General features: G+C 35.1%; 18 protein-coding genes and 2 long non-coding RNA genes across 27 annotated transcripts; 9 read left to right on the forward strand and 11 right to left on the reverse strand.

Moving 5' to 3' along the window:
* Window positions 1-3378: 3378 nt before the first annotated feature.
* Window positions 3379-9128, forward strand: LOC110782741 (formin-like protein 1). The gene is made up of 4 exons (XM_021986973.2): window positions 3379-5679; window positions 5799-5998; window positions 6902-7146; window positions 8087-9128. Exons 1-4 carry the CDS (start codon window positions 3656-3658, stop codon window positions 8900-8902), a joined length of 3285 nt encoding a protein of 1094 aa, XP_021842665.2. The 5' UTR covers window positions 3379-3655; the 3' UTR covers window positions 8903-9128.
* Window positions 9129-11306: 2178 nt separating this feature from the next.
* On the reverse strand, window positions 11307-18717 carry LOC110782731 (acyl-coenzyme A thioesterase 2, chloroplastic). The gene is made up of 5 exons (XM_021986962.2): window positions 17934-18717; window positions 14912-15089; window positions 14028-14494; window positions 13314-13442; window positions 11307-11772 (listed from the first exon to the last, which is right to left on the reverse strand). The coding sequence occupies exons 1-5, from the start codon at window positions 18318-18320 to the stop codon at window positions 11578-11580; spliced, it is 1356 nt and encodes a 451-aa protein (XP_021842654.1). The 5' UTR covers window positions 18321-18717; the 3' UTR covers window positions 11307-11577.
* A 1707-nt stretch (window positions 18718-20424) lies between these two features.
* On the forward strand, window positions 20425-27811 carry LOC110782722 (uncharacterized). The gene is made up of 8 exons (XM_021986951.2): window positions 20425-21172; window positions 23469-23986; window positions 24552-24602; window positions 24679-24786; window positions 26548-26643; window positions 26819-26917; window positions 27290-27349; window positions 27448-27811. Exons 1-8 carry the CDS (start codon window positions 20440-20442, stop codon window positions 27511-27513), a joined length of 1731 nt encoding a protein of 576 aa, XP_021842643.2. The 5' UTR covers window positions 20425-20439; the 3' UTR covers window positions 27514-27811.
* A 513-nt stretch (window positions 27812-28324) lies between these two features.
* LOC110782712 (UDP-glycosyltransferase 74G1) lies at window positions 28325-30681 on the forward strand. Its single transcript, XM_021986940.2, has 2 exons — window positions 28325-29229; window positions 29818-30681. Exons 1-2 carry the CDS (start codon window positions 28570-28572, stop codon window positions 30538-30540), a joined length of 1383 nt encoding a protein of 460 aa, XP_021842632.2. The 5' UTR covers window positions 28325-28569; the 3' UTR covers window positions 30541-30681.
* A 1155-nt stretch (window positions 30682-31836) lies between these two features.
* On the forward strand, window positions 31837-34478 carry LOC110782704 (UDP-glycosyltransferase 74G1). The gene is made up of 2 exons (XM_021986926.2): window positions 31837-32561; window positions 33628-34478. Exons 1-2 carry the CDS (start codon window positions 31887-31889, stop codon window positions 34351-34353), a joined length of 1401 nt encoding a protein of 466 aa, XP_021842618.1. The 5' UTR covers window positions 31837-31886; the 3' UTR covers window positions 34354-34478.
* Window positions 34479-35373: 895 nt separating this feature from the next.
* LOC110782688 (UDP-glycosyltransferase 74G1) lies at window positions 35374-37394 on the forward strand. The gene is made up of 2 exons (XM_056828930.1): window positions 35374-36127; window positions 36522-37394. The coding sequence occupies exons 1-2, from the start codon at window positions 35453-35455 to the stop codon at window positions 37254-37256; spliced, it is 1410 nt and encodes a 469-aa protein (XP_056684908.1). The 5' UTR covers window positions 35374-35452; the 3' UTR covers window positions 37257-37394.
* Window positions 37395-38045: 651 nt separating this feature from the next.
* Window positions 38046-43583, reverse strand: LOC110782696 (xyloglucan endotransglucosylase protein 7-like). The gene has a single exon (XM_021986914.2). It carries the CDS (start codon window positions 39371-39373, stop codon window positions 38174-38176), a length of 1200 nt encoding a protein of 399 aa, XP_021842606.2. The 5' UTR covers window positions 39374-43583; the 3' UTR covers window positions 38046-38173.
* Window positions 43584-44591: 1008 nt separating this feature from the next.
* On the reverse strand, window positions 44592-48262 carry LOC110782671 (probably inactive leucine-rich repeat receptor-like protein kinase At5g48380). 3 transcript variants are annotated; one of them, XM_021986876.2, is made up of 3 exons: window positions 48098-48262; window positions 46263-47212; window positions 44592-45777 (listed from the first exon to the last, which is right to left on the reverse strand). In XM_021986876.2, exons 2-3 carry the CDS (start codon window positions 47127-47129, stop codon window positions 44764-44766), a joined length of 1881 nt encoding a protein of 626 aa, XP_021842568.1. In that variant the 5' UTR covers window positions 47130-47212; window positions 48098-48262; the 3' UTR covers window positions 44592-44763. The 3 variants fall into 3 exon arrangements, with proteins under 3 accessions (XP_021842568.1, XP_021842578.1, XP_021842585.1); XM_021986886.2 differs by lacking the exon at window positions 48098-48262 and adding an exon at window positions 47707-47840; XM_021986893.2 differs by lacking the exon at window positions 48098-48262 and adding an exon at window positions 47619-47706.
* Window positions 48263-50001: 1739 nt separating this feature from the next.
* On the reverse strand, window positions 50002-50448 carry LOC130460795 (probably inactive leucine-rich repeat receptor-like protein kinase At5g48380). The gene has a single exon (XM_056828353.1). It carries the CDS (start codon window positions 50446-50448, stop codon window positions 50002-50004), a length of 447 nt encoding a protein of 148 aa, XP_056684331.1.
* A 2288-nt stretch (window positions 50449-52736) lies between these two features.
* LOC110782649 (FRIGIDA-like protein 3) lies at window positions 52737-57617 on the forward strand. Of its 4 annotated transcripts, none has more exons than XM_021986840.2 (6): window positions 52737-52966; window positions 53302-53350; window positions 53436-53488; window positions 54793-55878; window positions 56331-56512; window positions 56890-57617. In XM_021986840.2, exons 4-6 carry the CDS (start codon window positions 54804-54806, stop codon window positions 57373-57375), a joined length of 1743 nt encoding a protein of 580 aa, XP_021842532.1. In that variant the 5' UTR covers window positions 52737-52966; window positions 53302-53350; window positions 53436-53488; window positions 54793-54803; the 3' UTR covers window positions 57376-57617. The 4 variants fall into 4 exon arrangements, with proteins under 4 accessions (XP_021842532.1, XP_021842555.1, XP_021842547.1 ...); XM_021986855.2 differs by having other exon boundaries at window positions 52749-52966; window positions 53447-53488; XM_021986847.2 differs by lacking the exon at window positions 53302-53350 and having other exon boundaries at window positions 52749-52966.
* Window positions 57618-64900: 7283 nt separating this feature from the next.
* Window positions 64901-65860, reverse strand: LOC110780669 (F-box/kelch-repeat protein At3g23880-like). The gene has a single exon (XM_021985031.2). The coding sequence runs from the start codon at window positions 65858-65860 to the stop codon at window positions 64901-64903; it is 960 nt and encodes a 319-aa protein (XP_021840723.2).
* Window positions 65861-66895: 1035 nt separating this feature from the next.
* Window positions 66896-70061, reverse strand: LOC110793125 (uncharacterized). Its single transcript, XR_008922260.1, has 3 exons — window positions 69399-70061; window positions 67843-67892; window positions 66896-67300 (listed from the first exon to the last, which is right to left on the reverse strand). It is a non-coding gene; the product is annotated as an uncharacterized lncRNA (long non-coding RNA).
* A 2370-nt stretch (window positions 70062-72431) lies between these two features.
* On the forward strand, window positions 72432-74970 carry LOC110780148 (hsp70-Hsp90 organizing protein 2-like). Its single transcript, XM_056828809.1, has 8 exons — window positions 72432-72628; window positions 72716-72883; window positions 73413-73532; window positions 73626-73778; window positions 73862-73963; window positions 74202-74372; window positions 74486-74565; window positions 74650-74970. The coding sequence occupies exons 4-8, from the start codon at window positions 73656-73658 to the stop codon at window positions 74687-74689; spliced, it is 516 nt and encodes a 171-aa protein (XP_056684787.1). The 5' UTR covers window positions 72432-72628; window positions 72716-72883; window positions 73413-73532; window positions 73626-73655; the 3' UTR covers window positions 74690-74970.
* A 531-nt stretch (window positions 74971-75501) lies between these two features.
* On the reverse strand, window positions 75502-76707 carry LOC110780149 (F-box/kelch-repeat protein At3g23880-like). Its single transcript, XM_021984572.2, has one exon. The coding sequence runs from the start codon at window positions 76705-76707 to the stop codon at window positions 75502-75504; it is 1206 nt and encodes a 401-aa protein (XP_021840264.2).
* A 16405-nt stretch (window positions 76708-93112) lies between these two features.
* LOC110782643 (uncharacterized) lies at window positions 93113-97265 on the reverse strand. Its single transcript, XM_021986826.2, has 13 exons — window positions 96990-97265; window positions 96850-96904; window positions 96121-96176; window positions 95453-95553; window positions 95222-95291; window positions 94988-95057; window positions 94841-94897; window positions 94642-94709; window positions 94480-94560; window positions 94173-94250; window positions 93887-94042; window positions 93624-93776; window positions 93113-93326 (listed from the first exon to the last, which is right to left on the reverse strand). The coding sequence occupies exons 1-13, from the start codon at window positions 97134-97136 to the stop codon at window positions 93243-93245; spliced, it is 1176 nt and encodes a 391-aa protein (XP_021842518.1). The 5' UTR covers window positions 97137-97265; the 3' UTR covers window positions 93113-93242.
* Window positions 97266-98299: 1034 nt separating this feature from the next.
* LOC110782632 (uncharacterized) lies at window positions 98300-103592 on the forward strand. Of its 2 annotated transcripts, none has more exons than XM_021986814.2 (9): window positions 98300-98466; window positions 98841-98919; window positions 100154-100233; window positions 101008-101110; window positions 101206-101362; window positions 101671-101799; window positions 101933-102019; window positions 102668-102712; window positions 103031-103592. In XM_021986814.2, the coding sequence occupies exons 1-9, from the start codon at window positions 98358-98360 to the stop codon at window positions 103166-103168; spliced, it is 927 nt and encodes a 308-aa protein (XP_021842506.2). In that variant the 5' UTR covers window positions 98300-98357; the 3' UTR covers window positions 103169-103592. The 2 variants fall into 2 exon arrangements, with proteins under 2 accessions (XP_021842506.2, XP_021842497.2); XM_021986805.2 differs by having other exon boundaries at window positions 98301-98466; window positions 98838-98919.
* Window positions 103593-104391: 799 nt separating this feature from the next.
* Window positions 104392-110391, reverse strand: LOC110782623 (ubiquitin-like-conjugating enzyme ATG10). 2 transcript variants are annotated; one of them, XM_021986793.2, is made up of 7 exons: window positions 110205-110391; window positions 109860-110053; window positions 106994-107044; window positions 106841-106924; window positions 106614-106713; window positions 106053-106150; window positions 104392-104881 (listed from the first exon to the last, which is right to left on the reverse strand). In XM_021986793.2, exons 2-7 carry the CDS (start codon window positions 110046-110048, stop codon window positions 104675-104677), a joined length of 729 nt encoding a protein of 242 aa, XP_021842485.1. In that variant the 5' UTR covers window positions 110049-110053; window positions 110205-110391; the 3' UTR covers window positions 104392-104674. The 2 variants fall into 2 exon arrangements, with proteins under 2 accessions (XP_021842485.1, XP_056685016.1); XM_056829038.1 differs by having other exon boundaries at window positions 109860-110389.
* A 1496-nt stretch (window positions 110392-111887) lies between these two features.
* On the reverse strand, window positions 111888-115399 carry LOC110782614 (rhodanese-like domain-containing protein 4A, chloroplastic). Its single transcript, XM_021986783.2, has 4 exons — window positions 114675-115399; window positions 113159-113261; window positions 112901-113059; window positions 111888-112247 (listed from the first exon to the last, which is right to left on the reverse strand). Exons 1-3 carry the CDS (start codon window positions 115304-115306, stop codon window positions 112919-112921), a joined length of 876 nt encoding a protein of 291 aa, XP_021842475.1. The 5' UTR covers window positions 115307-115399; the 3' UTR covers window positions 111888-112247; window positions 112901-112918.
* Window positions 115400-117903: 2504 nt separating this feature from the next.
* LOC130461239 (uncharacterized) lies at window positions 117904-119605 on the forward strand. The gene is made up of 2 exons (XR_008921653.1): window positions 117904-118602; window positions 118926-119605. It is a non-coding gene; the product is annotated as an uncharacterized lncRNA (long non-coding RNA).
* A 609-nt stretch (window positions 119606-120214) lies between these two features.
* Window positions 120215-125189, reverse strand: LOC110782605 (TPR repeat-containing protein ZIP4). Its single transcript, XM_021986771.2, has 6 exons — window positions 123725-125189; window positions 122458-122647; window positions 122328-122360; window positions 121607-122227; window positions 121118-121510; window positions 120215-120656 (listed from the first exon to the last, which is right to left on the reverse strand). Exons 1-6 carry the CDS (start codon window positions 125035-125037, stop codon window positions 120390-120392), a joined length of 2817 nt encoding a protein of 938 aa, XP_021842463.1. The 5' UTR covers window positions 125038-125189; the 3' UTR covers window positions 120215-120389.
* Window positions 125190-140292: the final 15103 nt, after the last annotated feature.

Below are 140292 nucleotides of genomic sequence, written 5' to 3' on the forward strand. Positions count from 1 at the left end.
GTAAAGAAGATCTGGAGTAGGCACCCTTGGGAAACGAGTGCTTGGATCAGTTTCAGATGGTCAATTCGGTTTGGTTCATTCCGGGTCACCCATACTTCAAGACGGGTCCATTCGGATGTCTGGTTTAATTGAGTTTATGATTTTGTAGGTGGTCAGTTCAGGTCAAGAATTCGGGTCATATATGTCGGTTTATATTATCAATTTATTCGGGTTACATCGGGTTCTTTATATTAGATCGGGTCATGGTGCAATGAACTAGCTAATATAGGGGGGAGGGGGTTGTCAGATGACTCGAGTCAATTTATTCGGGTCAATTCAATTACGTTATTTGGCTCGGGCTATTTCGGAAACCGGGTCATATAGAGTCAAGTTAATTTCAGCTCGGTTTCAATCTCAGATTGGATAATTTTCGATTTTCGTTTGAAGTTCATACCATTTTTTCGAATAAAAATCGGATATCAAATCAGATCGGATCAATCGGCCCGGGTATAATTTACCATGTTTAGCCCTACACCACACTCGGGTACCAAAACTCATGACCCAATATAAATAGAGTATTAGAAAGAAAATATGCTCGCAAGTACCAAGACATATAAGCAATAAGTAATGCCGTACGAATCCAAAGACTATAGATGTCGTGTTCGTCTTGGAATAAATATATTTTGGTTTGAAATGTCAGTCAACAATTTACTACGTATACGTTGGGTAATTGCAATTGTAATTTCAATTGCATGGGGATTTTACATTTTTACTTGTGTCGGTGGAATTAATCAATAGCTTCTCTTCTCTTTTCTTAATAACCCACATTTCCATTCTCTTCTTTTATGTTTTCCTTTCCCAACAACTCTATTATATTCAATATTCAATGCTTTATTTTGTAGTTGGATTAAATCTTACTCCCGGAATACTCGACCCGGTTTGACCGACACAGAGTTTAAGGGACTTGAATTGACTTATTTAATTTAATAGGTAGTAGTTGATAGTGGGGTATTATTTTAATGTAGTTAGTGGGAGGTGGGTTAAGAGGTGGGGTTGGGGGAGAGTAGGGGTTGAACTTTTAATTATTTTTTGTATGGAGTAGGGGGTAGGTGGGTTAATAGGGGTGGAGTGAGAAATAATATAATATTGTTAGAATATTTCCATTTTTAAAAACATGTCAAGTATTAAGAGACGACCCGATAAGAAAAACATGTCAAGTATTCCGGGACGGAGGGAGTATGTATAACCAATAAGGGGTGGTAGATGTGTACAATTTTGTGAATTCGGATTGTAATTGTCAAAATTAGAGCGAGTATGGATATGACTATGATGGAAAGTATGACTAGTAGATACTGGTACAAAGAATACAGTGAGTAGCCGGATAGGTGGTGAATTTAAAATCACACTCGTCTAATATATGTCTGCCCCATCCCGCACTCCGTTACTCACTTCATATTTGCCCACCTAATCACGACCTTGTACCCACAATACAACCAAAGTAGGCATAGGCGAGTTGAGTACTAAGTACTACTCCCTCCGTCTCGGAATACTTAACCTGTTTTCCTTATCGGTTCGTCCCTTAATACTTGACCTGTTTCTAAAAATGGAAATATTCTAACAATATTATATTATTTCTCACTCCACCCCTATTAACCCACCTACCCCCTACTCCATACAAAAAATAATTAAAAATTCAACCCCTACTCTCCCCATCCCCACCCCTTTACACATTTCCCACTAACTACGTTAAAATAATACCCCACTATCAACTACTACCTATTAAATTAAATAAGTCAATTCAAGTCCCTTAAACTCTGTGCCGGTCAAACCGGGTCGAGTATTCCGGGACGAAGGGAGTACTAACTACTAAGCGTGATCCATTTCGGAGATGGATGTAGATTTAAAATCAAGTCAAGTTGGCTTAGCGAGCCTCCAAATGTGAATTAGTCAATCTCGGCTTATAATTAATTTGATCGGACTTGAGTATAAATTAAGTGTCAGATAAAGCTAACTGAAGTAGTATTATAAGATAAAATATTAATGTACAAGTCATTTTAAATGTATTAGGGTATATAACGTTTTTGGTGAAGAAATGCCCTATTAAATTGGAAACCTACACAAGTCTACTACTCGTTCTAAGACAATGGGCAAATCTCTAGGGGGTAGGTTGGGGGAGGGTAAGAAAATCTTCACTAGTTACTACAAATAATCCTTATTGAGGTTTAATTCACAACATTGACGATTTGACGTATCATACAACATATTTTTTTATACATGAATTGGACCCTTGAGCTCAAGTTTCAAACAATAGAGACTTATCCAATATGTTATAACTTATACGTCATATTTGATGTCTTTCTTTTCCAAACAAAATTTAATAATGACAAGATGATAAAGATAATACTCCGTAGTAGCCTGTCATCCAATCATATTTTTCAGAAGTATGTAATACTCCTCCTAAACTAGATACAAAAGGTCTTGCATGCACAAGTTGTACAATAAATTTATTGTACACCAACATAACTTTTATCCTATTTTCTTTAACTTTTATCCAGTTTTCTTTAACTTTTATATCATTAAAAAAAGTTGATAGATAAACATTTGAAAGAGTTAAAGGATTAATTTTACACATAATTAGTGATTTAAAGAAATATTTTTTATCAAAATGAAAAATTTATCCCTAAAAAATAGACAACTTATATATATATATATATATATATATATATATATATATATATATATATATATATATATATATTATATATATATATATATATATATATATATATATATATATATATATATATATATAACTTTTAAGCATTTTACATTAACTTTAACTTCGGTGTATAATATTTATCATACATCCCATGTAAATAAGAATTTGTGAACTCAATAATAGTAACATAAATATAATTTTTATGTAATGATTTATGACATCGCCCGTGATAAAAAAAAACTACTCCCTCCGTTCCTAAATACGTGTCCAGTTCCTTTTTATGTGTCCACTTTTCGTTTTTGGACATACACCTTTCCTACTTTTCTATTCACTTTTCCCACTTTTCCATACACTTTTCTCACTTTTCTATACATCATTATTACTTTTTCTTACACATTCTACACTTTTCCCACTTTTCAATCACCACCTCCACTTTTATTTATACTTTATCAATAACCAAAGTGAACACGTATTTAGAAACGGAGGGAGTACTCCGTAGTTAACTTGTAAAAGTAGTTAAAAGTTGAAACTAATCAGCCGAAAGTCGAACAATTAAACGTCACAAAATAATAATGAGATTAACCACATGGCACAGTGAAATAATCTTTTCTTAACCTAAGAAGAGGGTTAAAACAGTAAATAAGCAACAAAAAAACCAACAAAACAACCACTACAACTGCACCAGAGTCCTCAAATTTCAGTCCAATTTCCCTTCTTCCTCCTCTAAACCCAGAAAACCAGCATAATAATAGCTGGAACGAACTTAAACTAACCCACATTTGCTACCATCACCATTTCAGTTTTTTCACCCTTTTTCTCTCTCCTCTCTAAGCAACAAACCCAGATATAGCACTACCTCTAAGCTAGCTCCATCACCTGATCTGCATTCATTCTAGAGAGAGAAAAGAAGAGAGAGAGACTGAATGTGTTGAGGAGTGAGTGTGAGATTTCTCCACAATGCCCACCATTTTCTCTCTCATCTTCTTCTTCTTCCTCTTGCTTTTCTTATCCAACTGTTACTGTTCTCCAATACTGCATCCTAGCCGTCGGATCCTTCACCAGCCATTCTTCCCACTTGACTCTTCCCCGGCCCCTTCTCAACCGCCACCTACTCCTTCTACTCCTAAATCCGATCAACAGCCCTTTTTCCCAACTTACCCTTCTCCGCCACCGCCGCCGCCTACTACAACCACCACTCCTGCCTCCCCTTTTGCCTCCTTCCCAGCTAACATCTCCTCCCTTATACTTCCACACTCTCCCTCCTCTAAACCATCTAAGAAGCTCATTGGTGTTACTGTTGCGCTTTCGCTTTCTGCTGTTCTCGTTGCGGCGGTTGCTCTCTTTTTCTATTTTCGTGGTCGGAGTCGCCGCCGTGGGGAGTGTTGTGATGATGTTGATAAGACGACTACTAGATCGGAGACTACGAACAGTTCGGTGCAAAGAGGGGGTTCGTTTAACAGTAATGCTGCTCTTCCTCCTCGTCCGCCGAAGTTGAGGAATCCGTCGAATAACAGCTCGGAGTTTCTCTATTTGGGCACTTTAGTTGATTCCACCGCCATTAATGGTGGTGGAGCTGGTGGTGGAAGAGCAGCTAATTCGAGTAGTGCTCGGAGGGGTGTCGGTCCTCGGAAACTCGACTCCCCGGAGCTCCACCCTCTGCCGCCTCTCAGCGGGCGGCAGCTGCTGCAACAACAACAGCAACATCAGCAGCAACAACTACAATATCAACAACAATATCAACAACAACAACAGCATCAATTGTCTTCTCAGCATGAATATCTTCATCAACAACAACATAATCAGCAACAGAATCAAAGAGTGGATGAAGATCAAGAGGAGTTTTACTCACCTAGAGGTTCAGTGAGTGGAAGAGAGAGTGGATCAGACTCTAGGAGAGTATTTGCAGCTGTTGTCCAAGCTGAGAAGCTCAACAATGGCGGAGCAGCTAACTGTGAAGACACTTCTTCTTCGTCCTCGTCTTCTTCGTCAAACAGTGGCTCTCCAGCGCGATCAGCTTCCATCAGTATCTCTCCCGGTGTGAGCGCAAGTCCGAAAGACAGGTCTTCAAACCCTAAATCCTCGCCGGAGTTTATCGAATTGCAAGTCCAACCTTCGGCGACTGTGTCATCACCGCCGTTGCCAGAGATGCATTTCTCACCGCCTTATTCCCTTACATCGTCGCCGGAAAGAGAGATGGAGCCGATCAAGGAAGAAGAGGAGGCGGAGGAATCACCATTGTTGTCAAATAATTCGAGTTCGAGCCGGATGAATTCACCTCCGGAATCTCCAAGATTATCGCCATTGAATGGGAAAATTGGGAAGATGTCGCCGGAGGAGAGGGAATGGGGCGTTTTAGGTCGTAATTCACGGTCTCCTGCACCGGCGTCGCCGGCGTTGTCAGACGCTTCTAGCACTCGTAGTCGGAAATCATCGCCACTTTCTGCACTGAAACTACCTGCGTTTTTGGGAGGAAAGAGAAAGGAATCTCCAGAATCTACAACAATGTCGAATTCTCCAATCTCACCTCACTCTCCACCATCGCCGATCTCTCCGATCTCATCTACAGATTCATCATCACAATCGTCCAAAGCTTACTGTGCTTCGCCATTGTCGAATGCTTCAGCCGGAAACTCACCGATATCACCAATCATCGGTAAGCTGAATAATTCATCGCCGGTGAGGATCATCAGCGCCGCTCCCCCGCCTGCACCAACACCTCCACCGCCGCCGCCTCCTCCACCATTGAGGAGGTCCCAGAGTCCACCGCCACCACCTCCACTGCCTGTGAGTGAACCATCTGTGTCTGTGTCAACACCACCACCAGTGGCAGTAGAGAAACGAACTTCTGAATCTTCAGTGGAAGGTTCTGGAAGTGAGGAAACCACACCAAGGCCAAAATTGAAGCCTTTACATTGGGATAAAGTCAGGGCAAGTTCAGATAGGGAAATGGTGTGGGATCAGATGAAATCTAGCTCATTCAAGTAATCTTCTGTTGCATTTATTTATATAATCTTCAATTGATTGCATTACAATTTTGCAAAAATTTCTGTTTAGATTAACTAAGTTGATGATGAAGTAAAATTGGGGTTTTTGATTGCAGATTGAATGAGGAAATGATCGAGACGTTGTTCGTAGTAAAGACTCCTAATCCAAATCAGAAGGAAATGCAAGGAAAGCATGTTCAACCTTCATCAATGCAAGAGAATAGAGTTCTTGATCCAAAAAAGGCCCAGAATATTGCGATATTGTTAAGGGCACTCCATGTGACAATGGAGGAAGTTTGTGAAGCCCTTTTGGAAGGTATATAATATAATATGCACTTATATTGATTTATTAGCATCAGATTGTTAGCATTGTATATTGGTTTTGTTCGATTGTGCTTATAAAAGTTTCGTTTCATACGAGTTACATTCACTTCGAATTTGTTGCCAATTGTGATGATTCTATGTCCACCGGTGGAAGGCTTTTCCGAAGCTAGCATTGAATTCTCTGAATATGTTCAGGAAGTTTGAGGTTCACTGTTTAAGAAAGTTCCCATGTTAATCATGGGTTAAAAGTTGTTCCATAAACATTAAAGTCGGCTATTTTTTGCTGGGACCAATTCCATATGGGTGGGGGGGGTATGGATTTCATTTTCGGGGAAAGCAATTAGATTTGATATGCATTAAAGGTGGATTTGTGTACTGTGATTGCATTAAAGGTGGATTTGTGTACTGTGATTGCATTAAAGGTGGATTTGTGTACTTTTGTCATGGTGTGATTATTTTCCCAGAAAATAATGTTCTTATATTCGTAGTAGTTGGATGTTGTGGGCATGGAAGATCCGCTTCGTGGTGGATGGAGGATACAAGTTTGTTGTGTCACTTGCAACATAATATAACTTAGGGGGTTAATCCCTGGTTGTAGTTAAGCTTTTGGCTGCAAAGTTTGAAGCATTTCATTGTTAAAGTAGATTTTATTCGGCCTGGGCCAAGTTATGGGATGGCTGAAATAGTTGGTCTAGAAATGCTTCCTTACGTTCTTGTAATCAGGTTCCGTGCTGAATGGAGAGAATAACTTGAATCCATATTTTCCATTTTATCGTGTTTGGTATCCGGTAGAATGCTTTAGTTTTATTTACTGACATTGTGTTCATTACTGCAACGAACGATGCATCGAGTTATATGTGAGGCATGGAAACTAAAAGGGACTGGTTTTGTGCAGGTAATGCAGAGACTCTCGGAACAGAACTTCTGGAGAGTTTACTGAAGATGGCACCATCTAAGGAAGAAGAACGCAAACTAAAGGACTACAAAGATGATTCACCTGTCAAGCTTGGGCATGCTGAGAAGTTTTTGAAGGCCGTGATTGATATACCTTTTGCGTTCAAAAGGGTGGAAGCAATGTTGTACATGACCAATTTTGAGTCCGAGGTCGAGTACCTAAAAAAGTCTTTTGACACTCTTGAGGTAAACTTTCATCTTTGATTTCCTTCCTGTAATGTTCTTCACTTCTTATTCATGAAACTCAAGGATGGACAATGTAGGGATAAGAATTTCAATTTCCCTTTGTGTACCTAGAGTGGGGGTGGGTGGAGTAGGTAAGCAGAAAACAAAAGCAACACATTCTATTAGATACTGACATAAAGGCGAAAGAGTTTAGTTCTTCCTTATTTTTCCATGTACCACAATTTAGTAGCACATGCACACCAATATTAAGCTCTGTTTTCTTCACCTTATTCTTATTGCTCAAGGAAAATTAGATTAGATTAGACCAGGCCAGAGCAGAAAAAACAAAAAAAACACTCACCGGAAGTATCAGACCAAACCTTGCCAGAAATTAGATAAATCAGACCAGGTGAAGAGAACAAGGTCTTATTCAATCAAGGGCGAGGGGAAGGGTGCTTTATTTACATGTAGTCTTGCCCAAATGGCAAATGATAACAGAGAGGTTATTCCGTTACCCTTGAACCCGAGAGTAATATTGTTTGTTATTTCATATAAATATATACGAAGTATAATATAAGGATTAAGTTTGCAATATTAGAAAGGCCTAGTCTCGTGTGTCTGATGGCCTGTCCACTATTCCAGACCTTTGTTTAGATTGGCTGAGGCGTATAACTACTTACCAGTGTGTAAAAATCACGAGAAAAAAGGTTCATAACACGGTTCAGGTTTAATGGGCTGGAAACTTGGGAGGGTAAGAAATCTTGAGGCAGAGATTTTGTGTGGTTTGGGATAGAACCATCCTTTTTTACTGTTGTTTAAGATAGGAAATTAGTGATTCTGCTGTTGTTTAAGATAAGGAAATTAGTGATTAATATCATGTCCTTTTATCCATCCTATGATTTGGCCTACCATTGTATTTAACATGTCAACTCACAGCTTATAACTAATCTTTGTGCAATAGGCAGCATGTGATGAGCTACGGAGCAGTAGAATGTTCCTAAAGCTTCTAGAAGCCGTCCTAAAAACAGGAAACCGCATGAACGTTGGCACAAACCGCGGTGATGCTCATGCTTTCAAGCTCGACACGTTGCTCAAACTCGTCGATGTCAAAGGTGCAGACGGCAAAACTACCCTTCTACACTTCGTGGTTCAAGAAATCACAAGAACCGAAGGCCAACGCCAATCATCCACCACCACCAACAACGAACCTTCAGCTTCAATTGATGAAGCCAAATGCCGAAAGCTAGGGTTAGAAGTTGTATCAAGCATCAGCTCAGAACTCAACAATGTCAAAAAAGCTGCTGCAATGGACTCTGACAGTCTCAGCAATGATGTTGCAAAGCTTACACTAGGTCTAGCAAGAATTGGTGAAATTGCAAGATTAAACAAACAGGAAAACAACATCAGAAAGTTTTCTGAATCAATTAACCAGTTCATGAAAATGGCAGAAGAAGAAATCTTCAGAGTTCAAGCCCAGGAAAGTGTAGCTCTTTCTCTAGTGAAGGAGATAACAGAGTATTTCCATGGAAACTCGGCTAAAGAAGAAGCTCACCCATTTAGAATCTTCATGGTAGTGAGGGATTTCCTTTCGGTTTTAGACCGTGTTTGTAAGGAAGTCGGGATGATAAATGAACGGACAATAGTGAGTTCCGCGCATAGATTTCCGGTACCGGTAAACCCGATGCTACCGGTTCCGGTAAACCCGTTTCTCCCACAAGTTTTGCCGGGTTTTTCTGGCAGGAGACAGTCTAGCTCATCTGAAGATGATACACCTTAGTGTCGGTGAGCTTTATTTAGCCTGGTAGAGAAGGCTCTGTATAAAGAAAGTAGCCTGCAGGAATTTTTTTTTGTTTAACATCTAATTATTTGTAATTTCCATATTTTGTAATTATATAAGTATAATTTTGGAAATCAATTATGAACACATAGTAGAAGGAATCAGGAAATACGACTGCTAGATTTGTGCTAATATCAATAAAATTTTCAGTAGCGGCTAAGTAAAACGAATATCCGTTTGTTTTTTCTGCATGTTAAGCTATAAATTCAATTTATATTCAAGGTAGTTTACTATGCACAAATCTTAAAGCCTTTAGAAATCCTATATCCATTAAAGTATATGCTCTGTTTGGTTATAAGCCGTTAGCTGGTTGTATTACTTGTTTGGTTATAAGCTGTTAGCTAGTTGTATTAGAGTACCTATTTTGACTTATGACTAGCCAGTTAAATATTGAAGTACTGTTAGTTGTTTTTGTTATAAATACTTTTCCTGTTCTCTGTGACCAATAAGCTACTCCCTTCGTCTCTCTTTTTGTTTTTTACGTTTGGTATTTTACACGCGTTTTAACGACTAATTAATGTTTCTAAGTTTTTCATATAAACGAGGAAAATTACGTTTATTTATAATGTTTTCACTCTTATCAAAATTCTGATATTGGGAAAATGAGAAAAAGTTAATGTCTCTTTGGAAAAGTGTGAGGGATTAAATGACTCAATTGATTTAATTGGTTAATATAATAATTGGGTACAAATTTTGATAGAATATTAAATCATTTATGTGATAATATAAAAGGAAATGTAAAGAACATTTTGAAACACTAAAAAAAAGAAACGTAAAGAACAAAAAGAGACGGAGGGAGTAATTTTTTTCCAAAAAGCTCCTCATATGAGCTTTTTTGAAAGAGTTTTTCGAGTGTAAAAGGAGTTTATTGGACCCAAAAAACTCTTTAAAACAACTACTAACAAAACTCTTTCAAACGAATAACTTTATAAAATACGAAGTACTTGGTAATCAATAAGCTAATTTGCATCAAAAGCTTTTCTTGCTGAAAAAAGCTTTAACCAAACAAATCGATAATTTCAAGTGATATTTAAATCAATTTCTGGGATTTAGGGCAACAGATGGTGTAAGCACCCCCACATTTTGTTTTCCTGTGTTATTCTAAGTTTTCTAACGTTGGATGATTTCCCACTTCCCTTTCATGAAAACAGTTTAAAGGTCCAATAATTGTGTGCGAATCTGCCAGAAAAAAACAATTGAAATTATTTGTCTAAATACCAGAAATTTTAATGTATACTTATTATTTTTCTAATTACTTTTTTATTATTTTTACAAGGTGACAAGAAAGAAAATAAACTAAAAATCTCGATCACCCAAAAATCACATGGGAAAGCTACCTTATTTAACATTTGTAGACAAATAAAAATAATAATGCAGACCAAGAAATAGAGGGACAAACATGCACAAGTTGGAAAACGGCATGGCATGATGGCATGGGTCGCATTAACTCTTTTTATGCTAAGTTTCGTCTGTATATTATTCTACATTACTATGGTAAGCTACAAATGAATGGGTGTCAAAATAAAGCAACAAATAAATGATAGATTTGGTGTGTCATGTAAAACTACAATCCACGTTCTCAAAACATGTATCGTTTTAACTTCTAAGACTGTGCGTAATTACAGTTTATTCTCAACCAACTACTACGTTTTTTACCGGGTTAACTATCCTTATATAGGCATTATTTTGTTGTTTTTTCACCATATTGGCTAAAGTTCGATGTCACATGACTTTAGCTCATGTTGGTGACTATATGAAGTTGGAAACTATCATGGAAGTTGTATTGGGTGGTTTTCTCATGGTAATCTTAATGCAATAGGTAACCATATGAAGCATATACTTAGTCAGTAACTTAGTATGAGACTGTTTCACCATGTTTCAGAGAAATATGAAATTGGCCTACAATCCAATAAGGAGGAGGAGAGTTCGGTCCACTTATAAGTCCAATGGAGGTTCCACACTAAAACCAATTGACAATAGTGGAAGTGAATCCACAAGCTTACAAGGTGGTATTTTCTCTCATCTTTCTCCAATGTGGGACAACTCACATGTGGAAAACATAGAGTTTCAACACACCCAAAACTTTGCTCAACGTAGACGGTTAAAGGTTATAGTTGTTTCATCAGAAAGCGATCCAGTTCCAATCTAAACGATGGTATGCGAAGATGTAATGAATGTGAAGATGATGAGATAAGAGTTCAACTCCCCCAACAATTCCAATTCTTTTTAAAAGTCGTACTCAATGCACAAGGCTCCCGCTATTTAGTACATGTCTGAAAATGTCCAAATGTATACAACCTTATCTCTATTTTTATAAAGAGGTTGTTTTCAGGGATAGAATACATGACATAACGGATAACAAGTAGACACTTGATAATTCCGATTCTTTTACAGCACTTAAAATATGAAAGAATTGGTCCAAGATCATGTGCAACTGCATACAATTTGATACACATGGTTAAGTTATCAACAAATTAAAAGGCAATCAGAAAGTGGTTCAGTTCTAGTATTGTCTTTTGCAGATACATGTGAAATGATATCAGGATTCAGAAGAATTACATATTCTATAGTTAGAAAATTATTGTAAGAAGACATACATAATCAATCTTCTACCCTTATTCTTCAATAATGTTAGTCGACACTTCTTTGTTTGCACAATTGCTAACTTGCAGAGCCTTTGCATCCTTTCGTTCCAAGATATGACGTGCTTCTTCCTCAGTGGCTGCAACGACGTTGCGAATTATGATTTTGTTTTTCTCAGCCTTTGCTTCTGGACAGATTGTGAACGTGAAGTAGAATGTGTTGGATACCTGTTTCACAGATATTTTATGGAAGTTAACAAAAAAGTTCCTAGATAATGCAACTTTCTAATGCACCCAAACAGCCACCAAAGTCGAATTATTAAACGTTGATTATAATTGAATTGTTCAGGAAAATTGTGGTTCTTCCCTGATTAATCTCTACCTAAATGAGTGAAGCCTAAGAGCAAGATTAGCGGTAGTTTGAGCAATAGTCTGAGAAATAGTCTTATTGAGTATTAACTTAAGACCTCCCATTTAAGTGGAAGAGTATGACAAAAGTCTGAGCAAGAGTCTTGAAATTCCAAGACTCTACTTAAAACGTTTAAACAATATATTCAATCTTAATTATTATTATTTATTCTTTTTTATTTTATTATTTTCATAAGTTTGAGGAGTCTTGAATGAGTACGAGGGGTGAAGTGGAAAAATTAAGTATGTCTGAAAGGGTCTCAACAAGAATCTGATTAATTGAAAATAAATAAAAATTAATAAAAAGATGACGTGGACGTCTTAGCTTATACTAGCGCTAATCTTGCCCTAAGCACGACATATGCTCTTATAAAATAAAATTTGTAGTGTAAAATAACTGTAAATAAATTACTATGAAATTTTGACCCTAGATCCTTTTTTTCCTAACAAACAAATAACTGTAAATACTTTTATTTTATTTTTAAAATTCTTTCAAACTTTTCTTTTTTTATTTTCACATGCTATTTTGAAATGTACTTATTTTACTTATTCATTTATTCTAAATTTTAGTTATTTTTTATTATCTCTTACAATATTTCTTCTATAATATATATACATTTTTTCTCTTATCCTACTTTCATTAATTTCACTTTCTCTTCCTTGTTTTTTTTCTTTTACTTCCTACTCCTTTCTGGTTTGATTGGTGACAATGACGATCTCCTACGACGATTCATGTTAGCCGACCCCAAATCATTTTGGGACTAAGGCTTTGTTGTTGTTGTTGTTGTTGTAAACAAATTACTGTAAATAAATTACTATGAAATTTTGACCCTATATCCATTTTGCTAGGTACATGAGCAAAATTGACATTAACAAAAAAAAAGCACTCTTGTTCTTGATTTGGAGCAGAAGTGTCTCACAATTCAGATCAGTGGATCCTGATACAGAATTAATTCATAATGAAGACATTCTGGTAAATATGTGCATATACTTGGGTTTTACCGTTTTAACTCAATTGAAAGATACACTACTCTGTACTCCCCTTCAAAAATGTAGTGTAAACAAATTGCTATGAAAATTTTGACACTATGTCCTTTTTCCCCCTCATGTACATGTACCTAGAAAAATGGTCAAAAACTTTAAAATATTTCCAATTCACTCTTGATCCTGATTTGGATCAGAAGTGATTCACAACTCAGATCAGTGGATCCCAAATCTCAGTACAGAAGTCGTTCATAATGAGAAAAGCCCTGTTATTATGTGCTCTGATTTGGGTTTTGAATTGATATAAAAGTGCACTACCATGTACTTCCCTTAACAAACAGGATAAACTAAATTACCATTGCTCTCAGCGCACGTACCTCACTTGACCTGATTTCAGGCCTTGTAACATGAGCTTCAACCTCAACAATTATCAATGGATGTTCTGGATCTTCCAGTTCTGTGTAAAGGACACATGATTTGAAACGCAAAAAGTCACCAACATCCACCTGCATGAAATAAGAATCAAGGAATTTAATTACAATATCAAGGAGAGGTTTTATAAAATATGCGACGATCCAAGAAAATACAGAAGACAATTTTGAAGAGTAGAACTTGATAGTTACTGACATAAACGAGTAAAGGACGACACAGGATAAATTCCATTGCTGGAAGGACTTAGATGTTCGTAGTCTCACTGTTAACTAGTAAAATCTAGTAGCGAGATTGATAATTACTTATGCTTTTTAAGTACTACGTAGTTGATATGCTCTGAAGTAGTTTACAGACCCAAAGAGAAACAACCTGATTGAAATTCTCTCAGTTAAATAACAGCTTTCCGTGTGACCTGCAATTAGTTAGACTATTATAACTAATTGCAGGTCACACAAAAAAAGTATTAGCCTCTCTATGTCCCAAACTAACCATTTCACTTCCTTAACTAACATGAAGAACTTGGAAGAAAATCAATTGAAAAGTGCTAATTCAATATGGGACTTCTACAAAGAAAGAGCTAAGAATTTCAAATCCACGGCTAGGAAATTAGGAAATATCCTAATACTATTAAGATCATCAAAGAAAAAATGATTCCTTACAGGTTTCAAGAAGTCAACATGATCAACTTCTAGAAAAGAAGGCCTGACGCCAGCAAATGCATATGATGTAGAGAAAGCAAGCTCAAATGCTCTGTGCATCAGAAACCCTCCAAAGATCCTACCATGGATGTTTCTCTGCTGAGGCTGGCATATTAAAGAGTTTGCAAGACGGGTATCCCTCAAAAGAATGCTATTTCTATCTGCCAACGCTGGCATGTCGCAGAAGATGCGCCCCTCTGATAAAAGAGCTACCAATCTGTCCATTTCCCCATCTGCATAACCCCTTTTGTTTTGTCCTCCTTTTCTTTTCCTGAGTTTGCTTCTTGCTTCCGCTTCTTCAAACAAAAGTTTTTCCGTTTCAGTTTCAGGAGCAAGTCGGTTAACTGAAGCAGCTTTCCGTGTCTTTGAATCCCGGGCCACAAAAATGAAGTTAGCTGTAAGAGCAACTGAATCTGAAGCAAAAGATCCTGCATATATAAAGACAGCAGTATTTCTAAGATTAATGGGAACTTGTGAAGTAGATCAAGCACATCTGACATATACATTGTAGTAATACGTTAAAATTAGCAGTACTATATATTTTAGAGGTGCATATTTTAGTTTCAAAATTTTAAGCTGAATAGAAAAATGGAAATGTAATGGGATTTTAACTATGCAAAAACAGTCACATAATTTGCATGCTCAGAGAGCAGTAATATAGCAGCTTATAGTTTAAATTTTTGGTTTCTGAATAGCCAAAAGGAATGAAAATTTTGGTTTTTGGACAAGGAGTATAATTTAAGAAAGCAGAAATTAATTTTATCTTGGAGACTTTTATATTATAAATTGCACTCTGGAAGCTACAATGATGATCAGATGCAAAATTAAGTCAGTAGACTCAGTACCTTCAATGGCCTGACTAACATCCAGTTGAATCTCGATTGAAGACCACCCAACCCATATGACAGAACCAGATATCCTCAAATCACTGTCTACACTGATTGGCTTCTTCAAAACAATCCTGTCTACAGAAGCTGTGACCAGTAACAATGGTCTTGTAGTGCAGTCATCATCAGAACAATGCTGAACAACAAAAAATGAAAAGGGGGAGGAGGATTAATTACTATTGTAGGGCAATATACAAGTTCAAAACAAAGGATATTATTCATAAAAAGTTTTGTAGACCCCAGAATACATGTACGGTATACTATAATCGGAGCACATAGCATTGTTTCAAATATGCTTCTGTTTGCATTCTTTGCTCACAGTTCAGTCATACCAATGCCTTCTGTACAAGCTTCAAGAATCAATTTTGGTGCATATTTTTTATGGAAGATCTTGGTACTCCATACTTCATAGTGAACTAGTGCTGTTAAATTAAGCAGCTTCCGTACTTCATAGTGTACTAGTGGTGTTAAATTAAGCAGCTAAAAGCTAAAATTACTGGCATCGCCATACAGAGACATCAAATATAAGAAAGTAGTGAAGCTGAGCAAAAGCCAAAATTGAGTCCAGTGATACCCAATATGAAAGATATAACTCACACCCATCAAACCCTCCTAAAAAAAATATGAAATCTTAGAAGTGTGTGTAGAAGTATCCTGAGTTCTGCTTTGACTAACACAATTGTGGTTGAAACCCAACAGAAGATTGACCGGCATGGGGTCCACTTCTAGAACTGATGAAAAAATTTCAAATAAATTACAGAGAATTCTTCGTAGATCACGATTAACTTCCCATCACCTGGGGAGTGGGTCCCCTTATGATATCTATAACCATATAGTCATCATAATAAAGTACCATAGCTCATATTTATTAGACCACTCTGGGTGTCTTACTGTCTATGGTATGAGAGGGAACAGGGAAGTCTTCTCTAAGTTTCCTAGAATCATATAATACTTCTAACCATAATCGACTGCACGCCACAAACAAGGCATCCATAAAACCCATTCAACACATCAATGTATTCCTGAAAAGCTTGCAAGTGTGTACAAAAAAAGAAGCAATCTGTAGGGGTGCTTTGGGTTTATTATGGTCATACGGGCTACAAATGAATGAATGAATGAATAACACAAGACCTGGACATTCTTAGTGAACCCATTTTGTAATTTAAGAGTTTTTAGTCTGAGGGTGGATGAAAAGTTTCAGTGGAAACAAAATACGAATAAAAAGTTCCTAGGTCTCTTGATAGCCAATAAGTTATAGATAAGACTGGACACAAGAATTATCAAAACCAGCAAAATCTAACAGCCCATGACTGTGAAAAATGGAACCTTGACAGGCTTGCGAAATTCTTCCTGCCACCAAGGTACCAAGGATCCTCTCACAGCTGCTTAGCATTCATATTGACAATTTGAATCATGATAGCACCTAAATTTTCTCAACAATGTAGCCATTTTGAAAGCTTTGACCTCATGCTTGCCGAACCATTCTGAAAGGATTCCCATCATAAATAGAATAGAAATCTCCTTCTGTCACTCAATGATGAATTAGACTATCGGTTACCCGGACACATCAATCAAGTGTTAATTAAAGATGAAATTCTAGACTCGTGGGGAAAATTTCACTATTAAACATAGCCTGTAAGAGTTGCCTAAGGTCTATATTAGTCACGTGGGCTAAACATGAAATAGAATCAAGTTTTGAAGGTGGGATACGGTATGTGTTCAAGTGTCCGACATGGGTATTTTATGAAATTTTTGCATGATTTTGGTTCGAAATGAAGTGTCTAAGTGTCATACCCACGTCTGAGTGTCGAGCATCAGACTCGGGTACTTGAGGGAAAATGAAGATTCCGGGTAACATAGATTTGATCATATTAGAAGCAATTGAAAATAATCTTAAAGGCAATGGGTATAAATCATTCTTAAATCTGTTAAAGCCTATCGGGATATTATATAAGAGTGGACAATATGGTAATCCTACTGACTGCAACCGATATGCTTATGAAGTTATGAGAGCCTCTAACAGTTACACTTAAACCAGGAAACCTAGTGCAGGCCAATGATAAAACTCAAAGGAGTATGTGCATGAGTTAAAGTGAAAGGCTAGCAAAGGAGCTGAACTTTCCAGGGGGATGATATGATATAGATGAATATTTGAATAGCTTCATTGTGAGGACAGACTTGCCGATTGGTGATAACACTAATGCTTTCAGTTGAGAGGAAGACAAAGCATACTCATGATAACCCAATAAAGATGTTCAAACAAAACTAATCCCCTTCTTCTATGTCAGCTTTGCCTATATATCTAAAAAGACAATCTAAGCAACATTGGCTTGATTAACCTTTACCAACCAAGCTACCTCATTCTATGTAAGCTCACTAACTGGTGTTTTCATACTCTTCAAGACTTCAACCAAATTAAACAATCTGGTTAAGAAATGCCATTCATGTGTTGCTTTCTTCTTTGACGACTCAGTAGAATCTAGTAGGTTGTATGCCCTTCTCACTCTGTGATCACTGAGCTCGAGTCGATAGTAAAGCCAGGTATTGTCAAGATATTTTTGTTGAAGTCACTTAAAACTCGAACAAAATTAGGTAAACTAGAATAAAAGAGGGAAAAGTTTGTGGTAGCCTATGGAACAGCAAAACTATAGGTACTCGGTTAGCAATTCAGTTTCAGTATCCATCTTTGACTTTCAGTACATGTTAATGCATGTCTCAATGTCTCATTAAGACTCAATGCAATCCATAACCAATGTAGTAATAAAACCCCACACAATCACTTAAGAAAACCCCCCAAACTCTAGAAACAATCAATAATAGAGTTGCAAACCAATTAAACAAGTAAATAGCACTACAAACAACAATAGAAAGCAAATGCCAACTAGACTATGATCAAACTCTGTCAACCTCAATGCCCATTGTGCCTCTGTATACCCGAAAAAACCAACAATCGAAAAACATAAAATCCGGCTTAGATTACCTTGACAGAGATAGTACCAGCAAGAGCATCAAGATCTTCAAGCAATTTCCCAATCCTCATCTCATTCCAAGGATCCCTATACTGCTCTCTTAAGATAAAATCAGAGGAGAAATTGTAAAGAACAGTCATCCTAGATTGTGAAGGAGTCTTATTTAGCAAATGGGTTTGTGGAGGATGATCAATTGAAGTGAAATTCATTTTCTCAAATATCTTAGACCTTGTTTCCCACAATGCAATTGTTACTGGTGAATGGTACATTCCTGGCCACAAGCTTAAAGGTTGCTGCTTTCCATCGCCTGAACCATTTGTGCTTGAATCCTCAAATGGCTTTGGCAAATTCGAGAAAACTGATATGAAATTTGAAGGTGTGTAATTGGGATTTTCCATTTTGAAAGTTCTATTCTTTGAGGCAATTCGTCGAACAGTTGGTGCGTATTTGCGCGATCAAATCAATTATGTGGCCTCTTTTGTTCAAAATTTGGGGGTTTTGAATTGAAGGAGAATTGAATTGTAGGTGAAAAGTTGGTTGGGATTTGTTGATGTAATGATGAGAAAAAGCAGATGCTTGTCTGATAAAATGGAGAAAGATTAAAGAATTGAAGTCAAATGATTTCCTCCACCATAAACATGAAGTGGGCGCATCTGAATTGTGAACATTGACAACGTCCATGTTCAACGTGGGTTTGGCTCCAATTTTGTGGGGTGGGATGCAGAATTGGAGAACCCAAATCTTTGACTTGTTAGAACATTGTATATTTTACGATTTGTGTTCGAAAATTGACTTGTTTGACAGGTACTCCCTATTTGATTACTCGTTGAATGTATTTGCTTGATTTCTAGGCTGGGCAACGGGCCGGATTAAAGGTAATCAAAATTCGGGTCTGGTCGGACTTTAACCAAAAAATTATGCCCCAAGGCCATAAATTTGGTGTGGGCTTTACGTGCAAAACGGGCTTTTAGGCCGGGCTCGGATTTTGGCCTACAAATGCATATTTTAAGCTATTTGAACCCGCACTTCTTGTGCCGGGGCCGGGCTATAGTTGATCAAGTATATGCCGGACTAGCCTAGTTACCCATCCAGCATATGCCTTTAAAAAAGCACAACTCGATATGAAAATGTTGAGATGCTTTATAGCCGTTGAAAAGTGGTGATTTTATATTGTGTTTTATTCACCTAGATTTCATTCGGTTAAATTTATTTGAACAAATTAAAGTTTATTTTAGTTATAGATAATACTACTTCAATCTACTTTGTATTTCTCAAGTGGAAATAGCCTTATACTTCGTTTATTTCACTATGTTACACTTCCTATTTGGGTGCCCATTCAAAATGATGTATCTATTGAAAAAGAAGCACCGTCTTACACAAAAAGACGTGGAAAAAAGAGATAACCATGGCCGAAATGTTGGTCATGTCATCTCCAATGGCAAGCCAATGCTTAAAATCTTAGGTGGCATGACAAGCTAATTTTACAACTCGTTTGACCCGAATCATTTACAAACCGTAACCTTTGTAATCTAATCATTTATAACCCGTAACCCGTTTACATTATTAATTACTATGTTATTAGTAGTTATTAATTCATCAATAAATGCTTCGTTAATACAAAGTCATAAATTTACGGAGTATTAGTTATTAGTTCAGCGTCATCAATTATTGAACTAAGTCATATATACAATATACTCATCAACTCTGCTGGTCTTAAAATTTTAACACTTTTAAAAGTTAGGTATCGCCTTTGTCCCCTAATTAAGGTATCGAAGTTATAATTTATAAACGTATTGAAAATTATGATTTTAGTAATAACCGGATATTGCTTATAATTTGTATTTGAATTAACCCGAACCGAAGTACAACCCGCTACGCATTTCATACCCTTTGTTGATTTATCCGCACGGTATGAATCGAAACGGATAAGAACTAAAATGATAAGAAGCCTAACCGATATGAACCTTAACACAATGTAACCCGGCTATACTTGTTCATCCCGACCCATTGCAGACTGTTATTAGATGAACCTGATCGGATATGATCCGAACCTGTTACAACCCAGTTAAACCCGTTTACAACCCGACACTTTCCATCCCAAACTAACCCGACCTACTCGACTATAACCCTGTCCGATATGAGTCCGACCCGATATGACGCTAACCTGTTACAAACCAGCTAAACCCGTTTACAATCCCCAACGCGGTATGAACCCGTGCCTACCATCCCGAACCGAACTGAACCGACCCGTTAATTTTAACCCGACAAAATCCGACCCTATAGCCAAATGAACCGTTTCAAATTGAACCGATGAACCCAACCCAAAGCCGATCCGTTTGTCCGAATTGACACCCCTAGGTGTAAGTGATGATTGGTTGTTGTTAAGGAGCACTTTTGTCCTGTAACGTTGTCTTTTACGGATTTACCGCTCCTTAATATGTGTGCCAAAATCAATTGTGCCATGTCGGAGGAAATATTTGGTATGTAGTAGTTGGTACTTGGTAGTATAATACTCAAATGGTCCGGGTAGTCGAGACTGGATATCAGGGCCCAGATTCTAACCAGCCCGTTTGCGACCCAAACACTGAAGCATCATCAGTTCGTCACTTACTGGCCTTCAACCCTAACCCCTCTTTCTCTCTCCTCCCCAAAAAGCTTCAACTTCAAACCCAGAATTCTAATGGAGTAAAACCCTTCAAACTCAAAAACCCTCAGAAAGCCACAATGAGCAAACCACCTCTTTCATGGCTATCCCGCTTAATCTCCAGCAAAGCCCTAACCCTAAAACCCCATCACCAAACCCGCCATTTCTCTCTCCTCCGCCCCATTTCCGCAATCCCCATCATCAAACCCCCCCACCAGACCCGCCATTTCTGTGATTTCTTATCCGACGATGCAATGGAGAAGACACTCCAAAACCTCAAAAAGGAAGCAGAAATAGAGAAGCACAGGGAGAGAGAAGAGAAGCGAAAGGCTGGCATTTTCGTCGATGAAGCAATTGAAGAAGAGGAGGAAGATTGGATGGGTGTTAACCCTTTGATTGAGAGATTAGAGAAGGAAGATGCTAAAACTTATGGTATGCATGATAAGATGAAATGGGATCCTTCGTTTGAAGAAGCTACTGATTCTGATTCTGAAGATGATGCATGGGAAGACCCTGAGTTTCAGGAAGAGACTAGGAAGTTTAATTTGATGGTTGAAAGGAAGTTTAAGCGTTACCAGGGGTTGCTTAACGGATTCGCCAAGTCTAGTATTGTCCCTTTTCTCACTCTCTCCTCTTTTTTTATGATTCAATCTTTGATAATGATAATGCTGTTACTATGTTATTTAGCCACTGTTTTTTTTTAATCTTAAGCTGTGGGAAACTAATTAGACTGTTCTGTGAGACGAACCGGTGATTGATGTTAGTTGCCTTAGTAGTAGCTGTTGGATGTTAGGTGTTCGAGCTCATTTTGGTGAAAATATTGCAATGTTGTGTAATGTTGTATGTCTTGAAAATCTGTTGTATGGAGAGCTAATTAGGTCTCCATAAAGATGGGAATTTTTGAACCGGGTAGGAGACCTTGTTTGGAGAAAGTAGCTATTGTGATTGAAGCTGTTTGATGTCAAGAATTAGAGGTCATTTTGGGGAAATGTTGCAATTTTGTTTAGTGTGGACAACGATCGAATGTCTTGACAATATGTTGTTTAGCTGTATGGGGAACTAATTAGGTCTCTAGAAAACTGTGGAACTTTTGAATCGAGTAGGATTATACCCTGTTTGGCAAAAGTAGCTGTTGTAATTGTCCTTTGGATGTGTTATAAGGTCGGATGCTATGTGTAAATGTGTTACAAATCCCATTTTGTGTTTACATTCTGTTGTTTACTTGTGTGGAGTATATGCTAGTTGATCGAAGGATCTAAGCATCGAACAGAATGACATCCCTTACTTTAGCAATGATATAGTGTTGGGGGTACTGACACCCCTTACTGTGGCAGTCCCATGGCTACTTTTTGATTCGGATTCATACTGGTAGTTACTTCCATTAAATTTCTTTTGGGGTTTGTGAAAAATTTCAGCCTATGGTTAATACTTAATACTGAATTACCCACCACAGTCTTAGTTTTGTTTTGGTTCGTACAATATTTTCTGTTATTTGTGAATGTAATTGTCTGCGTTACCTTGATAATCAGAGTCATGGAAACCTGAAAATTCTTTCTAATACAAGATTCGTTCATCTCCTAAGTTTATGCATGTGCTCAACTTGTCACAAGAGATACTTTGTATGAACAATTCATGGTTGATAGGATAGACATCCAATAGAATTCTAGTTGCTAAGATTGGAGAATTGGTATTCTAGTTGCCAATATTGGAGAATTTGTATTCTAGTTGCCAATATTGGAGAGTTGGAATTCTAGTTGCCAATGTTGGAGAATTGGAAACAACAGTAGACAATTATGTTTGCAAAGTAAAACCTATTGATCTATTTTGAAAATATTCAAAAGTAGAATGGTTTCTCATTAAAAGTTTGGGTCGCTTTATTTGATAGTTTTATCATACCTGGAATCGGCAGGTTAGAGGTGTGCAAATAATGTGCTATACAAATAAATTATGTAAATATGTTCGCTTTTTCATTAAAAGTTTGGGTCGCTTTATTCGATAGTTTTATCATACCTGGAATCGGCAGGTTAGAGGTGTGCAAATAATGTGCTATACAAATAAATTATGTAAATATGTTCGCTTTTTCTTTACCAATTAATCTTTTGATTTTACCGTTCTTTTGTTTTTTTAATCAAGCAAATAGATGGGTTTATTGATTTAATTATCCAAGCCGTTTCATTGTTGCCACCGGCCTTTATCGTTATATTGGATATTGTGTTAACATTTACTATAAGCAATATATATTATAAAATTGTTGCGTATCTCGTCTTGCTATCCATTTCTCTCTTCATACTTAGGCCTGCTATAAAATGTGATGAAAAACAATTGAATGTAATGATGATGTCTGCTAGTTGTGTAATAGATCTGATAAACTGGTTGTGTTAGTTGTGCTTTTAGTTGTTAACTGCTTGAAAATGCAAAGAACTTTCTGAGTCGATAAACTTGAGCTGGGAGCTTTCTATGAATTGCTTTTTCCTCCAAGGCGTTTTTTCCCTTTTGCCAAACACTGGTGTGTAGAGATATGATATGGTGAAACTTTTAATCACCCCCCCCCCCCCCCCCCCCCCCCCCCCAAAAAAATAATTGTGTTTAAGCAAGTACCCTTAGTGACTGTCCAAAATTTCTTTGGAATTTTAGTGTTGTATGAGGAGATCCCGTTAGAGCTATTAATAGTTTGGCTAAACAGATTTTCTTTATATGGTTAGATCATTTAGTGTACAGGGTACATGACGATACCTCCCTCCTCCCCTTCCTCCCTCTTCAAATATCGCATACGGGTTGTTAAAGATTTGCTACTTTGGATGGTCTTTGAGTCTGAGCAATTCGCATCTGGCCTTGGCTTATGTCTATGCATGATAACTGATGAATATACAACGTGGTGCTTACATGTTCAATAATCTCACAGAAACTGTTGATGATGGCTTGAAATGGATGAAAAAGATTGACAAGTTTGAGGAGAAGCATTTCCGTTTCCGACTGGAGTACAAAGTAATTGGCGAATTGATAAATCGTTTTAAGAAAGCCACTGGAAAAGACAAGTTTCTGCTTGCTCAGAAGTTGAACAGGGCTATGAGGTTAGTGGAGTGGAAGGAAACTTTTGATCCTAAAGATCCTGCCAATTATGGAATTATACATAGGGAGGAATTACCTTCAACAGAAGACCCTGAGGATGATGAAGAACAAGAAAAGAGAATGATAGAAGGTAGGGTCGATGATGATGAAGAAGAATTTGATGACATGAAAGAGAGAGATGATATTCTTCTTGAGAAGCTTAATGCTATCGACAAATTGCTAGAACAGAAACTAACAGCATTGGATCATACATTTGGAAAGAAAGGAAAACTTTTGGAAGAAGAGATTAGAGATCTTGCAGAAGAGAGAAATTCGTTGACAGAGAAGAAAAGAAGACCAATGTTCAGGAAAGTAAGTACAAGCACCGTCTTTATCATAATGACATGTCCCTATGCCACCTTTACAATAAGTTCGCAAAAATATGTGGAGTGCCATAAGCTTGCAATGTGCTCATCAATGTTGTTTTTAAGATTTAATGTTATGCTGTTGATATTATCATCTCAGTCAGATATCTTAAAAGACAAATCTAAAAATTGTTCAGTTCTCGTCAGTTAGAAATTCTAGTTAGAATCTTGACAACATATAATGCATCATACTTCGTATCTACTTGAGTAAGATGCAAGCTGATGATAATGGCATTTTATCATCCAATTGATGCATGAGTGGGTGATGATATTCTGTTTGGAAGTTAATTTCTATTACATTAGTTGGTTAAATGCTAGTTATAGTATGGCATATAATATTGAGTTTTGCTTATCATGGTGTGAAATGTGGCTGCAATGTAGTAGTTTGATGTGTCAAATCACTTTTTTACATTCTCTTGAAAGAAACTCTAGCAGACGACAAATATTGCATATTTTGGTCTATTTATTATATTTGACACCCTAAAAAGTAACTTTTTTGGATTGAATTACAGGGCTTTGATGCAAAATTGATTGATATGAATCGGACTTGCAAAGTGACAAAGGTATAGTTGCAACCTTCTTATGGTTTTCTGTTCTTAGCTGCATGAGTTCTCTTATCTAACCGGCTTCACACTTTAGGGTGGTCAAGTGATCAAGTTCACGGCAATTATAGCATGTGGGAATTATAATGGTGTTGTCGGTTATGCGAAAGCTAAAGGTCCAGCAATACCTATTGCTCTTCAGAAGGTATTTTTTTTATCAAGTTGTTAAATGATTCTCCTGCACAGCTTTGGTGTGTTGCTTTAATTGTTTTGTCTGTTAATGCAAGTTTCTTTCACTAAAGTATTAACAATATTTGCATGTTGTGAACCAATACTAGCCCAAACGGTCAAACCTATGATTTAGTCTCTGATTTTCAGGTTTTATACAAGCATGATTTCATGCCACTAAAATGTTACTCCGTATACAATATTGTTGTATGATTAGGGAATAACTCTTGTCGATTAGCCTGTAGAATAGGCTTTGGGTTAATGTAGAGCGCAGGAAATATTTAATGATGACGCTTGGCCACTACCGTCTACTGGGGCATGGTGTATAAATTTCTTCCTAGCTAATAGCTAACAGTGATTGAGTTTGCGAAAAAAAAACTTTTCTCATTTACATATTCATCTAGGTCATCCGAGAAGGTGGGTGAAAGAGGACCAATAGGTATTTCTCGTTTTGATAAGAGGAAGGGGGAATGAAAGGGAGTTAAGGTGTGAGAATGATTAGGTATAGGTTCTCATATTTTTAAACGTAAAGGGTAGCTTGGTAGTCTAGTTTTGGAAGTGGGAATATTCATTTTATTCCACGCCTACTTGCTTAATAAATGAATTAATGAATCAATTCAAAATACAATGCTTTGAAAAATAGTGAAATTATGTACTCAACCTTTTGGAACAGAATGTGCGCCTCATGCACGTGATGCACCACATACACAATGACCCATGCACTTGTCTCTAGTCGGGTTCTACTTATCACAGTGTCATAGTTCAGGACATTCTGAGTAGAGAGACTAGCGACTTTGGAATTTCCTGAAATAACCATAATTACTCTTGAATTTTAATCCTTTGTGCCTTTTGCCAAATTTCTTTTGCTTAGCTTTTTGCTCATTGGTGGTGAGACTGCTTGCGTAGCTGTACCTTGACTTGGCATTTGTTGGTTTGTTTACAAGCTTGACCAAGCACTATGCCTTCCTTTCTTAGAAACCCATGGATTAATTAACATACTCCCTCCGTTTGTTTTTATGTACCAAATTACTGTAGACACTTGTTTCGAGGAGAGGTAAGTGGGTGTAAGAAAACAGTGGAAACGATAAAACAGAGATAGTAAATAAGGGGTAATAGTGGGTAAAGTAGGAGAGAAATGATCGAAAAGTGTAATTATTGTGGGAAAAAGGGGTGAGATGGTAAAATATGTATACCAAAAATAGACTAAAGTAAAAGTGGGTAGAACATAAAAAAACACACCTTTCTGGAATGTGGGTACAACCAAAAAGAACGGAGGAAGTAGTTATTACAAATTGTTAAGTTGGATTTGGCCCATCAATTCCCTGGTTTTGGTACAGTGGATGTTATGTGCTACAACCACCTATGGAAAGATCTTAGTAGAGATACCGAGCACTTGAACAAGGATGTTATGTGCTACTCTCTCTAGTCTCTACTAACTGAACTATATGGTCATGAGTCATGACGGCCGATGAAAAATTATCTGTTTGCTACATGCACTGGCATTTTGTTTATTGTTTGTTACTGAGCAACATACATATTGTTATGGCATCTGAAGTTAAAGTCGTATTCTTTGTCTGTTTACTGAGCTACATAAATAGTGTCTGTTTATGCAGCATCTTTCACTGTGAATTATTGTTGTAACTTGCTAAAACTAAGTTTATTTTTGACAACCGTAAATTTTAGCAGGATTGTGATAATGGACGTCATCTGACCCCTTTTTTTTTTTGGGCATGATCAGGCGTATGAGAAATGCTTTCAGAATCTTCATTACATTGATAGATATGAAGACCATACAATTTCACATGCTGTACAGACAACATACAAGAAAACCAAGGTTATTTTTCTTTTTTATTTTTTTTTCCAGCAATCTTACTGTGTATCGTAGTATGCTTTGAATGCTATTTTAGGTCACTGATATGCTCACTGTATATCATATTATGCTTTGAATGCTATTTTAGGTCACTGATATGCTCACCGTTTATCGTATTATGCTTTGAATTCTATTTTAGGTCTATCTATGGCCTGCAAAAACTGCAACAGGAATGAAGGCAGGCAAAACTGTCCAAACGATATTGAACTTGGCTGGTTTTAAAAACATCAAATCAAAGGTATGTATCAGCTTTCTACTTTTAACAACCACTTTCGGTAATTCAGGGTGTGTTGGTTCACTTGGTTGTCAAAATGCTGGTTTTCCCATTTTTACTCTGTTTTGTTGTAATTCCCTTCCCTTCTAAACCCTTTTCCTTTTCTCTTTAACTTCTCTATTATAATACCAATACCAAACTAAAGAACATGAAGTTTAGAGCTTGATTTCCATTGAACTAAACGCAACCTTGACCTACATGAGTTTGCGAACTTATTGTAAAGGTGGCATAGGGACATGCTTTTCTATGATGATGTTTTTTGTTAGGTGAATATATAACCTTCTTGAACTTGTTATTAACTTGTACTGAACTTGTTATTGTTGTTCTTTTTCTTAGGTTGTTGGTTCGAGGAATCCACACAACACTGTCAAGGCTCTTTTCCAAGCATTAAACGCGGTGAGTAGTAGATTTAGCTTGCAGTTTTTCCCCCATCTATCCCGTAGTTGAGAATTATCATCACCATTTCCTCATTGCTGCTTACTTGTGTTTCACAGGTCGAAACTCCAAAAGATGTTCAAGAGAAGTTTGGCCGAACTGTTGTCGAAACTTATCTTTTATAACTAATGTTCCAATAATTTTTTCAATCTTTGCCCTTTTTCGTCATTTTTATCCCTTGGAAACGGAGGGGGAAAACTTGTGGGGGTAGATTTTGTTCACTCCCCTTGAACATTGTATTTTTGTAGTTTAATTAATATGTATCCCAATAGGAAATTCTGTTGCCTAGTATAATACTTTCAATTTCCTTCTGTTTGGGTTGTAAAGGAGAAAAAAAGGTCTGGAATAGCTTTCACTAGTTCAGCTTTGACAAGATTTTGAATAAGTTTCCAAATTTGAGGAAGGGACTCACATTTTTCGTCTTGTCGTCTTCGCCATACACTGTGTATCAGTGAACATCAGAATGAGAATCACCAAAAAAATGTTACTCTGTGTATCAGTGTTTTGGATATCTCTTATTTTTCGTTACTTATTTTATCTGAACTTATTTATACCTTTTCTTAAATGTATTTTCCTTAAAATATGTGGAAATAACAAACCGTATAGTAACTACTTTGATACTGTACATTTTAGATGGCAAACAAAAATGTACAATAGGAACTATGCATCAAAAGAACACAAATACTTGTGTAAAGAACATTAAGATGAAATAACATTAGGCTGAAAGAACATGTGTAGATTTAATGACATTATCTTTTACATCTTGCACTTTTGTAATTTAGTGCACAATGAACACTGTCATAATCTAGGAATGGAAGATAAGTACATGAAAATGACATGCCAGACAACTAGCTCCTAAAGTCCAACTAACTTATCTTGCATTAATATGATTTGTAAGCTAGTGCCTTTAAATTCCAAACGTCCAACTGTACCAACTTAGACTTAGAAATCAATTAAGCAACCTGATTAGGAACACAATTAATTGATGTTGATTCACTACCTAGAAAATGAACAATGTCTTAAGCTTGTAGGCAAAGAACTCCCAACACCATTACTCTAAATATCCTTCACTTCTCACTTCGGCTTATCCATCACCACACCAAAAGCTTCGATCTACAATACCGACCTCTAATTTAAGTATTTAAACAGCGGAATTAACCTAATTTGTCTGGGTCATTACAATGGAGGCCCAAAAGGCCCATGTTCTTGTGGTTCCGTATCCAAGTCAAGGCCGCATGAACCCAATGTTTCAATTCTCCAAATGGTTGGCTTCCAAAGGTATCAAACCCACCTTAGCCCCAACTCTTTGCTTCTCCAAGTTAATGGACACGACCGCCATTTCAACCCATTACGGTCTACCAATTAAAGTACGACCCTTTTCCGATGGGTACGACGATGGGGGTTTTATCCAGGCCGGGTCCATTCCAGCCTACTTGGATAGCTTGAAAGTCAATGGCCCAAAAACCCTGGCCCAACTCATTGAGAAGCTAACTGAGGAAGGGGATCCCGTTAAAGCAATCATATATGATGGGTTTTTGCCTTGGGCCTTGGATGTGGCTAAGAAGTTTGGGCTTCTTGGGGTGTTGTTCTTCCCTGAGTCTTGTTCAGTCAACAGCATATATTACCATGTTCAACGTGGGCTGATCAAGGTCCCTCTTATGGGCCCTGGTCCAAGCACGGTCTCGGTTCCCGGGGTTCCGGAGCTCCAGCCATGGGAGACTCCGTCGTTCGTGTACAACGGGTCGTACCCGGAATGGTTTGCTTGGGTGTTGAGGCAGTTTTCTGATATTGATCAAGTGGATTGGGTGCTCTGTAGTATTTTCTATGAGATGGAGAAAGAGGTATGTCCAACACTAGAAACCATTTATTAAACAAAAAGTTGATCAATAGCATGTTAGGGATGGTAATGGGTCGGATTTGAACTGAGTTTGGCAAGAATCAGAAGAGGTGAATCCAGATCCAACCAAGATCTGTAAATAACTCTCCCTTGAAAACTGTTTTTTCATTGAAAATGTTATCCGTTAAAACAAACAAAACCATAATGAAATTGAAATACGAAGTATAAGAACCGAGGAGTCTTGCATAATTTAAATAGTGTATCAGGCTGTACAGTGAGTATAACGCACCTAAAGAAAACAAGTACATATATAGCTAAAAGAACATTACTTTAGGTAGAAAGACTAGAACATGAATATATTTATTATTTATATTTTTTATAAAGTGAAAGAGATCGTATGTTGTTTGAACGAAAACTCATTTTATTCTATATGTGCATGTATGTTCTTCCGGTGCATCTTGCTCAGTGTACACCTATATGGCCTCATATAGCCGTGTAGGACAAGAATATCCGTACGTGGAGGCATCGAGGTAATTTTGATATCCATCGTCATTTCACAAACTAACACATATGTTTTGGCTTATTGATTTAGGTGGTTGATTGGATGAGTACAATGTGGAAAGTAGGAACTGTAGGACCAACAATTCCATCATACTATCTTGACAAAAGACTAGAAGATGACAAAGACTACACCTTCAATCGGTTTAAGCCAACCACATCCGTAACCAAGAACTGGCTAGACACCAACCCGAAAAACTCCGTCATCTACATGTCCTTCGGAAGCTTAGCCAAGCTCTCCGAACCACAGTTCGAAGAGCTAGCATGGGGCTTAAGAAACACCCACAAGAACTTCTTATGGGTGGTACGTGAATCAGAGCAAGCTAAACTTCCAAAACAGTTCATAGAAGAAACTTCGGGCCAGGGCCTCGTGGTTGGATGGACCTCCCAGCTGGAGGTCTTGTCCCACGAGGCTACAGGGTGTTTCGTGACACATTGTGGGTTTAACTCTGTCCTTGAAGCGTTGTCGCTTGGAGTGCCGATTGTGGGAGTCCCGCAGTGGTTTGATCAAGGGACTAATGCCAAGTTTGCGGAGGACGTTTGGAGAGTTGGTATCAGAGCCAAGGTCGATGATAAGGGGATTGTGGGAAGAGAGAGTTTGGAGGAATGTATAAGGGAAGTTATGGAGGGTGAGAAGAGGGAAGAGTTGAGGAAGAATGCCGATAAATGGAAGAGATTGGCTAATGAAGCTATGGATGAAGGTGGAAGTTCTGATAAGAATATTGATGAGTTTGTGTCTTTTTTAGTTGGATGTTAGTTCCTGGTGTTTCTCTCTATGTATTTACTACCTTCGTTTATGAATACTCGCAACACTTGTGTTAGCGCATAGTTTTATAAATGGTTTTGTATAATGCATAAAAATGAATAAACTAATATACAAATGGAGTTAATGATGGTATTTTAATTGTTTATATGGGAGAGAAACAATAAAGAATTAGCACAAGTTGTGTAAAAAAGTGAGAAAAGCAATAAAAGAATAAATGGTCTCATGTCAAAAGAAAAAGTGTTGCAAGTATTCAGAAACGGAGTATTATAAATTGTTGCATAAATTTGATACTAGTAGGATTTACTACCCGTTTGTAAGAATGAATTTACTACCCGGTGGTAAATAAAGTTGATGAGAATGAATTTAAGTACGTGTAATTTTAGAAAGTACCATTATAATATCCATGGGCAATGTCATCTCATTGACTCATCCCAAAACTTATGTATTACTCCGTAATACAAGGATGTTTAAGCTGAACATAACAAACGTGTCACCATTTGAAATACGAAGTAGTTCTTTAATGTTCTTGACGCTATTATACGGGCTCTAATACAATCTTTAACCGTTAATGTTACAAAAACTGTTAATGATATGAAAATATATGCCAAGAACGAATTTATCAAGACACCAAATGATGATGTAATGAAACATGTACATATGTGAAGGTAAGATAAAGCTTCTCTTGTAAGGAGGGAAGAAAAATGAAAATCCCTCTTGTAAGGGGTGAAAATCAAACCTCTATATAACTTATAAGGGCCTCTAATTACTAAGCCAACTATTTAATCATGTAACCCACAAATCATAAAATTAAACTACAAAAGTGGAATCAATCTCCCCAACAATTACGTGGACCATAGTATCAAGACTATCAACCAAATTTATCTTTTTATCGCTCATTGATCGAATCGGCTTCCTTTGTAGTCTATTCATCAAATTTTTCTTGTGTTATCTTATTTCATCATTATCTCTATATCGAGGTTGTCGATGTAAACCATCCGAAAGAATAATTTAGGTATTTCGCCTAATTTTCTTTCCTAATAAATAAAAAGAATTATACAACTAACCACATGCTATATTAAAATCAAATCAATGTTTTTAGTTTTATTTTAGCCATCCTATCACTTTCTAAGTTTCTATAGTTGTTATGTCCATTTTTCAAGGATCATGATTAATGTGTGGTTGACGTCATCACTGATGTCATGAAAGTTGTCCACATACCTTTACCTAACCGCTAACCCAGGGCATTGGTGCTACCCTAGTACCTATAAATACACTTCAGTTGTTCAATCCCTCAACCCTTTATTTAGCTCACTCCAAACTACAGCAGTTAGCCAGTTATGGAGGACACTAAAAAAGCCCATAAAGCCCATGTTCTTGTTCTTCCATACCCGGCCCAAGGCCACATTAACCCAATGCTTCAATTCTCCAAACGCTTATCTTCCAAAGGCATCAAGCCCACATTAAGCCCAACCATCTACATTTCCAAGTCCATGCAAACCACCACCATCCCAACCCACTATGGCCCACCGATCCAAATCCGACCCATTTCCGACGGCTACGACGATGGCGGTTATAACCAAGCCGAGTCAACCGCGGTCTACTTAGATAGCCTTCGAACCAACGGTTCGGTATCCTTGGCCCACCTTATCAAGAAGCTACATGAGGAAGGGGATTCGGTTAAGGCAATAATTTATGATGGGTTTTTACCTTGGGCCTTGGATGTAGCCAAACAGTTTGGGCTTGTTGGGGTGGTGTTTTTCACTCAGGCTTGTACAGTTAATAGCATTTACTACCATGTTCAACGTGGGCTGATCCAGCTACCGCTTTCGGGCCATGACTCGACTAAAGTTTCGGTTCCCGGGGCTCCGGAGCTCCACCCGTGGGAGGCTCCGTCGTTCGTGCACAGCTACGGGTCGTACCCGTTTTGGTTTGATGTGGTTTTGGGACAGTTCTCTAATATTGATCAAGCGGATTGGGTGTTGTGCAATATCTTCTATGATATGGAGAAAGAGGTATGTCAACTTTGAACCTACAGTGTCAATAATATATTGGTATAATGTAAAATATTGAATTGATGTTTGAAAATACATATTGAAGCGAATTTAACAATACTTCTTCCGTTCCGAAAATATCACACCATGGTTGACTTTTACTCTTCTAACCATTACTTTGACTCTTAATATCTCAAATCGCGTGCAAGTAAAAATATAAAAAAATAATATTTAGAAAATATATATCGATACGAATCTAACATTACCCTGCATGACTAAAAGTTCCTTACGTAAGAATCACAAAAAAATGGCCAAAGTCGTAATATGATTAGTGTAAAAAAACAAATGGTGCGATATTTCGAAACAGAGGAAGTATATTATTTTTAATAGGGTAATGAGATATTTATAGCCAAAAGTTTTAAAGTTTGACAAAAAAAAATTAGAATGAGGCCTAAGTGTTTTCGAGGAAGGGACTCGAGTCACTCGAGGGAATATGAATTTATTACTGAGGGAATGAGGGGTGCTTATTTGCTACTATATCACGTATTCACGTTCACTCCCTTCCAAATGGTACCTCCCTAATTATTTTGGCATTATTGACATACAGGACCAATATTACATTTTAAAAGAAAATAAATCAAAACCGTTCTTATTATTGTACACATCCGACTTTTTCTTGCTAAGGTTCAGGCTCGAATTCCCTAACGATTTAGAATAAATTTGTATAATACTACCACCGTTTCAAAATGTCATTTTCTGTTTTAGTCCGTTTTATAGCTTTCTTTACAATTTGTTATTTTGTTTCATACCATTGTTACATTTTCTAATACCATTGTATTTTGTTTGTACCATGTTTTATTTATTTTGATCACATTGAAAGTTCAATGTATTTACATAATTGTCATGTTATATTTTTTTTCTTATTTATAAGATTTATTGATATTTACTTCCCCAGAATCCCCCTTCCCCGTTGTAATTCGTGTTACTCTTTTAGCTCATTCACGCACACACAAAGTAGGGTCTGAGTCTCCTGCGAGGTATGGGGATAATGTTGATATTAACACACACAAGTATTGATTTTTTTTAGGTGGTTGATTGGATGGCGAAGATGTGGAAAATAAGAACAATAGGACCAACAGTTCCATCATATTACCTCGAAAACAGACTAGAAGATAACAAAGACTACGGTCTACAACTCGTGAAGCCAAACACAACCATATGCAAAAACTGGCTAGACTCCAAACCTAGAGACTCCGTCATCTACATAGCCTTTGGAAGCGCGGCTAAGTTATCCGAACAACAGTTCGAAGAGCTAGGAAGAGGTTTAATCAACAGCCACCATAACTTCTTATGGGTGGTAAGAGACTCAGAGCAAGCAAAACTCCCCAAAGGGTTCCTAGACGAAATATTATCTGGTCAAGGTTTGGTGGTGGAATGGGCATCCCAGCTAGAGGTGTTAGCCCACGAGGCGATAGGGTGTTTCGTGACACACTGTGGGTTTAACTCGGTTCTGGAAGCGTTGTCCCTTGGAGTGCCGGTGGTGGGGATACCGCAGTGGACGGACCAAGGGACTAATGCTAAGTTTTTGGAAGATGTTTGGGGAGTTGGTATCAGAGCTAAGGTTGATGACGATGGAATTGTGAGGGAGAAACAATTCGAGAAATGCATTAGGGAAGTGATGGAGGGTGAGAGAAGGGAAGAGATTACGAAGAATGTGGTTAAGTGGAAGAAGTTGGCTAAAGAGGCTGTTGATGAAGGTGGAAGTTCTGATAAGAATATTGATGAGTTTGTAGCTTTTCTAGGAGGATGTTAATTATAAAATTGAACTTGATAACTTTTACTACTTTTATTTAGTTGCTTATATCTAGCCAAATTGTGGGACTTATAAGTGTTACACAAATTGTTAGACAAAAGATTCGAACATGTTTTCGTACGCTACATCTCGTTTTTCGTAACTTTTATCGCATTTGTTACTCCGTAACTTACAAGTTTGTGTAAACTAACACCCCAATAATAACAATTGTAAAAATATCCATGTAATATTATTTTTTGGTGCGAATGAGCCACAAGGGCGGGGATGAAAATCGATCTCAGGATCACCTGGAACCGGGATGGAAGCTCTAACCAACTATCCATCACTCTCAAATATCCATGTAATATAGAAGTATGAAAGAGTTATAACATTCTAATGTTGAGTTAATCCTTCTCCATTAACTTAAACCTGTACCTAGCTACCAAAACAGTACTCGTAAATGTCAAGTAAAACAAACATCAACCATTAAACAACGGCGAATCAAGGTTTTCGGGGATATTTCGCTTTTTTACGAGACATTTCGTTCTTTGAAATCTCCTCATTAACACGAGAGGGGTTCCGACTTACGGAGTTACCTACCTAAACAAAGAACAACACGTGTACAAATCTGCAACTCTAAGTCCCTTTTTTTTTATACTTTTCTTCATAGTTTCAGTTCAGGTCCATTAAGTTCAGTTTAGTCCATTTCAGTTCTTGTCTAATAAGTTCAGTTTAATTCAAATAAGATCCAATAAATTCAGTTCAGTTCAGTCCAGTTCAGTCAATCAGAACAAGGCCTAAGTTTCCCATCTGAAAATGTTTAGATGCAGTAGGTGCACTTAAATGTTCTCGTCCCCCACCCATCCAGCCATCTAAAGCGAGTAGTTTCGAAATTATGTACGACTCCATATTTGTATACTAGTCATAATTTTGTTTTATTGAGATAAAAAGATAATCCTAAAAAATGTTTAGTGCAACTGTTTACGTCATCGCTAATGTCACTCTGTTGAATTTAACCTGAATATTACTACTACTATTTTGTGCAACTCCAAAAGAACATCATCTACTTAAATAAGTTAAAAGTTAATCACTTCAGAAACTCAAATTTTAGCAAATTATTATGGAGGACCCTAAAAAGCCCGAAAAAGCCCATGTACTTGTACTTCCTTTTACGGGCCAAGGCCACATTAACCCAATGCTTCAATTCTCCAAACGTTTATCCTCCAAAGGCATCAAGTCCACCTTAATCACAACCATCTACATTTCCAAGTCTTTGAAAACTACCACCATCGCAACCCACTATGGCCCACCCATCCAACTCCGACCCATTTCCGACGGCTACGACGATGATGGCTATCACCAGGCTGAGTCCACCGCGGCCTACTTGGATAGTCTTCGGACCAACGGGCCGGTATCACTAGCCCAACTTATTAAGAAGTTAAGTGAGGAGGGTGACCCGGTTAACGCGGTCATATATGACGGGTTCTTACCTTGGGCTTTGGATGTAGCCAAGCAATTTGGGCTTGTTGGGGTGGTGTTTTTTACTCAGTCTTGTACAGTGAATAGTATTTACTACCATGTTCAACGTGGGCTGATCCAGCTCCCGTTAATGGGGCATGGGTCGACTACTGTTTCAGTTCCCGGGGCACCGGAGCTCCAACCGTGGGAGGCTCCGTCTTTTGTGCACAATTACGGGTCATACCCGTTTTGGTTTGATGTGATTTTGGGACAGTTCTCTAATATTGATCAAGTGGATTGGGTGCTCTGCAATATCTTCTATGACATGGAGAAAGAGGTAAGCGGACCTTACTATATCCGTTCTTGAAAATTCTTTACCATTACTATTTGCACGAATGTTTTCAAATAAAAAAAACTATTTGCACGAATATCTGACCACTAATAAATCCAATTCATTATGTGAAAAAGTTATAAAAAGTTATATTTTGAAAATAAATACCGAGACCAATCTAACAAGATCCACATGATAATACTTTGATGTATATAATAATACTGATAATTTATAGTAAAAAACTTTCATACTCCGTACTTTGGACCACTCCTTCTAGCGCCCGTTGTTCCCAAGATTTTGAAATAGGGTAATCTAAATACTTGGCAAACTAAAAATAAGGTTTATATATTTAATCTGCAACGAAGAAACATGAAGGCAAGATGTTGGAGTGGTTAGCGAGGAATTTAGTTATATTATTGTCCTCTTTGGTCATGGGTTCAGACCAACAGTCCCCTCATATTACCTTGACAAAAGACTAGAACATGACAAAGACTACGGCCTTCAACTCCTTAACCCAAACACAACCTTATGCAACAACTGGCTAGACTCCAAACCTAAAGACTCCGTCATCTACGTGTCCTTCGGAAGCGCAGCCGAGTTAACTGAAGAACAATTCAAAGAACTAGCACAAGGTTTAAAAAACAGCCAGCATAATTTCTTATGGGTGGTAAGAGAATCAGAACAAGCAAAACTTCCAAACGGGTTCATACCCGAAACATCCGGGCCGGGCCTTGTGGTGGGTTGGGCCTCTCAGCTGGAAGTCTTGGCCAATGAGGCGACGGGCTGTTTTGTGACACACTGTGGGTTTAACTCGGTTCTTGAAGCGTTGTCACTTGGAGTGCCGGTGGTGGGGGTCCCACAGTGGACGGACCAAGGGACTAATGGTAAGTTTGTGGAGGATGTTTGGGGAATAGGTGTAAGGGTTAAGGTTGATGATGATGGGATTGTGAGGAAGAAAGAATTACAGGAATGTATTAAGGAAGTTATGGAGGGTGAGAAAAGTGAAGAGATTAAGAGGAGTTTGAGTAAGTGGAAGAAGTTGGCTAAAGAGGCAGTTGATGAAGGTGGAAGTTCTGATAAGAATATTGATGAGTTTGTTGCTTATTTAGCAGAAATGCAGAATGTTAGAAGCTGATATTTCAGAGAAAAATTAGTATATGTAAAATATTTCAGAGGAAAATAACTGTGTAAAATATGTTGCTGATGGTTAATAGGACTGCAGTCCAAGTAACAGTATGACATTTTTAATGTAGCTAGAGGTTTTGATTTTCCGTTGTTTTAGTTTTGTTATAACGGAAGCAAGAAAGATAATTAAGAACGCATATAAAGAACACAAAGATTTATCGTGGTTCACTAATAATGTGTTAGTTACGTCCACAGGCAGAGGTGAAGGAAGTTTTATTGATCTTGATGAGTACAGATTACAGAATACAAACAGTGAAACAGTTCGTGACCTAAAGAGTTTATAGAGTAATCTCTAGACAGATGCAGAAAAGCCCAGAAAATAGGCCTAAAACAAATAACCATATAGAGATCCCCGTATTTGGAAGTTGCAGAACAGGGGACTTAGCATATTTAAGGCATATTCTAACAAATTTTGCTAGTAAAACTTCCAATAAGGTAGTTCATACCATAGCCAAGGCCTCTCTTTCCTTTAAAGAAGCCTCGGTACGGATGGGTACGGATGGAAGACTGCCCATCAATAGCTTTACGGCCTTTGCCCTTTGTTCTCGCAGATAAAAAGTTGATTGAATATAACAAGTGAAATTCATTTCTTGTCAATTTTTCAATTTTTTGAAGATGTAAATATGTTAAAATTTAGGGGGAAAATCAAAAAATCCAAACAAAAATGAATATCAAATAAACAACTTCCTCCTTTTTTCACTTAAAATTTGTTGTTACATGTAAATATGCAAGTAATTAATGAACATTGTAATTAAATCCGTGTGATATATAAACTAGCTTACTCTTACAACTCAAGAAGAATTCTTTTCATGAGCAACCAAAAAAAAAAAGAAAAAAAAAAGGGAAATACAAAAAAGAAATACAATATCATTGACGTTGTCTTCCTCTCTTAGACCTTCTAATAGTACATTCTTTAGGAAGCCCTTCATGAAACCTCAACTTATCATTACAATAATTATAAGTCATATGATTTTTCTGCACCCATTTCATCTTCTCCAAACTCTTTGAATCCAACTCCTCCCTCAACCAACCATTCTCAGAACCCATCAATTCAGGATCCGACCCATCACAGGAAGAAGACCCAAAAGCCCAAACACAAGAACTCGCACTAAAATCCCTAAACGAAGCAACAAACGGAGCTTTAGACCAATCAGTATGAACTTTCCCACCTTGTGTTGCCCAATCATCAGCATTCCACAAACTCGAGATTATCCTCATTGGTTGCTTATTAGGGAAAGGAACACCAAATGATTCCATGTTCTTGAACTCTCTAATTGGTGTATCGTCTACGAAGAAGACGATCCTTGATGGGGTCCACAGAATCGAGTAGCTATGGAAATCAGTTGTTGGGTCGAACCAGAGGTAGAACTGTTGTTCGCGGTTTCCTTTTCCTTGGCAGTAAATGTTTGTGTGTAGAGTGTAGGGTTGGCCTGTTGTGTTGCCTAAGAACTCGAAATCTATCTCGTCGTGGGTTGTACCGTTAGATGACATGTAGAAAGTTGTGACGGTGCCAGCAGAGTTGTTAGGGATTAGCTTGATCTTCATATCGATTCTTGCAAAGAGGTACTTGTTTTTGGATTCGAATCCTGAACCCGAGTGTTTGTCTAGGGAAAGTGTGAGAAGGGAACCGTTTTCGTGGAATTTTCCTCTATGATCACCCCATGTAATCACAAAGTCTTCAGCTAACCCCCCTAAGACCTCTGTTTCTGTTGTTGTTGTTGTTGTTGTTGTTGTTGTTTTTGTTGTTGTTGTTGTTTTTGGTGTTGGTGTTTCTGGTTTGGGGTAAGGAGGTGGTTGATCTGTTGATGGGATTTCGTAGGGACGGAAAGGTTGTTGATCAACTAATCGGATGTTTTTGGATTGGAGTCTTTGAGGTTGAAGAAACTCGAGAGAAGAAGGGAGGACAGTTTTGATTTGTTCAGATGGGAGGGATTTGTCTTGGAGTGAGATTGAGGTTTGTAATGTGAAATATACACATAAGATCACGGCTAAACCGATGAAGGTATGGAGAGAACATAATGATGGAAGACACGACGACGAAGAAGATGAAGACCTATGCATATGCATTTGAAACTAAGTAATTAACTTGACAATAAAACTTCTAATTGTGTTATCTTGTTGTTAATGTGAGACTAACAAGATTAGCTTAACAATGGAAGAATTTAGAAAGACGCGAAAACGGAGGTTTGATCAAGAAGGGGAAAAAAGAAGAAAGGGTTGGAAAAGAGGAGGGGTGATTAGTTTAAAGCTAGGCCAAATGAGGCGGAATGTGCTTGTGGTGAGAGAATAATTTTCCCCATGAAATTCGTGGTCTTTCTATTTATAGTTTGAGAATGAGACAGAAAAAGAAATATTTTAAAAAAAAGAAAAAAAAAAGAAAAAAGATTGGTGACATTGAACTTCTGAGGAATACAGAGAAGCATCAGCATCTCTCAGACGTGTGAGCGTCTACTGTATGAACATGAAAACATGCAGTCAACTAGTTGGCGGTTTGTTGCCAAAGAAAAAAAAAATTAAAAGGGTTGGTGGTACTTAATTGTCTTAATTATACAATTTATATGGTGTTGCTACTAATAATATATTGGTTTAGTGGTTAAGACTGAAAACTTGTGTAAGTTAGGGTTAGATCACGGGTTCGAAACCCGACTTTTGCAATATTTGATTTCTATTGCCCTCGTGGCTTATTCACACAAGCAAAAAAAATATGGCATTACCGTTTTCCCGTATCGGTATGTATTATTGGAGGTTTGGACCGTATTGATTTATACGACTTCTATGAGTTAATAATACTCTTTTACAGGAAGCATGGGTCAATTATGTGAAAATGAATCTCTCCAAAAAAAAAAAAAAATATGAATGTTAAATGATGATTAAAGAATATTTTGAAGCTAAATCTGTAGTTGGTTGAAATTAAATTAGTTTGACTAGCTTAATAATGTAAATGGACAAAATCAAAACTTCAACAGACATCTGAGACAAGTAATGTGTTGTTAAAAATACATTAGTAACGATGATTTTATAATCAGATGATGGGAAGTTGCATGTGATGACACGGTCTCCCCTCTTTCTTTTTTTTTCTTTTTTTTTACTACGCATAGCACATCCGGTTCACCGGAGCTTAGCTCCAACTACATCCGGATCCAACCCGGGTCGCACACCTTGCTTATGGTGGGTGAATCTCCCGACAAGAGTTTCTGCATAGGGCGAGACTCGAACCCGAGACCTCCCTTAAGCGACATCAAGCTGCTTACCACTTGAGCCAATTCTATGTTGGTTTTTTTTTTTTTTTTTTAATATGGTCTAGTTACTTAGAATCGCTCGATAGAATAAGGAAAAATGATTTTGGCACACCAAAAGTTACGTGTTCTACTTGTATAGAGGTGAGCCAAAATCAATATGAAGTACTGCAGTATACCAAAATCAATTTCCCAGATAAGCCCGATCTATCACATATGGTGGGTTCCTACCGTGGGCCTACTTGAATAGCTTCGAACCAACGGTCCTACATTCCTGACTCATCTTATTAAGAGGCTAAGTGAAGAAGGGGCTCATTTCAGATGGATTCTTATCAAGAAGCTATTTCGTCACACTCACACAAAACATTGATTTTGGCACACCTGTTGCGAGAGCATATAATTGGTCAATAAACGTGACATTCTACAAATCAAAGAAGGTTTGTTAATACTTGACAGCTACCTGTTTGTCCTGGAACCTCAATAACAGGGAATTGATTGCCAATTAAATCATAATTCTCTATGCCCATTTCTTTGGATGGTTGATTATTGGGTGGCCAAAAATGTGGAAGATAAGAAACAGTAGGACCTGACAGTTCCATAGTTCCATCATACTGAAGACTAGAAGTTGACAGAGACTACAACCTGCAGCACTTCAAAGTTCAAACCAAACACACCTCATGAAAGAATTAGCTAGAGCAAGAAATTCCATCATCAACATGTCCTTCGGTGGAAGCACGGCCCACTGGCGAAGTTATCCGAAGAACAGTCGGAAGAATTACCAGAAGGTTTAGAAAATAGCCATTGAAATTTCTCGTGGGTTGTAAGAGAATCTAAACAGCTCTTTTTTTTCCGGGTCCTGTCAAGGGAAAGAGCAGCCTAAACTTCCAAAGGGGTTCATTGACAAATCTCCTAGGCAGGCCCGGTGGACCGGTGGTAAGCCGGGCCTCCCAGCTACTTGATTTACAGTAAGGGCATGTTTGGTATAAACATAGGAAATGAAATGGAATAGGAAGGAAATAAATAAGGAGGGGAAAGGGTGGTGTTAGCTATTAGTCTATTACCAATATTGTTTGGTATACCTTAGGAAAGAAATTACTTGTAACAAATTGGGGATTAAGGAGGGTAAAAATGTTGTTACCATTGGGTAAAGAGGGGTAACAAATGGTGGTAAATGGTAATGGTTACCCATAGGAAATGGATTGTGTTATCACTCCTCTCATACCAAACATTAAATAATGGAAATAGTTAATTGATTTCATTTCCATCACATAAAAACTATATACCAAACATGCTCTAAGTCTACACTTCAACATCTCAGTATATCATCTATCATGCTATCACAAATATGGTCATGGTCATTCTAACTATAGTGGATTTGGAGAAACAGCAGGAAAAGAAGGGAAAAGCACAATGCCCGCGACCTAGTGCTTCTTTTCCAGGCTAATGCTTGGCCTCCAAACCATCAAGCCTACCTTATGTCCTACAGCCTAGCCTACATTATCATACAAGGTGCAGACATGACAACATCCCAGTTAATCAAGACCAACTAATCCAACTATGACAAGTCATAATGTGGGTGTGTCCAAGCTTGATTGATTTAGATCCATGTGGATAACATCCAAGCCGTTGGCTCATGGACCCTCATTTAATTGTACAAAGAGCATTTTGAAGAATCGGTGACAACATTGAGGCTCCGTTTGGTTTGGCATAAAACATTTTCAGTGCAAAATGATTTTCCATGGAAAACATTTTCCAAGGGAAAACACAATTCCAAACTAGTTTTCCTTTGTTTGGTTCGTTAAAAAAAGATGGTGAAGATTGAGGGGAAGAAAGGAGAGAGAGGTAAGGGAGGAAAAGTGGTTTTCCTCCCTTTCAAATGGAAAATGTTTTTCAACCTTTGAGGGATATGTGGAAAATTGTTTTCCATCCCTTGCCAAACCAAATAACATAAAACGGTTGAAAAGGTAAAATCGTTTTCCATGAAAACGTTTTACACCCTACCAAACGGAGCCTAACATTGAATTGTTTTGTTAGAGATTCAACAGTGAGACCATTCGAAGGACACAAATATTCACAGGGTTCCTAGGTAACTAGACCATGCCTGGTGGTAGATTTCTTCACCTAGATAGAGGTTCTGGACCTTGAGGTAAGGTGCTGCTGCTTGACCCTACTGCAGTCTGCAGGATTTAGCTCTGTTCTAGAAGCATTGTGCCTCGGAGTTCCTGTAGTGACCTTGCCCCAACAGACCCAAGGAGATGAGTGCCAAGTTTGTTCAGATGTGAAGTGACAATACCTAAGTAGATGAAAAAGGGATCACAGGGAGAGATATAGTGGAGGAAAAAGATTAGGAAGGGTGAAATGAATGGGACAGGTTGGCTAAAAAGAGAATTGATTAAGATGGATGTTTGATTATAATCATTAATGAATTTGTATAATTTCTATCAAGTTGTTATAGATCATACTAGCACAAAGCATTTACAAAATCAGTATGTTCTGCTACATTTGCTAGTCAGACAGAGACACTGTTTTTGAGTCTAATGTGGCTTGGAAAGGTCTAAACAGAGCTAGAGACATATAGTAGCATTTCCTAGACCTTATATTTAGCATTGGCTTAGCTCATTTTTCTTCATTTGATCTTTTGTCACTTTTAAACTAGTTTAATCAGAGTAACAGTTGCTTGCAAACTCGTGAATTTCCTAGAGAGCCTGTCTGTATTTTATTCATTTTATACCAACATATGCAAGAATGCAACTGTTCCTGATTCCATGAACTACAGATGCCATTAAGAGTTGAGTTGAGAAGAATGGATCCTGAGAAAATGGAAGTGCACAAATATCGAGGGAAAGCAGGATGGAGAAATCATAAAGAAACAATCCAACAGAAAGTTGGCTTAAACAACATTTGATGAGATAGAAGATCAGTTGTGATCACTGAAGAGTATTGGTAACAATTCTTTTTACACAGCTATAATGTAACAAAACGGTTCCCGCTAATAGCCAAACCCAAAAAAAATCATATAAATGAAAGGAAATGCAGCCTAGCTTGTATATATATATATATATATATATATATATATATATATATATATATATATATATATATATATATATGATTGTAATGAATTTGTATTATTTCTATCAAGATGTTATAGTTCATAATAGCACAAAGCATTTACAAAATTAGTATGTTCTGCTACATTTGCTAGCCGAGTAGCCGGACACTATTTTTTGAGTCTAATGTGGCTCGCAAAGGGTCTAAACAGAGATAGAGACCTAGAGTATCATTTCCTAGACCCTATATTTAGCAGTGGCTTAAAATTTTGTTTGATTTTAATGGCTCTTTTTTCTTGATCTCTTGTCATTTTACACCTAGTCTAATTAAGTAGCTTGTAAACTCATGAATTTCCTAGAGAGAATGTCCGTATTTTCTTTCATCTTATACCAACATATGCAAGAATGCAACTGTTCCTGATTCCATGAACAAATACCATTAAAAGTTGAGTTGAGAAGAATGGATTCTGGGATTCACAAATTCTTATTTACAATGGGTGTACAATAAATATTATACACCGGAGTAAAAGTTAACTCAAAATGCTTAAAAGTTAAGCATATATATGTAAAAGTTATCTATTTTCCAGTGATAAATTTTTTCATTTTAGTAAAACTTATTTCTTCAAAATAACTAATAATGTATAAAATTAATCATTTAACCCTTTAAAATATTTATCTGTCAATTATTTTTTTACTAATATAAAAGTTAATCAAAACTAGGTTAAAGTTACCTAAAAACGGGTTAAAGTTATCTTAGTGTACAATAAATTTATTGTACACCTTGTGCGCGCAAGACCTTTTGATAACGGAAGTGAACAAATACCAAGGGAAAGCAGGATGGAGAAATCATAAAGAAACAATCCAATAAAATGTTGGCTTAGACGTTTAGTTGGGAACACTGAAGAGGATTGGTAACAATTCTTTTCAAACAGCTATATACTTCGTATGTAACAAAACGGTTCCCACCAATAGCCAAGCTCGAAGAAAAAAAAAGTCAAATTAAGGAAATGCAGCCTAGCTTGTACATATATATATATATATGATTGTAATTCAAAAACAAGAAGAATACTGTACATGATAACACGGAAGAATACAGAGCATATGATAAGAAACACACAATTATATATACGTTTAGGTGTCGTTGGAAATGATACCTTTACAAATGAAATCTTCATTGATCAGATTTTGCCTCTTCTTGAGCAACAATGAGCTCCCGTAGGTCATCATCACCAACATCCATTTGCAACATAATTTCACCATCATTTGAGAAGTGATACCTCTCCCCAACAGCTCTCAACAGTTGGTAAACTTCAAACATCGAAGGCCTTTCCTTCGGATTCAAGGTTATGCAATTCCGAGCTATTTTGAAAAACTGGAAGATTTCATGATCAACACCCTTCCCAACCAATGATTTATCAACGGCATGTTTTAAATTGTTGTTGTTAGAGAGTTCTACAACCCAATCCACCAGGTTACCCTTGAAGCTTTCCGGGGCTTTACTCACTTCAGTTGGCCTCTCACCAGTTACTAACTCGAGGAGAACCGTTCCAAAGCTGTAAACATCTCCCTTCGGGGTAGCAACCAAAGTTCGGGAGTATTCTGGTGCCACATACCCTATATCCCCAAACTCTCCATTCACAAAGGTACTCAAATGTGTATCAATGGGATTCATGAGCCTCGCCAAGCCAAAGTCGGATATTTTTGGGTCAAGATCAGCATCGAGTAAAATGCATTTAGAGCTTATATTCCGGTGAATGATGCGAGGGTTGCAATTGTGATGAAGCCATGCGAAGGCTCTAGCTGCTCCTATAGCAATTTTGAGCCGTGTTGTCCATTCCATAGAATGACCATTTTCTCCCTGATGCAGTTTATCATAAAGAGTACCGTTTTTCATATACTTGTAAACCAACAGCTTCTCCTTCCCGGCAACACAGAAACCTAAGAGGGGTACTAGGTCCCGATGTTTAACACTTCCAAGTGTAGCCATTTCTGACATAAATTCTTCCACGGAACGTTGAGTGTCTTGTAACCTCTTCACCATGTACAAGCTTCCATCTTCAAATTTCGCCTTATATATAGTCCCCATCCTTCCTTCACCAATAATATTTTGTTTGCTGAAATTATCTGTTGCCTTCATGAGGTCACTCAATCGCATTTTTGAAATTGAATCCTCAAACAAGGACACCTATACAAGATAGTTTATTTCTCAGCATGATTTTCTCAGCATGAACATGATGGAGATAAGTACACTCCAGTAGTAACATCAAACATTAAGGCTCTGTTTGGTTTGGTTTAAAACATTTTCGGTGTAAAATGATTTTCCATGGAAAACATTTTCCAGGGAAAACACAATTCCAAACTAGTTTTCCTTTGTTTGGTTCCTTAAAAGAAAATGGGAGAAGATGGTGAAGATTGAGGGGAAGAAGGGAGAGGAAGGTGGGGAGGAAAGGTGGAGAAGTGGTTTCCCTCCCTTTAAAATGGAAAAGGTTTTTCCGCATTTGAGGGAGTTGTGAAAAATTGTTTTTCATCCCTTTAGAAACCAAACAATGAAAAATGATTGAAAAGGGGCAAATCATTTTCCATGAAAACGTTTTACCCCCTACCAAACGCAGCCTAACACCCATAAGCAAACTTGAATAAGAACCATAAATAGAATTTGAATTGACTTACCTTGATTTTCTTTGTCCCTTTGATACTCCTTGCCCATTTGTTTTTTTCAGGATCTTCTTCTTTCTTCTTTGCTGCAACTCTACGGGCATAGAAGAACATAGCTAGGCCTACTCCTACAGCACCAACACTCACCACAGATACTGCAACAGCAATAATAACCCTAGGATTGGACTTTCCTGAGGATGACTTACACGGACTAAGAGAAGGCCCGCAGAGCCCTGAGTTGTCAGAAAAATCAACATCGATAGTAGAATTGAAATACGGGACTGGCCCGACCAAGAGATTATTAGCAACGGTAAATCTCTTGAGCCGGGAAAGCTGGCCAAATCCTGGAGGAATTTGTCCAGAAAACCGGTTGTGATCAAGTTGAAGAACATTGAGATAGCTGCAGTTGGCAAGATTCGCAGGTATCTCACCAGAAAACCTATTTGAAGAGAGAACAAGTGAAGTCACATACGGCATTATGGCAGAAACATTAGCAGGAATTACTCCGTGAAGCTCATTTGAGGACAGGTCCAAGTGCTGCAACGAGCTGCAGTTATAAATCCCAAGAGGGAAGCTGCCCCTTAATCCCATACCCGATAGTCGGATGTTCAACACCCTATCCTCATTCGGAGCCCAACAATCTATCCCAGTAAAAGAGCAAATGAATCCCTGTGTTGTATTGCTAAAATTCCAGGTAGAATTTAAGACATTATTGGGATCTTGTAAGGATTCTTTTATGGACCTCAAACATGCCACATCATCCTCATTTCCATAGCTCAATCCACTCATCAGCAAAAACACTAGATAAATTCCAAGATAAAAAGAGTATTCTCTTTGCCTCAACCCCATTTGACTTATAACGCCGATTAAACAACTTGACATTTGAGATTTCTGTGTAATATATTTCAGAGCTTATAAGTTATAACTGAGAGAAGAAACTCTGAGCTCCATAATACATGATAATCCTGCAAGAATCGGAATAACACACATAATTATATTCTTCATTAACAAAGTCGATTTACAATTATAAGGGAGCAACAAAAAAAAAAAAATATATATATATATATATATGTATAGTAAATCCTTGAACTAGCCAAATTCATCAAATAACCTAAATCATAAACCTTCAATCAAGAACATAATCAGTAAGAAAGTCTGCAATTTCCGCTACAAACCCGGCGACATGGGTGCATCTAGCACTATGTACACACTACACAGTACACCAAAGGCTAAATTTGTGCTCATTAGGTACACCTAGGTGTATAATGGACGCTTTCGATGAAGACAAAAGGGTGGATTTCACAGAACAAACTCAATAGACTCATAAAACTTACAATAATAGAAAAACCCAGAAAAGGTAAAAGATTTAACCTAACCACACCAACCGGCAGAGGAGCAACTTCAATTATAAAAGCTTATTGGCAAAAGAAAACATCAAAAAATAACCAAAAAAACTCACCACAATTTGGCAATAAACCTGGGATTAAACTGAAATACTCATCACAAGAAAATAGGCATTAATAGGGTGGGTCTAACAATGTGAAGATAACATTGTTTTCACATATGACGTTAGAATTTAGACTGTTGACTTGCCAAGTGCATAGACTTGACTTTGTGAGAGAAGAACAATTCCCCCATTTTGTAGGTCATCTCAGAATTATTGCTTATTTACAGTTTACTAATCAGGAAAAATTAAGCAAATTATCAAAGCTAGAAGAATAAGAATCAAAATCAGTATAGTACCCATTTGCTAATTCAGCAACAAAATACCCAATTTTATTTTTGGAGGGGGTAAATTAATACAGGAAAATTCATAAAAATACTGCAAAAGAATTGGAAAGGAAACTTACATGAAATTACAGAAGTTAAGGAGGTGAAGAATCTGCAAGTGGAGCTTGATGTAACGGTAATGGAAATGCAAAAATGGGGAGAGAGAAAGAAGAGGATTGTTTTTTGTCTGGCACAAAAAGCCCCCAAAGGCCCAGAGAAGACGGTTGGTCTACTAGTCAAAGGCGTCAAAGGAACGATATTGCACATTTGAAGTTAACACGCAAGTTTTATTTTTCATTTATTTTTATTTTGAAGATACACCATAAAGCTAATCACGTCTTCTATGCAGCGTAATACTAAGGAGTAGTTAACATTGGACCCTTCACAAATAGTACTACACTCTTCTTTTCTAGGAGCATTGAACATAATTGAGTTAGGTTTACAAGATTGGATACAATTATCTGACCTTATCTGAACTTAACTGAACTTATCTGAACTTATCTGAACTTATCTGAACTTATCTGAATTGATTTTGTCTGAAATAAGTCAAAATAAGTCGAACAGAATAGGGCCTAAGTTCAGTTAAGTTTAGATAAGTTTAGTTAATTTCAAATAAGTTCAGATAATATAGTTCAGCAAAAATAAGTTTTTTCAGACATTTTCACACACAAATAAGTTTATTTCCGATAAAATAAGTTTTTTTCAGATAAAATAAGTTCAGATAAGTTCAGGTAATATAAATTCAGTCAAACACAAGTCCAATAGAACGGAGCCTAAAGCTAATCACGTCTTCTTTACGATTGCACAATTTCATTCATATGAGGATTACTGCTAGTTAACATTGTACCCTTCACAAAATCACAAATGGTACTTTACTCTTATTTTCTACGGGATTGAAGAGGGTTGAGCTAGGTTTACAAGATTGAATACTAATATCTCAGAACCTAAACGTCGTAATGACGTAAACTACACTCTTGTTTTAGTCTCGAACACGACTCATTGATTAGATAGTATTCATCAGTACTCGTGTTTGTATTTTGTAGTAACTTTACAAGTAGATATTAGAGTTTTGATTAGATCGAAACACTGGTTAATTTTAGTTCTAACTAAAATGTTTGCAGCAATGGATATATTTATTTAAGTCGTGTAACTTTACAACTTTCAAGTACATATTAGAGTTTTCATTAGATCGACACACTGGTTAATTTTAGTTCTAACTAAAATGTTTGTAGCAATTGATATATTTATTTAAGTGGTCCTTAATTTTTTGAGTCGCCTACATGAAATTAGTCAGAGGTTGTGAGCCTATAAAGATGGGAAACAGGGGGCATAGTAGTCATAAGGCCCATAACATGATACCCATCGATGATTATAATAAGAAGAAGAATAAAAATGGCAATTTTTTTTAAGGTAAGATGAAGCTTCTCGGTAGGGGGAAATATGGGGAACTCTCTTGCAAGAGTGAGAATCAAACCACTGTCACAGAGGTGGAAGGAGGACCTTCAACCACTGGGCTAACCCTTGGTTCTCAGAAAAATGAAAATTATATATGAATAAGAAAATGACAATTATACTATGAATAAGAAAATGACTAATATGGGTATCTGATACTCATATACTCCCTCCGTCCCGGAATACACGCACCGGTTTGACTTTTTACACTATTCACATAATTTACTTTGACTCTATTATATTTCTAGTATATGAAAACAAAAGTTAGCATATAATATATTGTTAGCTTCATCTTAACATATATTTTCAAAATATTAATATTTCATAAGTTTTTATAATATGTAGTTAAAGATATTGGTGGTCAAAGTTGTGCATTGGCAAGCGTGTCGACTCGAACCGGTGCATGTATTCCGGGACGGAGGGAGTATACAGTATACAGTATAATAATCCTTACGGAGTACAATAGTTTACTCCGTATTTATTAAGATGGTAGTACATCATACTAAAAGAAAGTGATCAAACTAATACAGTATTAATAAGCCTTGCAAGGCTTGAGAGGGTAACCACAAAGCCCAGGATTATTAGCATAACTTGTTGCATTAGCCTTCATCCCAGTATTAACAAAATGAGGAATAGGTCCAACCAAGAGATTATCAGCAACATTAAACTCCATAATCCTTTGAAGTTTCCCAATTATAGCCGGAATTCGACCAGAAAGCCGATTATGATCAAGCTCAAGCGCATTCAAATAAGAGAAATTCCCTAAACTCGCCGGAATCTCGCCGTTAAAACGATTGGAAGACAAAGAAAGAGTGACCAAAAACGGGACCATTGTAGAGATATTACTAGGGATTGACCCATAAAAGTGGTTATTTGAAAGATCTAAAGACATTAAGCCATTACAATGGGAAATTCCAATTGGGAACTTACCCTTTAGTCCTAAAGATGAGAGGTTCATGTTTATGACCCGGTTTTCCATATCGTTCCAACACGTGACACCTAGACCTGGTTATTGGACAGGGTAGTCCAATGGATATAGGGTAAGGGTCAAGTTAATAGGGCTTTTATTGGTCAGGGCTCTTATTGGACAGGGCTTTTATTGGACAGAGTCATTATAGGGTCAAACTTATACTACAATTATTTTAAAAATTAAAATAGGAATGATACAAAAAATTACGTGTATAGCTTCGTATTCACTTGTACTTGCACATGGCTCTTTTGTTTTTCATTTTTCATTGCTCGTTTATTGACCCGCCCACTAATGACCCGCTATTGACCCGCAACCCGCCTTTGACCCGTCCATTATCGACCCGTTAAAAATGACCCTTTTAATACCCGACCCTCTTTTGACCCGCCCCGACCCTGACCCGACCCGCCCGATAACCAGGTCTAGTGACACCGGTAAATGTGCATATAAATCCCGGTGAATTTATGTTGGGGCTATCGACTTCCCATGATGATAAATGGTTGTGTGGATCTTCGACGGAGTTTTTGGTGGATTTCATGCAAAGTATATCATCTTCGGTTGCTGATACCGCGTTTTTGCTAGTAATTGCACTCGTAACGAGTATTGTTGCTAGTATGATGCTAAAGAGGTATTTTAGTACCATGGTGTCACGGTTCGACTTTTAAATAGTCGAAACGTGTATGTGGTTAGCTTACTTGGCTTTTATGGGCCACAAGGGTGCAAGCCTTTGCGCGACCAAGGTGCAAATTAAAGAAATATTTTGTGAGAAGTGTGAATGATTATTGATGGCCATAACTCTTAGGCTCTTATACTACGATTACTTGGAAGTGTGGTAGTATAAATTTTCTGGTGACTTTAATTTGGTCAATGGTCAATGGTCAATGGTCAATGGTCAAATGGTATGAGAGTGTTGTATTTTTCTGACTATAAAATAATGGGTGTTCATGCATCCCTGTCTTCTCGTTCAGTCCCTTGACTTGGCGACTTGCGGACTTTTTTTTGTAAATTTGTCGTATTGGAATGAAGATCGAAAATTTAATAATTCAAGTACTACATATTAAGGGTTCCCACCAGTATTTAATATTTATAGTAATGAGGTAATTGTTGAGGAACGGATTAAAATGATAAATAGGGCAAATAAAAAGGGAAGGAGGAGGGAGTACTTAGTATAGTCCGTAATTAGGGCTGCAAGTGAGTCGAGTAATAACGTTATCGAGTTTAGCTTGTTAAGGAATATTGGTGTTCGAGTCTCGAGCCTTGAGCTTGAACGAGCTTTTAATCTTTTTGTTCGACCTGAGCTCATTTAATAAAATACTTATTCCGGCTCGGCCTAAGCTTACTTGTTTGTATTTCGTGCTCAAGCTCAACTCGAACGAGCTTAACGAGGTTTAGCAAAAGAGCTTTACAACCCAACCTTTTTATGATGTTTAAAAAGTTGTTTTAGTAGGTGAAAATTTATAATTTTACCATGCACATTTTTTTTTTACCATTATACTACCTCCGTTTCATAAAGTTCTTTACACTTTGAAAAATGTGTCCAAGAATCAAAACTTTGATCATAAATTATCATTATTATATCTATCAAAAATCATCTATGATATCTTGTTAGATTCGTCTCAAAATGTATTTTATAAATATCAACTTTTTATAATTTTTTTTGTCATATCTAATTAGATATATTAACGGTCAAACATTGCACCGGAGTCTGTGCAAATGTAAGTGTAAAGATGTTTTTGAAACGAAGGTAGTACTAAATAATGTATACTCTATAATTAAATTATAAAAATAATTTTAGGGAAGCATATCTTTTTATATTATTATTAAAATATTTATGAGCTATTAACGAGTTACTAACGAGTCGAACATGATGTTGTTCTAGTAAAACTTATTTAGTAAACGAGTCTTAAATATTTACTCGAACTGGTTCAGTTACATAATAAACGAGTTTTAACCGAACTTGTTCTCGAGCTGTTCACGAATGTCTTCGCTCATTTTTCAGCTAACCGAACTTGTTCTCGAGCTGTTCACGAATGTCTTCGCTCATTTTTCAGCTAGATATGTAATGAAAATACACAAAAAATATTTTTAAGAAAAACAAAAAAATTGAAATTACACGGCGCCAAAATACACAAAATCCCTAATTTAAGACAACTCTGAGTCTCTGACTCTGATCTTCTACAGAATAGAATGTGTAGTTAGTGTACCCGTAATACAGTACGAGGAACTGTCGCAAAAAACAACGGAAATTACAAAAAACCCCGTCATATATATTCCTATTTTAATTTTATTTAATTTCCCGCTTCACTGGCAAAAAAGCAGAAATTCCTGTGTCAGAGGATTGGCAACTGGAGGAGAGAGAAAGAAAGAAAAAAGTTGTTGAGTGAGGAGAGAGAGGGATAAAGCTTTTCCTTTGTTCTTCGCTTCCAACTTTATCTCTCTAGGGTTTGGCACACTCTACTAGCTAAGAGATAGATATCACTATGAACTACTACCTCCTCACGTTTTCCACTCTTCTCCTTTCTCCGATTTGGTACGTTCCTCGCTTTTTCGTCTTCAATTTTGTTTTTAATTCATCTTTCGTTTTTTGCTTAGATCACGAAATCGGCGAATCTGCTGTTTTTTTTTGCTGGAAATTCATGAGAAATTGAACGATTTTGTTGCTAGTGTTGTAGTTGTCATTTTTTTTTTGCTGAATTTATGGTTTGAGCGTGTTGCTTTTTACTGTTGAAAATTTGGGGGAAATTAGCTGGAAATCGATTAAAAGCTGAAAGAATTTGATGCTAAATGTTGTAATTTCTGTCTTTTTTTGAGGAATTTCTTGTTTGAGCTTGGTGTAGCTTAATGCTTTTTGCTGTGTTGTTATAGATCTAAACAAATGTTCGTTTCCTTTTCGGTTTTAGTGCTGCAATTTCTGGTAAACTTTCTCCGTCTGATCTGATTTATTCAGAGATTTTTTGAGTTTTCGGTATTTTAGTTTGTTATACATTTAATCTTTTTAGGTTTATGGTAGATCTAATTGGTGCCTGAAGAAGTTGAAGCTGCTGATATAGTAGTAAGATTCTGTTTTCTCTTTTCATTTACTAGTTTTAAAGCCTTTGCCTGCAGCATTTTTTGGATTTTAATTTGTTGTGTTTAATTTGGATGTTCCGATTTTGCCTGTGACTTATGTTTTAAATGAATTATTTTATTCCGTTGAGATTTGGAGGATAGAATTAGTATAATTGCAGGCTATGGCCTGGATCATATGCATGCGGCAAGTAGATTGTCATATGACTCATATTGCTTAGTTAAGCTACATGTATGCGGTCATTGGAAACCATTATGACAATATCTATAGCAGTAGTGTTTGATAGAGTCCTGGTAGCTGTTCTCTTTCGCAAAGTTAAGTCGGTGTTGTCAACTTGTCATCATACTATGGAAGTTTGGTTTCATATGAAATTTTAAGTACTCAATCTCAACCCCCCTCTCCCAATGCTTATGTCTTCGTAATTGCTTATGTTTTCGTAATTAGAGTTTAATAACGTGGTGCTCAATGGATATGTCCCCTCTGCTCATATAGTCATATGGCATCTGTTTATTCTTATAAATATTGTAACATGTATTCTAAAGTAATATTTTGTTTCTTAGAAGTTGTCATTATGTGTCTATATCAAATTTACTTAGGGTTCTGCATGAATGGGGTGTTTGTGCTGTATTAGATCATTTAGCAATATACTTAGCTTATGAGTTAAAGTTCAAAAGAGGCCTGCGGTATTTTTGTCTTTGATGAAGTTTTCGGAGGTTGCTTGTATTTCTTGAATTTGGACAATCTCACCATCATCTCACCTATTTTGTGAGCTTATGGTGCTAGCCGCCTGGTGTTGATCAGGTATCTTGGCTAGTTATTTTGTCTGCTATGTCCATCACACTCGTGTTTGTTATGTGGCTTGTGCCAGCTACCACAAAACTTTTACGAATTTGGATTCAGCACATATTGAATTCATTAGTTGATTCAGCAAAAGTATAATATAGAAAGTTTTGATATCCTTCCACAGTTTTAAGCCTAGAGACCTATCATAAACTGTGACATTTCTGATTGAAGATTGGTCAATTATACTCCTTTCTTTCAGTTTCTATAGTTTACGATTTCATGTAGTATTGTTGCTGAAAGAAGACAGAGTTGAAATACATTTTGTCTCAATCTTAGTCCATGAAACTGTGTATTTGTAGCTAAGATATTTGTATGATGTTATTGGTTGCATATCATAACAACAATGCTTACCCAAATTGTGTGCTAAACCAATATATCTAATCTCCCCCCCCCCCCCCCCCCCCCTCCCTTTGATTTTATTTTATTGATTGTTGTTCTTTTCCCAGTTGTTTTTTAAATGGAGGATACTCAATCTGTTGGCGTGCTCATGGACTCTGCGACCTCCAAGATACAGCAACTTCAGAAAGCATTCGCTGAGCTTGAAAGTAACCGAGCTGTTACCCTAAATATGAAATGGAAAGAGCTGGAAGCCCATTTTCATGGCCTGGAAAAGTCACTAAAAAGGCGTTTTCATGAGTTGGAAGACCAGGAAAAGGAATATGAAATCAAAACAATGGAAGCACAAGAGATACTAGAGAAGCGTAAAGCAGCTGTTGTGGCGAAGGAGGAGGCTTCTTTAGAGAAGCTTCAGGAGAAAAGGGATGCTGCTGTTTTTGCTATATCAACTGCTAAAGAGAAGCAATGGAGGGTATTGTGTGAAGAATATTCTGAAGCTACCAGTGAGAGCCCGGGTGGAACCATGGAGGAAACACCAACTAATTCTATGGTATCTGAGATTACTTCTGAATATACAAGTGGAACAGCTGAAGATGGAAGTCCAGAAGTGCAGTCAGCTGATAATGGAAATGGGGAGGTGGCATCTTATCCCGAGCTTGTCAAACTATGTGAAGAGATGGATGCTGAGGGTCTTCACAATTTCATTTCTGACAACCGCAAGAACCTTGCTTCAATGAGGGATGAAATACCACAGGCTTTGAATGCTGCATCTAACCCTGCTTGTTTGGTTCTTGAATCGCTGAAAAACTTCTACCGTGGTGATATCACAAATATGGATGCGAAAAAGGATTCAAGTCTTTTGGGTCTCCGCAGAACCTGCATCATGTTGATGGAGTGTCTTAGCATTTTGTTTTTGAGTCTCGATGCAACCTCTGTTTCTGCAATAGTCTCTGCAGATGTCAAGGCACGAGCAAAAGCTCTTGCTGAAGCGTGGAAGCCAAAACTCAATGAACTTGACATGGAAGCTGGCAGTGGAAACTCCTTGGAGGCTCATGCATTTTTACAACTTCTAGCTACTTTCTGTATCACATCTGATTTCAATGCAGAAGAACTAACCAAACTAGTGCCTTTGGTGTCACGTCGTCGTCAGGCTGCTGATCTCTGCCGCTCACTTGGGTTATCTGACAAAATGCCAGGTCAGTTTTATTTATTACTTCGTATGTACTAGCCCAAAGTCTTGGAAAGATATGAAAAACGCAGGGTAGCCTTTGTTCTGGGCTCTTAACCTTGACACATTTGCTTCTTTTTTCTGTTTTTATTGTCCTGCCTTTCTCCACACAGATATAGGAGTAGGCGGAGTATTTGGTATTTAACTGTGAACATCTTGTGAAATTAAAAAACCTAACTACAAAGATTCCCTCCCGTCGAGATTTTACATGAGCTTACCTGATATATTTTAAAATCTGGCATATCTCTCTGGTTATGCTATAAGGAACTTACAAAGCTTGTAAACTTGCACTTTGCATCACCTTTATAGTTTCTTTATGATTTTATCTTGTCGTTTTAATACTTCACACTGCATGTCAATGGACAATCTCGGTCTTGCATCTATGTGTGCTGTTGTTGATTTCAAGTTGGAATCCCCCAGGTGTAATTGAAGTGCTGATTAATAGCGGCAGACAAATTGATGCTGTTAATTTGGCCGTTCAATTTGAGCTGACTGAGCTATTTCCCCCTAAGCCTCTGCTGCAATCTTACTTGAGGGAAGCGAAAAAGGTTCTTTCTCCAGCTAAGACTGGAAACACATCCCCTTCATCTGCCAATACACAGGTTTCTTTCTTATTCTGCGGTTTACATCCTATGTTTAGTTATGGCTATGGTTCTTCCTTTTCACTATATATTATTTTTCCTATGTGGCAAAGGTTTCCCCGATACCCTGGTGGCACATTTATAGTTGCATGAATTTTGAACTTTTTGATGCATACTAGAGTTAGATTCTCCATGGATAGTCCTGCCTATATCCCCTTCTCATGAGCTTGCACCTGTTTATACTCATTCATACACGCTTATACTCGTTCATTTGAACAGGTTAAGATACGATGTAGGCCAGTACGTCATAATGACAAAAGTTGATAGTATTACAAAACTTTACTGATTTTTTTTACTTAATTTTCCCTTTTACCTGATAAGTTGTATCATTTGTTCAGAACAACGATGTGAATGAACGAGAGCTCAGTGCCCTGAAAGCTGTCATAAAATGCGTGGAAGAGCACAAGCTTGAAGAACCGTTCCCTATGGAGACACTGGCAAAACGCGTACTCCAGCTCGAGAAGGCGAAAGCTGATAAGAAACGAGCAACCGAAGTTGCTAAACCTCAATCCAAGAGACCCCGTGCTACCAACGTGGTGGGGTATGGGCCACGCATCACTAACCTTGCTGCCAACACTTCCCCGTACGCTACTGCTAGATTGACTGACAGGTACCCTCCACATCCCCATCCCCATCCCCATCCCCATCCCCATTCCCATCCCCAGTATGTGTTTGACAACAGACCTTACATTTACACCACTGAAAATCATTGCCCTCCTCCTCCTGTCTTGGGTTCTCCTGCTTATGGCTTTCCTTCGAGCCACCATGGAAATTACTACGCCAATGGTTACCAGTATCAGGCTCCTCCTCCTTATCATCGGTAGTTTGTAACTGATGCTGATTTGGTGACCTTGAAGAAATTCCGATTTTAACTACTACTAAGTTTTTAACCCTTTTCTAAGATGTCACTCATGTCGGGTACTGTACTGGTTAATATTAGTATTAGGTTGGGGAAAAAAAACGAGATAATGCAAGGTGAAGCTTTAGTGTTTTAGACTCTTTTCAGTTTCATGTATAATGAGACCTTTTAATCCTCTAATATGTGTACTGTGTTTTTCTGTTTGTATATTTTCTCTCTAATGTATTCCCCATGTTTTCTGTTATGATTATGTGCGAAAGACAGTGTAAAAATTGATCTAGGATTTGTGAACAAAAGAGTGCTGGCCACACTCCGAGTAGGCGAGTAGGGATGGCAACGGGTCTAGGATCCATAGGCCATAGCCAGACCCGCTTGGACATGTCCTTTTTATGTCTATTTACAGGCAGGAGTTGGGCAAAACTATTTGATTGTTCAAAACTAAAGATGGCCGTGGGCTAGACTGGCCTGTTTCCCGACCCGACCCGGCACAAAGTCGTGGGCCGGGTCTGGGCCGCATTTTTTTGGTAAAAAACACAAGGTACACAACACGATAAAGCACGCTAAATTTAGTAAAATTAGGCTAAGGCACGACAACCCGTGGGCTGGGCCTTGTTTTGAACTTTTCAGCCCGGCCAGCACGATGGGGAGTGGATCAGGTCCGTTTAGCCTCCCCGGCCCAGCCCGAAGCCATCTTTAGTTCAAAACTAAAGTTTTATCACTATGCATAGGTCTATTGGCAAGAACATAACCTGTGTAGTTAAATACTCAAATCTAGTTATTGGCATTGTTAAATTTTGTGGAGGGATCTTAGCTGAAATAAATCCCCATCTTATACATAGGACTCGCCTTCTGTCAAATATATACGACTTTGCCATTGTAAAAGTAAAGGCTTGAAATTATGAAATATTACAAACTTGCAACAAGGCCGAAGAAAACATAAATCATTCTTTTTAAAATCTAAAACAAGACTCAATTATGAGAATGGGTTGATATATAATGTCAAAATCTCAATTTTAAACACGATTCAGTAGAATATAATTAAGTAGGTGATCTTGAAGGGGAAACAAAAGAACCAACCCATGGTACCGCCACATAACTAGACGACGTACAATCATCCGGCAAATTGCACATTTGGAGCCACTTTAAATCCTGACTTTATGTCTATTTACATGTAGGAGTTGGGCAAAACTATTTGATTGTTCAAAGCTAAAGATGTTGGCCGGTCCGTCGCCCGACCTGACACGACTCACGAGCACGAAGTCGTGGGTTGGACCTGAGCCGCATTTTTTTTTGAAAAAACGCACGACACGACAAATCACGCTAAATTTAGTAAAATCAGGATTAGACACGATAACCCAGCACGTTAGCTTGTGGGCTGGGCCCCGTTTTAAACTTTCAACCCGGGCCGACACGATGGAGAGTGGGCCCAGAGAGGGTCCGACCCACAACCCGAACCCACATGGCGCGAAGCCATCTTTAGTTCAAAAGTAATGGTTTTTTGTGAAAAAACGCACGACACGACAGAGCACGGGCTGGGCCTTGTTTTGAACTTTTCAACCCAGACCGACACAATGGAGAGTGGGCCCGGAGAGGGTCCGGCCCACAACCCGACCCCACATTGCCCGAAGCCATCTTTAGGTCAAAACTAATGGCATGCATGATGGTGCATCATGCATGTCATGTTGGGTTGGTTTTATCCCTCTATGTCATTGTTAAATTTTGTGGAGGGATCTTAGCTGAAATAAATCCCTATCTCATACATAGACACGCCTTCTTTCGTCTTGGAATCCAAATAACATTTACTCCGTACTAATTTTGAAAATTGTGTGTGACCCGGGTAATATCCCGGTAATATTTTTCTTGAACTTGTCCATAGTAATAGCTAATAAGAGTTTAAAAAATAAAATTAAAAATTGAATCTCACACGTCATATATAATTAAAAATAAAATAAAGTAAATGATTAACATAATTAAAAATAAAATAAAATAAAATAAATGACTATATATCGCAATTCTTGATCACAATAGTAAGTGACTATAATTTGGAACGATTAACAAATTATATACCAACTTTGCCATTGTAACAACTCAACTCAACTCAACACGTCTTACAAACTAACTTGTTGAAGAAATTATCAAATGCATTATAAACTTGCAACAACGCAACCAAACACAAATCACCCGATTATGAAAATGGGTTGATATATAATGTCAAAATCTCAATTCAGAACACGATTCAGTAGAATATAATTAAGTAGATGACCTTGAAGGAGAAACAAAGGAACCATCCCATGGTATGGCCGCATAACTAGACGACCTCCTAGGCAATTTGCACATTTTGAGCCACTTTAAATCCCGCCTTTGAAGATTATATCGAAGGAAACCTTTTCCTTGTACACCCATTAGGATTTCTCGTCCATCCTCGGAATAACCATAAACCAAATTCGAAAAACATAAATTGATAATACTGATTTCTTTTCCTAGTTCTTGTCGACGATTATTGACGATTATTTCTAAAAAAGGAAGAGGGATATCAAACAATTTAGACCATGTTTGTTTCACACCATACTCCTTCATAACCCACACCTCCCAATTACCCTTCGTTAGATCATAGTTTATGAAATGCAAACAACCCCTTAATACAATCAATGACTTTCAATAATCACCAACATAATTATTCCATTTTTTAGGGTGTGGCACCTCGTTATATTCTTCGGTTCCAAGGTCAAAACTTGCTATTATTAACGACGAGGTAGAATTAGACTAGTAATTATTACTTCCTCTATTCTTTTTTAAATGACACAATTATTTAAGACACGTTTGCCAATGTACGATTTCAAACGTTAATATCTTTTATTATGGATAAGAAAAAATTATAAAAAGTTGATATTTAAAAAATATTTATTGAGACGAATCTAATAAGATTAAATAAGAATGGAGGAAGTATTAGCTAACCAATGCAACGCATTATTACAGAAAACCATACTTTGATCTCTCTTTCTATTTTTCACGACGTTCTTACGATGACGTTGGGTGTATTTCCATGAATTACTCTTCAAGCTATAAACATAAAAGGATTTTTTATTTTTGTTGGAAGGATAATATTTATGACCACAAAAGAAGCATAAAATCTTATAATCATCGGTGGTACTATCATAACCGAACCCGATCATGTCAATTCGACCCGCTCGACCCGAATAATCTGGTTTTGGTACAACGTTAGAGGCACCGGTTACCGGGTTGTAAAGCGTAAACCTACGTGATTTTTGTCGGAAACAAAGCAAGCCATTACAAGAACCAACAAGTTCAAGTTTATTAGAACTCGAAAGTTTACGAAAGTGAATTACCTTCTTAATATTTTCCGGTGAATGGTAATCTAATAAGCACAATCGAGATGAGGCTCGATTAAAAAGGATGATAGAGCCACTGTGATTTATCTTGTTACTTTTGAGAAGATGCCGAGTGTGGAAAGTGATGAAATACGGGTTTTTGATGATGTCATCACGCCAACGCTTGCAAACACATTGACAACGAATCAGGTCTTTGATTGATAATCTTACGAGGATGCTTGATTCAAGGTCTAATGGAAGGCATCTGGAGATTACTCTAAGATTAATTTTGTTCTCTCTCTTTCTCTTTTTCATGTTTTTTTTATTATTTATTATTTGTTGAGATCTAGGGTTTATTATATTTGACAAACCCTAGCTAAATTTAATGGGAAGATTTAAATATGAGACTTTAACTGCGAAGGATATATATAAGATTGGTGTTTTTTTTTGTTTTGATTCTATATAGGAGATTAGGACTTAGGGCTGGTGTTTTGATGGGCCCATATTAGGCGTACGTGAGAGTTTAGGATTTAAGATTTATTTGGAACTAATTAATTAAGGTAATACTCCGTATTTAATAGTTTAGGAAAGGGAAAGATGGCTTTTTTATGATACTTTTTGAAATCTATATTTGGGACTAATAAAGGTAATATTTAATTACGTATGCAAAATTTTGGAATATGCTATTGATTAAAACTGACGAAAATAAAAATAGCATGCCTAGTATTAATTTAAGGAAAATCGTAACCATGCATAATTTTATTTTATACCAAAAATAAAAATAAAATAAAAATTGTTATAATTGTACAAGTATATAATACAAACTCTTTAACCCAGACTTTTTTACTTGTGAAATGACTCATTAGTGATCAATACAGAACAATACTATGAATGAGCTACTGATCGATAATGGGTTAAGTTCTAGCAGTACAATTTTTTGTAGTTTGTTTGCTTCGAAAATTTGCAATCAGAGAAAAATTAAACAACCACCACTCAAAAGTCGAGCAACCTGTAATGTGCAGCCACCACCGTGTGGGTTTAGAAATTTAGGAATGAGGGTACGAAAATAATTAAACTCCATAATGTATAAATAAATAAATCTATACTACGGAGTAATATATTAAAAGGCGTTATTAAGAACGTATATCGAACACCGGACCTCATTCTTAAAAGTTATACTTTCTATCATCTTAACCAACCACAACTTATGTTACATCTTTCTATATAAACATAGTACTCCCTCCGTTTCTTTTTGTTTGTTACGTTTGGACTTTTGTACGTTTATTAACGTATACTACTCCCTCCGTTCCAAAATGTTTGTTACGTTTGGACTTTTGCACGTTTATTAACGTATAATAAAGATTTTTTTGGTTTTTTATTAAAAAAATAAACCAAGTAAAACCCCAATCCACTAATAATTACAACAACCAATAAGATTGTTTTATTTATCAAAATGAACTAATAATGGAAAAGCACAAAGATTGCTAACTTAACATACTTGGGAAATTGTAAAGAAATTTAATGAGTTGAAAAAATTGGACCAATTAAAATTAAAAGTTGGCACAAAAAATAATATTATAATAATTTTATAAAAGGAAAGATTCCCCAATGTAACAAACATTTTGAAACAACCTAAAAGGAATACGTAACAAATATTTTGGAACGGAGGGAGTACGTAATAAATATTCTTTTTTTTTTATTAAAAAAATAAACCCAAGTAAAATCTCAATCCACTAATCACTATAACAACCAATAAGATTGTTTTATTTATCAAAATGAACCAATAATGGAAAAACACAAAGATTGCTAACTTAACATACTTGGGAAATTGTAAAGAAATTTAATGAGTTGAAAATTTGGACCAATTAAAATTAAAAGTTGGCACAAAAACTGATAGTATAATAAGTTTATAAAGGAAAGATTCTCCCACGTAACAAACATTGTGAAACACCCTGAAAGAAATACGTAACAAACAAAAAGAAACGGAGGGAGTATGTTGTTTTGACGTTAAATAATACATTAAATAAAAGTGAATACAAAAAAAGGGGGAAAAAAGAATGATTACTTAATTTATAAATGTACAGTTATTACTTTGCTAGTTTAAGCCTCAAAAACAAAAGATAAAAAAACGGTGTAATAGAGTATAATAATGAGTAAGTGGTGATACATTGACGGAGGTTGAGTAATAAATCAACTAATGATGAAGAAAAGTATTTAACTTTGTTTTGATTTTTCGAAAGCGGGGTTTCATATTTGGAAAGGTTGTTGATCGACCACTAATCTTGTGTAACCACCGTAATTCGATGTCATTTAATGTCGACGACGAAACCATCTATATGTGCACATATTTACAAAATAAATAAACTAGAATAAAAGTCAAAACTCGGGGCAACGCCCCGACCACACACTAGTTAACACTCTATAATACGGAGAATCATTCTTTTTGTTGCCAACTACAACGTACTGGAGTTATTATTCATTCCACTATTTTTTATTCTTTAGTGTGTACTGATTCTCTAACGATATGCTTCGTACTTAATTAAGCGAAATAATACTTCAACAATAATACTATGGAGTAGTAATAGTTTAGTTAACTATTACGCTTTTTATAAAATTGTTAACTAAATGTTTACTCTGTATTAAGTTACGACTATATGTGTTTGAACAAATACGTACTCCCTCCGTCTCAAATTAGTTGTGGAATGACCCCACAATTATTATATTGTCTGTCTCTTCCCACTAAATTTTTTTTGTCCTCACACCCTCTCTCATTCAATTAAAAAAATACCTCATTAATTCCTATCACATCTACTTTTTCAATAAAATAACAATTGATAATCACACTACTACTTATCGCATTAAATTGTGTGCCCATGAGAGTGTAACAACTATTCTGGGACGGAGGGAGTAATAAGTTAATATATTTGGAGGAGGATTGTTGTTTAAAAATCGTAATTGATATAGATTGTAATCTAGTATTTGTGAACAAAAGAGTGGTGGACACTTCAACTAGGGATGGCAAAGGGTCTAGGATCCATAAGACATTAAGACGTAGCCAGATCTGCTTGGACATGTCCTATTTTTGTCTTTTTCACATGTAGGAGTTAGGCAAAACTATTTGATTGTTCAAAGCTAAAGATGTTGGCCGACCCGTTGCCCGACCTGACACGAGCACGATGTTGTGGGCCGGGCCTGAGCCACTTTTTTTTTGTAAAAAGTACGACAAGGCACTACACGACAAAAGCACGCTAAATTTCGTAAAATCAGGTTTAGTCACGACGGCCCATGCGCCGGGCCCTATTTTGAATTTTTCAGTCTGGACTGGCACAATGGAGAGTGGGTCTGGCCCACGACCCGACTCAGCGTGGCCCGAAACCATCTTTAGTTCAAAACTAATGGCATGCATGATGAAGCATTATGCATGTCATGTTGGGTTGGTTTTATCACTCTATGCATAGGTCTATTGGCAAGAACATTAGAGCTTATTACATGCACCTGGGTGCATGGTGCACCTTCTCACATAAAATGTGGTAAGGATTACCAATGGGTATGAAAATACATTTGGAATAATTTTCACAAGAACATAACCTGTGTAGTTAAATACTCAAATCTAGTTATTGTCATTGTTAAATTTTATGGAGGGATCTTAGCTGAAATAAATTCCCATCTCATACATAATCCGTATAAATTTTGAAAATAATGTATGGTCCTGGTGATACCTCCTTTGCTACATTGAATATTAAAATTTAGATTTTCCTTGAACTTATCCAATAAGAGTTAAAAAAATAAAAGTAAAAAATTGGATTTCACAAGTCACAATAAAAATAAAGTAAATAATTAATTAACTCAATTCTGGATCACAATAATTAAAAATAAAATAAAGTCAAAATCTAAATTCTAAACATGATTCAGTAGACTATAATTAAGTAGACGACCTTGAAGGGGAAACAAAGGAACCAACCCATGGTATCGCCACATATCTGGACGACGGCGTACAATCATAGGGCAAATTGCACATTTTGAGCCACTTAACATCCCAACTTTGAACATCATATTGAAGAAAACCCTTGTTTTTTCCACCCAATAGGATTTCTTGTCCATCCTCGGAATAACCATAAAGATAATAAGAAGAAAATAAAGTGATGATACTGTTTTCATATCTTAGTTGTAGTTGTTTACTTCTATCAACGTCTCCCATGTTTGTTTCACACCATACTCCTTCATAACCCACACTTCCAAGTTTATTTTTCTCGCCTCCCCAACGTTGAATTCCTGGCTCCGCCATTGGCGATAATAGTTTATGAAATGCAAACGACCCCTTAATACAATCAATGACTCCAAATTACCAACACAATTATTCCATTTTTTAGGGTATGGCACCTCATTATATTCTTCAGTTCCAAGGTCAAACTTAGCTATTATTAACTTCGAGGTTGAATTTGACTTATTATTGCAAGCTATCCAATGCAACGCATTATTACAGAAAACCATACTTGGATTTCTGTTTATATTTTTCACGATGTTATTATGATGAGGTTTGATGTATTTCCATGTATTACTCTTCAAGCTATAAACCACACAAAAGTTATCAGATTGTACATTGAATGTGGAGAAGCATAAAATCTTATAATCATCTTTGGTACTATCATAACCGAACCCGATCATCTCAATTTGACCCGCTTGACCCGCATAATCTTGTTTTGGTACCAAAGGCGTTATATCGTTAGAGGCATCGGTTAACGGGTTGTAAAGCGTAAACCTTATTGGGTAATTCTGACCTAATTCTCGAAAGCAAAGCAAGCCATTACAAGAACCAACGAGTTCAACATTCTTAGAATTCTGAAAGTTATGAAAGTGAGTTACCTTCTTAACAACTTTCGGGGTATGGTAATCTAAAAAGCACAATCCAGATGAGTATGTGTCTCGACTAAAAAAGATGATGGAGTCACTTATCTTGTTACTTTCGAGAAGATAATGCCGAGTGTGGGAAGTGATGAAATACGGGTTTTTGATGATGTCATCACGCCAACGCTTGCAAACACACTGACAGCGAATAAGGTCTTTGATTGGTAATCTTACGAGGATGTTTGATTCAAGATCTAATGGAAGATAATCTTCCATGTTTTTTGTAATTTGTTGAGATCTAGGGTTTATTATATTTCACAAACCCTAGATAAATTTAAAGGGCAGATTCAATTATGAGACTTTAACTGCTTAGAACATAGGAATATATATAGGAGTGGTGTTTTTTATTTATTTATGATTCTTATATACTCCGTAGGAGATTAGGAGTGGTGTTGTGATGGGCAATATTAGGCATACCGCATACGTGAGAGTTTAGGACTTAATTTGGAGTTTTCTAGTTTGGCTCAACTCCCTATCTATCTATATATATATATATATACTAAAAGAGAGGAAATCAATGTGGTGATGACAAGTGTCACTCATTGATTGACCTCTCTTTTAATATAGATAATTAAATTTAATAAAAAAATTAAAACAACATAATTTTTAAATTCCAATAATATCACGTAATTTGTGATTAACTTCCCAAAAATAGGGCTGAGATTTACATATACTTAAAAAAAAATATAATTTGTAAATTGATTGTGTAATTATTTTGTTAACTTTAAGATTTCGTTATATACATGGAGAATATCTTATAAACTATCTTTTCTATAGTTTGGTAACAAATCTAAAAATATAAGATATCTTTTTTATAAAACTTTAATCCATTATAAAAATTTAAGCGCATATAGTCTAATAATTTGTACTTACATAATTAGAAAAAAGAGTGTATACAAATCTTAATATAGTACTCTATACTATTTTAACAACTAAATTCGATAATTATAACCGCAATCTATCTATCTCTATTATATAAGCCAGCTCCTGAGGGCTTTTAAGTAAATTAACTTTTCGTGTCCACTTGCAAAAAGACAATAATACCCTCCCCCCGTTAAACAGTTAACAATTACAAAGCTGACTTATTTGGTAACATTCATAGCATTCTGATTATCTATTATTTTTAAAAATCGATTAATTACTGATTTTGAAACTGAAAATCTATTTTGGGAAGGGAATATGTTTAAACGTCAATCAATCAGGAAATCAGGCAAGGAAGATAAAAAAAGAAAAGGAAAGAATCCTGTAATTCTGAAATCATTCCCAATATAGAAAAGTCTGTCAATAAAGTCAAAATAAAAAGCAAATAAGGAAGTATCACCCAAAAATCCAGCCACGAAAAATTGCTAAAACCCATAGCCAAGAAAATCACGCATAAACCCACAGCCAAGAAAACACATATACCCACAGCTAAAAAAATAACGCATAAACCCAGCCAAGAACATCACACAAAACCCAGCCAAGAACATCACACAAAGACCCAGCTGTGAAAATCTTATTACAAATTATTACAATTGCCAAATTAAATCAAATTGACCAAGAAAATTAAAACAAAAAATCTGCAGAAAATCAGTAATTCAGTATACGAGTTCCAAAAACTCCATCATTGTTCTTCAAGTCGCGCCGATACACGTAAGTAATATCTTCTCCCGATTCCTTGAAAGAAAATAATAACAGAAATTAAACAATTTATTTTATAATAATTGTGATTTTTTATGCATAAACTGTTCTTTTTTAAAATTGTTGCTATGTAGATTGAATTTTTCTAACTTAAACAATGGCGTTTATTTGTTTTGCAGATTTCAAAATATTAAGGTATGCTCGACATCGTCTAATTAAACAAAATATTAATTAAAATATTCGTGGGTTTTTATTACGAGATCTTCAAATTCACATGTATGCAGGTTTAGAATTCATTTTAGGTTTTCCCTCAACCAACTATAAACTTTTAGCATAAGGTATGTTTTTGTTGAGTTTTGTTCTTGGTTATACATTGAATTTTATATGACATCTAAGATATAGTCCATTATTTTTATTACATGTTGAGTTTTTATTACGAAAACAGCCTATTGTATCAACCTATTAAAGATGATTTAATCGTAATATTGCATGTTTTATTCTTGGTTATGTATTGTTTTTTAAATGTCGTTAAAATAACAGTCCAAAATTGAGTAAATTGGTTACTGAAAAAGGCTTACCCAGGCTCTGGAACATAAACAAGGCGACAGGTAAACCATAAATTTTGAGCCTGCAAAAGAACTTCAATGATTAAGAATCAAGCTTCAGACTTAAAAAATATAATAGAAGAAACATACAAGTACAATGGGGATTAGGAAATTTAACACATTCATCAATAACCATTAGAAGATAAAATCACAAAAGAAATCAAGAGCAAAAAATCACATTCATAACAGGAAAATAAAAAAAGGCATCGTTTAATATAGAAATGAAGAACAACTTTCAAAGATCGAAGGTTAGGTATTTATTAAGAACAAATCTCAACATTAGGTTATCACTATACAGAAATATGAAATCAGAACATTAAGATTCTCTGAATGCGATGCGTGCGAAATTACATAAACCTTAAAACAATTTTGTTACAACTAACATAAAGAGTGCGATGAACCTAACAGAAATTTCATAGTTCGTGTCTGGGTTGATAAAGAGTACGATGATAATATCAACCCAGAAACTTCACAGTTTAAACTTTGCAGTTTAAAACTACTAATTGCATCATTAACTCACAATCCCAAATACTTCTACGCCAAATGCATGTATGGCTTACTGTCTCATTCAAGTAAAAGTTGTTAAAAAGAGATTGGTTAAATTGCAACTTAAAAGGTAAACGGTAACAAAATGATCTCGGTTCATGAGCAAATAACAAAGTTTGGCCAAATATGTGACCATTGAAAAGTTTGGACAAAACCAAATTTTTTCCACAAAAATCAAACCAAACATTAACCACATTGGGAGTCACATCAGACTAACTACAAGCAGAACACCAACTTTCTTGCTCAAATTTGAACCACACATAAACCCCAGCAAAAAAAACAAAATTTCCACTAATAAACGCTTCATTTAGTGAAGCAACAATAAATCCTTGAACTAAACCCTAAATATCCAAAAATTTCCACAAATTAAAACCAAAAAAGGTCTAGAAAAAAACCCAACATGCCAACATGCTTAACCTCACAAAATTAAAAATAAAGGTAATTAGATCATTCTGAAGCTAAATCGAGGGACACGACATGCAAATAAAAGTTCATGCACGCAAAATTCATTGAACTTAACACCCTATGTTCATCGCATATCAAATAAAAATCATCCAGAAAAATTCATTAAAAATTGAACAACGAAATTAAGACCAGAAAAAAATTCAACATAAACCCAGTAATCACCAAATATAAATGGTATAAATTACATTTTTGAAACCCTACTTTTATCTATTATCAGAAGCCAAAATCATATAAACTAACTAAAATCCCCAAATTGGGATCAATTTCAGCCAAGAAACCCTCATCTTCAATCACCTAGAAGCTAAAATATTGGGATTACCTTCGTCAAGGCATCAAAACAATAACTTGATATCCTCAAATTGGGTTCGATTTCAAACATGAAACCCTAAAAAATCGAATACCCCGATTTCTAACATGAAACCCTCAAAAATCGAATAACCCAATTTCAAAAAACAAAGAAAAAAAATCAGATTGTGAAATTTCGAAAACAAAGACATAAATAAAACGAAATATGGTACCTATTGCCTTTCCCATCGCCTCGGACAGAGCCTAGACCAGCGCCTTGACTAGCGCCTCGCGCGCCTCGCCACCGCTCCTGCACCGCTCTCTCCAATTCATGGAGGGACACGACATGCAAATAAAAATTCAAATACATTAGTTAACCAATAATTAAGAAAACGAAATACAACTACAACTAAGCAACAAATCGATTTTCGGCATGAAAAAAAATCCAGATTATAAACCCAAAACCTTGAATTGATAAAACATACCTGTGTAATCGTCGGCGTACACCATTTTTCGAACAAATCTTACATTTCTGGAGTTCCTCGCCCTTTTTTTGCTGAGATATTCAACTAGATGGAATGATTTTGTATTTGGAACCATTTTTTGAAGAGAGAAAAGGAAGGTAAGCAACGAATTAGGAAAGAGAAAGCAGAACAAAATCAAATAGGTTTAAGAGAGAGAGGAAGCGGCGGAGAGAACAAAAAGGAGATAGGGTAAGAAGAAACATGTTAGTTTTAAACGAAATGAAATGGGCCGGCTTGATCATATGGGCTGCGTGTTGTTAGTTGATTTGTACGAAATAAATCAGAGTGCTGATGGGCCAAATATTTACTTTAAAGTTGTGTGAGAATTTTAAAATCTAAATAAAAACTTTGTGGCTCAACTAATCAGTACGAAAAAAGTCAGCAGTACCACAAGTTGTTAGAAAAACTCGATTATTTTCTTAAAAAAAATCTTAAAAATAATATTTTTAAAAGAAAAAAAATTAATTAGTAAAAAAATTAAATTATTCATTCTCCAATATACTTCGTACAACACGTGGTGTTTAATTTTCGAGTTTGTTAGTGATTTATAAAAAAGATATTGAAAAGAGAAAAATTGGAACGAATGAGTGGGAACATTCACGTTTAAATTTAATTAGTAAATAAAGATATTGTGCGCAAAAGAATAAAGTGATACTTACTATTTTGTATGTTTAGTAGTTTTACTTCAGTACTTCAATTTTGGTTTTTCGATGGGATATGTTAGTTGTATCAAAATAACGTAAAGTTTTTTAATAGCTTTAATTGGTCATAAGATTCGATCATTCGTCATGTAAGGCTACGAGTATTGTATGACCTCAATATCGCAAAATATGGACTTTGCAAATAATTTTGTAAAATTCCGCACGCATCGCATGCATGAATTACTAGGCACAATAAAAATAAAATTTCGCACGTATCGCATGCATGAAATACTATACACAATAAATTTTCTAAAATTCGCGCACGCATCGCGTGCATAAAATACTAGTATTATATACTAAAAGAGAGGAAATCAATGTGGTGATGACAAGTGTCACTCATTGATTGACCTCTCTTTTAATATAGATAATTAAATTTAATAAAAAAATTAAAGCAACAAAATTTTCAAATACCAATAATATCACGTAATTTGTGATTAACTTCCCAAGAATATATCACTACAAGAATTTGTATCTTTAACGACAACCTAATTACGACGGGTTAAAAATCCCGTCGCAAAAACCTTTTGCGACGGGGCTAACAACCAAACAATGACGGGAATAACCGTCGCAAATGTCTTTTACGACGGGTTTACGACGAATTTACGACGGGATTTCTATTAACGACGGCCCCCTTTTATGACGGATTCGCGACAGGAAAACCCGTCATTAATCAACGATTATTGGTCTTTCGCGACGGGATTTCCCGTCTTTAATAGTACAATTTCTTGTAGTGTATATAGGAGTGGTGTTATTTATTTATTATTCTATATAGGAGATTATAGGAGATTAGGAGTGGTGTTGTGATCTTGTGATAGGTATTATTATGCGTATGTGAGAGTTTAAGACTTTGGAGTTTTCTAGTTTGGTTCAACTCCCTATTTGGCTACGGCCCTGTTCTATTCACCTTATTTTCACTTATTTCAGGAAAAATAAGTTCAGATAAGTTCAGTTAAGTTCAGATAAGTTCAGATAAGATAAGTTCAGGAAAAATAAGTGTTGGCCAAGTACAATTTATAACTAAAATAAGTTTTGATAAGTTCTAATAAGTTCAGTTAAGTTCAGATAAATTCAGTTAAGTTCATATAAGTTCAGATAAGATAAGTTCAGGAAAAATAAATGGAAATCAGGTGAATAGAACGCAACCTACTTGAGATTAATTTAATATAGGTAAAAAGATTGTTATCGTGGTCCTCTAAATTAACCTTTTCGAAAAGCTTTTTATGAAGAAATCCTTAGTAAAGTTTGTCGTGTACAATTCAACTTAGCTATGAATCTTTCATAGATTTTTTTTTTATTTGATAATTAATGATTTTTTTTGACGGGGATAATTAATGAATATATATTGTAATAATACCAGCCAAAAAAACAGTGGAAAATATTTCTCCATTATTTTTTTGTAAGGAAAACATAATTCTTTTATTATTTTTTCTTACAAGAAAATATTATTTTCCGTCAAATCAAATGGAACATCAATGGCTCTTAGTATCAAGAATTAAGGGGGATATAATAATTCAATTATAAACCTTAAATGAGCTCTGAAATTTAGTTTTAAGTGTATCATATCAATTGCTTTGCTGACTTTCGAATTGAGATTGATTTTTAGACCTAGAACAATCACAACAATTCCTCCTTACCTTGAGATTTGTTGCAAATAAATTAATTTCTAGTATCGTACATGAAGATGAAAGTTCGATTGTTTTGATTTATCTCAAATAGAGTTGTGCACATGTCGGGTCATGTAGGCTCACATGCGTCGTGCTTGCAACAGGTCAAGGAAAAGTAGTGTTGGGTTGGACTTGTGTTTAGGGTGTGCAAAAATTGGTCCGGACCGAAATAATGGACCGGACCGACCCATACCGGAATGGACCGGACCGAAGGCAATCTGTCCGGTCTTCGGATCAAGAAATATCAATTTTCGGTCTTCGGTCCGGTCCGGTCAGGTCCGATGAATAAGTACAATTAAATAGTACTCCGTACTCCAATTTGACTTCCTTTGATAAATAACACAGACAAGTAGACAACTATAAAAAGCGCACACCATTACTCAGACACATGTCACGCATTACACTTTACAATTTTGTAGCATACATTTTACACTTCACACATACGTCTTCGTCTTCGTCTTCGTCTTCGTCTTACTCCCTAAAATCAATAGCGTACATTTTCTTCAACTTTCCACCATGGGAGACCAAGACTACCACACAGCGATTGTTAGGGGAGACCTTGAACTCGTCCAAGGTAGATAACATTATCATTATATTTTTGCTTCTAATTACAAATAATAATACTCGTAATTTTTGTTATTAATTTTTTTTTTTTTTGCAGAAATGGTGAATGATTTTCTTCATAGGTTCGGAGAAGAGACTGCCATTAAAATCTTGGGACCAAATGGTCATGCAATTCTACACCTTGCTGCTACCGCGGGTCGAACTACGATTTGCCAGTATCTAGTCGACACCATCCAATATGCTATTAGTAGCCGAGATTTAATGGGTAAAATGTTTCTTTAAAGAATTATACTTATTATTCTTGATCGAATTGTGATTTGTGGAATTTGGGGGTTTACCTGATAATCTTTTAGGGTTTTTAGGGTTAATGTTTCTTTAAACTTCTAAGCGTTTAATCACGTGAATCTTGTGATTACTGATCGAATTGTGCCATTTTGGGCTTTTAGTATTAATGTTTTTAAATTCCAATGTTAATCTCGCGTCCTTGAATTAATTACCATCTTTCGGCTAACCAATTGATTATTTGAATCATTGCAATTACTTGGTTGTTCTTATATTGTTTCTTTATAAGTATTTGATATCATCCATGCCTAGCATTGTAAAGATATTTTGTTTATTTTTCTTGTATTGCTGTGAATTTTGATCTAGAAACTTAAATAATACTAGTATTTTGATGTTTATTGGGTATTGTACGCATAAGTATTTTTCTTTTAGCACCGGTAATAGTTATTAGAAGCTATGTCTTTCATCTGCTGATTGCTGATAGTCATGTACTCGTGTTATACTTGGTGCAGAATGGTGCTAACCCGAATCTTGGTTTAGAAAAACCTTTGATTATTGCTGTACATGGAGGCCATATAGAGATTGTGAAATGCTTGCTTAGAGCTGGCGCTAATCCTAATGCTACTAATTTTGTGAGTGAAAGATAACATTTACATTATCCTTCATTCTTATCTACCTTTTTCTGAGTGTATATGCTTGACTTATTACTGTGTCTCCTATTTCAGTGTGATCTTACACCAATTGAAATTGCGGCTATGGAAGATAATCTTGCAGTTGTAAGCACCCTCTTTGATGTTACTACTCGTATTCCTCATATTCCGATTTGGAGCTGTCATGGAATATACGAGTATATCAACTCTCAGGAAGCAAAAAATCAGGTTATTTTCCTAATTCATTATGCAACCTATATTGTACCATTTTTTATAATCTCAAAACCAAAAACAAAAAACTATGTTTGCAGCGGGAACTCAGAGCTGAAACAAGATTCTTAGAAGTAAAAGCACAAGGAGCACAAGCTGTCAGAACAAATGATTACAGGACTGCAGTTTACTGGTATACAGAGGTAAAAAATTAAAACTGAACTATAACTTGGTTTTCAATTATGCTGCAATATTTTGATGATGCAATAGTATTACATGCAATTTACTGGTATACAGAGGTAGTATGCTGCAATATTTTGATGCTGCAATCTGAGTATTGTTAGTATGATGCAAATCTTTTGATGCTGCAATCTGAGTATTACATGCAATTTACTGCTGCAATCTGAATATTGTTGTTCTTTTCATTCTTTAACTGGATAGGGTATGAGGATGAAGCCAACAGATGCGACCCTGTTCTCAAACAGGAGCCTTTGTTATTCCCACTTGAACGTGGACGATCTTGCACTCTCGGATGCAGAATTCTGTAAGAGACTGAGACCAGATTGGTGTATGGGACATTACCGTGAAGGAGTAGCCCATATGATGCTGAAGGTCTCTATCTATGTCTATATGATCATGTTTTAATCTTTACTTTTTGGAATAAGTTCTGATTATTTCCTACATTTTTCGTCTAAATGGATTGTGATAATTTTGAACTGGCGCAGGGATATTCAGAGGCAGTATCAGCATTTCAGAATGCGTGTCGGTGTGATCCTCTCAATAACGAGCTTCTAAATGCTTACAGGTAATTTTGAATAAAGAGTACAAAATACTTGGGTGTATAATTTCTCTGAGTGGTATTGATCAATTCTTTGTAAATTTTTTGCAGGAATGTGTTGGAGGGACGGATTATTTCAGTTGTTGACTGATTGTGTCAGCCGGCTCTCTGTTGACTGATTGTGTTCATTGCAATATGTAGTTTTGGTGACCGGAATAGAAGAAAAGTGATGTATATTTTGTGATTAGAGTTAAAAAGAACTTGGCACAAACATTTTGTCTTAGCGATTGATGTATATGTTAGAGTACGATACAAATGTCTTAGGGAATTACAAAATAGTATGGCTGGAGTACTTGTGTAGTTTTTAGTGACAATTATCATGTTTCCTAAACACGGATTTTGGAATTGAATTCATTTGTTTAAGATTTCAAATTCTGCCTGGAATTATATTCAATTCATCCATGGATTATGTGTAATTGTGTACATGTGTGAACTCGTTTTCTCTGCCTGTGTCAAAGGCCCAAAAGACTTTTATTTTGGTAAATTACCTTATTAATTTGTTGCTCACTTCAAGCCAAAGTGGTTGAAGATGTGATAGGTGACATATCTGAAGCTCTAAATTATCCCTTAGATGGTCAATTGATCATGTTTGTTTTTTGTTTAGAGGTTTAGTGTGATGCCCCGATAATATTTTTCTTGAACTTATCCATAGTATTACTACCTCCATTTCAAAAAGTTCTTAAGGTTACATGTGTGCAAATAGTAGCAGTAAAGATTTTTTTGAAACGAAGGTAATAACTAATAAGAGTTTAAAAAATAAAAGTAAAAAATTGAATCTCACAAGTCACAATTAAAAATAAAATAAAGTAAATAATTAATTAATCAACTCAATTCTTGATCACAATAATTAAAAATAAAATAAATTCAAAATCTCAACTTTAAACATGATTCAGTAAACTATAATTAAGTAAATGACCTTGAAGGGGAAACAAAGGAACCAACCCATGGCATCGCCACATATTTAAACGACGGCGTACAACCATACGGCAAATTGCACATTTTGAGCCACTTAACATCCCAACTTTGAACATCATATTGAAGAAAACCCTTATTTTTTCCACCCAATAGGATTTCTTGTCCATCCTCGGAATAACCATAAAGAAAATAAGAAGAAAATAAAGTGATGATACTGTTTTCGATTCTTAGTTGTAGTTGTTGACTTCTATCAACGTCTTGTTGTTGTAATCTACTAAGAGGGATATCAACCAATTTAGACCATGTTTGTTTCACACCATACTCCTTCATAACCCACACTTCCAAGTTTGTTTTCATCGTGCGATAATAGTTTATGAAATGCAAACGACCCCTTAATACAATCAATGACTCCAAATCACCAACACAATTATTCCATTTATTAGGGTATGGCACCTCATTATATTCTTCAGTTCCAAGGTCAAACTTAGCTATTATTAACTTCGAGGTAGAATTTGACTTATTATTGCAAGCTATCCAATGCAACGCATTATTACAGAAAACCATACTTGGATTTCTGTTTATATTTTTCACGATGTTATTATGATGAGGTTTGATGTATTTCCATGTATTACTCTTCAAGCTATAAACCACACAAAAGTTATCAGATTGTACATTGAATGTGGAGAAGCATAAAATCTTATAATCATCTTTGGTACTATCATAACCGAACCCGATCATCTCAATTTGACCCGCTTGACCCGCATAATCTTGTTTTGGTACCAAAGGCGTTATATCGTTAGAGGCACCGGTTAACGGGTTGTAAAGCGTAAACCTTATTGGGTAATTCTGACCTAATTCTCGGAAGCAAAGCAAGCCATTACAAGAACCAACGAGTTCAACATTCTTAGAATTTTGAAAGTTATGAAAGTGAGTTACCTTCTTAACAACTTTCGGGGTATGGTAATCTAAAAAGCATAATCCAGATGCGTATGTGTCTCGACTAAAAAAGATGATGGAGTCACTTATCTTGTTACTTTCGAGAAGATAATGACGAGTGTGGGAAGTGATGAAATACGGGTTTTTGATGATGTCATCACGCCAACGCTTGCAAACACACTGACAGCGAATAAGGTCTTTGATTGGTAATCTTACGAGGATGTTTGATTCAAGATCTAATGGAAGATAATCTTCCATGTTTTTTGTAATTTGTTGAGATCTAGGGTTTATTATATTTCACAAACCCTAGATAAATTTAAAGGGCAGATTCAATTATGAGACTTTAACTGCTTAGAACATAGGAATATATATAGGAGTGGTGTTTTTTATTTATTTATGATTCTTATATACTCCGTAGGAGATTAGGAGTGGTTCAACTCCCTATTTGGGACTAATTAATAATGGTTATACTCCGTATTTAATAGTTTTTTTTTTTTTGAAACTCCTTATTTAATAGTTTAGGAAAGGGAAAGATGTTTTTTTTTTAATGATACTTTTTGAAATCCATATTTGGACTAATAAAGGTAATATTTCATATTTAATTACGTATGCAAATTTTCGGAATATGCTATAAAGTAAAACTGACGAAAATAAAAATATCACGCCTAGGATTTAAGGAAATCTTAACCCTGCATAATTTTATTTTATACCAAAAATAAAAATAAAAAAAAATTGTTATAATTGTACAAGTATATAATACAAACTCTTTAACCCATACACTACAAGAATATGTATCTTTAACGACAACCTATTTACGACGGGTCAAAAATTCCGTCGCAAAAGCCTTTTGTGATGGGGCTAACAACCAAACAAGGACGGGAATAACCGTCGCAAATGTCTTTTACGACGGATTTACGACGGGATTCCTATTTACGACGGCCCCCTTTTATGACGGGTTCGCGACAGGAAATTCCGTCGTTAATCAACGATTATTGGCCTTTCGCGACGGGATTTCCCGTCGTTAATAGTACAATTTCTTGTAGTGATACTTTTTACCTGTGAAATGACTCATTAGTGAAATGAGCTACTGATCGATAATAGGTTCAGTCCTAGCAATCCTAATTTTTGTAGTTTGTTTGCTTCGAAAATTTGCAATCGACAAAGCTAGAGGAGAAATCAGAGAAAAATAAAACAACCACCACTCATAAGTCGGATCAACCACCACAATGGACTACTGCCAACACTTACTTTAGTAATATGCAGCCACCACCGTGTGGGTTTAGAAATTTAGGAACGAAGATACGAACAGTGGCGGACCCAGGACTTTGGGTCAATGGTGGCATGATATTTTTTTGGTGCGAGGATTTTTTTTTTTTTTTATCAATATATTTAACTAAATGTAATAATTTGTACAAAATTTAAAGCGACTAATTAGAATAGAGCAGTAAATAATAGAATTGAATTTATTTCGTTTCGGAATTTTTTTAAAATATAATATAGTCCAATTAAATATGAAGGTGAAAAAAAGCATACAATGTTCAATTGGTGTTAAAAAAAAAAGCTAAAGACAACATATGGAATTATTAGGAAAAAAAGGGAATGGAACAAATAATATGAAAGACAATTGATGATCATGATTTTTTTAAGTGTAGTCTAATTAATATAAAGATGGAAAAATAAAAGCAGAAAATATTTCGATTGATGTAGAATCAATTAAAAGAACTAAATAGAAAACCAAAGAATTGGGTAGAAAAACGAATTAAAAATTATGAACCAAATTTGTCATTGTGTGGCATCGAACCCCTGACTTGTGGGCATTAAAAATCAAGTCAAATATACTCTCCTAACAACTGCAACACAGTCAAATTCCCTAATAATTAATGCAGATTATTGTATATAGTCCTTCTGCGTTATTTTTCTTTTTAACTTTTTTCAGTTTCTTTATTTTTATTTTTAAATGGACTCCATAATATACACTACGTAATAAATAATCTATACTAATACATTAAAAGATGTTCTTAAGAACGTATATCGAACACCAGACCTCATTGTTAAAAGTTATACTTGCTATCATCTTAACCAACCACAAGTAATTAATCTATCGATTTGCAAAAATAATTAATGAAAAGAAGTACTTCTTAATGCAATATACCTCTTCAAAGTTTAATGATAGAATCCTCCAATGCTATTGATAATATGAGACTTGTGTAAATTGATGATTAGGCAAGGGATGACAAAGGCAGCAAAATAATGTCTAAATACCCGTGATGGTGAAAGCGATCTACTCCAGCAATTATCAAAGGGATGTGCAATATGTAACAAATATAGAAAACGAAATAAGTGGTATTTTTGGTATATTTATGGTTTCATAATTTTGGCAACAAAGGATAATGGGAGATTTGATTCAGTTTATAAGTTAGATATATGGCAGTAGAAAATTACGGGCAACGGGTAGCGTAATTGCCTTGGATATATCAAAATTTGCCTTGGCAAAATCCGTACCCTAAATTCAATCAAAAGACGTTTTAAACTTTGGTGAGTTCAAACTAAACTAATTATTTAAAACAATTAATAATATCTCTAGTTTTCTAAAATTTTGTATTAATCTCTATTCTATAAAGGAACAGCTGAGGTCTTTTAGGTAATTTAACTTTTCGTGTCCCCCAATTAAAAGACAAAAATACCCCCCCTAAGTTCTACAGTTTATTTGCCCTACAGACCTCAATTTGACTGAAAGAATGTAACGCCCAAAATCAAGAATATGGGCCCATTACGACAGAATAAAATCCTCTTTAACTCAGTTACCAAAATTGGTGTTGATTGATGGATTAAATCAGGAAAGAAATGAAAAAAAGGAAAATAAAATATTACAATTATAACAGTTTCCAAATGAAACGAAAATTATTACAACACAAAAAAAGAACAACACATCTAAACGAATAAAAAGTTTCAAATTAACTGCAGAAACCAAAAACATTCAAAAAATCTCCATTGTAAACCAAAAGAGGCAGAAAATTTCCAGAAATCTACTGCTGCATCACTGTTCTTCCTTCTTGAAGTCGCCCACACGTAAGTACACTTTTCGTATGAATCCTTGCAAAAAAAATACACACAGAAACTAAATTTTTTTTTATAATAATAATTCATAAATTTTAATACATAACCATAAAGAAACAGAAATTAAACAATTTTTCTTTTAACAAATTCGTGATTTTCTAATTTAATTGTATGGACATATTCAAATCTGTGTATGCATAAAAATACAAGAAATGTTGTATGCATAACAATATCATTTTTATTTATACAAGACTATAAAAAATAAGAACAAAAATTAAATTTGTGAATGTATGCATAAAACAAATGTTCTTTTCTAATATTGTTGCGCTTATTTATTTTGCAGATTTCAAGATACAAGGTAGGTTATATTCTTTGCTTTTATAGATTTTAATTAATTATTTTATATTTTAATTTATGCATTTGGTTAAATAATCTCTCATAATTTTTTTATTTTTTAATTGTAGATTTCAACAACGAAGGTTTGTGATAATATAACTTTTTGTTATTAGAATTATGATTTTAACATTCTTAGAATTCTGAAAGTTATGAAAGTGAGTTACCTTCTTAACAACTTTCGGGGTATGGTAATCTAAAAAGCACAATCCAGATGAGTATGTGTCTCGACTAAAAAAGATGATGGAGTCACTTATCTTGTTACTTTCGAGAAGATAATGCCGAGTGTGGGAAGTGATGAAATACGGGTTTTTGATGATGTCATCACGCCAACGCTTGCAAACACACTGACAGCGAATAAGGTCTTTGATTGGTAATCTTACGAGGATGTTTGATTCAAGATCTAATGGAAGATAATCTTCCATGTTTTTTGTAATTTGTTGAGATCTAGGGTTTATTATATTTCACAAACCCTAGATAAATTTAAAGGGCAGATTCAATTATGAGACTTTAACTGCTTAGAACATAGGAATATATATAGGAGTGGTGTTTTTTATTTATTTATGATTCTTATATACTCCGTAGGAGATTAGGAGTGGTTCAACTCCCTATTTGGGACTAATTAATAATGGTTATACTCCGTATTTAATAGTTTTTTTTTTTTTGAAACTCCTTATTTAATAGTTTAGGAAAGGGAAAGATGTTTTTTTTTTAATGATACTTTTTGAAATCCATATTTGGACTAATAAAGGTAATATTTCATATTTAATTACGTATGCAAATTTTCGGAATATGCTATAAAGTAAAACTGACGAAAATAAAAATATCACGCCTAGGATTTAAGGAAATCTTAACCCTGCATAATTTTATTTTATACCAAAAATAAAAATAAAAAAAAATTGTTATAATTGTACAAGTATATAATACAAACTCTTTAACCCATACACTACAAGAATATGTATCTTTAACGACAACCTATTTACGACGGGTCAAAAATTCCGTCGCAAAAGCCTTTTGTGATGGGGCTAACAACCAAACAAGGACGGGAATAACCGTCGCAAATGTCTTTTACGACGGATTTACGACGGGATTCCTATTTACGACGGCCCCCTTTTATGACGGGTTCGCGACAGGAAATTCCGTCGTTAATCAACGATTATTGGCCTTTCGCGACGGGATTTCCCGTCGTTAATAGTACAATTTCTTGTAGTGATACTTTTTACCTGTGAAATGACTCATTAGTGAAATGAGCTACTGATCGATAATAGGTTCAGTCCTAGCAATCCTAATTTTTGTAGTTTGTTTGCTTCGAAAATTTGCAATCGACAAAGCTAGAGGAGAAATCAGAGAAAAATAAAACAACCACCACTCATAAGTCGGATCAACCACCACAATGGACTACTGCCAACACTTACTTTAGTAATATGCAGCCACCACCGTGTGGGTTTAGAAATTTAGGAACGAAGATACGAACAGTGGCGGACCCAGGACTTTGGGTCAATGGTGGCATGATATTTTTTTGGTGCGAGGATTTTTTTTTTTTTTTATCAATATATTTAACTAAATGTAATAATTTGTACAAAATTTAAAGCGACTAATTAGAATAGAGCAGTAAATAATAGAATTGAATTTATTTCGTTTCGGAATTTTTTTAAAATATAATATAGTCCAATTAAATATGAAGGTGAAAAAAAGCATACAATGTTCAATTGGTGTTAAAAAAAAAAGCTAAAGACAACATATGGAATTATTAGGAAAAAAAGGGAATGGAACAAATAATATGAAAGACAATTGATGATCATGATTTTTTTAAGTGTAGTCTAATTAATATAAAGATGGAAAAATAAAAGCAGAAAATATTTCGATTGATGTAGAATCAATTAAAAGAACTAAATAGAAAACCAAAGAATTGGGTAGAAAAACGAATTAAAAATTATGAACCAAATTTGTCATTGTGTGGCATCGAACCCCTGACTTGTGGGCATTAAAAATCAAGTCAAATATACTCTCCTAACAACTGCAACACAGTCAAATTCCCTAATAATTAATGCAGATTATTGTATATAGTCCTTCTGCGTTATTTTTCTTTTTAACTTTTTTCAGTTTCTTTATTTTTATTTTTAAATGGACTCCATAATATACACTACGTAATAAATAATCTATACTAATACATTAAAAGATGTTCTTAAGAACGTATATCGAACACCAGACCTCATTGTTAAAAGTTATACTTGCTATCATCTTAACCAACCACAAGTAATTAATCTATCGATTTGCAAAAATAATTAATGAAAAGAAGTACTTCTTAATGCAATATACCTCTTCAAAGTTTAATGATAGAATCCTCCAATGCTATTGATAATATGAGACTTGTGTAAATTGATGATTAGGCAAGGGATGACAAAGGCAGCAAAATAATGTCTAAATACCCGTGATGGTGAAAGCGATCTACTCCAGCAATTATCAAAGGGATGTGCAATATGTAACAAATATAGAAAACGAAATAAGTGGTATTTTTGGTATATTTATGGTTTCATAATTTTGGCAACAAAGGATAATGGGAGATTTGATTCAGTTTATAAGTTAGATATATGGCAGTAGAAAATTACGGGCAACGGGTAGCGTAATTGCCTTGGATATATCAAAATTTGCCTTGGCAAAATCCGTACCCTAAATTCAATCAAAAGACGTTTTAAACTTTGGTGAGTTCAAACTAAACTAATTATTTAAAACAATTAATAATATCTCTAGTTTTCTAAAATTTTGTATTAATCTCTATTCTATAAAGGAACAGCTGAGGTCTTTTAGGTAATTTAACTTTTCGTGTCCCCCAATTAAAAGACAAAAATACCCCCCCTAAGTTCTACAGTTTATTTGCCCTACAGACCTCAATTTGACTGAAAGAATGTAACGCCCAAAATCAAGAATATGGGCCCATTACGACAGAATAAAATCCTCTTTAACTCAGTTACCAAAATTGGTGTTGATTGATGGATTAAATCAGGAAAGAAATGAAAAAAAGGAAAATAAAATATTACAATTATAACAGTTTCCAAATGAAACGAAAATTATTACAACACAAAAAAAGAACAACACATCTAAACGAATAAAAAGTTTCAAATTAACTGCAGAAACCAAAAACATTCAAAAAATCTCCATTGTAAACCAAAAGAGGCAGAAAATTTCCAGAAATCTACTGCTGCATCACTGTTCTTCCTTCTTGAAGTCGCCCACACGTAAGTACACTTTTCGTATGAATCCTTGCAAAAAAAATACACACAGAAACTAAATTTTTTTTTATAATAATAATTCATAAATTTTAATACATAACCATAAAGAAACAGAAATTAAACAATTTTTCTTTTAACAAATTCGTGATTTTCTAATTTAATTGTATGGACATATTCAAATCTGTGTATGCATAAAAATACAAGAAATGTTGTATGCATAACAATATCATTTTTATTTATACAAGACTATAAAAAATAAGAACAAAAATTAAATTTGTGAATGTATGCATAAAACAAATGTTCTTTTCTAATATTGTTGCGCTTATTTATTTTGCAGATTTCAAGATACAAGGTAGGTTATATTCTTTGCTTTTATAGATTTTAATTAATTATTTTATATTTTAATTTATGCATTTGGTTAAATAATCTCTCATAATTTTTTTATTTTTTAATTGTAGATTTCAACAACGAAGGTTTGTGATAATATAACTTTTTGTTATTAGAATTATGATTTTAAATATAATTGACTTACATTTGTTTTAATGCAGAATTTAATTGGGGTTTGAAGTTCATAACGAGGTGCAACGACCAACGACATACGGTAAACTCTTAATCTTTAAAATCTGGAAGGAAAACTAAATACCTCACATCTATCAGATCTTTAATTTCCCAAATCTAAGATGTTTTTCATTTTTTGATAAATTTAAGGAAGTCTTGCCAGATGGGTTTGCATTTTTTGTTCATTAAGTAAATCAAAAATCTGAAATAAATTGTTCTTTTGCAGGTTATAATTTCGGTTTTAAGTTTGATTTTGAGTTGGTTGTTAAGTTCATCAAGGCATACTATAACAACGGCATAAGGTATGTGGCCAACCAATCTCTTAAACAAAATATTTATATGCATGCTTTTTATTGATTTTAATTACTTATTACAGATTACTTTTCATGCTTTTAATTGAATAAGTTGTTATACCCTTCTCATTTTTAATTATCAAGTAACTCAGTTAAACATGTGTTCTATAAAATTAGAAATTGATTATTACATCTACATATAACTTATAAATAGCAAAAGGGAAAAAAAATACTAAAGGTATACATGCGTTTACAAATTTTAATTAACTATTACAGATTTTAGATCATGCTTTTAATTACATGGAACGAAAAGAAAATCATCAAATTTCATTCTAACTAAATCAACAAATCTCACCATAACAACATACAGTCACATTTGATCCAATAACACCCAATAGTCTCATGAAAACAGCAAAATCAGATGAACAAATAAAACATCAATAAAAGTGAAATTCAAATCAGAATATAACCCCATGCACTCAAGCTATGTTATTAAGTCCGTTAAAACATGTCTTAAACCCCAACTAACAATAATATATTCCAAAACTAAATTAAACAAAAAAAACCTCAAAATTCAAGCAGAAATCGGCATCAATTGTCAATCAAGAACGAAAAAGATAAGGCTGAAATAACCGAACCCTTCTGCAACGCCTTAGTTTTAACGAGTTCATTCCTCTGTGTAGCGAGCATCCGTAAATGCAGCTCCATAAATGCAGCGTTACGGATTCCATTGACTCGGCATTGTGAGCTACCAGAAAATAAGGAAATATCATTTATAAACTGATTCGGCATTGTGAGATATATCAAAATATGAAAAAAGAATTATCTGGCGCTAATCAGAGTCGAGGGAAACAAATCAACTGAAAACAGCCATCCTAAATGCAGTCACCTTAATATGTTCAAACTGAAAAAACCCAAATTCTTTTTTACTCAAATCTAACGTTAAACGCAGTCACCTAAATCCAAACATTTGGTTAACTTATAAAATCAAAACACAGATAATACATCATCATCATAGAGTTAATTAATAAACTGCCATCCTAAGTACTTAAAATGTGTTTTTTAAGAAACCTAACAAACAAACAAACAAAACCCACAAATTCCTCACATTAAAAGAGATTTAAACTATTCCCGTAATTTCACATTGATAAGTTTAAAGCATGTCAAAGACCCCAGCACTTAACCTCACCAAATTAAAACATGTCAACAATCACATCACTGTTCTATGATCAATACTTAGAAAATTCGCATTTCATCAAACAGTGCAATTTTTAAATTCCTAACATGAATTTCAGTCCAAATCTAACAATTTGATCATATTTGTCAACCATTTATGGTCAGTCCAAATCAATTTCTACTGTATTTTCCAAAATCTTAAGTTTTTGATTAAAAAACCCACCAAGAATTCAAAAACCAAAATTGATTAATTCAACTGATAAAGGAAACATTCAAATCCACAATTCAAAAAACATGCAGAATAAACAAGGATAAAATTCAACAATACATCATACAAAATTACACAAAAACAATCAGGGACCAGAAATTAAACGAATCTACAACAAACTCACCATAAATCTAGATGCGCCTCCCATCGTCTCGCCCAAACGCCTCGCCCAAACGCCTCGACCAGCGCCTCGACGGCTTTCTCTCCAACACGACATGCAAATCAAAATTCCCAAAAAAATCAATTAAGCAAAAACTGAGAAAACAAACCCCAAATTAAATTATCTAAACAAACCCTAAATAACTATCTATTCTACAATTCGATTTTGTGCATGAAGTAAATTTCGATTATTAACCCAAAAAACATGAAGTGCATAAGTAAATGTCGATTATTAACCCAAAAAACATGAAGTAATCAAAACCTTAAAATTCTAAATCAAGGTCAAATAAGGCAAATTTAAGACGAAAATAAGGGTAATATACCTGTGAAAGGAGAGAGATCCTCCCGATATTTAGATTTCATAGTGTCGTCGCCATTTTTTTCCTCAAAACATAGAAAGAAACAATTTTAGGAAAAAACATTTTTTGATGAGATCAAAGAAGAACCGGTTAGAGAGAGAAAGGAATGAAGAAAAGAGAGAAGAGTGCTGCTGCTGTGAGATCGGCGGTGGTGAGAAAAGAAAGAGAAAGGAAAACAAACTAAAATGGAACAAAGAAGAGAGAAGAGGGGATGAGCGGCGGTGAGAAGGAGAGAAAAAGTAAAACAAATCCAAATAGGTTTAAGGAGATATAAAGAGAGCAACAAAAATGAAATAGGGCAGCGGACATTTTTACTGAAATGACCCAATTAATCTATTATCAATATTTGAGAATGAAATGGGCCGGCCTATTATCCGAAATTAGTTTAAAAAGAAATTAATACTATATATCTCTTATTATTCCTTCAAAAAAAAAAAATATATCTCTTATTAGCTTGACAAGTTATGTTTGATTATAGACCCGTTATCCACACTTTATTAAAACGCAAATGAATAGACTTTTATTTTCACGGAAAGTAAAATATAAATAGCATCAAACTAAAACATTTTTTTTAATTTAAGTCTTAAATTTTTGTTTAAGCAGAAAAGAAAAAAAAAAAAAAAGGAAGCACAAAAAAATAGAAAAGAAAAACAAAAGGCACCAAAATAATAAATTATTTTTATATTATATTTTAAAATAAAACTTTGTATTAGCAGAAAAGAAAAACTTGATTATATCTTAATTAATTCATGTTGTTTTTATATCTTAATATATTTTTTAACGTTCATGCAATCTAATGGACGTAATCGAGTGGTGGAAAAAGTATTTGCGTGATTCGAAAACAGAGCTTTTTCATGGGTGCTACATCCACCAACTGGAGCTTTTAATCCTGAACATTCGTATACGGTTGGTTATGTGTTGCATCTCGATTGGGCGAAGGAGTGCATGTGGTTAAATAAATATATTGCGAGCAACCGAAGAAAGTGATACTTACTATTTTTTATGTTTAATAACTTTACTTCAGTACTAATTTTGGTTTTTCGATGGGATATGTTAGTTGTATCAAAATAATGTTAAGTTTTTTAATAGCTTTTATTGGTCATAAGATTCGATCATTCGTCATGTAAGGCTACGAGTATTGTATGACCTCAATATGCAAAATATGGACTTTTTGGTGCCTAAAATTTGTAAAATTCTGCACGCATCGCTTGCATGAAACACTAGGCACAATAAAATTTCCAAAATTCGCGCACGCATCGCGTGCATAAAATACTAGTAACTATATACTAAAAGACACACCAGAAATGACACGTGTCATCTCCTGGTGAGTCATTAGGGTTTTTTTATTCAAAAAAATGTTTATTAATAAAACTTACAAAAATGGAGAAAATATAATTTGTCGTATCTATTAATCCTTATTGTAGAAAGATAATTGTAACTCATATCTCTCATATGCATTATATAAATTATTATTTGGAAAAAAGGTACCCCTTATCGATTAATTTAAATAAAAAATAATTTTCAAAACTCTTTAACAACATTTTAAACTTCTTTGTATTATATTAATTTAATAATGACTTAAAATTCTTTTGTCTTACGAAAAATGAATGTGTCATATCTTCAAAAAATTTACGTACTGAAAATAATAATTTAAGTAATAAATAAGCTGGAATGGAGGTGAAAATGGGAAAAGAAAAAGTTGCGAAAAAAGTAAATATGAGATGTTTTTTTTATAAAGAACTGAAAGAAAAAAGAATTGGCAAATTGTTACCTTGTATTGAAAGTAAATATGAGTACACTTATTTCAAGGAATTTAAGTTTAGATAATTTTAGTTAATTTTAGGTTCTGTTCTATTCTACTGATTTTATCTGGACTTATATTATCTGAACTTATTTTATCTAAAAAAAACTTATTTTGACTAAAATAAACTTATTTGTGTGTTAAAATGTCTCAAAAAAACTTATTTTTACGGACTTATATTATCTGAACTTAACTGAACTTATCTAAACTTATCAAAACTTAACCGAGCTTATCTGAACTTAATTGAACTTATCTGAACTTATTTTGTCTGAAATAAGTCAAAATAAGTAGAATAAAACAAAGCCTAAGATAATTTTATTTTATTTTTTTAAAAAAAAGTAGCTATCATAGTACATTTTATATTTTAATTTTTTTTATTAAGTTCAGATATAATTTTAGATAAGATAAGCTAATAAAATAGGTGAAAATCAGGGGAATAACAAGCACCCTAAATTGATTTAAAAGTGATTGCCCAATCAATTTCTTTGACTTTGCGAACAAAATGGTTTTTCATTCCAAAATAATTTAGGTGATCAATTTTTTTTTTTAATGAAATAGTCCATTTAACAAAGGGACATTTTTTATTTTTTATTTGTCATTCTAAATTATTTAGATATTTGATTTTGTAAAGAGAATGATCATTTCGCCAACATAAATGAGAAAATTTTATGTAATAAGGAAATGAGACTTAACATAATATTATTGACTTATTATTATAGAAAATACTACATTTACCAAAAATAAATTTTCATGACATACTTCATTTAACAAAGTGATTTTTTTACATTTAATTCGATGATTTCTAAAATTTTTAAGATATTGGCCTTAAAAAATATATAATTTTGATTACTTATTGTTATCAAAATAATAATTAAAGGATATGAAAAATATTCAAAAAAATTTATATAACCATAAATGACATAATAATGTTTACTAAAAGAATAAATAACATAGAATTTATTACAGAGTATTAAAATATGTCTTTATTTACACAACCTAGCTACAACGCGTAAGAATAAACCTTAAATTTTATGATTTTTAAATGTAATTTTCATTAATGATTTAAATATTAACAAAGAAATTTTGAATATACGTGATACTGTAGGTTATGGATGGTTATTTCATTTAAATTTGTTGTAACTATTTCATTAAAATTTTACTATTAAATTCTAGGTTGGTTTGTTATTATTTTTGTGATTTGATTATAAAATTGTACAATCAATTTTGGAAATGTTTTTCATATTTAAGTTTTTATGGGAAACTAAAATTAGTTAAATATACGGAGTATTAAAAAAAATCAAACATTTCATTCTATGATTTTGAACCGCGGTTGAATTATAATATCAATTCATATTCAACTATATCGAATAAAATTAAATAAATTAATATATGAAAAATTCATTTACGAAATATAGTTTATTTTATTAACTTTTCTGTAAATAATTGTCAAATTATTAAAAGCATTAATACGGAGTATTAATTATCGTACGTTGTACGGGTCCTAAACTTATGACATCACAAAAAACCTTAATACCACATTTTTTTTTAACATACAAGATGATATGAATTTGATTAGATCGTTTTTTTCATGATAACCATTGTAATTATTCCATTAAAACATTATTAAATACTAGGTTTGTTCATCATTATATTTTTTATTTGATTAAAATATTAATTAAATATTGGGAAAAGCTTTTGTACATATATTAATTTTATGGGAATTAAAATAATAAAATATAATAAATCAAATATTTTAATGTATGATTTTAAATTGTAGTTCAAATGATAGTATCCAATCTATATCATTTAACTTAATTTTATTTAAGGAAAATTTAATCAATTGGTGTGAACTCATTTACGAAATATAATTTATATTATTAATTTTTTTATAAATAATTAGTAAATTATTAAAAATATTACATAAAAATATTTACGGAACAGTGCGTTGATAAATTTCCAGGAAAATATGGTAAAGAATCCAAGCATGCCCTGTCTGTTTCAGCGGGTACCCCTACCTTGCTGAATTATAATGAAAAACCAATGTTAACATATAATTTATATACCTTAAATCCTTAATCTATATGTAATGAACCATATCAGTGCCTTGGTAAAAGAAAATTATAATAATACAAAGATATTTACCTAAAAATATTAGAAATGACCTCAAGTTCTGAGCCCTCTTCGAACAGTGGAGACGATTGAAGTAACTCGACAAAAATACGTCCTACTGTCCCAAATGTCCACTGCCATTGTATAAGTATTGGAACCCAATAAAATCTCAAGTGCTCTATACTGTAGCGTGGTAACCTGAAAAATTAAACACCTTTAAGTCATCACAATGGCTTCATTTCTGCCGTTTTATGTTATTAATATTAAGAGTTAAATATTATATACAATATGCCAATACAATTTCATACGTACTCCAAAGACAAAAAAATCTTACCTTAGGGGTAAACTGAACATCAAGAAGTCTGGCCATCCCAAAATCAGCAAGTTTAAGTTGTATGTTTTTATCAACTCCATCACCAAAATTAGGACCATAAGCAACCAGAATATTTTCAGGCTTGATGTCTCGATGAACAATATTTTTGTTGTGCATGTAGGCAAGTGCACTAAAGATGTCTGTTAGACACTTCTGTTAAAATAAAAAAATGGAATTCAATCATTCAAACGTGTGTTAGTACTAAATATAATCTAATATATATATATATATATATATATATATATATATATATATATATATATATATATATATATATATATATATATATATATATATATATATATATATATATATATATATATATATATATATATATATAAAGGAGGCATATTTGCTGAAATATTAGAGCGTCACCTAGGATTACTAATAGTTTTGGCCAATAAAAAATAAGATTTCTAATTTATTGTTGAATTAAAAAAATCGATTGCCACGTAGATATTTTAATTAATTACTAATATATACAGCTCCATCTAAAATCAAACACTCTAATATTCTTAAAAAATAAATTTAAAATAAAATTCATCCAAAATCAAATACTAATCTAAAATAAAATAAATAAAATTCAATTTAAAATCAAACATTAGTCCAATATTAGAGCGCCACGTGGGAAATCTAATGGTTTCGGCCAATGAAAAATAAGATTTCAAACTTAATTTTGAATTAAAAAAGTCGAGTTCCACGTAGATAAATAATTAAGTGTCACGTAGATATTTTTATTCATTATTTATTTATATTACGCATATACAATTTCATCCAAAAACAAACACTCTCATAATTGAAAAAAAAAATCTAAAATGAAATTCAATGCAAAATCAAAAACTAATCTAATATTATATATATATATATATATATATATATATATATATATATATATATATATATATATATATATATATATATATATATATATATATATATATAAAGGAGGCATATTTGTTGAATTATTAGATTGTCACGTAGGATTACTAATGTTTTCGGCCAATGAAAAATAAGATTTCTAATTTATTTTTGAATTAAAAAAATCAATTGCCACGTAGATAATTAATTAGGTGCCACATAGATATTTTAATTACTTAATTACTAATATATACAACTCCATCTAAAATCAAACACTCTAATAATTAAAAAATAAATTAAAAAACAGGAAACCTAATTCAATAATATCAAACATTCAACTATTATACATTAGCGATGATACATGAGCTGAAGAGAGAGAATTCTAACTTCCTCGAGAAACAGAGATGAAGGATGAGACACTTCTTCTAAGAAGAGAGAGAAACAGTGAATTACTTTGAAGTTGGCGCCTATGATTCTATTATCACACATAGATTAATTTTGATTTTATAGTCCGAGTTGTTGACAAGGAAAGGCAGATTAACTTGCTCATCAATATCCGAAAAAAGTTTTTAAAAATAAAGTAAAAGTAAAAAGTAGTTTTCTGTGCGAGACCATAATAGAGCTAGGGGTGTGCACGATCCGGTCCGGATCGGAAATAGGACAGGAACCGGATAAGAATCGGACCGGATCGGACCAATAGATTCCGGTCCGGTCCTCGGTCCTTGAAAATATACGATTCCGATTTTCCGGTCAGGTCCGGTTAAAATCCGGAATATTCCGGTCCGGACCGGTGACCCGGAATATAATTTTAAAAATATAAATTTTAGATAGAAGAGTCTAACTTGTAGCCCACATACATTAATCTCTCCACAGAAAAAAAAGACTTTGGAGATCTTTTGCATGTCATTGGCCTTTAACCCCTTTAAATTAAGCTTATGATGTGATGTATGACATATTTAAAGAGAAATATAGGTTTTTAAAAGATAAAATTTGTAAAAACAAATTGAGTTTAAGATTGTAAATCACAAAAATTACAAAAAACCGGTCCAAGCCGGTCCAAAACCGGACCGGACCTGAATTTTCCGATCCGGGTCCGGTCTAGACTGGATTCTTTCCGGTCCGGTCCTCGGTCCGTGAATTCTGCAAATTTTGGTCCATCGGTCTAACCGGTTCCTGTTCGGTCCGGTCCGGTCCGGTTTTGAACCCGTGCACACCCCTAAATAGAGTTGTCAATTCGGGAATACGTAACCGTACGATGTTAGGTCGAGTTAGTACGTCGCATCGGTCATGATTGAGTCACGTCGTTCCATGATTAAATTGGGGTATATCGGGTTACGTGCATTACTAGTTTAGAATTGAGTTCGGTTCGGGATATCTTTAGGTCCGGTAAGATTTGGTTTAGGTTCATTAGGGCCAGGTTTACATTGAGTTTGTGCAGGTATAATTCGAGTCTCGTCCAACTTTGGATCGGTCGATCGCTGTCGGGGTGAGTCATCTCCGGGTTGGTTAAAATGTGGGTCGGGTTCTCTTTTGAGTCAAATTTCATTTAGATAGGGAGGTGTTGGATCGGGTCGAGTTTGGGTTGAGTTGCGATCGGGCTTGGTAATCCTCGAGGTGGGCCAAGTTTGACGTTGCTATCTAGCTTTGAGTCGGAACAATAATCATCGGGTCGGGCCAATCTTGGTTTGGGCCATTTCGGGTTGAATTCATCTTATAAGGGTGGGTGATCATTGGATTAGTTAAGTCTGAAGTAGGTAAGTATTGGCTTGAGTTATTTTTCCGAGTCTGATTATGATTTAATAACCACTATTATTTGTATTTTCACATTTTCCTTAACCAATTGTTCTAGCGAACGGTCCCCCAACATATACAATTTTTATTTATTTTTATATGAGCTAGGTTTTTGGATGGCTTTGCGTATTCTCTTTTCTCCCCTTCGTGTATATCCTGTTACACCTTTCTGTCGATTATGTTTCAACAAAAGTGACAATTGTTTCTCAGCAACTTAACATTAGAATGGGCAGAGAGATTTTGAGTAATCACTCATTCATATGATGTTCCAAGGTTGTTACAATACATTTTTCTAGCAAGAACTAGTGTTTCTGATCTGCAAGTTTTGTGTGTTTAAACCTTTAATACAATTTAATACAATGAAAGTACTATACAAGTCTCGGTTTTCTGAGCAGTTCAGCAATGATATTTCCTATCTCTTCACCACTGTCTTCCTGTACATGGTGCCCTGCCTGAAAAACATCGGAAAAGGTTGCTTATTACAACATTCGAGTTAATGACCACAGACTATGTTACCTGGACTTGGATACCCATATCGGACACGGGTATGTGTCCAAGTGTCCGACACGACTATTTTGTGAAAAAATTGCATGATTTTGGTCCAAAATGAAGTGTTGAAATGTCCATATCCATGTCCGAGTGTCAAGGATCTGACACGGGTATTGGAGGTAAAATGAAGAGTTCGAGGTAATATAGACCACAGATACAAGCATGCCTAATATGGAAGATGAAGAATAAGTAAATGATACCATTGGGAGTTCAACCAATTTGTGTTTTGACTCTTTGCAGAATTCTTCAACACCTTCATAGTTTAGCCAACGATCCCTTTGACCCCAACAGACAGTTGTTCGGACTTTCCAGTTTTCATTCATGAGTATCTTCCTCGTCTCCTCAACATAAGCCTGTCATGAAACACAACACCACATGAATATGCAGATAATATCCATTTCTAATCATATTCCCTTTTTCCTTCCTTTTTTTTTTGAGAAATTCAGCAGAAACAACTTTTGACCTTTAACTGTTTTTTCATAGCTCTGCTAACTGCATTTAGTGCAAACCCGGAAGAACCTGACGTGAGATAGGGACTTCTATATACCATGGCATCATCTTCCTTCATTTTGTATGGACCTGAGCTAGTTAATGCTTTGTCACTTGCTCTTAAAGGATCCTACATGAGCAGCAAATATATTTAAATTTGCACCATTAAATAAATAGCCATGTAACTTATCAATCTAAAGAAAAAAAAACAGTTAAAGGTCAGAGTTAACAAGAGCAAACCAGCTGACTTAACTTTGTACCTGAGAAAAGATCTCCCCCAGCAGAAAGTTGCTGAATATGGACAGTGAAGATGGCAAGTTGGCGTGCTTTGCAGTTATCTGTAGTAAATCAGAAAATGAGAAGAATATCAATGTTTTATTTGAAATTTGTAAAGCAACATATTCAGCAATTCTGTAGAACATGTTACATATCGACTATAATCCTGTTTCCTTAATCGAGCTTCTGAAGTTCTGAGTTAAGAGTTTGAAAACAGACACAGTCACACAAGTACACAAAAGTTACATTAGAAAGATAAGAGTGGATAGTGACTCGATCCAAAAAACTTACGGGTGGATTAAGTAGGATGAGATCATTGACTTTATCCTGATGATCAAAAGCATATTTTGCAACCACTGGTGAGAAGTATCCCTGCAGCAAATAACAGTCATTATATGTCATTTCAGAACTAACTACAATCAGAATTTTGTCATAAAAGAAGGGAATTAGTACCTGTACAACAAGTGAAACCTTATTGGGAACAAGATCATCAATCAAAGTTTTCAAGGATGCGGTATATTCTGTAAAAGCACCATCAATCAGTAATGTAAGATTCAGAGGCTAATTTCTTCTCTTTTTGGCAAAGAAAACTGAAGAAAATATTGCATGTAAGTTTCTCTGATCCACAATCAACTAGGTAGAATGAAACTACCTTCCATTGTGTAGTCAAAACCATATTTAGGTTGCGGCTTCTCTGAAAACCCAAATCCTGCAAGGGAGTGGAAGAGAAACACAAAAATATTACAAAAGGCTGATAAGTGTATCTGATGTAAGAATAATAAGATAGAAAAGAGATTACCTAACCAATCAAAAGCAATGACATGATAGTTCTTGGAAAGTATTGGAATAACTTTGCGATAGGAGTAAGCCTGTAAAAATCATGCACTCGGTCAATTACATATGGTTATTCAGAACTACAAGAGAAGATTCATCGCGTAAAACAGAATGCAGCTGCAACAAACTAAATCCCCATATTTTTAAGTGTTTGTGTTGAGAAATTATTCTAAATCAAGGTAATTGACATAAAACACACCTGTGATGGAAAACCATGAATGAGCACGACTGAAGGATTATCGGTACTTCCACTTTCAACACAAAACCATCTATTGAACAGAATGATACGTGTATGGGTAAACCCTGCAATTAATCACTCTTCAATTCCTGTAATAAGATGAAGCTAGATAGGCTACTATAAAGCCTAACTTGTTAACATGGCCTTATATTTGATAATTGATGCAGTAATAAATTGATAAGAAGGATTCACCTGAAAATGTCGTCAGAAGCTTGTGAACTGCTGCCCATTGTCAACCCAAATATTGGATCTTTTGCCTTTTCCCCTGAGCCGCGAACAACACAAGCTTTCACCTGAGTAATATTAATGAATAAACATACCAGTATATATCTGAGATTCAGAGGTAAGAAATCAAGAAAAAACAGTTGAAATTGATGCAATACATTACCATATGAATGCAGATGGAAGCTAGATCATAGAAAAACCAGTTGAAATTGATGCAATACATTACCATATGAAATAGATCATAGTTTATAGAAAAACCAGTTGAAATTGATGCAATGTATTGGATGCGGATGGAAGCTAGATCACAGAAAAAACCAGTTGAAATTGATGCAATACATTTCCATATGAACTATACAAGCAAAACCAAGAATTAACACGAGTAATAAATCAAGTTCATATTCAAGTGAAGCGAGGAATCAGTTCTCGATATATCCTGTGATCAATACAGCTAAATTGCCATTGTTCATACATGTTTTCAAATCACTAAACAAGCAGAACATGAAGCTATCATATTTATGTACAAGAAGAATGTGACAAATACAGCATACTTAAATCATACAACTTTACAAGTATACAAAAAGTGACACATTTTAACAGCTTAAACCATAAAATGCACTAATTTAGAAGGAACTGACCATTTTCCCTTGCTTGAACCATTCATCAGCAGGACTTGACCCATCTGAATACTTTCCTGCCAAAATAGATGTGATTTTAATTTTTAAGCTAGTTATATAACTCATATTGTGAATACTTCATCAATTTAATCATAATTCATAAGGTTAGGAAATTTTGTGGTTAACTACCTTTTATAGTAGTGATTTTGAAAATAACTACCTCTTATGTGATTTATGTGGAAAAACTACTTATTATCTTCTTTTGTTGTTGTTAGCACTACCGTTTTCCGTTTTTCATCCAAAATCCCGTCCTAGTGAGCCAATTTACCTCTAATTATTGGTAAGTAAACCCTAAGTAAAGGTAATTTGCCCAAAATACAAACAATTTCCCCCACATTATAAACCCTAATTTGCAAATACAATGTGGCGAATGACTTATTTTTGGGACTAATTACCTTTATTTGGGGGTAATTATACATTAATATGAGGTTAATTACCGATAATTAAAAGTAATCATTATTGTAGTTCCCCACAAAAAATCTAAAACTTGTGAATGTTATGATTTTCTAAGAATTATTCAAATATGACATGATCATTAGGTCTGCCTCCATCCCAAAAATATTCCAACATGGAGCCACAAATTTTAAGAAATTCCCATGAAAAAAATAGTGCTTTTTTTTTGCATGTGACATGATTATAGACATGAGACCCATGATTAATAAGAAAAAACCCAGATTGAATTTGATATACCTCCACTGAAAGAGAAGCCATCACCAGCCGAAACAGGAGCATCCAAGTAGTAATCCTGCAACAAAAAACCCATTTAACCAATTTTATTACACAATTTTTTTTTTTTTTAAATGGATTTGATTAGTTAAACAATTAATCACCTCATTTTGGCTACAATTCAATTTAAATGGATCCCTCCTTTTGGTAACAATAATCTTTGATTTGGGCAATTTAGCAACAGTTTTAGTAGCAATTTGAAATTGATTGGATTTTAGGAAAGAAGTAGCATTGGCAGATTGAAGAGACATGTTAACAAAATAATTAACAAGTACACTTTGAAAAGATGGATAGGAATGCAAATGATCATGTGAATGTGAGTGAGAGAATACGAAGAAGAAGAAGAAGAAGAAATAAATTGATGAAATGAGGTGTACTATTTGAAAAGATGGATAGGGTTTGTTTGGTTCTTACATCTTAGCCCCCGCTACCGCGCAATTTTTCAACAATTCCCCTCCTTAAAATTCCTTTGTTTTTTAGTGGTCGTGAGATGGTTACATACATTACTTGTAAGTTGTATCTAAGGTGTTAAATGGGGCAAGTTGCAGTTCGGGTATAAACGGATAATGTTTTGTGACGGGTTATTATGCTCATGTGAATTAAATGTGTTATTTTTTGTCAGGGTCACTTTGATTTTTGTCGGATTTCGGTTGGGATGGGAGTCAATTTCGTGGTCGCAAGAAATCAATTTAGATGGCATAATAAGTAAGTTAGTGACAATTTGCTATTCCAGTAAAACCGCCGTACGGGTTAACCGTTTAAGAAAAACTCAAACTAAGAATATAGACTATTATTGGGATCCAAATTCAATTTCTTTTTGAAATTAATTAGATTACCCGAATAGGGGAAACAAATCATATTCTTGTGTTCTATTGTTTAATATTTTAATAATTAACTCAAAATATAAAATCATTTTGCTTAATATGTAGTATAGACCAATTATTTCGACGCTTCAAAAGATTTTAAATAATACGTCTATCCTTGAGCTAAACTCTCGGCCCTCTCGTTTTTTACCACTAAAACTCTCTTTCCCTTATCGGAAGGAATACTCATTAATTCATCATGCATTCATGCCCAAAGTTAAAATTAGGTCTTCAAAAGTAAAATAAAAACTCAATAAGTTAGGTTTGAAATGTTAGCTTCATTCTCAATTGGTTATATTAAGTGTAAATCTCAAAACTTCGCTAAACAACGGGTAATATATTATGGTTGGTCCGTGTGAAACTCCGATATATAATAAGGTTACCAAAAATATATCCCACAAGGCCACAATAGGTAACTTTGGGTGGGGATCCCCATATCGCCCTTGTCATTTGGCCCTATTTAAGTGGGTCAGTTATACTGACCCGTGTGACTTGAGTGGTTCACTTTCGGGTCGGATCATGCCCGATAACATAATCGTTGAAGACCCTTGGAACTTGGTATCGTTTCAGCTAAAACCCAGAGAAGGAGAAAGAAAGAGAGAAGCGAAAATGGTGTTTCAGAGTATAAGGCTTCCATTCACAAACTACTCTTCTTGTCGAACTGCTCATCGTTCTGCTCTTTTCTTCTTCGATAACCACACCGCCTCGTCTTCTTCGGGTAATCATTTTCTTCCTTTTTTTTTCCAACTGGTTTCGTGCTTAATTCTATCTGGAATTTCATTTTCTGTCCAAAATAATTATGGGTTTTTTACAAATTGGTTCTTTTTAGTCATAATCATCTGGGTTTTTCTAATTGGGATAATTTTGTTATGAATTGCATCATCATTGTATAATCATTTTTTTGTGGCCCTTTTTTGTTTAGTCCAAATTAACTTGTCAGTCAATTTGGTAATTTCTGCTGTAATATTGTCAGATTATTAACCTATAATCGTAGAGTTAGTAGAAGTAATTGTTATTTTTGGTGTTAATCATGGAGTTAAAGTTAACCTTTTGTCTTCCTGACTTTTTCTGGGTGATGTGAATTGGCAGCAGTGAGGTGGTTCAGAGGTAATCAGCATTTCTCCATCAGAAATTTTTCTGCAAAGTCAGCCAAGTTCTATCCTTCAAAGAAGTAAGTTTTCGGGTGCTTAAAGATTTGAAACAGAAATACAGGAGAAATTGCTATTGTGTCAATATTTTAATTGGGGTTTTCAATTCTTCCTCTTGTTAATTTATCTCAATGATATGGATTTGTTGTCTTAAATCGAATCTGGAAAGAATTGCCTGAGCACAATGAAAATGTTACTGGGGATATTGCGAAGCATGGATACTACTAGTGACTTGAACTAGTTCTGATTTTCGATTTTTTGTTTCAATGTCTCAGTAGATGTGCTATTTATTTGTTAATGTTTTGCAGTTTATATGAGTATTTATTAGTAGAGAACACGGAGAACGTAAATGGTTGGATTTCATTTCACCGACGTGTTGCTGTGAAAGGGGAATGGTTTCTGGATTCGTAGTTAGAGTACATCGCTGTTTGAATTGTGTACCTCTAGTAGTATTTGTACAGATATGGTGATCTACTGATCTGCACCAGTGTTACCTAATTCTTTAATCACCCCACGAACCGAAAAGGTGAATTATAACATGAAAGTGGTACAATTTTGGACTAATTTAGCAAACTAGGTAGTGAATTGCGAACCCGTACCCAATCTCATACTAGCGAATCAGGTAACAGTGATCTGCACAAGTAGTTCAGGTTCTAAAATCCAGCTTTGTAGGTGAAAAAATGATACTCCCTAAAAGATTGCCCCTTATACTATAAATGGATGTCCTTGTTTGTTTGCCCCATACCTTAAATGGTAAAATTTCCCTCTTGTTTTCTCTCTATCTCTCTCCTCATGGGCCCACACTACCAACCCATGTACATATTTTACACCCAATTCTTAATTAAGTGATTTTTGACTATGGAGCAATCTTTTAGGGACGGAGGGAGTAGTCCACAAGACAGTAGGGGAATAAACTTTTGATTCTATCCATCTGGTGGTTGCTTATAAGGCTGTTAGGAATCATCAGTTTCCTATGAACCATGGATTTTACATTCGTATCTTCCACTCTTCTAGACTGCTTAATCTTCTTTTCAAGTTCTGTTAAATTGGTGACTTTTGCCTTCAGTATGTTTTTTAATAACCTTTTCTTAATTTTCTTGTTAATTGACATTGGTGCTTGACTGCTTGTTCAAAGATCACCTAGAGTAAGATAGAATGTCAGCTCCATTCTTTAATTTAGCAGCGATAATTACCCTGGTCTTTTGGGTCTCTTTTGTCTTGTTGACTCTCATAGTGTTTTGATATTGACACTCATAGGAAAAAGAGACTGGACGAGGTGTGCCTGGAGAGGTATCAGCAATATAGCCGAACTTTCATACAGTCATGGATAATACAAGGTAAGAACTAAGAAGTGCCCCAGTAAGGACTCTATCATTTTAGATACACTGTGTTACGATTTACGAATCTTAGTGGGGACAATACAAATGCAACATTCAACTATTCAAGTACCTGATGTTCACGTGAAAGTCCTGTGTTCAAAACTTCATTCTGTTTGGTCCGTCCCTGAAGTTTCTCTCTTCAGAATATCTAAAAGATTCCTGTTGGGCCATGGTGATTAGTTTTTGTCTCGAAAATTGCAAGTTTATTCAGCCATTCGTTGCAGTTTTCTGTCCCTCCACTTTATGGTAACCAGTCTCAGAATTTGAGAATGTATCGAGTTATGTCACTTGCTTATTCGACATGCATTATCAGTGGAGTTCGGAACTGTAGATTTTCTGTTTGTCATCGTATTAGTCGGGTCAGTCAAATACGAAGTGTATTAGAAGATATAACACCTCTCAAAGTATTTTACTGACAGAATAACTTTTGAAAGTTGTTAATTTCTGAGTATTTTACTGCAGAACATAATATATAGTCAAAATGACCTTATAAAAAAGTTCTTTCAAAATGTGTTTGTGGTTGCTAAACTATTGTGAAGCACACTAGCACCAACGGCTTATTGGTTATTGAGTTGTGCAGAGTCATGGTTCTGAATGTGAATCTAATACAACAGAGTGCATGCAACTGATATACTCCACATAAAACAAACTTTATTATCTATTGAAAGCATCAAAGTTTGAAAATTTGCTGAAGCATGAAAATGGATTTCTTTGTTTCCTCTCCTATTGCAGGGAAAGTGTTTGTGAATGGTAAAGTGGTGAATAAAGCTGGGACACCTGTCCCAAATGAAGCTGTTGTGGAGATTAATGCAGAAATTCCTAAATATGTATGTAGGTGATTACTCTGAGATAAAACCCTATTGCATATGATCTTGCGAAATTCATGCACATTGTGATGTGAAACTCCTTGTATGCTGATATCTGTTTCAGAGCAGGATACAAGTTGGAGGCAGCTATTGAGCAGCTAGAAATCGATGTTACAGGGAAAGTTGCTCTCGACTCTGGATTGTCAACTGGAGGTTTTACTGATTGCCTGCTCCAACATGGTGCTGCTTATGTATATGGAGTTGATGTAGGCTACGGGCAGGTATCTATATAAAACTCTTGAGCCTACATAAATCTTGAAATTTAAACACACCCCTTTGAAGTATAAGACTTAAGGGCTGTACAAATGGGACTGGGATTAGATTGTCATGATTCCAATGCACTTGATTGCTTGCCACTGGGAAAAAAGGAATACACTTAAGTTGACTTTGACATTTGTTCCGTAATTTTTAAAGAAATTTGGGATTTGTTAAAAGAATAATATTACTGGGAGGATCCTTGTGTCACCTATAATCAGATTATTCACAAGTTTATTGGCTTGATGAATTAACATATCGCGATATCCATCAGGTGGCAGATAAAATTCGTCTTGACGAACGAGTCAGTGTTATTGAGCGGACAAACTTAAGATATCTTACCGGGCTTCCGAAACAAGTTGATTTGGTGACTTTAGACCTCTCATTTATTTCCATAATCACAGTAAGTTGAAGCAAAATTTACTTGTTCAAATGTTTTTAACAGTTCACTTTTGATCATTGAAGCTGTTTTATCTTTTAATGAACTCGTATTCTGGCATAGTGATATCTTTAGTGTTGTCCTTATATTGTTATAGGTGATGCCTGCTGTAGTTAAGGCAATGAAGGAGCAGTCCACTTTAATTACCCTTGTGAAACCTCAGTTTGAAGCAAGGAGATCCCAGGTAACACCTTCTTTTGCTGTCTGTTAATTCTTAATCTTCATCTTGTTTGCCATTTGGTAGCAAAGTTAGTAGGTCACTAGATTTGTTTGGAAAAAACAATTTCACGCATTATTTGTTTTATTACTTATAGAAACCTGAGCTCACATGATCCGTGATCCAAATTGGAAAAAACAATTTCACGCATAGGGTGGCCGTACACTATAAACTTTTTGAAATAATGGGGGAAAAAGTAAGTAGAGATAAAAAGAAAAGCAAAAGAAGTAAAAATGACCAAATAAAATCGCTGTTGATGGAAATCGAACCTGGGACTTGCATTTTTTAGTTAGGTGTTTATGAAAGCAAGGAAAAACCAACTCAGCCACCCATGCTTGATTGTGTTTAATACAGAAGAATGGTATATATCCAAAATAACAACCCCACCCCTCCTCCCCCGTCTCGAACCAAATTATGAAGTAGCATTATCACTTTAGCTAAATTTGGTTTCCCAAGTTCAACAGTCAAGCAGCCATGGATCATGTGCGAGTGTGTGAAAGAGAAAGATAAAGAGTTTGAGTTTTGAGTTTGTTTTGGGTGGTAATATTTGTCTCAGTTGATTGGAAATGTTGCGGAAGAGGTGAGTTAACTTATTCATTTGGTTTCTTGTTGCAGGTGGGAAGTGGTGGAATTGTCAGAGATCCAGAGGTCCATAAAGAGGTAACTTTTGATTCTTGAAAAAGGGTTATGAACTTTTTCGCCTCTCCCTCCCAAAGCTTTAAGAAAATACATGAATTTCAAGATATAACTTTTATATGTCATTGATTTGTTGGAAACGGATACTGCTTGGAAAGGCTACGAATTGTAGAACAGCCTTACTTTATACAATCGGATACTTTTAGTAGTTTTTGAATGGTTTTGAGTATGTCCTTTGTATAATTTGCTTTCTTTGCTGTTATTCAGAAGATATCTAGCCTTTTTTTGTTGATCTGCAAAGTCTGTAACTGATTTCTTGGTTGAATGGGCTTCATGCTGCAGGTTTTAGAGAGAATCATGAATGGGGTGCAAAGTTTTGGGTTCCAAAGCAAAGGATGGATAGAGTCCCCTTTAAAAGGTGCTGAGGGTAATACAGAGTTCTTGGTTTGCTTTGAAAGAACAGCTGAAAAAGCTGTTTAGATGTGTATCATTTACAGAAGCAACGCACCATGCAATAATATCTGATATGCTGTTCGTGAAAGGAAATGACACTATTGGAAATGAATAGTAATATAGTATGCTGACAACGAAACAAGGAGCTAAGAAATGAACATCTTCTTCTCCAATTTCACTGCAATGGTGAACGCTAAGCAATACTAGGAATTGGTCTGGAATTGTTTACTCTGTGATGATTTATGCTTATACTCTGTATTAAGGAGGGAATGAAGATATTACAGAGTATTTTGGTATTAACTGTCATAGAGAACACGAAAAAATCATATTACAATTTTTTTAATAGTAGAATTATGAAGTACAAATTACATTTCCCCTTATATTCTGAAACTTCAAGCCACACTTGATGTAGATGTACTGTTGCAAACTTTATCTCAACAAGTTAGGTTAATCTGTTGTTATTTTCTTTTCTGATTACAGGAGTTACAGGACAGCTTGATATCTTATTTTCTACTCTCATTTTTCCAGCCAATTAAAGTTTAAAAGAAATTGATCACAAGTACGTAGTACTTTGGATAATCACTTGAGTTTGAACCCTCTTCGTTAAGTTTAGTACATATTTTGGGACATGACTTGTTATTTAGGGATAAAAGGAGATTTTATTTATAGTTGGTGATTAAATATCAATGATCTTAGTTTTTTATCAATTTGATAACAAAAATGTAGCCTTGTTTCAATGATCTTACTGCCTTTATAGGGTAGAGGCAGTAATGAACTACCAAAGACACCTTTACTAGACACTACAAGTGATTTGTGTAAAAGAATCTAGAAACTGATTGTGCCACACCACCTGGTGTGTAGAGCACGGAAAACTGTCTCACAGAGTCACAGTAGGTGTACCAAAATCATTTCCCAAAAAATTTGTTCCAACGATATGGGCTCCTTCAATATCACTTGGGAAAAGAATAAAACCGGTAATGAGTTGGTATTACAACTCGTTTGCAGTTTTCAGTTTTTGATTTTTTTGTTTTGTAAGTCATGTGATTAGATTGAATCATGAACTACAAATTAATCTTACTTATAGTAATTATGTTAATTTTGAACACTGACAGCAAAAAACTGGAAATTACTTTTTGTGGTTTTCATATTTTGGTTTTTAATTTTGTAAAAAAACTGAAAACCAAAAGGGATACCGAACGGACCCAAGAAACCCCCACTAGACAGCAATCATAAACAAGGGCTCTCCGAAATTAGCGGGGGCAAGGCAACAAGAGACTGAACTTTGTATAATCACTTCATTTTTCAGCCAAAGTAGCAACAAAAAACTTAAGCTTGCACAAATGACAATCCAAAAATCAATAATGCCATCAGATTTCCTACAAAACCCATTATGACAGAGGAGGGCAGGTTGGAAAAACATACAGGAATCATTGCATCAGAAACCAGAACACATTTCAGCACCTCTAACAGTCACTCCATTCGCTTTCTCCAGATCGGATGCGGGAACGGGTCGGGTTATGAAAGTGAGAAGAACTAGTTGTGTTGTAGAACTGCCATCTGAAGGGGCATCCTAAGACCAACAACCTGGCTCACAACTGAGAGCCATGCTATGAAAAAACATTCTGCTTCAACTTTATCTTCATCTTCAGATAGACAAGTATTACTCATGAGTAGCTTCATCAATTCGTTCGTTCCACATGGATGTAATGTGTACCATGGTCTATTCAAATACGGATGCTCCTGTAGTTTATGAAATTACCAAACAATTACTGCAACCCCGTCAAGAGAAATCTGAAACATGCTAATGCACAAATGTAATTCTTCGTTTTGAACAACTACAACCAGGTGACTGGAAAATAATGTCTATTTTTATCCTTTCAAAAGTTAGAAAAAAAAAAGTTCAGCTTCAAAAAAATTGCAGTATTTTTCAAAATTGCACCAATGAAACACTGTGTGAAAGAAATAAAAAGATATGATAGGAGCACGAGCACATGCTTGAAACATTTAGGACGAGATATAAAACACAAAATTCTACAAGAGACATTTTATTTCAGTTTGTCAAGTTTCTCTCTGCTGTTCCAGTGATTGTTCTAAAGTATTTATTTGAACAAAATTTTCAATAGTTAATATGGTCATAAATTTTTCTAGTCACATACTATCCATTCGAGGAGAGGACGGGGAAGTGCCTACTAGCTTCACTTCAGTCAAAGGACATGCATAGAAATTTACTACTGATTTTGTGTGTGGGTGTGTGTGTGAGTGTAACAGCCTCAAAAGTTCTTTAAAAAAAACCTTCCTCAAAAGATTTGACTATGCTGTGGAATACACCAGCTGTTATTACCACTTACCATAAATGAGTAAACAACCAAGCATTCGTACAACAAAAAAGTGGGTATGTGGATGTGCAGGGAGGTGGGCACTATCCTTGGAGCCTTAAGTATTTTGAAGGGTTAACACTTAACAAGGGTCTTTCAACTATCTTATTGAAAGTGGTTAATCACTTTCTTCCTGACATGATACATGGTGTGACCGTGTGGGTGTATCCTCTTTCTATTGTCTTCCCAATCCCAACTTTCTAGATCTCTGCAATTCAAGATAGATGAGCTACTGGATGACTAACTTGATTGCTGTTTTGTTTCAACATTCATTAGAATCACTTAACATTACCTGACAAATGTTCTCATGCTTATTGACACGGCATTAAACCGTAAACAAGTGAAGTGGTAATATAACATGAAAACATTCAGCACATAAGATAATAAAAGTATGTACTTCTTAATTTCGTATTACAGAATACTTCTGTACAAAGATCTTGCAGAGTTGCATCATAATCACAGTGTTGGTGTGTTTACTACGTATCAAATACAACAGTAAGGGATCAGCGAAGGCAAATTGAAAGAAAAAAAGTTACCTGTTGAGTTATAAATGTCCACTTTGATTCAGTAAGCACCTCAACAGAGCTGGGAGGAAGATCTCTTTCAATTTGATCCAACTTTAATGTTTGCCCATCTGCAGTTTAACAAACCATAGACTTTAAATGAAACATTTATACATCATGAAAAATCCATCTTTTGACACACTTGACTGGACTATGAAATATGCATCACTACAAAACAAGGTTTACAGCCAAGAAACACAAATTTCCTAGGTATTGTACCACCTATTGACACATAGCATGACTACAGACACATCTATATTATTAAAGCGGAGTGGTGGAAAATGTGAAGGCTCCAAAACTTCAATCCCCATCTCTCATGTACTGTTATTTAAGAAAATTGAAGCGACTAAAAAAACAAAAAACAAATCAGCAACATCTTCACGCACAATTAATTGAGAGACTTGGAAATAAGAATAAGGAAACATTACATATTTTACTCGTTGAAATCGAATTACAGAAAGTTAACATCGTCATTAAGAGATTTTTTATACGTTTTATAAGAACCTGTGCAATAACACGGCCACATAGTAGTACCTGAATTATAACCGCGGAAATATAACACTGGAATCCTGTAGGAACTACTGTATACTATATGGAAGTCATAGTAATGCACTTGCTGAGCTGCCTGCTGAACCTTAAAAACAGAAGCAAATGAAAAGAATTCTCAATTGTCATATCAAAATTCATGCAAGAATTTCCATAACCTAATTAAGTTTCTTACATTAAGGACATAGGAGCATGTTAATGAAGCAATTTTATACCAGACTTGCAGGATCAGTACAATCTTCACTCTCTAAGCAGTTAAGCTCTTCCTCCATAACAAGATCAGATGTTTCACCATCTATCTGTATAGAAATAAGAAATCAAAAACTAAACAAATAGCTGACATTTCCCACCATACATAAGAAGCAGACCTTATCAGACCTCAAAATGCACATCTTCTCCAATGATAGATATCCATCTACCTGCAATGGAACAGTTTAACTTATAAGCTCGAACCAAAAGCGAAAATGTGCATATGATGTGAATCGAACACAATTAACTAAAAGGAACAGCACAAATTAACCAACAATATCTACTATCTGAATCACTAAAATAATTCTAAATCTCTAAATTTTGGTCTAAACAAACAGGAAAACAACATGATGAACCAAGAATCATTTAAATGAGGAACTTTATAAGAAAGTCATCAATTAACCAATATAATGGAGATAATTCATGGTTCATCATGGGGTATTAGGCAAGGGGACCCCCTTTCTCCCTATATTTTCATCATGTATATGGAGTGGCTTTCTAAGTAGATTCACCAAGAATGTGAGGAAAAGAATTGGACCCCTTTCACTTTGAATAGAGGCAATCTTTCCATATCCCACCTTCTTTTCGCGGATGATTTAGTTCTCTTTGGGGAAGCAAATTCTAAAACGCTTGAGTCAATGCTTGATACTTTGGATATGTTTAGTTCGGCTTCGGGCCAAACCATAAATTTTTCAAAATCAAAGCTCATTTTCTCTCCCAATACTCCCCAACTAGATATTGATCTGTTTACCAGTAGGTTGGACTGACCCCGGAGTGAGGATTTGGGAATTTATTTGGGTTTTCCCCTCCAGCATAAGAAACCCACTAGGACTCAGTTAGCTTGCTTTGTTGATAAGGTTCGAAGTCGCCTTGCTTCCTGGAAATCCTCCTACCTCTCCGAAGCAGGAAAACTTTGTTTAATTAACTCAACCATCTCGGGCATTCCCACCTACTATATGCAATGTTTCCCCCTCCCCAAGAGTGTTATAGATGAGGTAAACTCCATAGCCAGTAACTTCTTATGGCAATCCTCTCCTACCAATAAGGGAATTCACCTAGTTTCATGGAACAAAGTTTGTCAACCAAAATGGAAGGGAGGATTGGGTGTGAGAGATCTTCGCATCATAAATCATCTGCTTATCACTAAGTTGTGCTGGAGACTTGCTTCCTTCCCGTCTAATCTAGCGTCCCAAATTATTTCACAAAAGTATTTATACGCTAGAAGTGCTGCTTTCAGTTTAAGGAAAGGTTCTTATATATGGTGGGGTTTCAAAGACCCATGGGTCTAGTTCTCCAACTCTAGTAAATGGGCAGTGGGTAGAGGGGACAAAATTTCTTTCTGGGAAGATAAGTGGGTGGGGGAGGTGACCCTTAGGAAATCCATCAATGGTCCCCTGCCTTTTATTGATCATGAGCTAACAGTTGGGAATTGCATTCACAATGGGCTTTGGACAATATTGGCTTCGATCTCCCAATCCAAATTTCGGGAAGTATTTTGTGTGTTCCAATCCCTTCTACTGACCTCCATGATATGCCAATTTCTAAGTTTGCAAAAAATGACAAATTTGTTTTAAAAAAGGCTTATAATGAATATTTTCCATCAGATGATGAGAATGTTAAAAACATGAACTTGATTTGGAAATGTTCCACTCTTCCCAAGCTAAGGTTTTTTATATGGCAAGTGTGGCATGATTTGTTTCCCTCTAGAGCTCTGTTAGCCCGTAGGGGTATGGGGCTGTCCAGTTCGTGCCCTTTCTGCCCTCATGAGAGTGAAAGTGTAGCCCATATTTTGAAAGAGTGTGTGAGAGCAAGGGGGGTTTGGGAGTTGGTAGACCGGGTAGATACCCATAACCATCTAAGGCCCTGTTCTGTTCGACTTATTTTGACTTATTTCAGACAAAATAAGTTCAGATAAGTTCAGTTAAGTTCAGATAAGTTTAGATAATATAAGTTCAGCAAAAATAAGTTTTTTTCAGACATTTTCACACACAAATAAGTTTATTTAAGACAAAATAAGTTTTTTTCATATAAAATAAGTTCAGATAAGTTCAGATAATATAAGCTCAGTCAAAATAAGTCCAATAGAACGGAGCCTAAACACTCAAAGTTGACTGAAGCATAACCTGCAATTGTCCACTACATGGCATATGAATGAGTGGGAGGTGGCTTTCCCCTTGGTCATCTGGTTTATATGGAAAAGGCGCAACCTAATGGGTCTTTTCAAGAGAGAATATGAAACCGAAAGAATGCCTAAAAAGAGCAGCCTTTGCCATTGGTGAGTTCACTTCTGTAACCCAAACAAACCACTCTTCCTCCCTAAACCAAAACAACCCACAACAGATCCCAATCCAGCCTTTGTCTCATGGAAGAACTTATGGCCATAAGACAAAGTATTCAAATAGCATTGCAGCAGGGATGGTCAAGGGTGACTGTTATTTCAGATTGTAAAGAAGCGGTGGTGAATGTGAACTCCTCTAATCAGTTGTCAGGAGGATCTATTAATCTTATATAGGATTGCAGATTTCAGAGATATATGATTAGTCGAACGGTATATGATGATGAATGTGGTACTGATGACTCAGCTCTCAGATTCGCGTCTTCGGTTCGAGGGTAGGCACACTAATGGTCTAGCAGATCAGATGGCACATAAGGCTAGAGATGAGTTGATGCAAATGGAGAATTTTGGATGTTAGTCTACAGAATTTCGATGAAAATGTACACTAAACTAATAACTGTACTCTTGGTCTTTGACATAGTTTAATTCATGGTTCATAATTCCAATTTCGAGGAAATGAAAAACCAAATTACAAACTTCTATCCGGCAATTCCCAGTAAGCAATTAGCAGTGACAATTCCCAGTAAGCAATTAGCAGAGACAAAGCCCAGTAAGCAATTAGCAGTGACAAATCATAAGATAGCAAATTCTCAGAATCAACAATCATGAAAACAATAATTAACAAGAAATTGAGAGGGCAATAAAATGACCTGGTGGAGATTAAGGAAATGTGGGTTTAGGCAAGAAACCCAAGACCAATTAGGGAGATCATGATCATGGGCAACGCAAACAGTCTTCCATTTCTCAGCAAAAGCAAGAGCTCCTTGTTGAAATTTGTCGGGTGAAATTGTGCCATCCCACTTTGATAAACCCACTTCCGATTTTTCAGAATTCATCATTTAGCCTGAAATTCAACAAAATTCCAGAAAATAATTGATTTTCACAGGTCAGATAATTAGCCCAGTAATTGCACATATGCCCAGAATTTCAAGAATTATTAAGTGAAAACAGTGACGAATAGTTTGATGAATAGAAGCAATAAGAGAATTCCCTACTCTGGGAAATTCATTTTAACTATAATTTGGCAAGAAAATTTGCTGGTGTGAAGAATTTTGAAGTGATGGGGTTTTCATTACCAAAGACGAACAAAAAAAAAAAATGAAATATTTATCAAAAAAATAAATTCCCTTAAGCTATATGCTCTATTCAACTCTTTTTTTTAACGGATATTCAACTTATTTTAAGTTCGGAAGAAATAAGTATTTCTTAACATTTTTACTTATAAATAAGTTTATTGGCAACTTTTTTAATAATTGATAAGTACTCTATAATACTATGAAATTTTTGTGAGAAAATGTTATACTCAGTTCCTTTCAAAAAAACAAATTGTGAGAAAACACCTTGAGGCAGAATTTCGACCAAAAGTCATGCTTTTGTGCGTAGACTCACACATTTTCCCTCCTACTAAGTGCGTTGATTTCTATAGTAATTGTTAATAGTGTTATTAACGCACATGGTTGGAGGAAAAGAAGTGAGAACCAACACCTGAAAAGTTGATTTTTAGCCGAAATCTAACCTTAAGGTGTTTTTATTAAAAGCTATTCATATTTAAGGTTCTCACAAAGGTTCCTAATACTATAGCAAACTCTTGATATATTTTGATCCTTAATTAAGGAGATTAATTGGATGCCTTGCAAAGGCTAAAATGGTTGTTTGATAGATCATTAAAACGTTTTTTTTATGAAAAAATAATTTTTGAATACCTTTTAATTTAACCTTTTGAGATTTAGTAGCGTGCTGTGCTGTCACGTGTTGACATTTTCCCGATGTTATGGCCCAACGCGTTTCATATGAGGCAACTCCTATAAGCACATGTGCCTTTACTGATGCATATGTGATGCATATGTCTTATTACATGTTAGGGCATGCTTGGATTGAGGGTAATGTATTAAAGGGGTAATAAAAGTCAAACTAAGGTAATTGAAGGTGATGATGAGGGGATGAAGTGGTGGCAAAGGGAACAAGCTAGTATTGGCAAGAAGAAAATTAAAGGAAAGGGGGAACAAATACCCTCATCATGGGGGGAATAGTTACCCACCATCCCACTAGGGTGATTATTACCCTCATTTGGGGGGTAACTACTTCTCCCCTTCCTCCCTTCTCCTCACAACACCACCACTACCACAACTTCTCATCACAATACCACCGCACCACCCTCCTTACAACCACCTCAATTCACTTTCATTGTCCTTTTATTATGGTGGTTTGACTTTTATTACCCCCATAATTCATTACACTCAATCCAAGCGTGCCCCTAGTACCATTGCATGTTATATTCGAAAGTCATGCTTAGTTTTCTCCATTATTTCTATGTCAGATTGTTAGATAGACCTTCACAAGTCACAACATGCCCTTTAAGGCTTTGAATAGGTGTCTGTTTCAAGTTTCTTATGCAACCCCAAATTAATTTATAGAGCATGAGCAACATTTATACATAGAATTGCCACTGTTTGCTTCCATTAAATGGATGGCTGCTAAATCAAATAAATCACACCATCCTGTAAGATTGAAGAATTAGCAGGCAAGGTCATTTCCCACCATTAAAGCACGATCTCATGACCTCTGCACCATTCAGAGTTGGCCGTGACAACATTGCTAAACCACTCCGCTTCCATTTGTTCTTCGTAACATATTTTTCGACCATTGTATCAGGAACATTGTGGAAAATCTCAAAAACATCTAAAAGTAATAAGGTTGATTACAGAAAATGCAATATCCAAGATTGTCACAAATATAAATAGCCCTCCAACTCTATACAAGGCTCTTAACATTTACATTGCATACACATAGGTTCCTCGTAGGATACAATATATATATATTTTCATAATACAAAGGACTTGTTTGTTCTTACCGTCAAAACTGAGATCAAACTCAAGCAGAACAGAGCTGGGAAACAATTACTACAATCAGGATTCTCCCGCATAGGCGCATACACTGGGATTGGATTGGATTGGATTGCCTTCAGCTGCATTCCATGTCCAACAATCACACCACCCTTTCAAGCCTTGCTCCAGTTTAAGCAAAGTATATGTAATCACCTGACAAATATTCAAGCCTGTCGGATTAGACAGTATGATACCCTAATTGGCTAATTGTTGAAGACTCAAATGATGGATTGTACTAAAACATTGAAGAAAGTAGATATGAGTATGAAATGTCTGTTTAAAACCCGAAAATGTAGAGTAAAGGATCTCCAGGTCATGAAAAAGAAAGCCGTGTCAAGATAACTAACTTAAAAGGATGAAAGGGAAAAGAAGACGGACACAAAGATTTTGCAACTCAACTCCAATTTGTCTTCCGCACAGTCGAACACCCATTACTACATATATCTGATTCTTTGAAAGGACTACAACTGGTGTGATCCTTCTAAAACAATAAAAAAGATGGAAAACTAGACGTGCTCATGTTAGGAGCTCTTAAGACTGCGGTCTACCAATTTCATATATCCAAGCAATCATACTCTTTAAAAAAAACAGAATTTAGACTGAAGTGTAGCTCTGTTTTTCAAACTATTTCATACATTTAATGGGTCACAACATGGTAGGTTTTTTCCATCAACTATCATGTGTCTATGACTCCGTATTTTATGCATGTCCCAAGTGTTTCAGCAACTTATTGAGAGGGGTAACAGGGAAAATACAGAACTACCATGCATTAGAGCCCTGTGAAAGAAGATGAAAAGTTGACATACCAAAAGTTGTGTCTTGTGTCACTTCTCGGAAGTGGCAGTTTGTACTTGATCTATATCAGGTTGATTAGCAGCACCATTGCTTTCGCGTTGTTGTGATTTTTTGGCCTTCTTTTTAGGGTAGACGTGTACAGATGGTGGAAGAAATTCCTGTTGAATCTCCTGCAAGTTAAGGCAATCCTAGGTCATGAGTAATCTATTAAAATAGAACGGCAATGGAATGCAAGATTCATATGACTAGTATAGAAGGCAAGAAGGTACCCTCCATCCATTCTTGCCACTGACACCACCCTTGATTGCATACGCCTCCTTAAAGCCATTCTTCACCAAAAATTCGGCCACTTTGATTGAATTACCATCAAAACTACCTTACAACCGGAGAAAGCACATTAAGGTGATGAAATCATAAATTATAAGAAATGACAATATATGGAAATAACAATCAAAGAATGGTTATATTGCAAAATGAAAATCTATTGACAATCTATTGTTCCGAATAGTAAAAGATGACAAGAACTGCAATTGTGCAACATGCACAAGAGACATATGAAACTTGCTACAGAGCATCATTTCCATTTGACTACTTATGCTTGCCGATTCAAACACCACATTTTAATAAATTTCCTTCATGCTAGATGCCTAGATGTTCATGAAAATAAACTCTTTTCATTCACTAATTCCTTTGTCATTCCAACATAGGAAGCCGCCTGGCATGGGAACGCATACGTCCTAAATGGGAAATGAAATACGATCTAAATGGGGCATGGAAACTTTGCCATGTCATGTGGAACTTCATTTGACGAGTTCATGTTTGATACTTATGTCTATAGGAAAAATACGGACAGGTATAAAACTGCAATGCCCCGCATAGAGAGAGTACAGGGAAACTACCACACGGTCTTGCAGCATGTTGAAAACCGAACAGAATCATATAAAAAATCCATTTCAAGGCAACTTGAGTTTGAATTACATGGATTATGAACATGAAATTATGTCACTAACTCAACACAATTTTTTGGTAGTGGGGGTACACCCGGTGACCCGGGTGTATAATAGACATGTTGGTGCCTCAAAATCCACTATGAAAAGCTGCAATTGTTGATTCATCCCATGACTTCGAGTGCTTCCTATTAGGAGCTAAGTGATTAAAGAATAAACAGATCTCAGATAAATGTACAGCACCTAACAAACTTTTTTGTTCACACTAAGACCATTGATTCTGGTTAAGGGGGGGAAATGCTGCAGCCTGAAGGTATACGATCATTTGTGGGCATGGCCGCATGGGGATGAGACGGCACGGTTGGCAGATTAGAGGAAAGCCTCTACCAACAGAGTACAGCAGTGAACAGGCATCCTTAAACTTATCCCACTTTCCATTTCTAAGTTTCTCCAACCTTACCTATTATCTCCTCCCCTCAAATTCAATTACCAAACTGTGTTCAACTTCATAAACTTTCTTTCATTCCTCAAAATTCGATTCCTAAACTACGAAGCAGCAACGCGGTGGGATGCAATTGAAACAAATTATGTTCAGAAATCAAGGTACACCAAACAATCAAACAGGCCAACAGAGAGAAACTTTAATCACAACAAGTTCTCCATTAAATATACAATTAAAAAGTGTGACAACAGTTGGGTTCCAAATTCAAGCCTATCTCTGTTCAAGAGATACAAAAATATAACACAGAATAAATTAAGTTAAACTAATACAAATATTTAACGATTAAAGATGATAAAATACAGAATTATAAAAAAGATTATGAAATCAAACACTCACTTGTCCACAATGCAAACACTGGTGTTGCTAGGATCAGCAAATTTTTCCAGAACTTTCTTCAAAAACCCATCTTCATCACTTTCATTAAAAGTGACTTGAACCACATCCTTCTTAAACATCCTCAAATTAGGGGAACCCAGAAACCCTAAACTCTTTTCATCCCTAATATCCAATAATTGAATACTAGAATCATCCCGCAATTTCTTAAATGCAGTAAGGGCAGTTACATACTTGTACTTTTTCAGATATTCTTCAGCTAAAGGAAGTGCTATCAGCCAAATGAAGGTAACCCCAGCAACAAAATAAGGGTATTTGTTAAAAAAATCATCAATTGAAACCAGAATTGATTCAAGGTTGATTCTAGCAGAGATTCGCCCAGATGGGTCTGCAATTTCGGATGCAAAAGAGGGGTACGAAGGGAGAAAACCCATCAAAATTGGGAGATAAAATTGGGGTTTTAGGGAGGTTTTTGAGGTGAGAGAATGTACAAAGGTTGAAATTCGATTTCCATGGGAATTGTTAGAGGGTGAAGGAATTGGGAGTTGGAGAGAATTTGGTGGGGTTTTTGAGATGATTTTGTGGGGTTTGAAGATTGGGGAAGAGGAGGATAAACAGAGCGAAAGAGACTCCATTGAAGAGTGGGTGTGAAGAGAGAAAGAGAGAGGAGAGATTAGAAATGAAGTGTGTGTGTGTGGAGTGGAGATGGCCAAAAGATATGACGTTATCCAAGTTCCAACTGCAATTTGTAAACACAAACACGTAAACTCGTTACACTCATTTAATAAGTGCAATAATTTGGACTGTGCCTAAACTTTTTCCTACGTGCTACTTTATTAGTGCTATGCAACTACGCAAGGATTAAGGTGGCCGTCAAAGAAAGTGATCGTGGCCGGTTGGCCGTGGCCGTATATGCCGGTGAGCGGATGACCGATGGGTAGGTAATGTAGATGAGATTTAATCTTAAACATAAAATAGAAAACGTTACATACTGTACTAAAATTTTAATTATGTTTAAGTTGGCATTTACTTTTCCAAAAATGACATTTTAATGGATGTATTGGAAATTATTGGGACATAACTTGTCAAACAAAGGGGATGGGCAAGGAAAAAAGTGATGGGGGTAAGCATTAGCCCCCAAAATGCAAAATAGTTCGAAAAATCGCATGAATATGAGTAGCAATAATATGTTTAATTTTTAATCTTTTAAAAATAGTTGAAAAACGTACGAATATACATCACTTATCATATTATGATTTGCCCTTCCTACGGTCCCACAGCTATATAATGCGTGTGAACTACGTGCTTGTATCATTGTATGTGTGTCTGTGACATGTGCGTGTAAAGGTATAATTAAGTATTATATGTAACACTCGTCCACGCTTCCTTGATTTCAAAGGAAATATATAAACAAGGAATTAAGGAAACATATCGTATCTCATATAATTCGCCATCCCATAGTCCAACAGCTACAATGCGCGTGAACTACATGCTTGCATATGTCGCATGTACATGTAAATGTGTATTTAAGTCTAATTTGTAACATTTATCCAAGTTCCCTTAATTTCAAAGGCAATTACAGATATGGAAACATATCGTATCTCATATGATGTGTTCTTCCCATGGTTCTCTAGCTATAATATGCTCAAACTATATGCTTGCATGTATAACATGTACGTGTAAAGGTGTAATTAAGTTTAACTTGTAAGTTGTAACACTTAACAATTTTTAACTTTAAACAGAATTATATACAAGGAAATATATCGTATCTCATATACTTCGTATATGATTTGACATTCCCACGGTATCATATCTATAATGCGCGTGAACTACATGATTGCATGTGTGACATGTACGTGTAAATGTGAAAGTATGTCTTACTTGTACCGGTTGTCCATGTTTCCTTAACTCTAAAGACAATTACATAGAAAGAAACATATCGTATCGCATATGCATGATTCGCCCTTCCCATGGTCCCACAACTGTAATTCGTGTGAATTACATGCATGTGCAATTAAGTTTTGAAGGAAATATGTCATTGATACAAATTTGCATTTAATGCCAATTCTAATAAATGCGGTTCAGATTAATTAAACAAGTTAATTATTCAGTGAGATCAAGTGATCTGAATGCCTAGTTAAAGGCCGCTTCAGATCAAGTGGAATTATTATTAATGCCACGGCTTACTCTTGGTTGAATCCATAGGGTCACACAAATAATATGTGAACGGATCATGTACTTAGGTGAATACATTATTCAGTAAATACTCTAATATATGGATACTCGGAAGTCGAAAATGATGGATGTTGGTTTCAGTGGGAGCTAAACAAACCGTCAAAAGGAAAAGTCGAGAATTTTGTTTGAAAAGAAGATTTTGTCGGAAACGAAAATATGTTTCGTGTCGGAAGTAGAAATATTACCGGAATCGGAAATATTTGCCGGAAACGAAAATATTATTTGTATCGGAAATATTGTCGGAAACGGAAATATTGTTCGTAACGGAAGTATTGTCAGAAATTGAAATATTGTTCGAATCGGAAATATTACCGGAATCGAAAACACGAAGCTCGGTCCATGAGCCGGAAGCACGGGCCAAGGAACGCGTGAATCGCAACCCATGGACGAGGCAAGCCCACGAGCTCGCCGCGAGGCAAGCCCATGGGCGTGCCACAAGAGCAGTGCGCGCCAGCCAAGCGCCAGGGCATGGGCTAGCACGAAGTCAGCCCAGCGCCAACGCCCATGGGGCAATGCGCACGAGCAAGCGCCAGGGTGAGCAGCGCAACACCAATCTGCAAGAAAGCCAGCGCAACGCGCAAGCACGTACGCCCAGGCCATCCCAGCGCACAGTAAGCATGTGGCTAGACTTAGGGGCCAAGGTACTTGCTGAGAAAGTTTCTTGGGCCACAAGTCATCCCACACGCACGGTTGAGCCTTGGTTGGACTCTAATGTTTGTTTCATAAATCTACCCTTCTTAATTCTAATGGTATTAGGTTTTATGGAATTCTAAAATATTCTGTTACCCTATAAATAAGGCCCTTAGCCATATTATTCATACACGGCATACTTACACACGTGAGTTTATATAATTCAAGGGAGAATTATATTTTGCCTATCACTTAAAAAGTGAGATCTAGTTTATCCTATATACCTTATACTGAGATTCTAGTTGGTCGAATTTAAGACGGATCTGAACGTATTGTGGACTTTCGAGGGGCGACACTTGGAGTCCTAAACTTGTTCTTGTTTGGTTAGGGAGCAGCTATGGAAGGCACGCATCAGTAATTGTATGTTTACTCAATTATGCTAATTGATTATGTGATTTACATGGATTCTGACAATTATGGTTTTTTCGCATGTCAATTAGATTGTTCACAACCTTACAAGTTTTACATATAACACTTATCCTGGTATCCTTTACTTCAAAGACAATTTCATACAAGGAAACATATCATATCTTCCATGATTCGCGCTTCCTATTATTATTGAAATGAACATGAGCCACATGATTAATGCATGCGTGGCATGTACGTGTAAAGTGTAAGTTCTTACCTGTAACACTTATCCTAATTTCCTTAATTTTGAAGGTAATTACGTACGTATGGAAATAAATCATATCTCATACGATTCACCAAATAAATCACAATAATTGCACCATAATTTCTTCATTTCTTATGCCTAATCTCCTCTTATAAATAGGTTCTCTTCTGGCAAACCATTCTCATCAATCCTCATCCTAGAAACCAAAACACAAACCAATTCTTATAACCATACATACTCTCTAAACTTCTATAGTTTCGAGTTAGTCAGTACATCGTTTTAATGGTCATGTTGGCCATAGAGCGATGGTTAGTAAGAAAGAAAAAGAGAAGAAAGCAGATTCATAGAATGACATTCACCAGCTTCACCGACATTGCGTCAACGATTTACCAAGTTTGTTTTCGATCCTTTTTTCTTAAATAATTCAATTATTATTTAGACCTAACCATCTTGAGCATGGGCCTCTGGCCCGGCCCAACCTAACCCAAAAAGTAGTAGTTATGCGTAGAATTTTTAGGCCTATTTTTGGGGCCCAGTCCGTTTTTAATTTTTTATGCATGGGTTTAGAGCAATTCAAAAATATAATTTTAGTTGCCCGAAAAAGGCCTGAAAACCCATTATCTTGGCCCGAAGTTTTGTCGTGGCCTGATCTGAACCCGACCCATCAGCCTTTTGATCAGGTTGTTATACTAACTAAAGTTTCATGTTTCTTGCAGATTATACTCTCATGGCTACGAGCTATGGAGTTGGCATCTGCCTACGCTGTTGCGAAGCAGCGAAGGTAGCAACATTCGTGTGGTCGTTAACTCTTATAGCTCCAACATTTCTCCCTTCTACATGCCGCCCTGGTGTCTGAAAGGCTTAGGGGTAAGAGGAAGGAGTCGGGGGAGTTCGGAGATGGTAATTGGACGACACAGCTGAGTTGGATCCTTTTGACAAGGGAAGTTCGCAAGGCTCAAGAGCTCTGCCCTACTTCTTCAAGGTCATGCCTCTCAGGAAAAGTGTCTCATGGTAGACCACCCACCTATTGGGTTAGGTTAGGTGTTTTTTTTGGAGGGCAACAATTTTGCAAGCAAGGTTTGCATGTTACACCTCCCAAGAATCGACCAATCCAAGATCGGTCTCTAACCATCCAATATACCACCAGTTATTAGAGAATACGACCATACTGAATGAAATGCCATCACAACGGCATAAAATTATGCCGCAACTCCATTTCTACCTAAATTACATGACACAATTAAGATGTTATGTAAGGAAGAAATGACGACAGAGGATATAAATAAACGCATCAAAGCTAGAAATATGATTTTTCAGCCAATAATGTAACCTTCAAAATATGTAAACCATATCAATAACTTTAGATAAATTATCATGATTCATTGATTCATGACCATCTTGTGTTACTAAAAACGCACTTATTTATTAGCTGAAAATATAAAAAATTGTCATATTATGACGGTCCAAAACTTCAGATGCTCAACAAATCAACAATGGATAAAATGAAACAGTATCTTTTATTTTTGCCTAAATATATACTAGTGCAGTCGGTAACACACTATGTCATGATACTTTATCTGGGGTGATTCCAAATAGACTTTCAAGATATACATTTAAACTCACATTTTATTCTGTTTACCCCAAATTTTATTCATTTCTTTTTTTAATTCCACTTTTTTTTTTTATATATACTACGAACTAAATTATGAAAATGCAATGTTATTTGCACTATTAACTAACATTAGATTTGCTCATGTGCATATTACTACGGTTTAATTTCATCAAGGAAATGCACCCTGGTGCATTTGGCATCAGCTAAACCAAGCCGAACAGCAGTTACACTGTAAAGAATCAAATTTGATTGTTTTCCATATCATAGTCAAGCATTTTTCTGTTAGACTGTAATATTTCTCTTTTCAATATTTATATAAAGGCTAATATCTCAAATAATTATTCAGGGTCAAAATTTTGCAATAGTTCTGTAGTCTGAGCATACAGCCACGCATACAGATCCTGCATTTTCTACACAGAAACTTTTCTAATCAAGAAATATCATGATATAAAAATTCAGATTCTGGTTTTGCAGTTCTCTAACCTTTTTTCTTCTGTCCTGTAATGTTCTGGTTCCCCTATCTGTACACAATATCTACTTCAGCACATCTTCATGATATTTTTGCCATTCAGCTAGTTAGCTTGCTCCTCTTTTCATCATCTTCTTCAACTTTCTTCTCAAAACCAGCAATAAAATCTTCCATACACGCCTTATAAGTATCCATTCCTGGGATCTTCTTCGCAAATTCTAACCCCATACTCATCCATTTCCTTGCCCCATCAACCAACCTAAGCCTCACAGGAACTGCTGCCCTATTCCAAGCTGTGGTAGCAAGCCATTTCCCCTCTGTAACAGGGTACTCACCATCTCTAAGCCCCACCATAATTCTCTGTGCCTGTTTGTATAGAGTTATGAGAAAGAAAACGTGATTTATGTTGTAGCCATTGAAAAGCAAAATATAGAATAGGGCTCCATTTGGTTGTGTGTAAATTATTTTCAGTGTAAAATGATTTTCATGGAAAACAATTTACAATGGAAAACACAATTTCATAATTAGTTTTCCGTTGTTTGGTTCCATGTAAGAAAAATGAAGAAACAAAAGGAAAATGAAAGGGAAAGTAAGCAAGTAGTGAGAAAAGTGTATAAGAGAGACAAGGCAAAAGGAAGTAAAACAGTTTTCCCTTCATTTTTTAAGGGAAAATGGATTTCCATCATTGGGAGAACAATTTTACTCCTAGGGAAAATGTGTTTTACACTCCTTCGCAAACCAAACAATGTAAGATCAAGGCTCATGATACCCTGATAGAGTTATGACAAAGCTTAATTGTATTGATGTTTATGAAAGAGTATTTATACCTGTTTATATAGATTATACACAACCTCATCATCTGCATCACCCTTGAAAACAACAGCTATAATAATCAGCCGTCTTATTACTATAGCCACTGAGGTATAGTCTGGTCGAGGAGAAGAAAGCAGAGAAGAGAGGCAAGCATTGAGAGTGGTGGTTGCTACTTCTGCATTAAACTGGGAACCTTGTGAGAAAGTAAGCCCTATTTGAAGAAGATGATTTGGGTTGCAGACTTTTGAGTTGACATAATTCTTCACAAGAAGGTGTTGGGATCTTGAATCTTTACTCCTTCCGTATAGTTCAAATGCATTCAACATGTATGCAAGTTGGAAATCTGGGTTGAGACTGCTTTCTTGACCGCCTGCTATTTTATCTGTGGTTGACAATGCTTCCATTAACTGGTAGCATATTGCATGATAATTTAGTGGGACTACATAAAAGTATAGAACAGAGTTAAGCAGCCTTTATTTTCAAAGGAAACAACAAGATCATACCTTTCCAACTCTATCTAGCAGTTCTATGGCTCTCCTAGCTTGTGTGTCCAATATTGCAACCTTCTTTTGCTTCTCAGTGCCAACCATGGCAGTAACAGCCAACACCATTGATTTGCAAACCATCGTGTTGTTCCCCACTGCTTCCCCATCAGTCTTAACATCATAAAATTCAGCTGCCAAACTAAAAAGTTCTGCACATAATTCAAAGTTTTCTTCCACACCTACTCGTGTCCCAACATTCCATGCATTTGTTGCAAACCAGTTTTGTTCTCGCCTTCCAACCTCACCTCTGCCAAAGAAATTTTCAGGCCCTAGCTCAGTCATCCTAGCTTGGGCTTTCTTCATATATGACAGGACATCAAGCTCATGACCAGATTCTTGAATAAGGATTACAAGAATGGTGCGAAGCACAACTACTTCAGGGATTGGCATTGGTTTTCCTGATGTGTAGAAGTTGAGGAGGTCATGTAAAGAGGATACAGCAACTGGAAGTGCACGACATGCAACAGCTTCATGTGCTGCAACTGAAAGGAATTCGGTAGTGAAGTCAGTACAGCCCATCATAGCTTTCATCTGAGTTATGGCAGCAGCTTGATCATTCTTTTGCAAGTATATCTTGAACTGCTCAGGTCAGAAGACAAAACTGCTATAGTGAGGACATGATATTGGAATTTTGGGGTTTTTTTGTCAATGTAAGAAAATCATGCAATATGTACCATACCTTCAGGAATGCACAGCCTATGTTTGGCTCAAGCTGCAGAATAAAAGAAAAAAATGCATCAATATTATTAACATCTTTGGTCTTCTATTTGTAGCTCAGTCTTTTAGCAGATGAATACAACATACAGTACCTTTTCTGCTTCATCAATGTATTCCTTAGCTTGATCAAGTTGAGACAGACCTAAGTGGCATAAACACAAAACTCTGTATCCCTTTGCTCGTAGAATTCTGCTCTCGATGCCACTGGGTACATAGAGCATAGCCTTTTCAAATAATCCTGCACTAATCTCATAGTCCTTTGACCGAAAATGAGCTGCAGCACTGCTCAGAGAAATTAAGTTGGTTAAGAGGATGGGAGTTTCAGAAAGGGAAGTCGCTTTAAAACAACATACAAAACAGCAGAAATATCAACACACTGGTAAGAATTCAGAAAACAGAATGCTACAATTCATGCACACCATCCCATCTAAAGAAAGAATACACTTCTATATATCATGAATAGTTCAGAACTCCCCCTAAGTAGACTGTTGTACAGTGGTTTCATATACTAAGTATTTTCCCTAAGAAAAAAAAAAGAAATATACGAAGTATTTGAATCTAAGACATTTGTTAATTGCATTTGTCAAAATGCTCTTCCTGACACACTGCTACTCCTCTGTGTGATAACATTATCTTAGCATACTTCTAAATCCTTTGCTAAGCAGGTCCTTGGAAACGATGTAAGGACACAACAGCAATTAACATAAAAAACACTTACATTAGTTACTAGCAACAACTTCCTGCACCAACCCCAGTTATAAGACGACTAGTCTAGCAAGAATTCCTTAATCTCTCTTTCAATTTTACAGTAACCTTCCTCTTTTAGGATATAGCACCATGAGAGAATTCAATTAGGACTTGCAACTTCAGGTACATCTACTTTTAGGAGCTGAAAAATACTTATATGTTAGCTTGGAGAGCAATAGTCGAGAATCTCTAGCACAAGTCACAAAATGAGATCACTGACCGCCTAGAGGAAGCACAGTATCCACAAGAACAGATCTTTTTTTTCAAGATAAAAGGAACATGCTAACCGTTCATTATAACAAGTTCGATACAAATAGATAGACCTCCCATGAAACATACAAGAAAAATCCAAAAGGGAGCACCACATCACACCTAGGGTGAGATCATAAAAGAACAAAGAAAAGCAGCAAACACGATCGAACACTGCAACAAACACCCATGAGAAACCTCAGTAGTGAAGAGTGGCAGAACAAATCATTCGTTAATTCTACATTAATTTTTAAGTTCTAATACTAGATTTAAAGGGTTTTACAGTCTTTAACACGGTACTGACTACAAACAACTAAATAACAAGAACATAGACTAGTTTATACAGTAGTTTGAAGGTCTCACCAATTCCACAGGACAGCATGTAAGGCTGTTCTATCCTTTGCAGCTGCCTCCCCAGCAAAAAGTGTCACCACCCTCTCATCACACACCAACTCCTCCGCCATTATTTCTCTAATCCTTAACCCTTCCCCGCCACTAGCACCACCACCACCCTCCCCTATCACCTTATAAATCACACGAACCGCTGCACTAGCACTGACTTGGCACCTCCCTAACAGCCCTAAAAAAATACTTTTCACCGTCTCAACTCCAGCCACACCAACCCCCTTAAAATACGCCTCCACGGCTGAAACCCAAACAGCCTCCGGAATCCCCTTATTAACAACCATATCCCTGAGCTCTTTCTCTGCCTCACTGAACCTCCCTAATCCCAGCCATGCCTTCATTGCTAACACACTCAAACTCGGGTGCTGATCGCCGCTTTTCAGACCACTATATTCTCTTAAAACCCTCACACACTTAACCACACTCTCAAACTCTTCCCTCTGCAAATGCAAAGCAGCAATGAAACGCAGCGTTTTATCCCGCAAAGACTTCAAAATCAGCGTTTCCTCTGTCTTCTTCACCACTCTGAGCCCTCTCTCGCACAACTCCAAACCCTCGTTCAACAGCTTCAACGCTTCGTTCGCCTCCGAAATTCCGCTTTTCGTCAACAGCGCCTTCCCAAATACCAAGTACTGCTCCGCAAGTATCCGAAAATTCTCCGCCGTTTCAAAGAGGAATTTCTTCGAGCGATTCAACAGCGTGATCGAAACGTTTCGATCCGAAACCTCCCACGCAGTTCTCGACCTAGCAATGTTAAGATCGAGCAACAATTTTCTCTCTCCTAGGTCAGAAATCGAATTGATTTCCACCTTCGCAACAAGATCCGTCGCCTTCTCGTAGCAATCATTCGCCAAATCAAAGTGTCTCATCTCATGCCAAATCAAACCGGTCTTATAATAGAACGAAGCGGCCTTCATCGCCGGGGAAGGAATTCCAGCGACATCACCGGCGATGGCGAGAATATCAGCGGCGGCATGACGAAGCTCCACGTGTCCTTTTACGCCGGCATTTGTAAGATCGACGCAGGAGTTCCAGAGACGGTAGCTGAGCTTCCATAGCTGAAGCTTGACCGTTTTGGAAAAAGAGGAAGGAGCGAGTTGAGTCAGCTGAGCCAGACATTGCCGAAGCTGAGGAGAGAGAGTGGAAGGTAAAGAAGAAGTTTGAGGAGAGAGAAGCTCGGATTGTTTGACGAGCGATTCGATTTGTTGGAGGACGAGTGAAACTGTGTCGTGTTGCCGGTGGTCCGGCGAGTTTATCTCTGCTATTTTCATTCTTTGTTGCCGGAATTTAAAAATTACCGGGAAATTTGGGCGTTTATTGAGAGATGATGAAGAATTTTTCAGACAGAGGAAGATGGAGAGGTTTTGGAGGGAAAACGGTTGTGATTTCAAACAGTGGGAATATTTTGAATCGGTTAGTGTAAGTTGTACAGTAACATTTTTGTGAGGTTCTTGGTGGGTCAAAATAAGTTAATAAGTCAAAGCCAATTACATCAACATAAAATTCTACACAAATTCTTACAGTATTTACAAAGAGGGTGTACAATAAATATTGTACACCGAAATAAAGGTTAACTCAAAATGCTTAAAAGTTAAGATTATATATGTAAAAGTTATCTATTTTTTAGTGATAAATCTTTTCATTTTAGTAAAACTTATTTCTTCAAAATCACTATTAATGTATAAAATTAATCATTGAACCCTTTGAAATGTTTATCTATCAACTTTTTTTTACTAATATAAAAGTTAATCAAAACTAGGTTAAAGTTACAAAAAAAATGGATAAAAGTTATTTTGGTGTACAATAAATTTATTATACACCTTGTGCGCGCAAGACCTTTTAAAAATTCTAGCTTGACTAAAAAAAATCAAATACAATTTGTAAAAACAGATATTTCATGAAATGCCCCCGAGTTTTGCAATATTTCACCAAACGTCCATCAAGTTTCAATAATTCATAAAATACCCCTCACAATTGACTTAATACCCAAGATACCATTACTAATGACTGCGCCGTTAGCCTAGTTTCATAATTCATCGAATACCTCTATTTCAATACTAGCTTATTTCACCAAATACCCCTACTCTGAAACATAATTCACCAAATACCTATAACATAAAATTACTCATTTTGATGCTCATCGACTAGTTTTTGTGTTTGAAAAGTAGTCATTGCTTATTGATTGCTTATAAATACCCCTTTCTGAATGGTTATTGTAGTTTAGAAATTGTTTTGTTAATTTTATATCATTTTTGTCATGAGTTTTCTTCCCAAGGGACACTAGAAGAGTCTGCAGTCATGAATCGCAAGAATGGAGGCTGGAGTGGAGAACTATTCCACAAGACGTTCTAATGCCTACAAGTTGTCATGGACTTTCTTTCTTAACTACTCTTTTGCACCATCTCATCTTGTTGCATGGATCACACTTGTAGTAGATCCTTTGTGGATTGAGTGTTGTGTCGGAGCTTCTGATCAATGACGACTTTCCTCCCACAATAACATAATTTGTTTGGGACTCTTACGCCCGTGGACTCATTGGGTGTACGTGGATGATGATTTGGGAAGAAAACTCATGACAAAAATGATATGAAATGAAAAAAACAATTTCTAAACTACAATAACCATTCAGAAAAGGGTACTTATAAGCAAACAATAAGCAACGGCTATTTTTAAAACACAAAAACTAGTCATTGAGCATTAAAATAAGGTAATTCTAAGTTATGGGTATTTGGTGAATTATATTTTAGAATAGGGTATTTGGTGAAATAAGTATTAAAATAGGGGTATTTGATAAATTATGAAACCAGGCTAACGGAAGACTAACGGCGCCGTCATTAGTAAGGGTATCTTAGGTATTAAGTCATTTGTGAGGGGTATTTTATGAATTATTGAAACTTGATGGGCGTTTGGTGAAATATTGCAAAACTCGGGGGCATTTCATGAAATATCCGTTGTAAAAATTCTCCATAATTAAATAAGGAGTATATATGATTTCACACGAGTTTTATGAATCTACTCGTATAGTTATTGAATGGTAGTACACTAGTACTTCCTCTGTATTTATTTAAGAGATACACTTGGTTGGGCACACGTATTAAGAAAACGGTAACTTTTGTGTAAGATCGCCTTACCGGAAAGACCACTTTGATTATTTAACTAATTAGTTCTGTTGGTTAACTAATTATTTTCATTGTTTAACTAATTGGTTCCATTGCTTAATTAATTGATTCAAGTGTTTAACTAACTAATTTCATTGCTTAACTTATACGAATTATGACATTAAGGTGGTCTTTTGTGTAAAACCGCCTTATATAAAAGTTTGTATTAATAAAAAGAATTCAATGAAATAAAGTAATAGAACAAGTGGGGTTGAGTAGATATTTTAATAAAAAAAAATAAGTGGGGACCATGTCATTTTAGGGAGTGGGAGATGGGGTGGGGTGTGATTTTTTTTTGGTGCTAATGAGCCACAAGGGCGGGAATGAGAATCGATCACAGGATCATCTAGAACCGGGATAGAAGCTCTAACCAACTTAGCTATCCATCACTCTCGGGGGTTGGGTATAGATATATTATTTAATTAGATGGTGGGGTTGATAAGTTACTAAAAATGGCAAATATATCTCTTAAATAAATACGACCGGAAAAGGTGAGTGTATCCCTTAAATAAATACAGAGGGAGTATGTGCGTTGTAGATGTGTACGTATAATAATTGTTTCGTATATCAATGTTTTGGTGGATGAATATGTAATTATGTATGTACGGCAGTACGGAGTAAATATATCATAGGATTACAATAACTATTCAACTTTTTGAAGTGATTTTGGCTGTTTTTACTGCAATAATGTAAATAATTTAACACAAGTAAAATAAAACACTGTACTCCCTCTGTCCTTTAACATTCGCATCGTTTGACTTTTTTTACTACTTACATAATTCACTTTGACCCTATTTTATTTATAGTATATGAAAACAAATGTTAATATATACTCCCTCTGTATTTATTTAAGGGATACACTTGCCTTTTCCGACCGTATTTATTTAAGAGATACAATTGCCATTTTTAGTAATTTAATTATCAACCCCACCATCTAATTAAATAATCTATTTACACCCCACTCCCACCCCCACCCCTTAAAATGACATGGTCCCCACTTATTTTACTTATTAAAATATCTACTCAACCCCATTTGTTTTATTACTTATTTCATTCAATTCTTTTTCTTAATATCCGTGCCCGACCAAGTGTATCTCTTAAATAAATACGGAGAGACTATAATATATTGTTGGCTTCAATCTTAATATATATTTTTAAAATATTAATATTTTTATAAGCTTTTATAATACTATGTAGTTAAAGATATTGGTTGTCAAAATTGGGCATTGGCAAGCGTGTCCAGTCAAAATGGTGCGAATATTATTTATTATTTATTATTTTCCATTAAGTTCAGTTTAGTTCAATTCAGATCAGTTCAATTCAGTTCAGCCAAACAAAATTAAAAGAACAGGGTCTAAAAAAAATATGGTTATAACATTAATGTCATTATTACACATGCAATTTACAAATATATTCCGTATCAAAATATTTCCAAATTTACATGCAATTTACAAATATACTTGTCAATTTAGAAATATACTCCGCATCAAAATATTTCTAATTAATAAAACCTAATTGTACACTTGTATACTTGTACTACAAGGAAACTTGCACTACTTAAACCACCTTCATTAATCAACTTCTAACATTAATTCATTACCTAGGTCGCATGAAAACGGAAAACGGAAACGGATGCGGGAAAACGGAGATACGGGGAAACTTCAAATTTCAAAATTGTAAAATACAGGGAAACGACTTAAATATATAAATAGCTAGCTTAGTACTCGTGTAACGCACATATGAAATTAAAATTTGTTTACGTAGTATTATAGTTACTCGTAAATAATATTATAAATAGGAATTTTTTTTAATGAACTAATATTTTGTTACGACGTAGTAAAATTTTGAATTTGTATAAGACACAATTAATTCAAAGTGGTCAATTAAACATGAATTATACTACGTACGTAAACTACAAATTTAAACTCGGTATTTTTAATTTATTTTCACTTTTTTCGGGAAAATTGAATAGAAAGTATGTTTAATAATAAGTTAAGTTTAAGAAACATAAGAGTTCAATGACGATGACAAGTGCAAGAAGTCGCTTAATTTGTACGACATGTTAGATGAGTAGAAGCGAAAGGCGGATCAAGAGTTGTTGAAACTAAGGGCACAACAACAATGCTTTGATGGTTAAGAACCCAAACCCGTACCCGTATCTGAACCCGAACCCGAATTCGTACCCGTATTGGTATTCTAGGTTTGATGGGTTATCACGTGATGAACTCGTTGAATTTCTTGCTCTTTTGGATAGCAAAATCGAGTTTGTTAGGCAAAGGATTGTCATGATTAAGAGTAATAACAATAGTAATGATGTTACCGTTGATGTTGATGCAGTTGATGTTGAAGAGGTAGGTTTAGTACCCTATTATGATCATTATCCAAGCCTAAGCTCAAGCCCAAGCCCAACACTTTCACCTATCTCTAGTACTGTCATGGCTGTTCCTAATAATGGTCATCAAATAATGGGTGAGTACCCTTATATTGAAGGGTATAATAATCAATTATATTTCTCATTTAATTATCCCATTAACAATCATTATGAACAATATTGCGACGAATTAGTACCATTCAATTATCCTAATGATCATTATTATCAAGGGGGTGCAACAATTTTAATGGGTGATGATCTGTATCAGGTATTTTGTGAAGGATTTCTTAAATAAGGTTTCATTATTAGTAAGATTTTTATGCTTAATTTTTTTTAGGACTTTTAGTTTTTCTTTTAAGCTCTTATAATTAATCGATTCTGTGATCATTAGTTTATTTAGCTTATTTGTATGAGTTTGTTATTCAATTACGAAGTATGTTGATGTTTTTGACAATTACTATGGTCGCGTTTTTAACGTTTCTTAATATAATTACGAGTCTAATTCTACGTGGTCGTTAATAATAGGACGTTTTGACCTTGGAACAGAAGAAATTAACGAGGTACCCGTGCTACACCCTAAAAAATGGAATAGTTATGTTGGTAATTATTCAAAGTCATTGATTGTATTAAAGGGTTGTTTACATTTCATAAACTATTATGAAACGAAGGGTTTGGGTAGGTTTAACTTGGAAGTGTGGGTTATGAATGAGTATGGCGTGAAACAAACATGGTCTAAATTATTTGACAAACGTCTTAGTATATTACAACGAACGATGAGTGACGAACGATGTTGATCGATGGTGAAGAAGGGTGATGGACGGTGATGATGAACAGAGGACCGAACAACGCAGCGAAGAAGGAAAAAACGAAGAGGGTGATAATAAAGCTAAGGGGGGTTTGAATGTCTAAAAGTTTTAGGGAGAGTTCCTTTTTTTTGAGAGGAAAGGGAAAGTTCCTTTTAACATTTAACTAGCTTGTTGGCCCGTTAGATGAACGGACTGATTATAGGAAGAATAAATTTTTTTTATTTTTTTTAACGAAATGAACTCTTTTTATGTATTTTTTTGTTGTTGTATTTTCCTTTCTTTCGCACACTTCATTATTAGTCTTCACATTCATATATTTACATTGATGAAAACATATGTTTTTTTAATAGTATGATGAAAACATAGCTAATAGACATGCTACTACGTAAATTACATAAAAATTATGCTAATAGAGGATCTCCTATGTCTCGAATTAAAACTAAATACTTCGTATATCATAAACCATAAAATCGTAAATGAAAATTGTGATGTTTTGGACACAAAAAGAAGTTGATGCTCATATTTTTCGCCTGCTGTAAAATCTTGCTTTTGCCATCAGAATCGCAATTTAGAAGGTTGACTATGGTGCACATAAAGCATGGCGCACCCTAAGAACACTAGTATATAATTGAAAGAACATTTGGTTACGAGAAAAGAACATGAGTATTCTTTTTATTTAGGTTTTTAATAAACAGTAAAATAATATATTATTTTTATAACAAAAAAGTGAAATATTATATCGCATGTTCTTTTGCCGTAGTGTCATGTTCTTTTGCTTAGGCACATAGGTTCTTTTGGTACACCATGCTCTATGTGCACTACGGTCCATAGTCCACGGATTGCATTAGAATTCAGATGCACCTGAAATCTCTAAAAGAGGTTATATATAGTGTCCTGTTCTCAAAGTCATAAAACCCGACTTATAATCCAGCTTATTTACGTCACTCCATGTATTCCACTTTTACGCTTAAAATGGATGTTTACATCATGTCCATAAAATGTTCGATGAAATGCTTGAACGAAATGTAGACTCTTAATGACTTTCATGACGCCATTACTGCCCACCTAAAGTCGTATTAATATTAAAGACAAATGACATTTCCATCTCGTAGAACATAAAAATACCCTTGGTTGCACCTAATAATTTACACTACCTCGAGTCATTAGCTAATAGAACAAAATTCAGAAATAATACTCTAGTGGCTCTAATAACTACTACTCGCTCCGTCCCATAATATAGTGTCTGTTTTCCTAAAATGGTGTCCCTAAATGATGTGCCTATTTCTATTTTAAACCATTAATTTTTACTTTGAAAATTGTACTTTTTGACTTTTATTCAACCCACGTGCTTGATTTTTGTCTTTTTAGGGCCTATTTATTATGTACACACTTTTAATCTATAATTTTTCTCTCCATAAAAGCCAACTAACATGTACTTTATCTTTAAAGTACAAATAATTATTGTTTTTATTATCAATGTTAACCTTTACCTTAATAACCGTGATTTTGGTCAAACGGGCACTATATTGGGACGGAGGGAGTACTACTTAATAATTAGAAAGATCAATTTAAGATTTGAAGACCAAAATGCACCACCATGTAAATTTCCTGGAAAAAAATTATGAACAGAAGATTAAGATTATTGCAATGGAGGAACCCAAATGAAAATGGGTTGTGGGTATAAAAACTAATTATATCCATAAACTGGTAGATGACATGAATCTAGAAACAAATTAGAGCGAAAGATATGATTATGCTTAAAATGGATTAAAAAAAAGATAAATACAGGGAAGACGAATTTTCCTCAACTAAAATAAGATTATATAAAATCAAATAAGAGAACCCTTTCACCATTTTCGATGAATTTTAGATTTGAGACAAAAATGCACCACCATGTAAATTTCCTGGAAAAAAAATTTATGAACAGAAGAATAAGATTGTTGCAATGGAGGAACCCAAATGAAAATTGGTTGTGGGTATAAAAACTAATTATATCCATAAACTCCTACCTTTTCAAATTCATCCATTAATAAATTTATTAGTTAATTAATTAATGATTTTAAAATTACTAAAAACATTTCAATGAAGGAATGAATGAATTTGAATGAAGTCGTATGAATTAACTTTGTCATTTATTTTGAAGGTTGAAGGAAGTTAGAGAGATAATGAAAGTGAAGCATTTTCATAAATCTTTGTAGCATCATAAAGTTTTTATTTATCTCTATTATATAAAGGAACAACCGAGGTTAAAATAGTAAATTAACTTTTCGTGTCCCCAAATTAAAAGACCAAAATACCCTCCTCATCTACACAGCTGATTCAATCTCATTCTCCAAGTGAGCGTTACTGAATAGAAGCGTTACTGAAAGGAGAGAAAACTGAGGAGCGTACATTCAACCCTTCCTCCCGTTTTCTCTCTCCTTCGATCTTCTTCATCTTCCTCAAATCATCTCCTTCCTCAATCCTCTCCTCGATCTTCTTCATCTTCTGCAACATGGGTTTTAGGGTTTCTAGGAAAAAAAATTCATTGGAGGAGAGAGATTCAAATAAGAAACTTTCGTGATAAATAATCAAATTTAGGGGTTTAGGGAAGGGGATTCGATTATAGATAAGAACAAATTGAAGGTCGATAATGGAGGAGAGAGAAAATGATGGTGGGTGATGGCTCCTTGGGGGCGGCGGCGATGGCGGCTCACCTTCAATTTCATCCTTTCAGGTTTAATCTCAAGATACCGAGGTGAGGTGAGTAATTTTCTATTCAATTTTATTTTATTTTAATTTTGCAAATTTTGTGATTTAAATTTCTTGATCAATAATTAATTAGCGGATTTACAGTTTTTCTGCAATTTTTGGTTTGATTTTTTTATCTGATTTTATTTCCTTTCGGGATCTCTTAATCTCTGATTGTGTTTCTTAGATCTGTGATTTTTGTTGGATCAATATCTCATTCTGTTTGTTTCTCGATTTTGTAGGTGTTTTTTTTTTAAAATAAAAATCGAAGCTTTCTACAATCTATAAGATATCAAGAGCACGAATTTGGTATTCTACAATTTTTGATTTTGGAATTCATCTTTTCTGGTAATTTCATCATTACTCCCTCAATTAATTTTTTGTTTTTCCTTACTTTTCTGTGTGTGTTAATTTCCTGATTTTGGAGTTTGATGTTTAATTGTGCATTTGGGGTTCATGGAAAATTGTGATTAATTTTCACCATTAGCTCATTTTTAGAACACAGGTAATGTTTGAACTTGGTATTTGGTTGTTCTAAAATTATTGTGGTGATCCGCTGCATTCAACCATGAATGTGGAGTCATTTCGCTGCCATCTTTGACTTCTTCCATTAATTTCAAACTAGGCAATGTTTAATATACTACGTGTAATTTAAAATCCGGACTCTATATCATACTATTATGAACAAATCAATTGGAAGTAGATAAAATTATGCATAGAAGAAACTGAATTTTCAGCATATGAATTTTATTTTATAACTATTTTGCTTTAAGATATTTTAATTGTCAAGTCAACCAAATGGATGGTCCTGATCTAGGTATCATTTCAATCTCTTTTGTTTACTGAAGCTGAAAAGTGGCGCAGATTTTGATTAACCCAACTTCTAGGTATCATTTCAATATCTTAAAGAAATGTATTAATTTAGTTGGTTAATTCTTTTTTGTGAGTTTAGAAACGTATTTATTTATTTGGTTAATTCTTGGATATTAATGCTCTGCTAATTTCACACGAGTACTATTTTTTATCGTGGTTATTATGATTGTGATCATGATATTCTGTATTTGCTTCTTTGGATGAAATTCTAATGCAAGTGATCAATTGAAAATTTGAAATGAAATATTTCAGATTTTAAGCAAAAGGTGAGAACATTTTCCCCTAATTAACTACTCTGTTTGTTCGATTCTTATCATTTGTTACCATGATTATAAACTGGGTAATTCATTATGAAATCTCGAATTCCTGATGTGAATTTTTGTGTGTTTGATTTTGTTTTGTTTAAGGTAGCTGAAAAGTGGCGCAGATTTTGATTAACCCAACTTCTAGGTATCATTTCAATCTCTTAAAGAAAGGTATTTATTTAGTTGGTTAATTCTTTTTTGTGAGTTTTTTCATGAATTTGATGAGAAATTGTGTTGGTTTATCAGTTAATTGAATGTAAAGTACAAACACTATGGTATTTAGAACTATTCAAAACAACCAGACAATTGATCTTGATGTACAGGTTTTAATATAAGGTCAAGAAAATAAAATATAGGTTATTAGATTCTACAGTATAGACAATTCAAGACCTTTAAACGGGCCAACAAAACATCATAAGTATTTCCTGATTCAAAAGTTCATTACTTTCTGCTTTTTACTAAAAAAAATAACCTTTTGACTCTCTTAATGACTAAATGAATAAAATGGTTTAAAATTATAAGACTGATAAAAAGTTCTTTCTCTTTAGTTTTCCTTGCTTTTTTAGTGTAATTTTATAATGCAACAAATTTTTATTCTTTGGCAATTGTTACTAATGTAAGTAAATCCAAAGCAGTGGACACGGGAAGTGATCTATTTTGGGTGCCGTGTGATTGTTCAAGGTGTGCTCCCATTGAGGGTGCAAGTTATGCATATGGTGTCGTAAGCTTTTTTACTTCACTGCATTTAACTGCTTATATAATAGTGATATTCATGTTGTAGCTTACCTGAGGTGTCTTCAGAGGGCTGAATTAGTTGTTTAGTGCCTTAATAGTGAGTCTGTGATGGTGCTTCTGTTTTAATCTGCAACAGGTGTGTTGGGAGTCTGTTGGCTTGCTGCTGGTTTTTTTGATGAGTGCAGGCTGGTAGCTTGCATCTGTTTTACTGTTTTCAGATTGGGCACAACTTCTTCTTTTGGTTGTTTCAGGACTACGGTTATGCTATTTGTTTTGGTGTATCCAGGGGGTTTGTTTAATATGATTTAAATTGGTAAATTTAGCCACCTTATGCCTTTACAATCCAGTAGTTACTTTGCCATTGTTGATAGTGCTTCTTTAATGTATTATCTTTTGTCTTTGATTTATTTTGGGGATGCAAGTGTTTCCAGCCAAGTAGATTTTGTGCTATCAAGATACGCAACCTGGAGACTAAGTTAGATTGTAGTTTGATTACTAAGATCGTAAAGAGCCGGAGAAATATGTATAGTTACTCCGGTACTACGATTTTGATTTTTAATCATATAAGTGCATGAATAAATTGTGTTACTATTTAGATTTTTTTAAATAGGGACGATTAATTTTTCTTTAGATGAACTTTGCAAACATTTTTTCTTGCCTACTATTCCATATTTGTGATGATTAATACTACAATTTTATATAATCTCGCACGCATCGCGTGCATATAAGACTAGTTCTTCTATAAAAAAGGAAAGGAGGATACCACGTGTCATAAGTGGATTTAAAAAATAAAAAGAGGAACAAAGGAAAGAGATGTCAAATGTCACCATGTCATGAGTGGTTTGAGTTTTTAAATACTAGGTATTGATTAGCCCAAAATAGATTTTCAGTTTTTAAAATATGTAATTAAGATAATAATATGTAATTGTGAAGAGTTAATGATATTATCGTATATTTCTAGGTGGACACGAAAAGTGTATTTACTTATTTACCCTCAACTCTTGGCTTACATAATAGAGAAGATATATTGTTCTGTATTGATCACTAATGAGTCATTTCACATGTAAAAAGTCTGGGTTAAAGAGTTTGTATAATTATATACGTAGTATTTGTGCAGTTGTACAATTATGAAAAAATTGACATAAATAATCCCAACTTTCACACATCTTCTAAAAATAATCCCAACTTTGAATTATTTTAGAATAATCCAAACTTTAGGGGTTACCTTCTCAAAATAAACCGAAGTCTTTTTTTCTAGTATTTACTAATCCATTTTGGGTCTATTGTTGTTTTTTTTGGTGTACCATCTGGTTCACCTTTAGGGCCCCTCCCAATTGTTGTTACGGGGGATCGAACACGGGTCCTCCCTACCAAGTTCAGCCTCAATCACCACTGAACCAACAGTCAATTGGTATTTTGGGTCTATTGTACATAGGCAAATTGATAGTTTGGATTATTTTGAGAAGGTAACCTCTAAAGTTCTAAAGTTGGAATTATTTTGAGAAGATGAATGAAAAGTGGGATTATTTATGTCAATTTTTCCTACAATAATAACAATTTTTATTTTTTAATTTTATTTTTGGTATAAAATTATGCATGGTTAAGGTTTCCTTAAATATTAAGCATGATATTTTATTTTCGTCAGTTTTAATTAATACTCTGCTTATTCAAAAAATTTGCATACGTAATTAAATACGAATTGAATATTATCTTTATGGCTTTATTAGTCCCAAATATGGATTTCAAAAAGTACCATTAAAAAAAACATCTTTTTACTTTTATTAATTAATCCCAAGTAGCCAAATAGGGAGTTGAACCAAACTAGAAAACTCCAAAGTCTTAAACTCTCACATACGCCTAATAATACCCATCACAAGATCACAACACCACTCCTAATCTCATATAATCTCCTATATAGAATACTAGAATTTAGCCCGTGCGATGCACGGTTTCTATTAAATTGTTACGTTAAAATAAAACACCTATATATATATCAACTGCTATATTTTATATATTAGATTAAATTGATTTTTTATTTTGGATTGAATTTCATTTTAGATTTATTTTTTAATTATCATAGTGTTTGATTTTGGATGAAATTGTATATAAGAAATATTAATAATTATTTAATAAAAATATTTACGTGGCACCTAATTATTTATCTACGTGGCATTCGACTTTTTTTATTCAAAAATAATTTTGAAGTCTTATTTTTCATTGGCTGAAACCATTAGATTTCCTACGTGGCTCTATAATATTGGATTAATGTTTGATTTTTGTTTGAATTTTATTTTAGATTAATGTTTGATTTTGGATGAATTTTATATTAGATTTATTTTTTAATTATTAGAACGTTTGATTTTGGATGGAATTGTATATATTAATAATTAATTAATTAATTTAAATATCTACGTGGCACCTAATTAATTATCTATGTGGCACTCGATTTTTTTAATTCAAAAATAAATTAAAAATCTTATTTTTTATTGGCCGAAACCATTAGTAATCTTAGGTGGCGCTCTAATAGTTCAGCAAATATGCCTCCTTTATATGTGTATATTAGATTAAATAAATAAATAACACCACTCCTATATATATATTCTTATGTTCTTCACTGTTTAAAGTCTCCTATTTGAATCTTCCCATTAAATTTAGCTAGGGTTTGTCAAATATAATAAACCCTAGACCTCAACAAATAAAAAAAATAAAAGCATGGAAAACAAAATTGATCTTACAATAATCTCCAGATGCCTTCCATTAGAGCTTGAATCAAACATCTTTGAAAGATTATCAATCAAAGACCTGATTCGTTGTCAATGTGTTTGCAAGTGTTTGCTTGATGACATCATCAAAAACCCGTATTTCATCACTTCCCACACTCGGCATCTTCTCAAGAGTAACAATAGTGGGTCTATCATACTTTTTAATCCAGACTCATCTCGATTGTGTTCATTAGATTACCATTCACCGGAAGATGTTAAGAAGGTAATTCACTTTGGTAACTTTCCGAATTCTAATAAAGTTAAACTCGTTGGTTCTTGTAATGGCTTGCTTTGCTTCCAAGAATTAGGTGAGAATTAACCAATAAAGTTTACGCTTTACAACCCGCTAACCGGTGCCTCTAACGATGTAACACCTTTGGTACCAAAACCAGATTATGCGGGTCAAGCGGGTCAAATTGAGATGATTGGGTTCGGTTATGATAGTACCACAGATGATTATAAGATTTTATGCTACTTGTTCATATGTAGTGTACAATCTTATAACTTTTTTGGGGTTTATAGCTTGAAGAGTAATTCATGGAAATACATCCAACCTCCTCATCACATCGATCACAAACCAAATCAACTTATGGCTTTCTGTAATAATGCGTTGCATTGGATAGCTTACAATACTAAGTCAGATCCAACTTCATCGTTAATAATAGCTAAGTTTGACCTTGGAACCGAAGAATATAGTTATAACGAGGTGCCATACCCTAATTATAAATCGAATAATCATGTTATTTTTAGTTCGAAGTCATTGATTGTATTAAGAGGTTGTTTGCATTTCATAAACTATTATTACACGATGAAAACAAACTTGGAGGTGTGGGTTATGAAGGAGTATGGTGTGAAACGAACATGGTCTGAATTATTTGACATCCCTCTTAGTCGATTTGAACAAGTCGTCAATAGTCGAGAAAAAGAAAAAGAAATCAGTATCATCAATTTATTATCTTATTGGAATTATCTTTATGGTTATTCCGAGAATGGACGAGAAATCCTAATGGGTGTTCAAGGAAAGGGTTTCCTTCGATATGATCTTCAAAGTCGGGATTTTAATTGGCTCCAAATGTGCAATTTTCCAGATGATTGTACGAAGTCGTCTGGTTATGTGGTGATACCATGGGTTGCTTCCTTGGTTTCTCCTTCGAGATCATCTACTTAATTATATTCTACTTATCGAATCATGTTTAGACTCGAGTCTTATTTTAGATTTTAAAAAAGAATGTTAATATTGATTTTTTAATAGTTAATAAATTCTACTTTGAAGATCATATCGAAGGAAACCCTTGTTCCGATATCGAATATTGATTTTAATAATAGTTAATAAATTCTACTAATAGTTAATAAATTCTACTTTTAATAGTTAATAAATTCTACTAATAATAGTTAATAAATTCTACTAATAGTTAATAAATTCTAATAATAGTTAATAAATTCTACTTTTAATTATATTCTACTTGTTCCGATATCGAATATTGATTTTTAGCAATTTAATTAGAAATATTATGTCTACTTGTTCCGATATGGATTAAAAAATGGAGGAAGTATTTCTTTAAAATTTATGAAATTACTAGTTGCTTACAAAAAAATTACCGACCGCAAAAAAGATAGTTGCATACTTGCATACAATATTACAGACCACAAAGGCATATATTTACCGACCGTATACAATTGAAAAAGGAAATTACAATAAAATAATTTATATACTACAATAAATTTACTAATCTATACCTAATATTTAAAAAGGATCACCATACATGTTTAGATGACACGTGTCACCTTCTTTCTTCCATGAATTTTTATTTTTGTAAGATGACACGTGTCACCTCCTCCTTCAACACATCTTCCTTTTCATCTTCCTCATCCAACATCAATTCAACGTTGAATTTATATTCAACCTTTACTACTTCATCTTCCTCTTTAACACGTAATATTAATTCACCATACCATTTATATATTTTTTTCAACTTAAAAATTTGACCACCTCTACACAAATCATATAATCTAACTAAAATCACCAAGTCCTCAATAAAATTAACACTTTAAAAAACGGCTTAACAAACACTATGTAATGCCCCTTCTTTCCTAAATTCGTAACGGTCAAACGAGTACAGGAAAAAAAATATTGAGTGAATAATTTAATTTTATTAAAGAAATATTTAACTGAGAGTAAGTGGGTGAATTTTTGTTGAAAAAAAAATAATGTGAGTATGCGTATTTCTTGGAGGTTGGAGTTGGAGGTTAATGTTTCCTGCAAATGTAACATAGATGAATAAGAATGTAGTCTGTAACTTCTTCGAATGTTTCAGTATCAGTCTGCATACAGTATCATAAAGAGTAATGTTATTCACAACTATGGGTTTTCCATTGTATGATGAAGAACAAAACTATGGATATTACTATGGATCCAATTTTCAATTTTATTTTTTTAAACTCTTATTAGTTATTACTATTGATAAGTTCACGAAAAATATTATCGGGGCATCAGCCGGATAATATTTTTCTATGTATGATATAGGGATTTATTTCAGCTAAGATCCCTCTACAAAATTTAACAATGACAATTATCAGATTTGAGTATTTAACTACATAGGTTATGTTCTTGCCAACAGACCTATGCATAGAGTGATAAAACCAACCCAACATGCATGATGCATTGATGCATCATCATGCATGCCATTAGGTTTGAACTAAAGATGGCTTTCGGCAAGGCCGGGTCGGGCCGTGGGCCATACCCACTCCAAGCCCACTCTCCATCGTGTCGGTCCAAGCTGAAAAGT

This window comes from Spinacia oleracea, chromosome 5 (genome assembly GCF_020520425.1).
Source record: "Spinacia oleracea cultivar Varoflay chromosome 5, BTI_SOV_V1, whole genome shotgun sequence".
NCBI classification, from domain to species: Eukaryota; Viridiplantae; Streptophyta; class Magnoliopsida; order Caryophyllales; family Amaranthaceae; genus Spinacia; species Spinacia oleracea.

Bases quoted from the DNA above. Each gene is read 5' to 3' on its own strand.
- LOC110782741 (XM_021986973.2), top strand. From the start codon at position 3,656: ATGCCCACCATTTTCTCTCTCATCTTCTTCTTCTTCCTCTTGCTTTTC. The intron at 5,999-6,901 runs GTATATAATATA...GGTTTTGTGCAG, and splicing joins TTGTGAAGCCCTTTTGGAAG to GTAATGCAGAGACTCTCGGA. The intron at 7,147-8,086 runs GTAAACTTTCAT...TTTGTGCAATAG, and splicing joins AGTCTTTTGACACTCTTGAG to GCAGCATGTGATGAGCTACG.
- LOC110782731 (XM_021986962.2), bottom strand. From the start codon at position 18,320: ATGGAAAATCCCAATTACACACCTTCAAATTTCATATCAGTTTTCTCG. The intron at 15,090-17,933 runs GTAATCTAAGCC...TTTGTTGTTCAG, and splicing joins CTGGTACTATCTCTGTCAAG to CATTGTTCTGATGATGACTG. The intron at 13,443-14,027 runs GTAAGGAATCAT...TATTTCATGCAG, and splicing joins ATGTTGACTTCTTGAAACCT to GTGGATGTTGGTGACTTTTT.
- LOC110782722 (XM_021986951.2), top strand. From the start codon at position 20,440: ATGGTCCGGGTAGTCGAGACTGGATATCAGGGCCCAGATTCTAACCAG. The intron at 21,173-23,468 runs GTATTGTCCCTT...ATAATCTCACAG, and splicing joins TAACGGATTCGCCAAGTCTA to AAACTGTTGATGATGGCTTG. The intron at 27,350-27,447 runs GTGAGTAGTAGA...TGTGTTTCACAG, and splicing joins TTTTCCAAGCATTAAACGCG to GTCGAAACTCCAAAAGATGT.
- LOC110782712 (XM_021986940.2), top strand. From the start codon at position 28,570: ATGGAGGCCCAAAAGGCCCATGTTCTTGTGGTTCCGTATCCAAGTCAA. The intron at 29,230-29,817 runs GTATGTCCAACA...TTATTGATTTAG, and splicing joins TCTATGAGATGGAGAAAGAG to GTGGTTGATTGGATGAGTAC.
- LOC110782704 (XM_021986926.2), top strand. From the start codon at position 31,887: ATGGAGGACACTAAAAAAGCCCATAAAGCCCATGTTCTTGTTCTTCCA. The intron at 32,562-33,627 runs GTATGTCAACTT...GATTTTTTTTAG, and splicing joins TCTATGATATGGAGAAAGAG to GTGGTTGATTGGATGGCGAA.
- LOC110782688 (XM_056828930.1), top strand. From the start codon at position 35,453: ATGGAGGACCCTAAAAAGCCCGAAAAAGCCCATGTACTTGTACTTCCT. The intron at 36,128-36,521 runs GTAAGCGGACCT...GTGGTTAGCGAG, and splicing joins TCTATGACATGGAGAAAGAG to GAATTTAGTTATATTATTGT.
- LOC110782696 (XM_021986914.2), bottom strand. From the start codon at position 39,373: ATGCATATGCATAGGTCTTCATCTTCTTCGTCGTCGTGTCTTCCATCA.
- LOC110782671 (XM_021986876.2), bottom strand. From the start codon at position 47,129: ATGTCAAGTTGTTTAATCGGCGTTATAAGTCAAATGGGGTTGAGGCAA. The intron at 45,778-46,262 runs GTAAGTCAATTC...TATCTTGTATAG, and splicing joins AAGGGACAAAGAAAATCAAG to GTGTCCTTGTTTGAGGATTC.
- LOC130460795 (XM_056828353.1), bottom strand. From the start codon at position 50,448: ATGGAAAACCGGGTCATAAACATGAACCTCTCATCTTTAGGACTAAAG.
- LOC110782649 (XM_021986840.2), top strand. From the start codon at position 54,804: ATGGAGGATACTCAATCTGTTGGCGTGCTCATGGACTCTGCGACCTCC. The intron at 55,879-56,330 runs GTCAGTTTTATT...GGAATCCCCCAG, and splicing joins GTTATCTGACAAAATGCCAG to GTGTAATTGAAGTGCTGATT. The intron at 56,513-56,889 runs GTTTCTTTCTTA...TCATTTGTTCAG, and splicing joins CTTCATCTGCCAATACACAG to AACAACGATGTGAATGAACG.
- LOC110780669 (XM_021985031.2), bottom strand. From the start codon at position 65,860: ATGGAAGATTATCTTCCATTAGATCTTGAATCAAACATCCTCGTAAGA.
- LOC110780148 (XM_056828809.1), top strand. From the start codon at position 73,656: ATGGAAGATAATCTTGCAGTTGTAAGCACCCTCTTTGATGTTACTACT. The intron at 73,779-73,861 runs GTTATTTTCCTA...CTATGTTTGCAG, and splicing joins CTCAGGAAGCAAAAAATCAG to CGGGAACTCAGAGCTGAAAC. The intron at 73,964-74,201 runs GTAAAAAATTAA...TTAACTGGATAG, and splicing joins CAGTTTACTGGTATACAGAG to GGTATGAGGATGAAGCCAAC.
- LOC110780149 (XM_021984572.2), bottom strand. From the start codon at position 76,707: ATGGAAGATTATCTTCCATTAGATCTTGAATCAAACATCCTCGTAAGA.
- LOC110782643 (XM_021986826.2), bottom strand. From the start codon at position 97,136: ATGTCTCTTCAATCTGCCAATGCTACTTCTTTCCTAAAATCCAATCAA. The intron at 96,177-96,849 runs GTATATCAAATT...CTATTTTGGCAG, and splicing joins TGGCTTCTCTTTCAGTGGAG to GAAAGTATTCAGATGGGTCA. The intron at 95,058-95,221 runs GTGTGTTTTATG...TGATTTTTACAG, and splicing joins TTCATGGTTTTCCATCACAG to GCTTACTCCTATCGCAAAGT.
- LOC110782632 (XM_021986805.2), top strand. From the start codon at position 98,358: ATGGTGTTTCAGAGTATAAGGCTTCCATTCACAAACTACTCTTCTTGT. The intron at 102,020-102,667 runs GTAACACCTTCT...TTCTTGTTGCAG, and splicing joins TTGAAGCAAGGAGATCCCAG to GTGGGAAGTGGTGGAATTGT. The intron at 102,713-103,030 runs GTAACTTTTGAT...TTCATGCTGCAG, and splicing joins ATCCAGAGGTCCATAAAGAG to GTTTTAGAGAGAATCATGAA.
- LOC110782623 (XM_021986793.2), bottom strand. From the start codon at position 110,048: ATGATGAATTCTGAAAAATCGGAAGTGGGTTTATCAAAGTGGGATGGC. The intron at 106,925-106,993 runs GTCTGCTTCTTA...ATTTCTATACAG, and splicing joins GCATTTTGAGGTCTGATAAG to ATAGATGGTGAAACATCTGA. The intron at 106,714-106,840 runs GTATAAAATTGC...TCTGTTTTTAAG, and splicing joins GTACTGATCCTGCAAGTCTG to GTTCAGCAGGCAGCTCAGCA.
- LOC110782614 (XM_021986783.2), bottom strand. From the start codon at position 115,306: ATGGAGTCTCTTTCGCTCTGTTTATCCTCCTCTTCCCCAATCTTCAAA. The intron at 113,262-114,674 runs GTGAGTGTTTGA...GTTGTAAGGTAG, and splicing joins AGTGTTTGCATTGTGGACAA to TTTTGATGGTAATTCAATCA. The intron at 113,060-113,158 runs GTACCTTCTTGC...CTTAACTTGCAG, and splicing joins GTGGCAAGAATGGATGGAGG to GAGATTCAACAGGAATTTCT.
- LOC110782605 (XM_021986771.2), bottom strand. From the start codon at position 125,037: ATGAAAATAGCAGAGATAAACTCGCCGGACCACCGGCAACACGACACA. The intron at 122,228-122,327 runs GTATGGTACATA...TGACCTGAGCAG, and splicing joins TAGGCTGTGCATTCCTGAAG to TTCAAGATATACTTGCAAAA. The intron at 120,657-121,117 runs GTATAAATACTC...CTATACAAACAG, and splicing joins TGTATAATCTATATAAACAG to GCACAGAGAATTATGGTGGG.